This window comes from Phoca vitulina, unplaced genomic scaffold (genome assembly GCF_004348235.1).
Source record: "Phoca vitulina isolate PV1807 unplaced genomic scaffold, GSC_HSeal_1.0 scaffold54, whole genome shotgun sequence".
Taxonomy (NCBI): domain Eukaryota; kingdom Metazoa; phylum Chordata; class Mammalia; order Carnivora; family Phocidae; genus Phoca; species Phoca vitulina.
The window spans coordinates 6,154,791-6,298,969 of record NW_022589757.1 but is presented as its reverse complement, the minus strand read 5'-3'; the positions used below and the strand labels follow the sequence as shown (position 1 = coordinate 6,298,969).

Here is a 144,179-nt window from a genome sequence, read left to right as displayed (position 1 = left end):
TTAAACATCCAGACTCATTGCTGAAGAGTTTACTGGAAGAAGGAGACAAAAACAAGAGATTTAAATCAAAGTCCTAGTTATTTCTCAAAATTTATCCCTGTGAATTTTTTAGTTTATCTTTAATTTCCCTGTTCATCACTCATTCATTGTTATTTTTTTTCCATTTAGTTATTTTTCAAACATCTAGTAAATACTTACCTGTGTCAGCTTTATTATTATCCCTGGGAATGTAAAAATGAATGTACATGGTCCCCTAATCTCAAGGAATTTACAATTCAACAAGGCAAAAGACAGATACATGAATAGCCTTAAGTCTTTAAAATAAGCCTTCCTAGAGGGTCAGATATACTATCTATAGGAAGCTATTTTTGAGCTTAATTTGAAGGAGCCATGGAAGGAAGAGAAAAAATGGGTAGACCCAGAGGAACAGATTTAGCAAAGACCTCCCATGGGGTAGGGAGTGGTTCTGCATGGTTAGAGCTCAAGGAACATTGTAGAAACTAAGGGGAAATTAGTTAGGTTAGTTGTAAATGGCCTTGAATCCCATGAATAAGTGGCTCCGATGATTCCCATGTTTTGGATACTTGTGAAGGATGGATTAGACCAGTGTGGAGGCCATTCTGTGGGGTGTGGCAGTGGTCTAGATGACATAAGGAGAAGCTTTGAAAAACAATCAGGGACAGTGGAATTTAGGTTGGGACAGATTAAAAATCATTACTAAGGAATCATTGATAACAGAACTTGTTAACCATTTGCATATATATAGAGGGCTGGTGAGGAGGGAGAGAAAGGATTTAGAGGATGAATGGTTACAGATAGTTATATTCTTAACCAAGGCACAGGTGGGGGAGGAAAGAAAAATGTCCACTGGGATCTGAAGCTCAGGGGAAAGATCAGAACTAGAGGTGTGGATCTGAAAGTCTCCATTGTAGCTGGAATTATAAAGTAGAGATTGCCTATATATACTACAGAGTCAAGATTAGACCTTGGGTATGGGGGAGAAGTTTAGCAGCAAAAGAGATCGAGGAAGCTTGTTCTGAAAAATAGTTGGAAAACTCAGAAATTCTCCGAGGACCAACAGATAAGCTAATTTAAAAATTAGGACTAGTTAACCACTTCAGAGTGATTACTGTGGTGGAGGGTAAAAACTAGAAAGTGCTGGTGGGTTTGCCAGTTAGGAAAGGATTGACAACTTTTATTCCACAGAGGGGCGGATGTGAATGATGATTTGTGTGTGTTGTGGGGAGGGGGTGTTTGCTTTGAAATGAGAGCATAGTGACATACATCCATACCCATCTTTTGTTATCTATAATCATTCCAACACTATAGGAAAAGTTTTTTTCTGAGGTAGCTCATCCATGAATTGTAATGTTCTACATTTATAGAATCTCAGACAGCCACCGAAGAGATTCAGACTGTAGGGATCAGTTTGATTGGTTGAATGTGTTTTCTTCTGAATAAACGATTCATCTCTTCACCCACCTATACCCTCTAGGAAACACTGATGTACATTCTTTCTGCTTATTGGCTTTATGTTTAACATATATTTGCAGTTTTTAGAACACAAACATAGAACATACGTATCTGTCATGGAATCCTAGATTTTAGACTATGAATATTTCTCAAAATTCAGCTACTGTCATTGATAGAAGAGGCCAGCACACACCACGTGTTACCGTGATGTGAGTGCAGTGTGATGTGTGAGGCCTCCATGCCATCCCCTCTGCACTGTGCACGTCCTTCAGCTCACACTGAGCACGTCCTTCAGCTCACACTGAGCCATGCTCCTGTTGCATCCAAGAAACTGAAAGGTATTCTTAAAGCTTGGTTTCCTTGAGTCAAGGGCACTTTTGTGTTCATTCTAATTGTTCTCCATAACCATTCGAGGTAACAAATGCAATGTTCTCTCTGAAAAGTCGGAGATTGTCAGTGATGAAATTCAGAAATTCACATGGGCCTGACAAAACTGAAATTCTTTTTACTTGAGGGTAATGATAAGTGACATTTTTGGTTGATTGTTCCCATTATATTGTCAGGGGTTTTGTGGTATTTTTTGTGTATGTATTTTAAATCATGGAGGTTATAAAGGAGAGAAAGACAGAGCCAGGAGTAACCTCCCTCAGATCACCTTTAATTCCAGAAGGCATCTAACACCTACTTCTAGCTTGACCTGGAGAGGGAGACCCACAACTTTAAAGCTGGCATGCCTAACCAGCCTTTGTCTACAGTCTCCCACTGTCCCCCTTCTCTGTGTGTATATACGTGTGTCTTTTTTTTTCCCTTTCTCTTAAAAAAGTTGTAAATTTGTTGGCGGACATGATGGTGTTGTATTTCAGTGTAGTACATTGTGAACGGGTAATAATGATAATTATGTCTACTGTTAGCTTATTATTCTGTGTATCAGGACCTCCAGCCTGTGACATGCCCGCGCCGGGCTGCACTTACTTCTCTCACAGGCCGGAGACTCCAGCGAGGAATCAGGCTACTCCCAGCAAGCCTCGTTGGAGCCAGCAGGAAATGAATCTGTCTGCCACAGATTCTTATTTAGACCAAATTATTAATGTTTAGTGGCAGAAAAGTGACTCCCTTTCTCCTTCCATTGAATGATGAGAGCATATCTGTTTTCTTGATAAGATTGTGGCCAGCCTGGCTTTTGCTCTAGAAGGTAGATAAAAATTATTCTGCCTGCAGGCCTCAGGGATGTCTGGTTTCTTTTCTCTGTTTCTGTGCCAGAGTGTATCTCCCTTATTCATCTCACAAACTGTCTTTAAACTTAATCATGCTGAACTTTTTGTATATGTTTGCCTGACAATAAATGGGTCTGGGGATGGGGGGGACAGTGCAGAGAAAAATACATCTTTATTAGGAGAGAAATAAGAAACCACTCTCTTTGTTTAGAATAACCCTTAGGTTAAATGTGCCCAGTTATATTAAGGACAAAATTTGAGAAAGTTTTCAATTTTTTTTGAAAAATACCAAAATAAAAATAATAATTGGAATGCAAATTAGTTTTAGCAAATTCTGTGATAAAAAGTATTCTTTCATTCTACCACCTACCTCTGTCTTGTCTCTAATATAGACCTTAAAAACATTTTCATTCTCCTGGGCTCAAGTTTTCTATGCTTCACAACTTCTAAATTCATAACTCCTTAAAACCAAATGAAGTTTTTACAACTTGGGATATTTGCATATAAGGAATAAAAAATCCTATAGATGTATTAAGATCCATTTATTTTCTTTTTCAGGTTACATGTACAGCTTTATTTTTTAGAAAATAAATTTAATATAAAAAATTTTTTTTAAAGTAAATTTAAATATAAGCTTTAATGCTTAAAGATGTTTTGTTTTTCTCTGGTCACTTTGCCCCGGACCGAGAAAACAGTTTCAACTGAGCGATCATCTCAGAGTCCTATTCTTCACAAAATACTTGCCTTCTTATCCTGTCGATGGTTCTCTGAAGCATCACAAAATCTGTCATTACCAATTAAGGGCGTCACACTTCTTTACCTTGATAAGCTTGAATTTCAGGTTTTACATTCATTCCAGCATCACTTTCCATCTTTGTGGAGTTGGGTGGTGCAATATGACGAGCTGTATAGTGTCTTAGAACCTTCTACTCGTAGACATTTAGAGCGGTAAAGCTCTGCCTATCTGTAAGTCAGACTTTGGGCCTCCCCAGCCTTCCAGACAAAGCTGGGACCCCAGAGGTATGTGGGAGGCATGGGGCTCATGAGGGAGAAGCCCTGTGGCACCTGCCTCCAGGTCCAGGAACTCTATTCGTTCAGCCAGAATTGAACTCAGTCTTACAGCTCTAATTTGAAGCCTATTTAAATTAGCTTGGTTATCTGGGTTTCCCCTCTAGAGAAGATAGAAATTATTGGAAGAAGATAGAGTCTCTACTCAAGGCAGGCATGCTGGCGCCAGCAAGATGTAATCACAACCTGCCGTCTTGGCAAGAAACAGAAACCTGAACAAGTGGACTCAAAGGAAAGCAAAGTGTGAGTGTTAGATCCATACATGGGCGAGCCACCACATAGGTATCTGTCTTAGGAGGCCTTGAGGATAGCCCTGTATCAGCACATTGCAAAGGTGACAAACATGGGCCATCAGGTAAAAGTCAAATCGTTCCATTTAAGAGAAAAGTTTGATATTTTTCAGAAAGACTTCATTCAAAATTGGTTATATAGAGTTGGTCCTTGACGGGATCAAGTTTCTGTTTCCTGGGAATCACACACTGATTCACATCACTCTTCCCGACCATTGCCCGAACCAAACTTTGCTTATGACAAAAATTGTTTTGTTCAAATTGGTCACCTACTCTGTTTGCCAAACCTGATTCCATATATGTCTCCTGGTTATTTCCTACAATTAAATTCTCCCTTAAAAAATAAAGAATGCCTCATATTCTGATTACTTTTGGTCCTCCATTTAAGGAATAAGTACATACTTTTGATATTTATTTGGCATAGTTTTGTTTCTGAACTTCTATAGGCAATAAAAGCTATTATAGCAAAATATTAACATAAACATCAAATTTTATAGCCATTATATACCACTCGGTATCCTTCTCTTCTGTCTAAAAAGTAATGCTATATTTCCTGTTTTCCAGTCTCTGCTTTTCTGTGTTGTTGTTTTTCCAAGATCACTGAAGGTGATGAGTGAAGAGGTTTCATTATCGTATGATTTGGTTTTGCTCAAATTTTCTTTCTGTAATCTAGATTTCTAATTGGAAGGTGCAGCTATTAAATAAGCCTATCAAAGATGTCATCTGAAATTTTTTACTTGCCTTTTTAGTTCTCTGGTAGGGTGAAATCTTGATTAACAGATGCCCTGGCAGTCCCCTTTGTTGCGAAGAGAGCCAGATTCAAAAGAACATGTCTTCGTGACTCAAGCATTAGAGCTTTGTCTACGCACCATCCACAGCCCTCACCCTACTCGGAGTTTAAACTCAAGTGCAGGCAATATTTGGAAGCCAATGACTGTCTTCTTCCACCTAGCCTTGGCTTCCTCTCTCCCCTTTCTCTATAAAGGAAATATCATCCCTCTTTTGACTCCCCACCTCCTTTCCAAACAGGACATAGTGGTCATTTTTATTTATTGTCTGAAATGTTATCACCACCATGCTTTTTCACTTAAAGCCTGTTTTGTTGCGAGATATACATCTTTTTCCTACTCAGCCTAAGAAATTTTCGGCATGATTGAATGAGGGGTGAGGCAGGAGGGAAAGAGCACGGACCATGTACAAGGAGTTACTCAATAGGCCAAACTTGGCCGAGCAGCTGACGGGCCCGCCACACTCGCCCAGATGGAGAGTGAGCAGGAACCACTCATATGGACTGCTGCCTCAGCCCTCTCCTTCCCGGCTTCTCCCTCCTCATGCTCCTTATTTCTGCCAACTCTGGCAGTGTATCTCACCTCCGGGGACACATTCTTTTTTCCTGCCTAAAGTGTGGAAAAAATTTCTTGTTGTCAGAGTTTTGTTGAAATAAAATTGGCATTTGGAAGATGCCACATTTGCTGGGAAGCTTAGGAGGGGCACTACTCACAAAGCGCTGAAGTGAGCAAGTTCTCGGGGTGTGGGCTGGGACCCGGTGTGCCCTGGGAAGAGAGGGGGTGAGGAAGCACGGTGGTCGGGGGCTCAGTGTGGCTGCCCAGTCCAGGCTTCAGGGGAGTCCCTCCGTGCCAGGGCGAGTAGTGCGGCCCAGAGGCCGTCTTCCTCCCGTTCTCTGGTGCTGCTTAGAAGCACACCCCTTTCCCTACCCCACCCCCCACTGGGGACTGCCCCAGAGTAAAATAGGTCCGGAAAACTGCATTTTAACATATGCTCCATGCTTGTGCTTCTAAATCCGAAGAACAACTACTTGAGGTCCTGGTGCTTAGTTTCTCAGCTCCCCACCTCATTTATTTGTGCCTGGTCTTGAGGTGCCCAGGATGCCGTGACTGACTCACCCCAGCCATGCGCATCAGAAACCGGAGCATAGACAGCCAGCCCCAACCCCGGCCTCTGGGGTTGTGGAGATCCTATGGCAGCACAGCGGAGCGGGGTGTCTGTTCTCGAAGCTCACTGTGGTATCCTTGTCTCACTTGGCCTTCGCACATGTTCTTCTGTATGTATTCTTCTTTCATCCTCCACCCCATTTCCCCTTCCAAGAAAAGTATGAGCAGTTAAGATTTCTCTTTGAAGCAAAGCTCCGCTGTCAACCTGCTCCAGAAAGATTTCCACAACCCCTACCCTCCTGGGACATGGCTGGACCTCTACAAACCTAGGTGGTGGTGCTTTAGGCACATTTGTACTTGCTTATGTGTGTAGCTCTCCTATTAGACATTGAACTTAATTGTCCTTACAAAATTGAGCTGAGCCCAGTGCCTGACCTGGAGTTACTGCCCCATAAATGATTGTCAAATGAAGGGGTGAGCTAGATCTTGTGAGGTTTCCTTGACGCACGTTCTCTTTAGTTTTTGTTATCTCTGCTACAAGGAATAGCTGAATTTGTTTTTGTGTAAAATTAAATATGTTTGAATTAGATTTGTCTTCCTGTGATCCTTAGAAAAATGTGTTTTAAAAATAAAATAAATATGATAGTGAGAAAATTAAGATGCTTTGGTGATCTAAATACTTGTGAAGTACACTTTTTTTTTTTTTTTAATGTTACAAAATACTTTTAAAGAGTTCCAAGTAAAGTTAAGAGGGGATCTACTGGATTTTGGCTAAGTGCTAAACAAAAAAAAAAAAAAAAAAAGTTTTTTAATTCCCTGTCCAAATATTTCAACTTAAATTTACTGGTAGCTCTTTCAGAGGCAAGATGGGAACTCTGCAATCCTTTGTTTGTTATAAAGGAAATGCTTTTGTCTTCAAATGTTTGGAGGAAGGATTAAGGGCAATTTATGACTTGGGTAGAAAGTAATAAAAGTAGTAACAATGGAGTGTCTTCTGAATTGTCATCATTTTCTGGAATTAATAACAATATCAACTTAGCAGGCATTTTACGTCCAAAAGGAATTACTTTCATGTGTCACGCTTTAACGTAAACTCTAATACCAGTCCTGTAGCTGCTGTGTGGGATCATTTCCTTCATTCCACTGTTTAAAACCAGTGTTCATTCAGTTGTACGGCAGAGGAATCCTGCCATCAGATCTTTTACCACAGTGCTCAAGAAACATATTTATAATTCATTTCTTTCAGGAAATAAACTTCAAGATCTGCATAAAAAGTCTTTTATTAAGATAAGTCACAGCTTTTTTAGTTTCTCCAGGAATACGCCATTTTTAATTCCCAAGGGAAATCATAATAATAAATAAATTAACCTAGTAGGTTATTTTCCTTTTTTATGGGACCCCTTTTTATTAGTATAATCCTACTTTACAGATTTCTTACCAGTTGTTTAATTAAAACAATCGCATATACTTTTTACAGCATTTTACAATTTATAAAGAACTTTGTTTTTTAATTTTTTTTTATTTTAAAGATTTTATTTATTTATTTGACAGAGAAAGAGAGAGCACAAGCAGGGGGAGTGGCAGGCAGAGGGAGAGGGAGAAGCAGGCTCCCCACTGAGCAGGAAACCCGATGCGGGGCTCGATCCCAGGACCCTGGGATCACGACCTGAGCCGAAGGCAGTTGCTCAACCAACTGAGCCACCCAGGCTCCCCATAAAGAACTTTTTAAATAAAATTTTTTTGATCTTTGCAACAATTCTGTCTAGCAATAATAATAATGCTATTATATATTATTAAGCCCTTTTACTGTTTGAGGGAATACAATAGTCAGTGGTATCAGGACATTACCCAGTATCAACTAGCAGATCCAGAACTCAATGAAGATCTTACCTCCAAATAACATCCTCTCTTAACTGTACCTCTGGTAAATTCAATGCTGTTTTCCTTGGGGTGTGTTTTTAAAAAGAACTCCCAGAAGTGTCAAAACATTATTATTGCACACATTCTAGTTTCTGTTTTCCAATAAATGGTTGGTTCTGTTGCTTAATGAAGCTCAGTTTTTTGAAACCTGCCCAAGTATTCACTTTTTTGGTGAGTGTGACGTGGAAAGTAAATCTGAGATGATTTTAAAATAAGCATATGAGTTTTTATATGATACTGTTTATTTAATTATTTTAATGCTTCAGATTTGTGTAATGGAACCACTCTCAGTACCCTCACCTGAAAATGAGGGATATTTCCTTAATTTCTTCTACATAAGACTCCCTTAACATAGGATGAAATGTAGATATAACATTTTTAATGTGTTTGTAGATCATTCCATTCGACATCCTTTGATTCCAAGATGAGAACCCCTGGATGAATTAGCCTCTAGCTCTAACATTCAGTGTTTTTGAATCAAATGTCAGATAATGTTCCTGTGTATGTGGTATTATTTTCTCCAATAACTCAAATCCTCAATGAGTTGATATTTGCTCACCTATCATAAGGTGGATTGCAGTGATCCGTATAGGTCTTTGCTGAAATACATGTGTCTTCTCTCCACCCAGAGTAAAAGAAGCCGAAGAGGTGTGCAGGCAGAAAAAGGGAAAATCACTTTATAAAATAAAACCAAGACATGACTCTGGAATTGTAAGTATTTAACTCTTCTCTTTTTAACTTGTGATTTGCTTTGGCTTTTAAACACTGTTTTCACAATATATACAAACTCACATAATAACATTTTAATAATTTTCCTCTTCAGTGTGAGAGAGATTCTCTCTCTCCTTTTCTTTATGCCTTTAATCAGGCCCAAAAGGCTAAGAGAATCTCAGGATCTAGCATCCAAAGCTTAAGAATTAAGACAAATCTGCTAAGGGAATGCATATACCTAGATATGTGTGTGTTGGCAGGAGTTGGGGGGCAGTTTCCCACTTTCTCCATTACACAAGCATCACCAGCACAAGGCTGCATTTGAACCCCGAGTGGCTGTTATCGTTGGATTAGCACCACTGGGATCTAAAACATGATGGGAAATGCCAAGTGTAGTATTGTCCTTTGCTCAGACTGGGGGGCTCAGACCTGGCGTGTACCCGTATGTGGCTGTTTAACAGTTGTCAGCCAGTAGGCTGAGTTTAACAAGCTAATCTAAGCTTCCTCCTTGCCCACTTCTTTCTTTAAAATGCCATATTGTGCATCCTGGAAGGCAGGGCTTGGTAAAAATGACGAGTTTTCCCTTGTGACGCTGTCAGTATTGTTTTAAATGTTTTGAGGGTGTATCACTTGGTACCACAGGGATAAGTAAATGATGCTGTTTTAAATGAAAAGTTGGGTTAGGCTTAAAATAGGAACATTTTGAATTGGATTAATCTAATGTGGTCTAAGTGGAAAAGATCAAAATAACCCAGGTTGGGATATGATTAAACTGATTAAACCCTATTTAGAAAAAGGAAGTATATCTTCATTTAAAAGATATTTTCCCTTTAGTTTCTCTATATCAAAATTAGTCTTCTCTAATGACAGGTATTATATTATGGTTTAGTTTATTTTCTTTTTGATTAAAGTACAACCTTAAAGGTGCATTGAATGAAGAGGAATAATTATTAATTAACCTCAATCATGCCATTATAAGCATAGAAGAGAATTAAATCATATTAACCATGAAACGAAGCAGCCAATTCAATCTTCATATTTATGTATGTGTGCATAGAATTGAGAATGAGAAAGGTGAGTTGGCACTTTTTCATGTTGGTTAGATGCTAAAATTTTAAAGCTTTTTTTTTTTTTCTCAAAAATATTTGGTGATTTGGCTGGTGAAAATTCTTTTTTTTTTTTAAAGATTTTATTTATTTGAGAGAGGGAGAGATAGCGAGAGAGAGAGCATGAGCAGAGGGGAGAGGGAGAAGCAGGCCCCACTGAGCAGGAGCTCAAAGCGGAGCTCGATCCCAGGACCCTGGAATCATGACCTGAGCTGAAGGCAGCTACTTAACCCACTCACTGAGCCACCCAGGCACCCCTTGGCTGTTGAAAATTCTTAAAGATAAAACAGTTTACTTATATCTTTTTCCTTTATGGGCTGGTGGATCTTTAACCTTTTCCCAGAGAATTTGATCCAAATGAAAAGATCTTGTTTGAGCTATTCTAAACTCCGTACATTTTTTAAAGTTCTTCTTTCTAACTATAACTCTTATCTGGTGCATTTATTTTCAGAAAGCAAAAATAAGCATGAAAACCTGAACAATGAAAAGCAGAATGAACATGAGTCACTGTTCACTGGCCACAAAATTCAGCTGACCTGAGGCTGGGAAGAAAACTACATCATTTTGTTCATTTTTCCTCTTGACCTCTTGCACAATCTTTGTGTTTTCTAGACAGTTCACTGATTGTTGAATTTTACTGTACATTCATAAAAATGCAAAAGCAGTAGACCAGTGGAGAATTTGACACCTTTTCTTTTTGTAAAGTTTATGGTATTATATCGATAGACCAAAACAGCATGTATAAGAGGCAATATTTGCATTAATGCTGAACATGCTAAATGTTAACCTAAAATTTACTTTCGTGAGAATATTCCTTATCCCAGCAAAACACTTTCCTTTCTACTGACAACCAGTACTCCATGTCACTGCATTTAGATTTATGGTTAAAATGTTATTTCTAGTGAATTGTTTGTATCAGTTACATGTCTGCATATAAATTTTCTATTTTAAAATTTAAGTACCATTTATATATCATGATCAAGGCTTTCCCAATTCTTGGGTTGCTCTCCCTAACTATATATTTGTGAAAGAAGATTATCATTTTTTACGCAAGTCAGATAATGAATAGAAGAAATATAGCAAAAGGTAAACCCTTTCCTATAAATCATCTAATATAGGCAGGAATCAGAGTTTTAAGTTTAATGAGGGCTTTTATCAGCCTGTGTTCTCTGAGACCCTACATAAAGCTAATCTTCAGCTAAAATAAACTAAAGGTGTGCCTCTCTATAACTTTACCATTGGCCTTCATAAAGAAAACATGACTCAATATTTTGAAGGAATTTAAATAAATGATGCTCATAAAATTGCCAAACGTGACTAATTGTTGGCCATAAAAGGGGGGTGGGTAGTAAGTTTTTGGATGGATTGGCATCTGTTAATTAAACGTACCGGCCTGAGTATTTTTACATGATTGGTTTTGTCTTTATGTGTTATAGCAGGTGATTAAAAGCTGTCGGATGAATATGTAATGATTGGTTATCTGAAGGAGCTTAGGAAAGGATTTTCTTTTATTTCACTTTGAGGGGTAAAAAAAGTAAATCTCCCACTCTTTGTGAGAGTATGTTAAAGTCATCTCATGATGCATTGTGATGGTTTTGTCTAACACTAATAGGTAGGGTTTTTAAAAATTCTTTTGATGATATTTGTTGGGGGTTATGGTTGTTGATATTTCTTGCTATTGGAAACCAATCATGGAAAGCAACTTAAAAAAGAAAATGTTCTGAATCATAACTATGTTTGCATTTATGTAAAGTGTGGTCTCTTACCTTTTAGTTTGTAATTTAAGTGCAAAGAAACAGTAGTGGATTTTGGCTGTTGTTTTGTAGTCTTCCTGTCTCCTTCAGTCCCTCCAGTGTGTATATTACCATTCTTCACTGAAATAATAGGGCATTTAACAAAGATCGCTATGTGCAATACTGTATTTAGTGTTTCTATTTCAATTTTTCTAGGATGTTAATTTATATGAAAATAAAATGAATAATAAAAGAGTTCTGTACCTATTGTGTGTATATTGCCTAAGGAAACTTGCAAAATGCAGTCATCATATTTAACACAGGGGGAAAATAAGTTAGACTCTGTGTTTGAAGATTTTTAAAAAGTTCTTATTTCAAGTTTAACAATTGTTAGTAGTTGAGTATTTGAAAAAAAATTGAAATGCTTCTTATGCAATCTTAAGGAAGAGGTAATTCCCACTTATGAACAGAAATATATCAATATTTGAGAAATCCTTTTTCCAAAAGTTAAAAGTTAGATGCAAAAATTCATTGGATACAGATTAAGTGGTGAAGGGCTATTGGAAGATGATAAGGCCAAAGGGAAAATAATGGTGCAGATGGGATGTATATAGAAGAGGAAATAAGGAATGAAAACTAAGCACTCCACTACTGGAGAAGCATGACAAGAGTTTTCTTACTCCATAAGTAAGCTTTGCGTTTGGGTCTGATCATTTTTCAATATAAACTCTTTTATCCCCTGTACATTGACTTATCATCTACTTTGTGTCAAGGCATGGTGCTAATAACTGCATGTCTCAAAGATCTTCATCAAGTTGGGGGGCGGGGAGAATATAAAGCAACAATTATGGATCATTGTAATGTCCAATTCAGAGAGCACAAAAAGCTGGGGAGCCTGGCTGGCTCAGTTGGTAGAGCATGTGACCCTTGATCTCAGGGTCGTGAGTTCAAGCCCCACGTTGGTAGTGGAGTGTACCTGAAAAAAATTACAAACAGAGAGCACAGAAAGCTAAATCTAGAGGGATGAGTGGGTATTAGGCAAGTGAAGGGAGAGAAGAGAAATCTGCAGATGGAAAGACAGTGATCAAAGACACATCCAAAACATCATTTCTTTTAGGAGTTTTACCTAGTTCAGATTAGATAGAGGGAAGGAGCAGAGCATAAAGTTCAAGAGAGAATGGTGAAAGATGTTGCTAGAGACATAGACAAGAATTTTATAGTAGAAACAATGTAATTTTATGACAGTTTGGGGTCAAGAGGATCTTAGAATCATCTAGGCCCTTCCTACTCACAGGCAGTACATCAGCAGCACAGAGAGCACCTGAGAGCTTGTTCGACAGGCAGTCTTACAAGTTTTCCAAATGGTTGGTGAGGAGCGGATGATGATGCACTTCTGAGAGAGGTAACAAACTGAGGGAAAAAAGGCATGGAAAACAGATGCAAAATAGTCTGCCACACCTGTGGAAGAATTAGTTCTACATCAAGCAGAAGAGATAGGGTGTGAGGCAGGGTAAGTGATAAGGGGCTAGGGGTGAGATCAGGGGCTAGATCACGGAAGTCTTTAATAAGAGGAAACAGTATGTAGTACACTGTGGAGCCAGTAAGTTATTTTAAGGTAGTAATGTGAACTGGTTTGGGTTTAATAAAGCCCATTCTGGTACCAGTGTTGAGAAGTATAAGCCTGGAGGCCAGAACACCTTTAAAGAAACTATTGCAACAATGAATCATGGAACACTACCTCAAAAACTCATGAGGTACTGTATGGTGACTAACATAACATAATAAAAAAAATAAAAAGAAACTATTGCAATTCAAAGAAGAAATAGGACTTGATCATAGTAGTAGAGATGGAAACTTGGCGCTGAAGAAAAGGGTATTTTTAAGGAGGTAAAATATATATGAGAACTTCTAAAATCTTTACATGTGAAAAACAAGAAAGCATGTTGAATTTAAGATGACAATCTGGTTTCTTGTCTGGGTTATCTGGCAAAGTATGTCTCTGTGCATCAACAAAGGTGATAAGAGGAAATGCTTCAGTCAAGTTTCTTCAAAAATGTGAGTGTCTTAGAGAAACCTGATAAGCCTATCAAGAAAAGCAGCTCCCAAGTCTTTATCTCCCCAAATCTGCTTCATTTTCTTCAGAATACCTGATATTATATAGTTAGTTATTAGTATATAGTCTGTCACCCATTCAAGTTTAAATCCAGAAAGACAGACTTTTTTCCTTCAGGACTAAATCTGTAACATTAAAAGCAGTATTGTGGGGGTGCCTGGGTGGCTCAGTCATAAGTGTCTGCCTTTGGCTCAGGTCGTGATCCCAGGGTCCTGGGATCGAGCCCCACATCAGGCTCCTTGCTCCGTGGGAAGCCTGCTTCTCTCTCTCCCACTCCCCCTGCTTGTGTTCCCTCTCTCGCTGTGTCTCTCTCTGTCAAAAAAACAAATAAAATCTTTAAAAAAAAAAAAAGCAGTATTGTGGCACTCAATAAAGATGTACTGATTTAATGAATAAATAAATTAGAGGAAGAGAAGGGAAAAGTTCAGGGCTGAAAGGGAATGAAGAATCCATAATGTGTGCTGGACATGCAGTTGGTATTTCTAGTAGCTGGAAAATACTGATGAGGAACTCATGAGAGAGGTTTAATTCTGATTTTGATGTAAGAGCCACCTATATTCGGGGTGATAGTTGAAATCAGTTAGATTGTTGAAACTGCCTGGGAAATCGGGAACAGATTTTTTTTAAAAAATCACTGAGATGGGGTTGAAACCAGTGTTGAAAAGACAAACAGAAATAGAGAGGTCACAAAGGGAACCTCAGGAAGATTAACCAGGGAATTAAAAGCAGAGAACCATGAAGAAGTAGTATTGCAGAGGTCAGAGTAAATAGCACTTCAAAAAAAAACACTCTCTCCACTGTCACCATCCTTTTGCCCTTCAAACATACTACTATTATAAATAACAAATGTAATAAAATATATATAATGGATTGACTTATTCAATATTCTGTCTAAAACTTTTAGAGAAACAGTGTAGAAAAGAGATTTAAAAAAACAACAAGACACATGAGTTCTGGAGTTCTATTCCTGATATGACTGAGTAAGCTTCTAAGAGACCAATCCTCCCCAGATAATAACTATAAACTCTGAACAAAATATAAAAACCACTTGGAGGCCCTGGTTAGTGAACAAAGGAGGCAGGTTCTGGGGCCTCAGGGAGGATGGAACCAAAAGACAACCGACAGAATGGGAGAAGATATTTGCAAATGACGTATCAGATAAAGAGCTAGTATCCAAAATCTATATAGAACTTCTTAAACTCAACACCCAAAGAACAAATGATCCAATCAAGAAATGGGCAGAAGACATGAACAGACATTTTTCCAAAGAAGACATCCAAATGGCCAACAGACACATGAAAAAGTGCTCAACCTCGCTCGGCATCAGGGAAATCCAAATCAAAACCTTAATGAGATATCACCTCACACCAGTCAGAATGGCTAAAATTAACAAGTCAGGAAACGACAGATGTTGGCGGGGATGTGGAAAAAGGGGAACCCTCCTACACTGTTGGTGGGAATGCAAGCTGGTGCAGCCACTCTGGAAAACAGTATGGAGGTTCCTCAAAAAGTTGAAAATAGAGCTACCATAGGATCCAGTAATTGCACTACTGGGTATTTACCCCAAAGATACAAATGTAGGAATCCGAAGGGTTATGTGCACCCCGATGTTTATAGCAGCAATGTCCACAACAGCCAAACTGTGGAAAGAGCCAAGATGTCCATCGACCGATGAATGGATAAAGAAGATGTGGTATATATCTACAATGGAATATTATGCAGCCATCAAAAGGAATGAGATCTTGCCATTTGCAACAACGTGGATGGAACTGGAGGGTGTTATGCTGAGTGAAATAAGTCAATCAGAGAAAGACATGTATCATATGACCTCACGGATATGAGGAATTCTTAATCTCAGGAAACAAACTGAGGGTTGCTGGAGTGGTGGGGGGTGGCAGGGATGGGGTGGCTGGGTGATAGACATGGTGGAGTGTATGTGATATGGTAAGCGCTGTGAATTGTGCAAGACTGTTGAATCACAGATCTGTACCTCTGAAACAAATAATACTTTATGTATTAAAAAAAAAAGAAGATAGCAGGAGGGGAAGAATGAAGGGGGAGAATTGGAGGGGGAGATGAACCATGAGAGACGATGGACTCTGAAAAACAAACTGAGGGTTCTAGAGGGGAGGGGGGATGAGAGGATGGGTTAGCCTGGTGATGGGTATTAAAGAGGGCACGTTCTGCATGGAGCACTGGGTGTTACACGCAAACAATGAATCATGGAACACTACATCAAAAACTAATGATGTAATGTATGGTGATTAACATAACATAATAATAATAATAATAATAAAGACAATGGCCTGAGGACAGGCTTTAGTAATGGCACAGCACTTAGCAGCCAGAGTCCCAAACCAGCAGTCTTTTTGGCCAGATGACATCATCTTTAAAGTCCTGGGGGTGGGAGGGTGGGGGAGGAGAGCCCCGGTCAACCAGAATTCTATACCCCATGAAAATATGCTTGCTTTTATAAGAAAACTACTCGTGTTTATTACAAGGAGACCTGTACTATAAGAATGCTAAAGTTCAAGTTGAAGAAAAATGATACCAAAAGAGAATGTGCATCTTCAAGAAGGAACAGCAAACATTGGAAATGGTAAATACCTAGGAAAATATAAAAGACAAGTTCTTTTTGCTTTTAATTTATTTTAAACACTGACAATTTAAAGCAAAAAATATATAACATTTCATTGAAGAGTTCATAATGTATGTAAATGTAATGCATAAGGCAATTTCCAAAGATGGCACAGAATGAGGGAATAAATTGCAAGATTTCTACATTTTACATGATGCAGTAAAATATTAATTCCAAATAAATTGAAAACAAGGGTATATACTCTCAAAATGTATAGTATAACCCTTAGTGCAGCCACTAAAACATAAGGGAAAGAAGTATAGCTAAAGAGCCAATAGATACATTAAAATGGAATTCAAAATATATTTGAATACTTGGGGACAAAAAAGGACTAGGAACAACAGAATTAGGACAAAGGACAAAGAACAAGATGACAGCCTTAAACACCACCTTATGGACAGTTATTTTGTATGTAAATTTATGTGTAAACACTGTAGAAGGCAGAGATTATCACAATGTACTTCTTTTTTGAAAGGCAGCATTATGCTGCCTACAAAAACACGAATTAGAAAGATACAAATAGATATAGTCATAAATATGTATGCACTGATAACAGCCTTAGAATAAATGAAGTAAAAATTGACAGAATTAAGGAAGAAACAAACTGTTCCATAATCATAGCTGGAGGTTTTAATACTCCTTTCCCACCAACTAGTAGAACTAGACAACCGATCAGTAAGGGAAGGGAAGAAGGGTCTATAAACAGGGAAGGAGGGAGTGCAAGTGAGTGAGCAAGGAATCTCTATAGGGTAATGGGAGCTAATCAAGCCCCATTTATGGAGGGAAACCAAACGAGGCTTCCCACCAGAGATGTGGGACTAGAGTGGGACTTACCCACCAGTGAGAGTCAATCAAAAATAATTACAGTGGATGCCACACAATATGGCAAACAAAACAGCAGGTATGTCACAACAGGAGAAAGCAGAGAAAGCCCCAAAGAGCAAACTGGCCCAGTTACCTTGTTGGCCCATGTCTACACTTGCAATATCTCCGATGTCACTGCTACATGGGAGCCAAGTGCCCCCCCCAAATTTTGTTCTGAACTGGGAATGGATGGAAATGACAGAAAATGACTCGATATAGAAAGCTAAGGGGAGAAAGAGCATGAATATCCCCTCAAGACAAGTCTGCAAAACACACTTCCCAAAGCACTTAAATTGTCAATAATGAAGAACAAATCAATTCAATAAATGAAGACAAATTCACTTTCAAAAATGCAAATAGGGCAAAATTTACGTGAGTTAATAATAACTATGTTTAGCACCTGCAAAGAATTTGTATTATATAATCATTGAAATAAAAGTACATATGTAAGCAAACAATTCTAGATGGACTCAAGAGATCATTAGTGATTTGGAAGATAGTACCAAGGAATTCACTGAAATCGTATCACAGGGAGATAAAACATTTTTAAATGTGTAAGAGAAGTTAGATACAAGATAGACTGAGAAACCAATCAGAGAGGCATCCCATAAGGAGAAATTAAAGGAAATGGTAGAGAAGCCAGATAATGGCTTGAGGGATGGCTGAGAATTTGAATTAAAGAGAGACATGAATTCTCTGCTTGAAAATGTGTAACAAATTCCAGGCAGGATAAATATTGATAAATTTGCGTCTAGAAAAGTCAAAGTCAAAGTCTCCAGCCACATAAAGACAAAATTTCAAGACCCCCCAAAAATATACATCACCTACAATGGAATGATAATTATACTGAAAGCAAGTTTGTCTTCAGCAACAATAAATATTAACAAAGGGTAAATAGTACCTTCAAATTATGTAATGAAAACAATGAATCAAGACCATTATACCCAGTTTAAGTATCATTCACATGGAAGAGGACATAGATATTTTCAGACATATGAAAACTAAGGGTTTACTACCAAAAACCTCACTGAAAGAGCTGCTAAAGGGCACACTTCAGCAAAGACAAAAGATAAAGACAGTGAAAAGTTGGGATATAAGAAATCACAGAGCAGAGAAATTGGTGAAATAAATCAACTCTAGATTGTAAACAGTAACTATAACGAGTATGTTTATAAAGGGGACTAGAATTTTATTAATAAAATGAATAGGAGAAATTGAGGAAATAATTCAAGCATGCTAAGGATCTTGCCTTAGTCTCTTCATTCATATCATTCAGAAAATGTTTATAAAGTGGCTGATATGTGCCAGAAACTATTGTTGGCTTTGGGAGTAATGGAGCAACAGTAAAAGGTCCTATCTGGGGTGGGGGTGGGGTGGGGGGCAAACAAAAAAAATCATGAAAAATAATGTCAGGTGCTATGATAATTTAGTAGGGTGATCAATAATTTTTCTTCAAACCAGAATACCCTTGAGGGTGCAAGGACGTACTCTTATGTCAAGAAAACCTCCATAAACTAACACCATCCCATACAAACTGGCCACCCTGTGAATGTGCTATGTAAGCTTTAAGTGCTATGATGAAAAAAAGGCAGAAGATAGCAACATTGAATATGTTTACACTCTGCTACAAAAATATGAGATTAAATATAAGTGAAAGTTTTAGGCTATTCTTTAAAATAATGGAAATAATTAAAAACACAGAGGGAATTAAACTATCCATTCAACTAAAGGCCAGAAAAGCAAGAAAAAGCAAAGCAAAACAAAGTATGGTAAGAAGAGAGTGATTTGGATGCCAGGTAGGAGGACTAGGGAAGAAAAGCAATTGTCAGGCTCTGGAATCCTGTGCAACCCTTCCTTGTGTTACATCCGTCAGTCATGATTGAGAGGCTGTATTTTTTAATTTTTGTTTTCCATGAAATGCATCTTATGCATTATGTAGTCAAAAACAATAGGAAGAGGTTTAAGTTTTAAAATGGTGTGATAAAGGGAATATTTACCCCCGTCTTTTCTCAGAAATCATCCCAAAGCAATAAGGAGCAAAAGCACAAACTTCGTCTTTGATTAAAATTACAGGTATTGAAAACCCAAACCACAAATTACATGGAAGATCTTCCAAATGTGTGGGTATGGAAAGAGGCAGAGAAGGGATGCTCACGGAGGCAGATCTCAGAGAAAGCCAGGAAGGTCTTCTTCAAGATGAGGTCACACCCTTAGGTGCCGCCTCAGAATCCTGTCTTTGCCATAATGGATGTTGGTACATTGGCTTTAGAAGCTTCCCGGTATATGGTTTACTTTTTCATAAAGCAGGGAGGAGGCCTAAATGAGCAATGAGACAGACAAGTAAGATTTGCAGGAAGATGTCTACCAATACAATAAGGGGGAGAAAATTACTCTGAATTGGAGTAATAAGTGCAAGAATAAGTCATGCTCTCCACATTACTTCATAATGAAATATTTGCTAGCTTGAAACAAAGCCCAATCCACTCCCCAACACACATCTCTCACCAATAGCTGGTGAGCTTAACCTGCTAAAGATTATTCGAAAATACTACAGACCAACACATTTAGGAAGAGTACTGCAAAAATACCAAGCAAAATACTAGCAAACACAAAGAAGAACCACAAAGAAGTGGGGTTTATTTCTGGGATACCAGAATGATCATATGTATATGCCTTTGCATGTTATTATGTATTTTAAAATATTTATATGTGGTGAAAAATCATGTGAGTTCCTCCAACTGCTAAAAAATCATTTTTGCATTCAACATAATTTTTGATGAAAAAGTCTGGATGATGTAAATACGTCCTTAAAAGATCAAATATCTCAAGGCAAAGTCAACTTTGACCATAATGGGAGCGTTAGGAATGTTCCCATTAAGAGCTCATAACAAGACCAGATGTCTACTTTCACCATTTCTATTTATCACTCTTCTGATGAGAGAAAAAAAAATTAAAAGGATAAAATTGAAAAGGTGGAGTTAAAATAATTTTTATTTGCTCTTTATCAGATTATACACTCAGAAAACAAAATAATCAGCCAAAAATTTATTGGAAATCATCACAGAATGTGGTAAATTGACTAGGCAAAAAATTAACATACAGAAATCAAGAACTTTCATGTATACAAACAATGTCCAGTTGGAAGATATAATTGGGAAAATTCCCCACTTAAAATAGCAGCCAAAAAAGGTGAATAGCATGGAATAAATTTAATAAATAATGTGTGAGATCTATATGAAAATAACTGAGAGACACACAAAAAATAGAAAGGCATATGACTGGTAATGTCAGTACTCCCTAAAGGAATCTTTAAATTTAATGAAATCCAAATAAAAATATCAACAGAATATTTTGGGGTGTGGGATGGCAAGAACTAAAGAAGCTGACTTTAAAATTTATATATAAAAATAAATAAACAAGAAAAGTCATGAAGGTTTTGGGGGGGTGGGAAGAGCAGTAGAAGGAGGAACTGGCCCAACTATATGTATTAAACATGTTAGAAAGTGACAATAAGTATTTGTAACAGCAAAATAGTGGAAATTTCTAAATAAAGAGGTAATATGCAGGCTTTTAAAAAGAAAGAATGTGGGGCACTTTCTGTACTGTTATAAAAGATGTACAACATTTTGTTCAGAGAAAAAAAATCATGAAAAAGCTAATATCTTTGTCATTTTTGTGTGGAAAAAAACTAAGAAACAACACTGTACAGTGCACTCCCCTTTATGTCAAAATGGGGGCAATGTGATTACTGAATCCAGAAACTAGCATACATAGATGATCTCGGGAGGCATTCACGAGGAACTGCTAATATGAGCTGCTTCTGGAGAAAGGAAACTGGTGGGCCATGGGATAGGTGAGAAAAAGATCTCTCCACTGTTATTTCCTTTGGTTCTTTTGGATTTTGTATAATTTTGAAAAATAAGTCAATATAGAAATATTTTATAATTTGGGGGATGTGTCTCATTTCAATTATCAGATGACACACCTATATGGTCAATTCTGTGAAATCAAGCAGACAATATGCTTTAGGTAATTTCTAATGTTTGCACATCACTATAGCAACTCTCTCAGATATCGTCCACAGGGAAGATCAGGAAAATTCTCACACTAGACCACTATGGAGATTTGTAAGGGTGGGAAGCCAACCTTGTTTGTCTGTTGCAGGAATGAAAAAAGAAAAAAAAAAAAAGTCAGGGTGGTCTGTAGGCCACTGGACACATTTTCTCCTATGGTGGTCTGATTGTTACAGTAACACTGGGCTTTTTATTTCACAATGGCCCATTTTGGTAATTCTTATGCAAAACCCCATTCACTTCAATTGTGGAGTTACTTCATGCAGCCCTCATTGACTTTATGTAAATGGCTATAATCCTATCATATACGGTAAATTTTCCAGAAATTAACATCACTTTCTAATCCATGCAATGGATCCCAGCCTAATCAACAATGAGATTTTTCTGTTGGTTTTGGGCTTTTGGGGTCAGAAATTGGCAATATGCTTAAGCCATGTTGTAGTAAGCCATATCACAATAGAATTCAATTAATCTAAATTGGGCTCCATAATACTGGTTATTTCATATCCATATATTTCACTTGGTAAATGCTATCTGTAACTTGTCAGTATATCCTTAAATTAGGGAGCTCATTTTTTCAAGCAAAGGGTGAGAATCAAGAATTTTAATATTTAGTTTACAGAATTCCAGGATAAATCCAGAAATAGACCCCATCAATAGAGTGCCTTCTAGCACATGTAAAAACAGATGTGTGGTGCTTATGGGAACACAAGTTGTATATTGGTTGGCTCCTCAAATAAAACAAAAATTAGAAAAAATATACACCACCACAAAACAAAAACAGAAAGCAAAAAACTATAAGATGTAAATATTTGGATAACTCTTAAACCTTTTTGCTGAACTTTCAAACATAAAATTTAAAGTTTCCAGCCTTGATTAGACACCCAATTCATAATTTGGGATCCAGTACCTACTCACCAGACATTAGCAATTGCATCCTTCTCATGGCCTTGGTCTTGTTAGATGAAGAATGTCCCGGCAGCAGAATTTTATGGATGGAGGTAGTGGTTAGGAACTCTTTATGTGTACCAGGTTTTTAAACACACTTCTTTCCTTCAGGATTGGAGTTGGGGTTGGGACTCAAGCCAACAATGCTTCATCAGAAAGGAGTGGCACTGCTCAAATAGCGGAGAGACGCACAGGACAAGGGAAGGGTAGAAGCATTGTGTAGGACAAGAGTGGCTCAGTGAAATGATAGTAAGGCTCCACTTTTTGTATTAGGTAGTGAGCAGACATCGCCCGAGGAAATGTCACTCATGTCCTTTATTCCTATTCTTTCTAAGTACAGTTGACCCTTGAGCAACATAAGGGTTAGGGGTGTCAACCTTGCACAGTCAAAAGTCCACTTATAAATTAACTTCTGACTCCCCCAAAACTTAACTTTTGTTAGCTTGCTGTACTGGAAGCCTTACTGATAACATAAACAGTTAACACTTATTTTTTATTTGATTTAATATAATTTAATTTAATTTTAGTATAGTTAACATACAGTGTTATATTAGTTTCAGGTATACAATATTGTGATTCAACAATTCCATGCATCACCCAGTGCTCATTACGACGGGTGCATTCCTTAATCCTGATAACCTATTTCACCCATCCCCCCACCACCTCCCCTCTGGTAACCAGCAGTGTGTTCTCTAGAGTTAAGAGTCTGTTTCTTGGTTTTTCTCTCTCTCCTTTCTTTTTTTTTTTTTCCTTTGCTCATTTGTTTTGTTTCTTAAATTCCACATATGAGTGAAAATGGTATGGTATTTGTCTTTCTCTGATTGACTAATTTTGCTTAACATTATACTCTAGCTCCATCCTTATCATTGCAAATGGCAAGATTTCATTCTTTTTTATGGCGGAATAATATTCAATTGTGTGTGTGTGTATACATATATATATACAGTCTTCTTTATTCATTCATCTGTCAATGGACACTAGGGTTGCTTTCTTATTTTGGCTATAATAGATAATGCTGCTATAAACATTGGGGTGCATGCATTCCTTTGAATTAATATTTTTATATTCTTTGGGTAAATACCTAGTAGTTTGATTGCTGGATTCTATTTTTAACTTTTTGAGAAACCTCCATACTGTTTTCCAGAATGACTGCACAGTTTGCATCCCCACCAACAGTGTAAGAGGGTTCCCTTTTGCTCCACATCCTCTCCAATATTTTTTGTTTCTTGTGTTTTTCATTTTAGCCATTCTGACAGGTGTGAGGTGATAGTCTCGTTGTAGTTTTGATTTGTATTTCCCTGATGATCAGTGATGTTGAGCATTTTTTCATGTGTTTATTGGCCATCTGGATGTCTTCTTTGGAGAAATGTCTGTTCATGTCTTGTGCCCATTTTAATTGGATTGTTCGTTTCTTGGGTGTTGAGTTGTGTAAGTTCTTTTTTTTTTTTTTTTTTAATATTTTTTTTTTTAAGATTTTATTTATTTGAGAGAGAGAGAATGAGAGAGAGAGAGAGCATGAGGGGGGGGAGGGTCAGAGGGAGAAGCAGACTCCTCGCTGAGCGAGGAGCCCGATGCGGGACTCGATCCCGGGACTCCAGGATCATGACCTGAGCCGAAGGCAGCCGCCTAACCAACTGAGCCACCCAGGCGCCCGAGTTGTGTAAGTTCTTTATCTATTTTGGATACTAACCCTTTATCAGATATGTCATTTGCAAATATCTTCTCCCATTCAGTAGGTTGATTTTTGGTTTTGTTGTTACTCCGCTGTGCAGAATCTTTTTATTTTGATGTAGTCCCAATAGTTTATTTTTGTTTTTATTTCCCTTGCCTCAGGAAACATATTAGAAAAAGGTTGCTATGGCCAATGTCAGAGAAATTACTGCCTGGGCTCTCTTCGAGGATTTTTATGGTTTCAGGATTCACATTTAGGTCTTTAATCCATTTTGAATTTATTTTGTGTATGGTATAAGGAAGTGGTCCAGTTACATTCTTTTGCATGTAGCTATCCAGTTTTCCCAAGACCATTTGTTGAAGAGACTTTCTTTTTCCCATTGGATATTCTTTCCTCTTTTCTCAGAGATTAATTGGCCATATAATTGTGGACTTATTTCTGGGTTCTCTATTCTGTTCCATTGATCTATGTGTCTATTTTTGTGCCCATACCATACTCTTTTGATTACTACAGCCTTGTAATATAACTTGAAGCCTGGAATTGTGATACCTCCAGCTTTGCTTTTCTTTTTCAAAATTGCTTTGGCTATTCTGGGTTTCTTGTGATTCTATATAAATTTTAGGATGGTTTGTTCTAGTTTTGTGAAAAATGCTATTGGTATTTTGATAGGGATTGCATTAAATCTGTAGATTTCTTTGTATCCAAACATTTTAACAATACTTGTTCTTCCAATCCATGAACATGGAATGTCTTTCCATTTCTTTGCCTTGTCTTCAGTTTCTTTCACCTGTGTTGCATATTTTTCAGAGTACAGGTCTTTCACATCTTTGTTTAGGTTTATTTCTAGGTATCTTATTATTTGGGGTGCAGTTGTAAATGGGATTGATTTCTCAATGTCTCTTTCTGCTGTTTCACTGTTAGTGTATAGAAGTGCAACAGATTTCTGCATATTGATTTTGTATCCTGTGACTATACTGAATTCATTTATCAGTTCTAGCAATTTTTTGGTGGAGTTTTTAGGATTTTTTATATATAGTATCATGCCACCTGTACATAGTGAAAGTTTTGCTTCTTCCTTACCAATTTGGATGCCTTTTTATTTCTTCTTGTTGTTCGATTGCTGTACCTAGGACTTTCATACTATGTTGAATAAAAGTGGTGATAGTGGACATCCTTGTCTTATTTCTGACCTTAGGGGGAAAGCTCTCAGTTTTTCCCCATTGAGTTTGATGCTTGTTGTGGATTTTCAATATGTTGCCTTTATTATGTTGAGGCATGTTCTGTAGAAACCTACTTTGTTGAGGGCTTTTATCATGAATGGGTTGTTGTACTTTGTCAAAGGCTTTTTCTGTGTCTATTGAAATGATCATATGGGTTTAGCCTTTCTCTTATTGATGTGATGTATCATGCTGATTGATTTGTGAATATTGAACTACCTTTGCATCCTGGGAATAAATCCCACTTGATTTTGGTGAATGATTTCTTTAATGTATTGTTGGATTTGGTTTGTTAGTATTTTGTTGAGGATTTTTGCATCTATGTTCATCAGAGATATTGGCCTGTAATTCTCTTTTCTATAGTGTCTTTGGTTTTGTTATCAGGGTGATACTGGCCTCATAGAATGAATTTCGATGTTTTCTTTGTTCTTCTATTTTTTGGAATAGTTTAAGTAGAAAAGGTATTAAGTTTTCTTTAAATGTTTGATAGAATTTTCATGGGAAGCTATCTGGTCCTGGACTTGTGTTTGTTGGGGATTCGATTTCCTTGCTGGTAATTGGTCCGTTCAAATTTTCTATTTCTTTTTGCTTCAGTTTTGGTAGGCTATATGTTTCTAGGAATTTATCTGTTTCTTCTCAGTTGTCTAATTTGTTGGCATGTAGTTTTTTCATAACATTCTCTTATAACTGTTTGTATTTCTGTGGTGTTTGTTGTTATTTCTCCTCTTTCATTTCTGATTTTGTTTATTTGAGTCCTTTCTCTCTTTCTTTTTTCTCTTTTGATGATGATTCTGGCTAGAGGTTTATCAACTTTGTTGATCTTTTCAAAGAACCAGCTCCTAGTTTCATTGATCTGTTCTATTGGTTTCTCGTTTGTTTTGTTTTGTTTTAGTTTGTACATCATTTATTTCTGCTCTAAGTTTTATTATTTCCTTCCTTCTGATTTGGAGTTTTATCTGTTTTTCTTTTTCTAGCTCCTTTAGGTGTAAGGTTAGACTGTTTGAGATTTTTCTTGTTTTTTGAGGTAGGCCTGTATTGCTATAAACTTCCCTCTTAAAACTACTTTTGCTGCATCTCACAGGTTTTTGGACCATTGTGTTTTCATTTGCATTTGTTTCCATGTGCTTTTTTATTTTTTCTTTGATTTCTTGGTTGACCCATTCATTGTTCAGTAACATGTTATTTAATCTCCATGTATTTGTGGTCTTTCCAAATTTTGTCTTGTGGTTGATTTCTAGTTTCATAGCATGGTGGTTAGAAAAGATGCATGGTATGACTTCGATATTTTTTTTAGATTTTATTTATTTATTTGAGAGAGAGAGAGCCCACAAAGAGAGAGTGAGAGAGAGAAGCAGACTGCCCGCTGAGTGGAGAGCCTGACGTGGGGTTCCATCCTAGGACCCTGAGATCATGACCTGATCCCAAGGCAGACGCTTAACCAACTGAGACACCCAGATGCCCCTAACTTTGATATTTTTGAGTTTGTTGGGGCTTGTTTTGTGGCTTAATATGTGATCTATTCTGGAGAATGTTCTATGCGCACTTGAAAAGAATATATATATATATATTCTGCTGTTTTAGGATGGAATGTTCTGAATATATCTGTTAAATCCATCCGCCCAGTGTGTCATTCAAAGCCACTGTTTCCTTGTTGATTTTCTGTTTGGATGATGTGTCCATCAATGTAAGTGGGGTGTTAAAGTCCCCTACTGTTATTGTATTACTATTGATTAGTTCCTTTATGTTTTTTATTAACTGTTTTATGTTGTTGGGGTGCTTCCATGTTGGGTGCATATATATTTACAATTGTTATATCTTCTTGTTGGTTTGTTCCCTTTATGATTATATAGTGTCCTCATTTGTCTCTTTTTACAGACTTTGTTTTAAAGTCTATTTAAATATAAGTATTGCTACTGATATAAGTATTGCTACTCTGGCTTTCTTTTGACATCCATTTGCATGATATATTTCTCCATCCCCTCACTTTCAATCTGCAGTTGTCTTTAGGTCTAAAAAGAATTTCTTGTAGGTAGCATATAGATGGGTCTTATTTTTTTTCATCCACTCTGTCACAGCTTATAGCCTTATAGAGTTTCCTTTGTATATAAGTGTCTTCTTTTCTCTTGCAATCTTTAAAATTCTTTCCTTGTTACTTTTTTTTTTTTTTTTTTTTTGCAATTTTAATTACTATGTGTCTTGGGGTGGACCTCCTTGGATTGAATTTGTTGGGGGCACTCTGTGCCTCCTGAATCTGGATTCTGTTCCCCTCCCCATATTTGGGAATTTTTCAGCTATTATTTCTTCAAATACCTTTTCTGTCCCCCTTTCTCTCTGTTCTCATTCTCAGATCCCTATAATGCAAATGCTGTTATGCTTGATGGAGTCACTGAGCTCTCTAAGTCTATTCTCATTATGTAGTATTGGTTTCTCACCTGTTCAGGTTGACCATTACTCTATCCTCCAGGTCACTGATACATTCCCATAGCCTACCATTTATTCCATCTATCATATTTTTAATTTCATTTATTGAGTTCTTCATCTCTGATATGTTATTTTTTTATCTCTTTGTCAAGGATCTCACTGATGTCCTCCACCCTTTTCTGAAGTCCAGTGTGTATCTTTATAATCATTACTTTAAATTCTCTATCAGGCATATTACTTATTTCTGTTTTGCTTGGATCTCATATTGTGATTTTGTCTTGTTTTTTCATTTGGGACATGTTTCTCTGTCTCCTCATTTTGTCTACCTCTCTGTGTCTGTTTCTGTGTGTTAGGAAAGTCAGCTATGTCTTCTGCTTTTAAAAGTAGTGGCTTTATGAAGAAGAGGTTCTGTAATGTCCTGCAGTGTAGTGTTCCCTATTCACCAGAACCTGGCACTTCAGGGGAGTCTCCTATGTGTGTTGCTTGCATCCTACTATTGTGTTTGGGTAGCTTTTCCTTTCAGTCCAGATGTCTGCACTGACTCTGCCTATTGTGGGCTGTGCTTGCTCTCTGTGATGTTAGTGAGACCCAGGCATCTACAGGGGCGTGATCGCAGAAGGGCTGGGGGGTGAGGCAGCAGTATTAGAAAAAATTTGTAATGTTTTTATTTAAATTCCAGTTAGTTAACATACAGTGTAATATTAGTTTCAGGTGCACAATATAGTGATTCAACACTTCATTACCACACCTGGTGCTCATCACTAGTACACTCCTTAATCCCCATCACCTATTTTACCCGTCACCCCACCAGTGCCACGCCCCCCACCCGTGACCATCAGGTATTAGAAACTTTGCACTAAGCTGCTAGTCTAGGCCATATCCTCCACAGCCTAGGGCATGAGTGGTGGTGGCACACGCTGTGTCTGTGTGCGGGGTAGCTGGGCAGGGCATGTGTGTGGCATTACCAAATTTGCACTGAGCTGTTAGTCCTAGGCTGGATCCCTTAAAGCACAGTGCATGGTGTGTTGAGGCAGTGGCTGGGCAGGGTGCATGCGCAGCATTGACAAAATTTGTGCTGAGCCCAGGGCTGAGGCCAGCAGGCTTGGAGTGGGCAAGTCCTCAGGAGAATTTGTGGGCAGGGTACACTGCTAGCCCATTAGGTAGCAAGTGCTGGGCAGCACCACCTCCTGCAGACGGCTCTGTGTTTCTGCTGGGGGGCAGGGCAGGAAAATGGAAACTGCCAGCTCCTCTTTTTCCTGGAGAAGTCCCCCAGCACACTCCAAAATCAGTATAAACATATCTCCCTCCCGTTGTGCAAGCTGTCACTTCTATGTTGCCTCTCCATGGGCTGTGTGGTCTCTTTAAGGGCAGGGACCAGGCTATCACTAGCCCTCCAGGCTCACCCAGTGCTGCTGAGTCAGCTGACTTTCAAAGCTCCAGGCTCCAAGTCCCGCTGGTTATACAAACTCTGGAATCCAGCCCCTCTGGATTTCAAGGCCAGAAGTTATAGGGATTTGTTTTCCCTGTGTGGTCTCCCTGGTGCTTTCCCCTCTCTGCACCCACAGTGCCCTCCTCCTGTGGGCAGCTCCAGACCACCCTCTCTGCCCTTCCTAACCTCTCAGATGCAGCTTTGTCTCTACATTTGTTTGTGGAGTGTGTTCTGCCAGTCTTTGGATAGCTCTCCAGTTTATTTACTTGGAAGTGGGTGTTACCTAGTTGTAAACGTGGAATGAGGTGAGCTTGGGGTCCTCCTACTCTGCCATCCCCCCAAGGGAGTCAACACATATTTTTAATGTTAAATGTATTATATACTGTTTTCTTACAATAAAGTAAGCTAGAGAAAAGAAAATGTTATTAAGTAAATCATGAGAAAGAGAAAATGTATTTTGCAGTACTGTCCTGTATTTATTAAAAAGAAGTCCATGTATAAGTGGGCTTGCACAGTTCAAACCTGTGTTGTTTTCAAGGGTCATCTGTATTTCCAAAGGTAAATTTGTCTTTTATTCCGTTATTCACTCTCTCTCTTTTGGAAGTCTCAACTCTGGTTTTTTTGCTTTTAGCTTGTCACTTGATTCGAGTCTTATTTCTTCAAATGGGACAGTTTTATCTAGATTATTTCACTATCACAGCAGACCTAACATCTCCAAAAACCCATGTCATCACCTCACTTGTATTGGGTTCCCCATCTTCTACACTAACATACTCCTCTTTAGTCACCAAATTCTGCAAATATTTCATATATTTGTCTCTTTCTTTCAGATTCAATTCTGAATCTGGCCCTGTCTGGCCCTAATCTTCCATCTAAGTTCTTGTAAGAGCTGAGCTGGGCTGTCTGGATATGGATTCTGCTCCCTCCAGTCATCTTGCATATTGTGACTAGAATGATCCTCAATCAAATTTGTCAACAATTTCCTATTTCGTGTAAAATCAAGTGGAACCTCCTTTGCTTCTCTTTCAAGGTCATCCACATTCTTTACTCTCTGTTTCCCCCTCCTCCCCAAATCAACTCTCCTCCCACCCCCACCCCCGCTCCTGCCAACACACATGCTAAGGTGAATATTATGGGATCCACTCAGATACCCTCTTCAGGGCTGATGCACCCATCCCATCCCACCTCACCTCCTGACCCCAATGAATTAGTCAGCTGCTGATGGCTCAAAACTCCATCCCTTACTAAGAATTGTCCTTAGTGCAAGAGAATGCATGCTCCCTCCAGGGGATGCCCTGAAGCCTGTAACTGGCTGATGTGGGATCCAAACCCCTGTCCTCCTTGCTGCAATTTGGGACCACTCTAATCACCATCCCAGCACCAGAACTCTGCTTAGGATCAGATGGAGCCTCAATTGCAACCAGATTAATTTTTCTGCTACACAATCCTATTTCCTCATTCCCTTATAGGTCTGTGTTCTGAAATTACTCCCCGATAAACCTTCTGCACAAAACAGTTTGTCTCAGAGTTTGGGAGACCAATCTAAGATAGGCAGTTCCAGGAGTGGTCCAGAAAGTGTACTCTAAAACAGGATTTGGAGATGGATCACTTGCCAGTCAATTGCCAAAGATGGCCCCTGGCATGCTGTAGCATGCACTGTTAATATTTCTCCCAGGAATAAAGTGAGGTGGGATGTTTGTGAGGGGACTCCTGTCTGGTGCAGTACTTTCGGTGCTTAAGAATTATAAGGTACACCACAAAAAAAAAAAAAAAAAGAATTACAAGGTACAGTGTGACTATACAGACTTTGGAATTGGGTAACAACTTCCAAGTGGCATAGATTTATTGAAGAGATTAAAAAAAAGACTTAGGGTGATTGATGACCAATTCATTCAGAATATGAAAGCAATGTGGTCTCTGGCAGAGTTTAATTAAGCCCTAGTCTCCTGCAGTCAGGCAGACTCAATTGTAGAAGTAGTGCTATTTCAGAAAAGTTTGGATTCTTAGCTCCAGCAAGACTTCTGTGCCAAGGTTAAGGTCCTAATAAGGAAGGATTGAAATTCTAAAATTGGGATGAGAATACCTTGATAAATATTGTCAAGAATCTCAAACTCGTCAATTCCTCTGAACTTGATGGGCCTGTCGTTAGACACCCACCCGTACCCGGGATGTGCTGGGTTAGCTAACGGGTAAGGGCAAAGTCACTGCAGGAGCCAGCTTAAGTAAGTACGGGCTTGTGTTCTGAAGGTGCTGGATCAAGGAGGGGGGCAGAGGGTTAAGCTACGTATCACCATGGGAGCACTCTCCCATGATTCAAGATTTACCACTGTGGCAAATACCACGTGATAGGGTACCAGCATGATTCTTAGAGTATCACAAAAACTGATCCATATTCAATGAAATAAAAATGCAAGAGCTTCTGGGCGCCTGGGTGGCTCAGTTGGTTAAGCGACTGCCTTCGGCTCAGGTCATGATCCTGGAGTCCCGGGATCGAGTCCCGCATCGGGCTCCCTGCTCAGCGGGGAGTCTGCTTCTCCCTCTGACCCTCCTCCCTCTCATGCTCTCTGTCTCTCATTCTCTCTCAAATAAATAAATAAATAAATCTTAAAAAAAAAAAATGCAAGAGCTTCTATGATGGATGGTGGAGGAAAGGATCCTCAGGCTCAGAGAAGTGGGCATGCTAAGGTATATCTGCCATGTAAAGCTAAAAAACCCACCAGCCAATGACAGTCCCAGGAAAGCCTGTGTTCAGTAAAGCAATGTTGCCTGTGCTTGTTTTAGGAGCAGCATGGTACTGAGAAGTTCACTTGTCTGTAGCCCAGGGCTAACAGTAGGAAGAGATGCTGTTAAAAAACTAGGCTCCCTGATCAACCTGAGAGTAGCGAGCTCTCAAGATAATAGAAGCCAGGTGCCAGTGCTCAACTTTCAGGAGTATCGTGGGCACAACTGTTGCAAGGAGTTATGGGATTGGAGTGGCATCCAGAGAGTCCCAACTGGGAGTTAATAGAACATGGTGTTGTTCCTGGATATGAGATAGATGGGCTGTCAACACAGGTATTGCTTAATTTATATAGTCAAAAGAAATCAATGATGGATTATCAGAGACAGAGGGCAGTATCTCAGTAAAAAATCACAATTCCTTGCTCAGTTTCCAGATCAGATTGGAACCCATTGACTGAAGGAGGGGCTGATTCTTTAGAAGTCAGGACCCTTTAATACCAGGGCAGATATATTTATTTGTTATTCCTCTGGTACTTAACCAGGGGAGTTAAGACTAGTTACTCAGGTAAATGTGCTATGCGGAAAAAAGAGGAATACTCAGAACTTTTGAAGATTATTGAACACTGGTTCTGAATTTACACAAATATCCGGAGACCCAATAAACCAACACCACTGCACATTAAAATGAGGGGTATATAAAGGCTATCAGAGTCCTAGCCAGTCTGGTTCTCAGAGGGCCCACTACTCTATTGACCAATCTGGTGGTCCTTCTCCTAATCTCCAAATGCATAATTGAAAGGGACACCCTTGGTAGTTTGAAGAACCCTCACAGTGATTCCTTGATTTCTTGAATAAGAACTATTGTAGTGGGGAGGGGCAAGTAGAAGTTTCTGAAACTTCCTACCCCAGAAAAAAGAGTAAATGAAAAACAATGCTGAATTCCAAAGGAGATGGAGTAAACTAATGTTTTCAAAGAGTTGAATATTATGATAACTCCTACCATACCCCAGGCAAGTTCTTGCAAAAATCAAATAGAACATGGCAGATGATAAGACAGTAGCCCCAGTTGCAGCTACTGTGCTCAATGTATTTTTTGTTTGTTTGTTTTTGGTTTTGTTTTGCTAGAACAGGTTAAAATAGCCTCCAGCACTTGATCTTGCAAATATGTTTCTAGCCACACCTATCAGGAACACGAAGTGGATGCCATTGGCATTCCCTTGGGATAAACGATGGTTTTATGGTCTTGCCCTCAAGTCTTTGCAAGTTTCTTACACCCTTTATCAAGATGCAATCTGAAATAACCTGGATTTTATGGACATTCTGTAAAATGTCATATTGATTCACCATATGATTGGCATCATGTAATAGGACCAGATGAGAGATACGGGGAAAGTATATTGGAGGCCTTGGTTTATACATAATATATACACCAAACTCTAAGGTTTATACACTATAAACCTTAGAGAATAGGCAGTAAATCTTACAAAGATTCATAAGACTTCTGATTCCAGACAAGTTGGAGTAGACACATTCTGCCTACGCCTCCCACTAAAGACTCTGGAATATATATATATATCTCAAACATAATAAGGCTCTAAAAGTTGGGGGAAAAGAGGTAGATCAGGTAGGAACCTTGGGATCCAAGGAGTGACATTAAAGCGATTTCCCGGGCTTCCCCTACCCCCAACTCCCCTTATGTATCCCAGACTGAGTGGTAGAGAAATCAGCAGCCCAGAAATGCCAAAAGATCCAATCATCACCCCCACCACAAAAACTACTTGGTTTCCCATTTTTCCCTTTTGGTAAATGGCCTGCTGTGTTTGAGAAGTAATGGCAGTGGAATTGGGTGAAGAGGGTAGCAAGGGTGGGTGGAGGTTAAGAAGGATTCAAAGGATAACCTGATGATCAACAAATTTTAACTGTATTTTATGATTTGGTCATATTGGTTATCTTGTATGTAGAGCTAATCATCAGTGGTGATAAGTCAATCATCACATGAGCTTTCTAGGAATACATACGTTCTAAGTTGTTCACTCAATAGCACAAATTCATTTTCATTGACTTTATAACTTAAAAATCTATTGGCCAACTTCAGAAACAAGTGAACTGAAATATCTTAGCCTCATTTAAGTGGAATATTCTGTCCCATTTCATAAACTAAGATAAATTATTATTAAGTTAAATTTAATTCCTTTGAAGTCCATACAGTAAATCAATCATATGCAATTTTATTATAGTGTTTATTGTTTTATTGGTAATTGAATTACTTGAATGGGATATAAGTCAATTAGTTGAAAAATAGAGACACTGTGAAACTAAGAAGTATTTAAATTAAGAAATGTTGAGACACATGAAAAGTGAATGTGAAAATGGACAAAACTCAAGACAAGTTCTGGCTTGTTGAAGAGATAAGTGTGGTGCCCTGGGCATTACAGTAGGATGAGCTATTTGCAGCAGTTTCTCAACACTTCCTCATTCAGAATTTCTTATTCAAAGAGCACAATGAGAAGAGCTTAAGAATTCTGTCTTCAGCTGCTGAGCAATCTGTAAGAGGCTTGGAAACTCCCCAAGACCAGGATTGACAGCCATCCCCATCACCTCTGCTCCTTGAATGCCTGATTCTGATTCTCTTTGAAGGTGCCCGGTCCCAAAGGAGGTTGCAGGACGTAGGCTAAGGGCTGAACTCACCATGATGGGACAAAAGCACTCTGAACACACAGTGCTTCCTTCATTGCCCACTGAAACAAATTCTGAATTCCATTTTTATGGCACATCACACCAGGATCACATATAATCCTAGAGTATCTTTATTTGTTCTATAATTTAATAGTACACCTATAAAATAATTACATTATACTTATAGCTTTTCTTCATTTATAAACAGACAAAAAAAAAACAATTAAATACAATTTGAGCCATTATAAGGTAAACTTTGTACATATAAGAACCCCCAGAAGGAGCTTCACACTGCAGCATATCATATTGCTTCTATTGCTACACCCACAATTGGGTTCAAAGAGAGTGTGCTCATGTTTGTATTCTGTGAGTTCATAGCTTAATCCTTCCTCTATCTGTGTGGGTTATGTGTTAATAAAATGACAGGGTTGGCTTTGCAGTCAGCCAGAGACTCCCATCCGCTCCCACCCTACTCTACTCCATTGGCCTCTGTTAGGGTCATGTGGACCTCCTTCCTTCACAGCTTTTCTGCTGTGTGTTCTGCACTGAGTCTGACTTGAGGTTTTCTATTCAATGCAAAAATAATTTCTGAACTTGGACACACTCTCCACTCTTTCTTTCCATCCCAAGGTTCCAGCCTTCAAGGATTTCTGTTGAGTTCTGCCTCCTGATTCAGGGCTGTATATACCCATTTCTAAAACCAATACCCCTTTTTACAACAGCACATTCTGCTCAGGGCTCATGGAGTTACAGAAGAGACAGAAATGAAACCTGCAGTGTAGAAGCAGGAAATGGAGTCAGGGACACACCACGCCTTGATCTCCAGGTGAATGCACCTAGACCCGCCCCCATCACTGTCTAAGGTCAGGAAGCCTCAGTCCCCCAAGCAGTTTGTAGAGGGTCCCACAAACCTGGAAATGGGCCTTTCTGAGTGCCCTTGGCAGCAGTACTTGAGACTTGGTGCTCAGAAATTACCAATGAAAGGTTTTCAAAGTATGCTGATTCCCACCAACATCTCATTCACATTTATCAGATTCCATAAACATTACTCACAGGGAAGCCTCTGTGGGGCAATTTAGCAAAGGGACTGAAACTAAGTATAATTTTGCAAGAAAATAAATTATGTCAGCTTTGTTCTGCCAAGAGACCGCAACATGAAAACCTTATTGATTCCTTATAAAAATAAAAGGTAAGCTGATGTTTGATCATCCTTTAAAAAAAAAAGTCCGTTCTTTGAAAAGGAAGCTTCTGTAGGATAGCTTAACTAGATTTCTATTCTATATATTTTATCTTTTACTTTCTCCTACACCACAAAGTGACCTGACTCCTTATATATTTAAATATTTCTCTCTTTTACCAGGAATTTTTTTGTTTGTTTGTTTAGTGTCATGGTAGTAAAATAGTAGACCTTCTCACACCACATATGCATATTAAACATCACAGGGCTTTTGAGTTCCCTGTTGATGACTTCCCAGTGAGTCCCCTCCCTACACCCATCCATCCCAACGCACGTCCTACCTTGTGCTGCAATGCTTCAGTACCTTCAGTGAAATATTATTCATTGTAAAATCACAATGTAAAATCACCTGCCTTCTCCCTGCCCAATCTAAGAATAGGTGCATGACAGTGAACTGCTGACCAGGCATTATTACTGAGTGAACCCCCCTGTGAGCCTTACTCAGAATGGTGCTGCAAAGCCAGAGTCCAAACTCGTGAAACAATACATGGATAGGTCTATAGTGCTTTTGAACAGCTCTTTACAATACAGGTCAATTACAAAACCAGCGTTAATATGGAGACCTTTGTGTGTAATAATATTCTAATTGCAGCGATAATAGCATGCACACCAGAGTTCATCTGAGTCCACGGATGTGGGCGGGGGAGGGAGGTGGGGGACGTGGGCAAGAAGAGGTGGTGGTGGCTGGGGGTGGGGGAGAGTGTGGCCTGCTGTGAGCAAGGTCCCCAGGGAAGCCCATTTCATGATCCCAGTGGCTCAAGTCGTCTTCTCGGCTATCGGGTTTGTTAGGAGAACCTCCCTGTGTACGGACATCGTCCGGATCCGCATCACAGCAGCGCGAGGGCAACCCTCCCTTCACCGGGGAACCTCGCAGCCGGAGGGCCCCGGGCCCAGCAGGAGAGGGGTGAGGGCCGCATCCTTCACTTCCTGGGAAAAGGGGAGCTGGAGTGTACGGTGAGGCCCGGGAAAGACTCGCTTTTCCACACGGTGGAAACATCAATGCCACATAGGCAGCGCAGCCCCAGAAAGGCCCCCTCTCCGACCGCTGGCTGGTGGGTAGTGGGTTTCCAGCCGCGGCCCGCAGGCCTGAAACGCAGCCTGTTTGGGACGCACAGGAGGGGCCCGCGGTCGGCGGGGAACACAACAGCGAAGCTCCCCCTGCGGCGCGCGCGTGTGACAAGGGCGCCGTCGGCCCCGGGAAACGTGCTTGCGGCGGAGGGGGCCACCGGGCAGCGCGTGCGTGGGCTCAGAGGACGGGGACGGCGGCGGCGGCGGCGGCGGCGGCGGCGCGCAGAGCGAGCTGCGTCCCGCCGCGGGGGCTTCACTGCTTGTCCGAGTCGCTCAGGTTCACGGACATGCACCGACACTGCTTCACCTTCTGGATCTTCTTGAGTCGGAAGGGAGGGTCCATCCCAGGGCATTCGAGCTCCACGAGGACGGAGGTGACGCGCTGGGGCTTGCAGAAGGCGCACGACTGGAAGGACTCCTCCTCCTTGCGGACGTGGCGCGGGATGTAGAAGGAGTTGCACTGGCCGTAGCAGAAGCGGTTGAGGATGGTGCGGCTGCGGCAGCCCTCCTCGCTCACCGTCTGCCGCAGCGGCTGCGTCTTGCACCAGTCACTCTTGAGGTACTTGCGCTCGGTGACCACCAGGGCCTCCTGGCTGGAGGCCAACACCTCCTTGATCTGGTGCTGCCATCGCTCCGAGTGGTTGCTGCTGCCGTCCTTGTAGGGCGAGGGGATGGCGCCCGCAGGCCGGTTCTTGCGGGCCTCCGCCACCTTCACCAGCACGGCCACCAGGCACAAGGACAGGGAGAGCTTCCAGAACATCCTGCAACGAGAGAAGAGCGAGAGCATTTGGCTGGGGCGGGTGCTGGTTTTCCTGGTTTCATTAGGAGGAGCTGCAGTCCGGTGGGGCAGCTGGGAAGTGAGAGGGCTTAGAGGCCACCTGCGGACAGCAAGGATGCTCTCCGAAAGGCTTCCCCGAAGGCAAGGCGAGGGCCGCAAGGGTAAGTAGAAAAGAAGACAGAACACGTACACATGTTGAACAGCTACGGAAGAATTACAAAGCAAAGGTCGCCAAAAATAGCCCACGCCGGTTTGCCGCAGTGCCAGTCATAGTTAACAAGTGTACTGCATTTTCATGTAGGACGTGAGCAGTACTGTCCTATGCACATGACGCGTGTACCTCATTTGATCCTCAAAACAGTTTTAAGTTGGAGGTTATTATACCTACATTACAGTGAAGGAAACTGAGGCCCACAGACGTTAGTAATTGGCCCAAGGTTGCACAATAACTGAGAAATGTCCAGGAGCCAGCCATCTCCCTCCGGAGCCACCGAAAATAACCACAAGAGGTGGATCTGATCAGGAATATTAGCAAAAAGTAAAGGAAAGGTGGGCATGGTTCACACGTTTCTTCCAAATGAGTACTAAACTTAGGAATGGACACAGATCAGGGAAAGTAATATTTACAACCTCTGGTAATTGTTAGGAATAAAAAATTACATTTAACATCTGCACAAAAATATTCAAGTTAATTCAAGTGAGTCATGAATTAGATTCTTGTAGTGGAAACCACGTTCCAGTCGTGGAAGGAATTGCCAAGGAATTGCCAAGGTTGTATTAAAACTGCCTTAGACAATGCAATGGTAACCCACATGAATAGAATATTTCTTCTGTGTTATAGGGCCTCGTGACCCAAGTGTGCAGGGAGCTAGAGCTAGAGAGAAACTTACTTTGAATCATGTCCTGTAGGAAGCAAACCAAGTCTGACTGAAAGATGGACTTCTTTGAAGTTTAATTCATAGTTTCCATTGTTATATTTCCATTAATACCCTCGAGGGACAGCAATACCCCTCAGTAGAGATGATCCTTATCTCCTGATGACTGTAGCTCCTTCATTATCCTTGTCATCCTCACCATCATATTCATGTTTATTCATTGCCTCCCTGGGTATTTTACCACCTCTAGAACTGCATGAGACTCTCATTCCTTTAACATGTACACACCAAAATGGCAGGTAGAAATTATATATATATATAACATTATATGGTTCTTTAATGCACACTTCAAATTTAATATTAAATATATTAACTCCCTGAACTATTATCAATGTCTTATCAATATATTTCTGCTAATAATAATAGTTTACATTGATTGGTGTTCAAAACCCATCCCTCTTATGGTTTCCTTTCATGTGTAAACATATCAAAATTCTATGAAATAGGTAATATTATTTCTCCCATTTTATGGATTAGGAAACTGAGGCATGGAGAGCCTTTACAACTTATCAAGATCATATGGCCAGTATGTGAAATATTTGAATCCTGGCTCCATGCATCCTGGCTGCAGGTGAGTATAGCTATCTTGTTGCTAAAAATATTTGTGTTAAGGGGCGCCTGGGTGGCTCAGTTAGTTAAGCACCTGCCCTCCGCTCAGGTCATGATCCCAGGGTCCTGGGATTGAGCCCTACGTTGGGCTCCCTGCTCACTGGGGAGTCTGCTTCTCCCTCATCCTCTGTGCCTGCTTGTGATCTCACTCACTCACTCACTCACTCTCAAACAAATAAATAAAAATTTGTGTTAAAATATCTAGGCTAAAATATTTCTATATGTCATTATTAGTCTAAGTGTAAACCACAAGAGGCTTTTGGAAACCACATAGCAGAGAATTCCTTCATTTATCAAGTTTTGTTGAGTATTTATTCTGGAACAAACTGTAATAAGCCTTGTGAATTCCAGTACCTCCCTCAGAGACAAAGAGAAAGTTCTTCCAGTGTCAGATGAGCCCTGACAAGATCTGCTCTCCCTGTTCTCATCTCATGGACCTCCTCATCTACACTCTCCTACTTGCTCTGCTCCAGCAACACTGACCACCTTCCTTTTCCAGAATGTATGTGGCGTTTTTCTGCTCTAGGGCCTTACGTTTGCCTTTCCCCCAGATATCGACATGGCCTTCTACCACAGTCTTCAGGTCTCCGCTCAATTATCACCACCTTAGTGAGGCCTTCATGGGTAACTTCATCACAAGCCTGCCATTCACTGTCTCCTTCATCCCTGCTTTGTTTTTGTCCCTGGCACTTAGCATCTTAGAAGATAGTACCGAAGGATCTTATTAAATTTTGCATTGTCTGACTTCCCCAACTGGAATGTAAGGTCCAAGAAAGAAGGACCACCTGTTTATCCTGCACTCAGAACAGTGTCTGGTACATAGTAGGTGCTCAGTAAATATGTGTTGAAGGAAATACGAATGCCCTGCATTTTGGCATGCAGATGACAGTGCTGTAGTTATGGGAGGCACAATGAATGGCATAGGTTTGCACAGCCAAGAACATCTGAATCACTGGGATGCTTTTAGATGTAGATTCCTCAGCTCCACCCCTGAATCTGGATCTGAATCTGTAGAGTTGAGGTGGAGTTTGAGATCTGTATTTTAAAGAACTGCTTCCAGTGATTTCCATGGGCTAGTGCCCCAGGGGATAAGGGGGGACACAAGGAAAAAGCATCAGTTCGTCCTGGACAAGGAACAGGGGAGGCCCAGGAAGTAACAGCTAATGAGTGTCTTAAACTGCAAATAGGATCCTTGCGGGCAGGGACACTGCCAAGAGTGCAGACTTAGGCAAATGTAATGACAAGAGACAAGGGAAGTAAAAATGTTGAGAACAGAGAGGGGGGAAAAAAGGAAAGATTTTCTTTTTTTAGAAAAGCATTTTTGTGCAGTACAAGTACTGAAATTTTGAGGCCGAATTTTTAAAGAACTTTCCTTATGCCTCCTTAGTTCCACACATGAATTGTCACTTGAAAATGGCCACGCTTCCAGCAGATTCATGGCAAGCACTGAGTATTGGACTCATTCAACTTACACAGCTTATTATATTTGCAGAATGATTTGTGATCTCAATAGTCTCTTAAAAAGAAAGTATGTTGGTTCCATTTTAATAATTTCCAAAATTATTAACATTCTGAATAAACACAACCAAAAGTTTTAAGTCCCAGCCATGGAAAGATTTACAGAGTCAGCCTGGTCCTCAACCCCTAGTTCCAGGAACAGCTCCACATGCATCTTTGATAGGCTCAAAGTTGCATGCTTTCACTCAATAGGTCCTAGCTGTTGTCAGGGAGAACAGAACTAAAACATATTCTGATCAACTTGGGGTAAAAACTCTTAGATTCGCAGTATTAGATGTGATGATTAACAACATGCATTCTTTGAACTCTTTGAAATATTTTTCACAACATCTGGCAATCACCCTTCGAAGTTATGCGTCACACAAGAACCTAAGAAGGAAAGCAAACCTCTCATTTTACAAGACCAGGAAAAGAGGCTGATGATACAGCTAGGGGACTGGGGCCAACCCAGGCTCTTCTCTTTCCTTCCCTCCATCTCGTTTCTTTATTCCTTCACATGTAGCAACAGGAACATTGCCAAGGATCTGGAATCTCGATGTCAGGACAGGTAAGTAGGCAAGAGGTATTTTGCTTCAGTGACTGTTAGGCTTTTCACTTCAATCAAGGACACTAAAGCAACTGAGTCAGTTTTTGCTCAGGGCACATTCTCCACTAGCCCTTTAGTTTGTGGGGTCCTCAGGGGAGAGAACATGTATGCCTCTTTCTTCAGTTCACTAACTATCACACACACACACACATACTTGCACACACATGTCAGTGGCCCCAGCAGGACCTGAAGTTAGCACTCAGAGTCCTGCTTGGCCTTGAATCACTTTGCTACTCAGAGAAATGGTTCGCATACAATTAACCTCTCAGGAATGTTGCCATAATCGCTGGTCCCACCGCACCAACATCCTTCATTTTACCCTCACATCTTGTGTTTGGCTTGTCTCAGAAGAAACTCGTAAATAAATCCTTTCGGTTTTATTAACCATCCTTGTGGCCTGACAATGTTCTCAGTTTGCAAGGGGTGCCAGGACCGTCAATGCTGATATGCTAAGCAGTCTGGGTCCGTCAACGTGGGTTGTGTACAGAGAGAGACGGCAAAAGCACTTTCTTCTTAAGTAATGCCCTGGGGCCTGGCCTTTCTTGGTATCAGAACAACGGCTGCACAGGCCAGGATAGTATCTAGGCAGCTAAGAAATAACTGGCCCCTTCTATCAGCCTTTTCTAGAAGTCTCAAGGGGTTCTGCAATAGGAGCTTGAGCAGTAATGCTTCCTGATTTCTAGGAAAGCCTGCTGCAGTGCTGAATCCTCCCTGCCAAAAGGTGTAAGTGACCAAAGGCCAAGGGTTCAGCTAAGCTGATTAACTCACTCCCAGAGTGACCTTGTTGAGTTTTAGAGGTCAGGTCAAAGCAGTACAGGGCTGTGCATGCGTGGTGAATGAGATGAGGCTCAAACATTTTCTGTGACCTAAGTAAGAATTCTAGACATCCTTGGCAGGTTGAAGGGAAGCACCCAGGGCTGAATATGGGCAGGCACATCTGGGATAAACTTGCTCCCACGGCTCAAGTGAAAACGGAATCCAAATCAAACAGCAAACTCCAAACAAAACCCCCAACGGTGTTAGAATTCAACGATTATTTTTATGAGTTTCACTACTAGAACCTCAACAGCCAAAGGTACTTCATCCGTGACATAGATTCTTAGTTTGGGAGGCTGTGGCTGAGGTCTCCAACTGAGGTGGGTATTCCTTGGCTCTGGGATCATCCTCTTAGCCTAAAATCACTTGTCTGCTGAAGCCACTTACTTTCAGCAACTGTAATCTGCAGCACACCATAGCCCATGGGCAGATCCCAACCTGCACGCTGTTTCTGTAAGTAAGGTTATATTGAACACAGCCATGCCTGTTTAGCTACATTTTCTTTATGGCTGCTTTTGTGTTACAAAGACCGAGTGAGTAGGGGGGACAGAGACACAGCCCACGAAGTCAAAAATATTTACTATCTGGCCTTTCCCAGAAAAAGTTTGCCAAATCCTATTCCTAACTTTTCCTCTCCCATTCAGTCATTGCTTTCCCTTTCCCTTTGTGCTCTTTTGCTAGAAAGGTAGCTTTGAATTTTAAAATTTCCAACTATGAGACATTTCAAACATAGAGCAAAATAGAACATATAATAAACCCTGTCTGCCCACCACCAAGATTAAAACGATACTAATAGTTCCTATCTTTATTTTGCAATCTATTTCAATTTTGAAAGAAGTAAAATAATATAGGTAAAGCCACAGATTTGTTCTCTTATCCTTCTACTGTCACTGAGATGACCAGCATCCTGAAGTTGATTCTATCATTCCTGCTGGTGCTTTTCCATGTTTACTGGTGTGTTTTGCATATGAGGGCATGTTTGTGTGCACGCATTTGACCGTCACATGTATATAGTACTACACCCTTGTTGAGCAACTTTTATTTTATTTTACTTATTTTATTTTTTGAGCAACTTTTAAATTCAACAATAGGTGTTTGAGATTTTATACATGTGGATGTTTTTAGAAGGAGTCTATTCATCTCCACTGCTGAATCTTAAAGCACAGTTTATACATTCACCCTACTGGGGGACAGTGAAGTTGCTTCTACTTTGTCACTGTTACCAACAGTACTGAACAGTTTTGTGTGTGTTTATTGATACCTATCTGTTATAGGTTTACTAGAGGAGACACTGAGAAGTGGAAATGCTACATCACAGGATATGTACAACTTGAGCTTGGCAAAGTTTTGCCGAGTTACTTTCCAAGGGCTTGTACCAGTATTCTCCCCACCCAGAGTAATATGTGAGTCCCTGCAGATGCACATACTTGCTAGCCCTTGGTGTTACCAGATTTGTTAGGTTTTGCCTATCTGACAAATTTGAAATGGCATCATATTATTATTATTTTAATTTGCATCCTTCTGATTACAAGGGAGTTGATCACCAAGCTCAAATACTGTAGTTGTACCTTGAAAGGGAGTGATTGCAACTTATTATAAGTAAAGGAGAGAAATTAAAACATTAGGAAAGGAAAAATAAGAAGTACTAACTATCAATCTTCTGAACTGTCATGAGAAGAATAGGAAGTGGCTTGCAATTTCAAAGTAGAATGATCAGGACATCCCACATGACTCAGAAGTTTGAAATCCAAATGGATTCATTTACTTTTCCAAGTGACATTGCCTGAGTGGAACACTGACTATCGTTTTGTTCCAGGAGAAGTTTAATTTCATCTGGAAAAATTATATTGTGTTTTTAAAAAAAGGTTTTCAACCAAAGAAGAAATGATACTGTCATTATTTACTTCGACTTCTGGATAGCAAGTGTATCATTTAGGAATTTGTAATCAGAGTTCTTGATCTTTGAAACAATTGTTGGGGTAAACTCAGTCTGGGAAATGTAACTCTGAGGCAAGATGGCAGCAAAGCATTAAGTTAAATGAGAAAATGGATGGGAAAGCTCTTTGAGCGCTGTAAGCTTCTACACACATGGTTGCTTTTCTCAAGAGCAGAGCCACTTGGGAATGAGAGTGAGAACATGGTTTCTGGGCCTGGAGCTGCCCATCTCGTGACCCTGTGTGACTCACTCCTAAGCTTCCCTGGGTTCCCCTCTGTAAAATGGTGTTAATGGCACTTGCCATCCCCATTCCATGTTGCTGTCATGAGGAGTGTGGCACTGAGATCCAGTCATCATCCAAGTACTCTCTGAGTGAAAAGAATCATGAGTTTTATTTGAAAGGAAGGAAGAAATTACAAGCAATCCATTAAGGATTTTATAGGCAGTGACATTGTTCTCTGTCGCCATTAGGCAGAATCTTTATTATTATTATTATTATTTTCAGATGAAGATTTTAGGCTGTGGCTCAAGGGACTAGTCATACTTCAGTGATTCTGTGCTTCTCAACCTCTTTCCTCAAGTCTTCCTAGGACAGCCTTGTGTGTTCACAGCGGCCTTCTAAGACAAAAGGCTTCCACTTCTCTGACAGCAGGGTATAGATTTTCTGTCTGTGTACACATAAGAATCAGAGGGTCCTGTCTGAAATGCGTGAGCAAAATCAAAAGCATCCTGCCCATGCACCCCATCAACACTCTCTACTTCAAGCTACTCTGTTTCACTTGTGTGACAGTGGATATCAATGGGACAAGGCATGTAGGAAAGCCTGACAAAACTGTGTACCCCAGTTTCACTTCTTCTGGAATTCATGACAAAAGTATTTTTATTCTTTTTCTTTAGTCTTTTGATGTCTTTTATGGATTTTTCTTTCTCTGGCTTCCTCTTAGAGGATAGTGTTCCCCAAGGATTTTTCCATAACCCTGTTTTCTCCTGCCTCACATTCCTACTAAGAATTTCATCCATGCCAAGACTTTAGCCACCAGTTGCTATCTGCTCATGACTCCCAGAAGCTATACCCAACTGCCTACCAAACATTCCCTGGATGCCCTATAGGTACCCCAAATTTTATATGTTCCAAATCTCATCCTGTTTTTTCACTCAGCTCCTCTTCTGAAAGTTACTATCTCCATAAAGAGCACGACATTTATCCATTTCCCCCAGGCCAAAAAGCTGAGAGTCCGGGCAGGCCCCAGTTGATTTACTACCTGAGAGCTAATGTCCTCATTCTTCTTGCTAATAAAAGCACAATGTTGTGCAGGTTCTGGAGTCCAGGTCCTTCATGGGCACTTCTACATACCATGGAGTACAGAGTTGATAGGTCCAAGTCAGTGACTAATAAGATGTAAGAAATAGCCTCCTGGGAAAGATTTTTACTCCCTGATAGAAAGAGACATGCCAGAAGAAGTTATTGTTCTGGTCTGGGTTGTGTTTGTGCAAGGATCTGGTGACTGAGGTCACAGCAGCCACCAGGAGGGTACAGCATGGGATGAAAGTCAAACCTTTGCAATATAAAGCACAAAATGGAAAGCCACTGGATTCTTGATTACATTGGTAAACCACTGAATTAACCATCCCTACAACTGCTTATCTCTGGGCTTCAATGTTCTCAGTTAAAAAACTCTTCAGTATGTAAATCATTTTTATTTGGGTATGGAGAATATCCAAACTTAATCTTCTCACATATTAAATCCATTAACAAGACCTTATTGTCTTTCTTGCCTCACTTCTAAACCCCACTGTTACTACTTTGGTTTGGGTCTTCATCACCTGAACATTACACCAGTCTCCTCACTGGCCTCCCTGCCTCCAGACTCACACTCACATCCACCTTCCAGGCTCCTATCAGAGTGAACATCCTAACATGCAGATCTGTCTCTGTTATCCCTTTCGGTTTTCCCTTTTCAGATTTCCCATCATGAACAAGTTCAAAGTCTTTGGCACAGTGTACAAGCCTTCTGTGATCTTTGTCCCCTCTAGTCTCATCATGTTATCCCCTCACAATACCACGTTATGCTTGAAAGACACAAAAGTATGTGTCCTACCGCATGCAAGGTTGTTTTCTACCTGCAATCATTTGCACAGTTGTTTCTTTTGCCTGAAATACTGTTTCTTCAACCACTGGTGGGTATTTAAGTTTCACTCAAATTCCACTTCCTTTGTGACAGAATCTGTGCTTCCCGTGTTCTTCATTTCTGCCATTATCATACCTACCTCATCACAACCAACAGGCCACTGTGCGGCTATGGGCTGTGCATTCTCCCCACCGGAGTGTATGTTGTTGGAAGACGTGATATTTAATCTTTGTTTCCATACGGACTTGTGGTTGGTCTACAGAATAGTTCTAATAAATGCTTATTTATGCATGCATGAATGAAAGATTGAATGATTACATAGGTTTTAGCTACACTGGTATAGATGAGAATGTTTTTATTTTTAAAAACTATAAAGAAGAACTTGAAACTGGGTTAACTTTTCAGTAGCAATGATGCTTTTTATGTAAGCCTTTCATCATAATGATTGAATACATATCAAGCTATCAAAATCAGAAGTCAACATAACTATTCAAAGTGGAATAACTTTTTTTACAGTCTAATAGACTTGCCTATGATTCACTAGTAATATTTTTGCAGGTCCTTATCCTCCTTTTATTTCAAACTGTTGTCCACCTCTCTTTGCTCTTTCTGCCACTGGCCTGAAGTTCTTGGTCAATCTCTCATCTTCCAGCTGGCATAGGTACAGTCCTGGGGGTGACCAAAAGGCTTTCCAAGGGGTATTGTTCAAGGGTAGTTTTCGATGAAGCAATATTCAAATCCTCAGCCTCCATTTGTTCCTTCTCTTCAAAGAGACCTGCCCAAGAAGTTGTCCTTACACTAAAGGTGTCTGCAATAGGCCAGGCAAGTCCTCCCTTCCTGCCTCTATCGGTATCCCTTCCCCCACTTGACAAAAGGAAGGGACAGCTCTCATCCACACTACTTCTACTGTGCTATCTTGCCTGGGGTATAAGGAAGGTTCCAGGGTACCAAGTGAAAGAACAATTCTAAATATTGGAACTCTCACTAAAAAGTAAATTTTAATGAATTCTTTTTCATGTCAGATTGTTTCCAATAATTTGCTTTTAATCAACACTGAAAGAAGATCTAAATGGTCCGGTGATCTATCACCAAAAATAATTTTTTGATGAGTATTATGTGATTATTTACATGCAAGTAAGTCTGAAAAGTTTTAAGAAATTGAGACATTGCTATTAGAAAACACATTTCTATTACAACCTATTTTTGTGAACAGATTTACTTAGTGTATATTATATACAAAATATAATCATACACATATATACACATATACTACATGGTAGAAATTTTCTGCTGAGTCTTGTTTCCTCCTGGCAATAACTAGCATTTATTCGTGAAAATATAAACAACGGTAAATCTCCATGTGTGGGGCAGCTTTTCAAGAGAGGTAAATAATTAAAATTTACCTTTTTGTATTTAATAATTACTTACTAAATTTGCGACTTATTAATGCTATTTTGATCAAATACTATTCTGATCTCTAATGAGTATGATTACTCATCAGCAAGAAACATTAAATATTTAAAGCTTATAGCAACAGAATTAAAATTTGCATATAGACTTTTGGTCACAGGAGAGTGACGAGGTTAAAAAAAAGGCTTTCAGGGGCACCTGTGTGGCTCAATCGGTTAAGCGTCCAACTCTTTTTAATGTCTCCATAGGAATCTAAATACCATATCAGCTAAATACCATAGCTATATTTTATGCCCACTATTATACATTTTAAAAAAATACATGTAGAAACACTTCCTGAAAGGAAATGGTACATTATATTTTTCCTTGATTTCATATTTCTCTCTAGTTGTCCCCCATAGAATTTATCCTATTATGACAGGTTTTGGGTTTGAAAGGCTTTTTTCTTTTTAAATATTTTATTTATTGTTTATTTATTTATTTATTTATTTATTTATTTTAGGACAGAGAGAGAGAGCGTGAGAGCATGCATGCGTGAGTGTTAGTGTGTGTGGGGGGGTGGGGGTAATGAGGGAGGGGAAGAGGGGGAGGAGGAAGGAGAAGGGAAGAATCTCAAGCAGACTCCAGGCTGAGCTGGGAGCCCAAGGTGGGGCTCAGTCTCACAACCCTGAGATCAGGACCTGAGCTGAAACCAAGAGTCCGGCACTCAACTGACTGAGCCACCCAGGAGCCCCTTCTCCTCTTATCTTAACTTGACAGGTTTTGGGTTTGAAAGTCTTTTTTTCTTTTTAAAGATTTTATTTATTTATTTATTTATTCTAGAGAGAGCTCCTGCGAGTGCACATGTGGGCGGAGGGGCAGAGGGGGAGGGATAAGGAGAGGGAGAGAATCTCAAAAAATTTAAATCGACAAGATCTTCAAAACTTTAATTAAGAGTATAAGAAGGGATGGGGTGCCTGGGTGGCACGGCCCGTAAGTGCCTGACTCCATTCAATCACTTCAACATGGTAAAGCTCAAGTACCTAAAATGTTTCCTTCTCTTCTATTCCCATTGCCCTTTAGTTACATCCAGCATTGTTTCTTTCATGGATTACTCCCAACAGCTGACTAGTCTCCTACTGGGAAACCCGGTATCTGCCTCAGGCAACAGGAAACCGGGGACCAGGCTAGCTTTCCCATGATAGAGAACAGGAGAGCTGACTGGAGGAGACAGGGCAGTCTCCACACACAGGAAAGCTGTCTGGTACAAGATGGGCCTCACAGGGTCGATCTGAAGGGATGTCATTATGTGGGGGTAGTAAGATCAGTCAGGGGTAGAGCGAGAGGAGAAGTGGGCTATGGGTGGAACTCTGGGGGTATAAGCTCTTCCAGGAACTGAGGAAAAGGAAACCTACAAAGGAGGCCGAAGGAGGGCAAAGATAGTCAGGCTCTAAGAAGTCAGATGAGGGAAGACTGACACGTGTTCCCTGGATTGATGGTCCACCAGTCTTGGGCGGAGGAGTTTTAGAGACATAGTGGGGTGAGAGCAAGATTGCAGAGGGAAGAAAGTGAAGATAATATGTAATGGATTCTGATTTTCATACTTTAAAATGTTGGTAAGCCGTAATTATCTAGCCTTCCAAATATTTAACAATTTACTCTAAGTGAAGTCAAAAGGCCAACTGGAAAGGACAGAAAGTACTTTCTGAACCACAACATCAGTAACCCAAGCAATATCACCCTGAAAAGCTGAGCAAAATGAAGCAAGGGCCAACCTGATACCTGGGTTTGAAGTTCCTCATACTCTTTCTGAGATTTACCTTGATTTTCAAATAATTAATCTTCTCCCCCAAACACCTAAGCTACTAGTCCTCTTCAATGGAAAACTCCATCAGAATAGAGATCAAGTCTGTTTTAATCACTATCATATCCCTGGAACTTAGCCCAGGTCCCAGCATATAGAAAATGACCAATAAATATTTATTGAATAAATGAACAAATATCTAGTATTTTAGAGAAATTACAGATGTCATAATTGCTAGTATTCAAATAGCCAGAATACAACTGATATTTGAGAAAAAGGAAAAACCTGAGAGATTAAGAATCAGTCCTTGCCTTTTATTTGGGAAATGAAGTAACTATAAGTGTACCATTCATGCAGCAAATATTTACTGAATGCACATGTGCTCATGATATGTTTGGTGTCCATTCTGCTTTTTATAACTCTCTGTTTAGATCTTTCCTTGGATCAGCCTAATTATAAATAATGTAAATAAAAAGGACCCTTACTGAACTTTTGAAGTAATTCTAAGGAATGTTTCTTGTTAACATCAAATAGAGCCAGTTATACCTTAAGCGAAGCTTATCGAATATTTTCGAGCATATCGTTTTCCAAACACACGGATTGGCACATTTTTCTACAGAGCAAGTTCTATTAACAATATCTACTGTTTGCATTCAATACAAATTCAATATAGGACACTTTTTTTCTTTAATAAGTGGTCCTCAAACTTCCTTATGACACATATGGGAACTTGTTAAAAATGCAGATCCTAGGACCACATACTGCAGGAGTTCTGATTCCCAAGATTTGGGCTGGAACCTGAGAAATGGCATTTATAATAAGCATTCCATATTCTGAAAAACACAGTCTAAATTATTTGTCTAAAATAAAATTATCTGGGCTCTGGTCCACTGCCCAGGGCAAACTTCATTAATTATATCCTCATTAATAAGGACCAGAGACTAATCCAGTGATACGTAGCAATCAGTGCTAAAGTTAATTGAAATTTAGATCTAACATCTCTTCTTTCTGTGAGCAATTTCCCCATGTTTAGAGTAGAGGACTTCTTTCACGGTTTGTGACAGGAAGATGTGAGGGAGATGATTTGCAAATAATTGTGATGTATGTTTCCACTTAGGATGCCTTTCTTCTCAAGCCTGTGAGCTGCTGTGGCTTCTGCAGCTCCGTGGATCTCAAGGTTGGGAGAGATCCCTGCACGGGGCCCGGGGGAGAGGGGCTGCACCAGGGACCTGGGCAGTGCGACTCGGGTGTAGTGGAGGGTGGTAGTCACAGAACACGCAGAAGCCTGCAGCACAGGGACCAACTTGTCTGATTCTCATGACCTGTGTCCCCATCTCTCCTCTGACTTTTCCGTGGAGTTTGGGGCTCTTTCAGGCAACACACATGGAGTGGGAGCTTGAAGAGCTAAAGAGAATCCATAGCAGGAATCAATTATGGGGAAAGGGGCCACATAAAGAAATCTGTATGTTTAATATGAAGAAAATCATAGGGATTTGGTAGAGGCACCGGCGATGGTAGTTTTGGGTGATGAGGGAGAGAGATCCCTCGGAGCTGTAGTCAGTATTTGAGGGGCTGTCATGTGGAAGACACCAGGCCTCGCCCGGCTACTCCAGAGCAGGCAAGGAACAATAAGCAGGCAGGCCAGGGCCAAGTATTCTTACCGAATGTGTACATTTTTTAAAAGATAACCATAGCTCTTTAAAAAATGACTGGTATCGGGGTCCCTGGGTGGCTCAGTCAGTTAAGTGTCTGCCTTAAGCTCAGGTCATGATCCCAGGGTCCTGGGATGGAGTCCCACATTGGGCTCCTTGCTCAGCAGGGAGTCTGCTTCTCCCTCTCCCTCGGCCCCTCCCTCTGCTTGTGCTCGCTCTGTCTCTCTCTCTCTCTCAAATGAATAAATAAAATCTTTAAAAAAAAAAAAATTACTAAAAAAAAAAGTGACTGGTGTCAAGAATACATAAATCCATAGAGACTGAGCACAGATTGGTGGTTTCCAGAGGCTGGAGTGGAGTGGGAAATGGGCACGAGATTTCCTTTCGGGGTAATGAAAATGTTTTGAAACTAGATTGAATTTGTGTTTGCACAACTTTGTGAATGTACTAAAATGTCATTGAATTGTGCACTTTAAAATGGTTAATTTTATGGTATGTGAATTTTGTCTTAATTAAAAAAGCAGAGAAATTAATATAAAACTATTTTTTGAACAAAATTCTGTTTATGGTTAAAATCTAAATTAGTAAAAATCAACCATTGTTCTCAAAAACAAAACCAAAAAAGTACACGGATCGATTCATAGCACATTAAATGCTTTACCTCTGAGAACATATGTAATGAAAGTTCTGTGATTGTCCTTCAAGGACATTGTTGGGTGAACAGTGGCAATATGTATGATCCAAGTTAACTTGCTTTTCTGTTTAAAAGCTTAATCTTTTTGTCTTTAAAATAATTTCATTTGGTTGCAAAAATTCTGTTTGCTATTTGTAGAAAATTTGGAGAATTCAGAAAACATTAAAGAGATGTATAAATAAGTTTCAATGACTATATAATCTTCTAACACATATGAGTGTTCAATGTACTTAATTATTCTTCCATTTAGCTGGTGTCCCGATTTTCAACTTTACAAGTAATACAATAATAAACACCTGTGTATGTGAATTTTGGAGTATCACATTAACATAGCTCTCTAGAAATACCATTACTTTATCACAAAGAGACCTCTGGATTCTAAGATTTAATGGGTTTGAATATTTGTTTAGGAAATCAAGTGTCTTTGGTCCAGGGACAGATGGATGAGGTAGCTGCTGCAGGCCCTAATAAGAATGAGCATGGACTGTGAATTTTGTAAGACTGATGAATCCCAGACATGTACCCCAGATACAAATAATACATTATACATTAATTAAAAAAAAAAAAAGAATGAGCATGGAAACTGAGAGTTCAGAACTCCTGACAAGCCAAAGAACCCAGAAGAGATAGGGGCTGACTAGAAGCAGAGAATGATCTTTGATTGGTTGTCTATCTCCTCAGTTTACCATGTCAAGTGATTTTAAATATAATAGAAATTTTGAAGTTCCAATACAAGGGAATGGTGAGAGACAAACATTATTTGGGGTGGATTGTCTTTAGATAAATACAGGAGAAGAATTTGCTAGTGAAGAAAAAAGGAAACATGTGAGTAGAGCATCAGTATGAAACATCTATATGCGTGTTTAATAAATATCAGGTAAGAAAAGGAGTCTTGACATCAAATGAGATAATATCCTATATTAAAATAAGTATAAAGTATTTAAAAAATGATTTCTCTGGATAGCTCAGTAATAGGTTAGTAGAATAATTCTGGAAGTTATGGATAAAATTTCCTCCTATTTTTTTCCTATTAGGGCCCTTTTCCTCTTTTCACAATTAATTACAGATAAATTTTGATCTTAAAGTGTGGTTCCCTGATTAGTAACATCTATATCACCTGGGAATGTTTTAGAAATTGCCCCTCACTCCCACCCCCCAGATCTACTGAATCAGAAACTCTGAAGAGGAGGTGGGATGTTTTGGGGCTCCAACAATCTGCATTTTAACAAGGCTTCCTGATGATTCTTGTTTTTTGTACATGGGCTTTCTGTTACAAAACTTACAGGTAGAGGGCTTTAATGGTAAGAATTTTTAACAATTGATGTAATTACTTTGCTCCATGCTAATTACAGTACATTTCTTACTTCCCTGACATACTGATTTAAAAAGCAACATAAGCTCTGTATGTAAAAAGTAACTTAATCATTCCTTATAAAGTTTTCATCTAAAATACTTAGTGAAAATACTAAGATATTCATCTAAAATTCATAGTTCATTTGTTGTTTCATAGTCCCACTTTTCCTGGAAGTTACATTTTAGTGAGGGTGCACAGGTAATAAACCAGGAAGTGTTATAAAACTAAGATATTTTCCAATAGCAGGAGGTGCTGTGAAGAAAAAAAATCCAGGATGATGGGAGAAAAAATGATTTGGCTGGGGTGTCATTAGGTTGAGTGGTTAGTTAGGGAAGGCCTTTCTGAGGAGGACATACAACCTAAGACTTCAATACCAAGAAGGGGTGATGGTCTTCTTTCTGGGAAGAGGCAAGAGCCTAGCACAGGAATGACCGGTGGTGAGGACAAGTTGTCATGTTCTTGCAAGAGAAAGGCCAGGGTGGCTAGTGATTAGTGAGCTGGGGGACAGTCTCAAGGCATGGGGGGGAGGCAGGCGGGGACCAGATCATATATGGTCTTGTGGACTACAATGTTTGGACTTTATTATATGTCGAATGAGAAGGCAGCACAGGGTTTAGTGTAGCAAAGTGGTATGATCTAATTTCACGTCTTAAAAACCTTAGCACTCTTACCACTCTATGAAGAAAGGGGAATACATTGGTCAGAAAGCAAGTGGAAGACCATATAGGAGGCTATTGGGATAATCTAGCTAAAAAATAATGGTGGTGGAGAAAAAGAGAAGGAAATGGCTTTAAGACATGTTTCAAGGATAAAGACAACATAACATATATTTGGTTAGATTTGAGAGTGAAGCAAATTTTTTGAAATCAGAAAGACTAAGGGAAGAGCAGTTTTAGGACAGAAATCAAGGATTTGATTTTGGCCATGTGAAGTGAGATGTCTAATTAGCTATCCAAGTGGAAAGGATCAGTTAAGTTGTTAATATGAGTCTAAAGGTGACAGTGAGAGGTAAGAGGTGACAGTGGGGGAAAGATGGTGTTTAAAGCCAGGGACACAGATGAGCATATTTAGGCAGACACTAGAGAAGAGTGAGTGCCCAGAACAGCTCTGGGCCCTCCTGTCTTAAAACGTTATGCAGAAGGAGGAACCAGCAAAGAAGACTGAAATGGAGCAGCCAGAGGTGAATAAAGTAAATGAGGAGTAAATGTCACACAAGCCAAGAGAAGATGTTTCAAGAAGGAGTGGTTAAGTCTTTGGAATGCTACTGAGATCATGCAGGTGAAATTTCAGAAAAAAAAAAAAAAAACCCTGGCCCATGGATTTGGCAATATGGAGGCCACTGTCTACTGAACGAGAGCAATTTCAATGGAGATGCTTTCAAAGGAAGCCACATTCAGTAGGGATGAGGTGAGAATGAGAGATAAGGAAGTAGAAACGGAATTTTGCTGTGCATGAGCACATAGGCAGGAGATGGTGGCTGGAATGGGGAGGGGGAAGATTGTGAGGTTACAGAAAGGTTGTGGATTATTTCAGTGTATGTGATGTGAGTGGTGCCATTAAGCTTGTTCTTCACCGAAACAACAACAAATCCTATAAATCCTCAACATATATCATACTCTTACAAGTCCAATCGATTGATTTTTAACTTTTTCTCCACTCACAGTTTTATTTATTAAAGCTTTTTATTAAGGGGACTTAATAGTCCAATGTCTTTTTGCCTCACTTTCCCTCTCCATAATTTAAAATATTAATTTGTTACTCCCCACCCCTTTGATGGAAGTCAAAAGACATTAGAGTAAGATAATATCTCAGAAGTACTTTAAGCCTCTTGGAGGTACTCTATATCAGTAAGGCTTTTATTATTTTTCCTCATTTACTCATTTCCTTTCTCTCTCTGGGAGGGCACTTTTGAGATTATACGAGGTTGGGATTTATGAGTTAAACAACACAAATACTTAACAACACAAGTACTAGCACTTAAAGAAAAAGGGATATGGGTCATTGCATAATATTGTAAATTTTGGGACTAACAATTTTGTTTTGTGGGTTTTCTTCCTGAGGCTGTGTTCCAGAGAGGGCAGTAAAGGGTAAAACTCATTAGTGCATCATTATCTTTTGTCTGAAGGAAACAATGTGTGGTTTCTGGGCAGCCCACTTGGTGTTTGCATTGGTCCTGGATGTATTTCAAACCAACTATATTGTTTGAACAATTCCCCCTCTTAAACATGAAAAAGACCACCACTAAACCACAGAGTTGATGCTAAATTACTAGGTGATGACTCTTCTGGCTCCTAAAGGTTTCTAGATCTCAGTGACTGAAATCATGGATCTTTCTTCTAATGAAAAGATCTAAGCCTTTATGGTAGACCTCCCATGCAGTCTCCCCACTCCTGCCCCCAGTGTGCTCCATGGACTTCTGAGAAGTTTGGTTTAGAATCAAGGTCATTGAGTTCTCACCAACCCTGACTCTTAATAGCAATTCTTTGGAAACTGCGAAGTATTTCCAGGTCAAATCTGCAAATTCACAATTATCAGCAATTGTATAATCAGTCAATATGTTTGATAACGAAAACCCAATCTGTTTTCTCTTTGTCAAAATGAGGCATTAAATGGACAGTGGTGGTTTTACTTTTATTCTGTTGTTCCCCAAATTTACTTATCTTCCTTAGGGATTTCATTAGACTTTATTTTTATTTATATTTTTTTAAATGGTAATATCAGAAGAGCATTTATGAGGAAACTGAAAAAATACATTTGAGGTCATCTGGGAAGAAATACTTTTCATAGGGATTTCCATTAAATACAGTACCATACACTGTGTCTCCAAAAGATTTATTGTTGACTTATTTGTTTGATTTATTGATTGATCAATCGCTTTGTTTTGCTTATTGTTTGATTTGTTTCTTGTAATCTTATGTCTAGATTTAAGCAATAGCAATAAAAACAATTGACTATCTCCTGGTTTATATAACTTTCCAATTATGCAAAAGTTTCAAGGTTTTAATGTCAGAGAGCTAGAAAACTATAGGAACAGAAGAGTCATCATATAGTGACTGAGCCTCAAATCTGTGCTTGAATTGTGGGTTTTATTTTTGTTCTTAATAATGATTAGTGTCCAGGATGATCCAGTGATGCATATATGGGAAGGTGATGGTTAAGCGGTGATTGGAGTGGTCCTTGAACCAGATTGCCTGGTTGTAACCCCATGTCCAACACTTTCTACTGGCAAAAACTGGAGCAAGTTTTGAACTGTCCTTGTACTGTGGTTTCCTCATCTATAACCAGATAAGAAAACTGAAACTTCATCATTATTAAGAGCCAGGATTCAAATTTATGTCTGACAGAAAGTTCCTTGCTTTTCCATATATATCCCAATTATTCAAAAATTGAAACCCCCCTTACCTTTTTATAATTTAATAGCCTTTCTAATTATATCACTTAAATATCCAAAGGAAACCATAAAGTGATATTTAATAATGGAAACAATCTATCATGCCATTTTGAAATTCTTAGTAAATTTTGTACAAAGAGTCCCATATCTTTTATTTTCTCTAGGTGTTCACACTTAGAGGCACAGAATTCAGGGACCATCTGCTCCAGGCCTCTTCTGGCCATCCTGTATTTCTGAGGGGATTGATTATTCCAGCACATTTATCATCTGCTCGTGCCCATTCTTGTGCCCTTGGTTAACACTGGATAACAACTCTTCTTCAAGATAAGTTCTTTGATTTCTCTTTAATTATGAATTTGTTGAAAAAAATTTTTAAAATTGGAAATACCACATTATAGCTAAGGAAATCCATTGTGCCAGCAGAAAATAGGAGTTCTGTGACATAGACCCACTATGGAAACCCTTACCTTTCAAAAACCCAAATCCTATGTAGCATCACTCAAAGACATTTTAGAGATGCCAAGATAGTGAAGGTGGTACCTTATGAAGCAGCAGATTTTGTTGTTTCTATTCACTGTTACCAATGTTATTTCTGCTCACTTTCACAGTCTTTTTGCTTTTTTTCAAATATTTTTTAAATATTTTATTTATTTATTTGAGAGAAAGACACCGACCGCAGAGGAAGAGGGAGAAGCAGACTTCCCGCAGAGCAGGGAGCCCGATGTGGGACTCTATCCCAGGACCTGAGCCGAAGGCAGCTGCTTAACTGACTGAGCCAACCGGGTGCCCCAACTTTCACAGCCTTAAGAACAAAATATCATCGTTCCTGCAAATCATGCCTGTTAAACTCCTTTCATGTAAGCCAAAGAATTGGTCATCACGTATCTAAAGATGTCAGTTTTTCCCAATTCATTCAGGCTTTAAATGACCTGCTTGTGCTTTTCAAAGGAATATATATTCTTGGAAGACAAGGGAGTAGTGAGATTCTGGTGCAGAAGTGAAAATTGCAGTTCTGAAATGTTATCTATCCAATTCTGCCGTCAGTTAGAAGGGCAGGGCTAATTAACTCATGGTAAAAAAAAAATCAATAATTCCCTTGCTAAATGTACTTGCTTTTTCTCTAAAGGATGGGCAACAATTCTGAACAGAAAATATGCCCTTGTTAGTCTATATTATGTGGAGAGGAATGTGTCCTCGCCTTTTTTCTACTTTTTAACTGTTAATTCTTCATGTCTGAAGGTCAAAGTGGACTATTGAAGGCTAAAAGTTTCTGGATTTGCTGCTAGATGAATTCATAAGAAAAGCTAACTCCATTTGAAAATTAGGTTTTGATCAAAGAAGTACATCTCATTCAGAAACACCCACCTCACAAAAAGAAACATCTTTCTGTGTAGCAACATGTTTCACTCTGATCCTGCCCCCAAATTTGTGTTTTTGGTCAAAAGAGGCTTTGGATTAAAAAGCTGCATGGATGGCTTGGCATTACTGGGCACTAATTGGAAAACAAAACCTCTTAAAGCACATATTGTCTTTACGTAAGGACAGCACGTTTTTATTTCTTGATTAATTTATTTCTTGAAAGAATGTCAGTTAATTCTAAAGACCAGTCAGTGTTGAGAGTTTTCAGAGTGCATTAAATTGCTGTTGTTGTTGATGGTGTTTGGCTTTTTCAAGTTTCCTGAGTTTTGGAGAGGAAGAAAGCTGACTGTCAGCTTCAAGGGGTAATACTCTTGGTGGAAACCAAATTTTAGAAATTGATTCATTTTAAATGTATTAAGCTAAAAGCTTGTAACTACAGGAAAGATTCTTGCAATGTATTCTTTTAAAAAGCAGGTATTTTTGGAAATTGATCACCCCTTAAGTTTTCCAAATGTACCTTTCACATATTAGTTTACATGAAAAAGAGAGGTTAATGATGTGTATGAGGTCATTTGCTCATACACTCAATGCTCTTAGAATGGGGATATAATTGTAATTGGTATTTTTTTCTCTCCCTGCCCATAATAGCTTTTTGCTAGTGTCGCTGTTTGGACTGATTCTTCTATCATGGCTCTCTTCTAGCTTCTTCATTTTTTTCTTTTCCTTTCTTTTCTTTCTTAGTTATCATCGTAATTTTCTCGCTATCTTATTCTTCCTGGTAACAGGACCTAGCTTTTATGACCACCATTTCCAAAAATAAAATTGCTTTATTCTCATTGGTAAACCAATCAATCATACTAAATTTCTATATTTTTAGACTCTAGGTCAAGAAAAGCTGAATATTAGCATATATGGTATTCATATAAGACTTATTTTTTTAAATATCTGAAGCCATATTTGTACCGATAGAGATGAAGTGTTCTTTCTTCCTTTACCATTTTATTTCTCTTGATCTCCTAAAATTAATCTTTAGTGTTTGTCTAGTATGTTTTGGGAACAGAAAGACACACTTCTTGTTCTCAATAATATAATCAATATATGGAAATAAGTTTAAAGCAAAATGAAAAAGATTTAAAAATGCTATATGGAAAGGTCAACAGGTAGTCAGAAGTTGCTCTCTCACTTATAAAAGCCAGCTCAAACTCACGTACTTCAGAAAACATTTTTTGTGTATATCCCAAGCTCATGGTTCTTCCTCTCTCCTTTTTTTTGGCGGGGGGGGGGGGGGTAGGGGGGCAATTTATCACTATTTTTGCATTTTCCTGATGCTCAATTTTTCTAATTTGTTCTTAATGCCTTTGAGTGTAGGCATCATGTCTTAAATTGGAATGGGTCCTAGTGGTCTTCTTGTTCATTCTTCAAACACAGGAGCCCAAGTTGTGGAATACACACTATGCTCTTGACTCTGTTTTCACAAAACGGTGACTGCTGGATGAGACTCTGGGACAGAGTGGAATGTAGACTCTGCTTGCAGATAGGCTGCTTCAAGGGACAGCTATGAAGCAGATGTTTCATAGAGTGTTTTTTTCCATCTAGATTATAAATTCATTGGCAGCAGGAATTTTTTTTCACATATATTTATATTTTTAAAGTTTTTTTATATAATATTTTGTATTAGTGGACAAAAAAAGAAAAATCTTTTTTTTTTTTTTGGCCAATTTGAACCAACAATCTGGTTCAGCATCCTGTCTTTCATATTTTTTGGAAAGCAGAAAAAGTAGATTAAAGTACCAAAATAAACTCCCAATATAATTAGAGTTTGGGTAAACTTTGTTTTTTTGATCCCATTAAATTCTATTATTGGGTCCCTTACTCCCTTCTGGTTTCTCTGCTCTGAGTTACAAAGGCTTCATATTTTCCTGATTCTGTCTTGTGAGTGATGTAACAGCTTATAAATGTCATTAGTATGCTCTTGCTTATGGTTTCTTATTTTTATATATTTTAAATATGAAACAGGAAAAGACAGTAAGTATCCCAAAGGAAGCACAAACAGCAGGATATTAATGACATCTGTTAGGATAATAGTTATTCACAGTGGAGAGCTTTCTTCAGTTCTCTCATATTGTGCTTAAGATGGCCTACTCTTTCTACCCTTAAGGAGATATGTATATATATATATACATAGAACATCTTTGTCAAGGAAAGCCACGAATATACTCTGGGCAGGGTCCTACCTTGATCACAATGAATTTGGCTTCTGACACATTCAAGGCCTCTGTTGAATGCTTTACCTTGATAAAGCAGCTTCAGGACAGTGATAATTAAGTGGGAGGGTAGAGATTTAATGGTAAATACAATCTTACCACCTTTCTGTCAACATCTAGTGGCGACATGGAGCAGGAATGACTAATAATGAAAATTTACAGTAGATTTATGAAATGATTCCAGAGAAATTTTTAGAGGTCCTTTGACCTCGAAAGGCATGTTGTCAGGAGTTCTAATCAAAAGTCACCTCTGCCCTATCAGTTCCCTTGTATAGGAGTGTTTGTCCTGCCCCTGAGAAAACATTGACTTACACATTTGTACCTTCTAGTAATTTAGGTCACAGTTTTCTCTGGGGTTTGCTAAGACCAGAGCCTGTTTGGTCGCATACAATACACTGTAACTTCATTCTCCTATTTTACTCTATTGTTGGAAGTGCCTTTCCAGGAGAGAACACTCCATCTATGTCGAAACAATCAACATATATGTCCTTGAATTTTTCAAAAGGACAAGAGGCCACAGGGAAAAACATAAAATGAGTAAAATCAAAGATTTTTCTTCAGAACCCCTACAGATTTTTTTAAAGATTCAACAATGAATTTTTTTTTAAAGCAGTACTATTTATTTATTTTTGAATAAATAGTACATGTACATGCAGGTCCATGATTCAACAATTACAAAATGGAATACAATGGAAAGTTTCTATCCATCCCTGTCCCTTAGCCTAATAGTCATGTCATATAATCAGTTTCTGATCATTATTCTAGAGCAGGGTTTCTCTTTCTTGGCACTATTGACATTTTATACTGGATAATTCTATGCTAGGGGAGGCTATCCTATATATTGTAAGATATTTAGTAGCATCCCTGGCTCTTACCCATTGGATACCAGTAGCAGCCCTTCTCTGCCTCTCAGACATGACACCGAAAATGTCCCCCAAATAGTCCCAAATGTTCTTTGGGGAGACATTTAACAATATATCTAGAAAAAAGTCTCCATAACAGTAACTCTCCATAAAGAGAATTCTCACTATTTGGGGAAGCCACATCAAAATTCATTAAATATATTATGAGACCTTATTTAATTAGTAACTTATCGATAATCCTTTAGATTTTTTTTCTGTATTTGTAGTTATATGCATGGTGGCAATGAAAAAAATCTCACACATGGGTTTTTTCAATATATGTACTTTCACCTTTAATATAAATTCTTAGAAGTAAATTGCTGGGGGGCGCCTGGGTGGCTCAGTTGGTTGGGCGACTGCCTTCGGCTCAGGTCATGATCCTGGAGTCCCGGGATCGAGTCCCACATCGGGCTCCCTGCTCGTCAGGGAGTCTGCTTCTCCCTCTGACCCTCCTCCCTCTCATGCTCTCTGTCTCTCATTCTCTCTCTCTCAAATAAATAAATAAAATCTTTAAAAAAAAAAAAAAAAAAAAGAAGTAAATTGCTGGGTCAAAAGTTATGTGTGTTTGTAATTTTGATTGGTATTTCTAAACAGCCCCTTTTAGAGGCCATATCAATTTATATTCTTGGTAACAAGATATTTTTGCCAATATAGTATGTTATTAACATTTAGATTGTTGCCAATCACATAGTTAAAAACGGTGTTTCACTGTTCTTTTAGTTGTCATTACCACATTGAGAGAGGTAAAGCCATTTTTCATTTATGTAAGATCTATTATTTATATATCCCCTTTTAAGAAATATCTGTTCATATCCTTTGCTCATTTTGATTGATTTTTAGAAGTTCTTCATATATGATGCCCTTCATCTATGATGTGTGTTGCATTTATTTTTTTTATCCAGTTCATGGTTCTTTGACTGGCTTATGGGACAGAATATTGGTTTTGAAAAGAGACTCAGATACACATGGATATTTAGAAAGTGATTATGCTGGTATTTTGAATAAATGAGGAATTATAGATTACACAGTAAATAGTGTTGGGACAACTGAAAAGTCATCTGTGAAATATATAGTTGAGTCAATAGCTCACATTACACTAGTATAAATTCCCATGGATCAAAGATTTAACTAAAAGGGTAAAGTATCAGAAGAAGCCATAGAAGTATTTTTTAATAATCTGGGTATAGAGAAGGTGTTCCCAAATATCACAAAATAAAAAGAAAAAAAAAAACATGCTAGGTGAAATATGTTTACTTTTTGATGACCTTTCTTCTGTACCCTTTTTTCCTACCATAATTTTCTGAACTAGTTCCAAGACCAAAACAGACATATCAGCAGGGCCTCAGCCCCTTTAGCACAAGCCGAAAGTGACCTCCTGATAATGATGTTGAAGCCACACCGGGAGCAGCTCAGAGTTGCGGAAAGCCCGTGGGCTTTCGGACCAGGCACACCTGGTTTTCACCTTGTATTTCAGCTACTGAGACTCCATATAGCCTTGGGCAGTTCACACAGCTGCTCTGAGTCTTAGTTTTCTTCACTTTCTCATAACCTCAGCTGAAGTAAATGTGATAAAGGCATGTGAAGCACTGAGAGGTTGTAGGTACTAAATGACTGGTGCCCACTCCCCTCCTCTCCCTTCTCCCTGTAACATCAGATTCTACACAAGCTTCCTCCATTTCCCACATCATCTCCAACTGCACACTTATTGGGCAGGTAATGTCATGATTTCTCAGCTCAAGATTGCTTAGTTGTACCCTGTTGCTGAGTCTCCATTTTGGGACAACGTTACATGTAGGACTATGTTTCCTTGTCTTCTCTCTGAAATCCCTCCTCTGAAGAGATGAGCAGCAAGCCCCAAGTGTGTTACTTAAGGCTCCCCTGGCTCTCAGCCTGGGGCTAAGAGGGACTTTTTGAGAGTGAAGGGCCAGGATAAGGACCCTGCCTCTGAAACCTGCAGTCCTCCTGTATTCATTTTCTATTGTTCTCATAGCAAATCACCACACATTGAGTGGCTTAAATCAACACAGATTTATGACCCTACACTTCGGTAGAAGTCTGACATGGGCCTCAGTGGACTGAAATAAAGGTGTTTACAGGGCTGTGTTCCTTTCTGGAGACTCTTGGAGGATTCTGGCTCTTTCTAGGTTCCAGAGGCTGCCCACATTCATTGGCTCATGGTTCCCTTTCTCCATCTTGAAAGACAGCAAGGTTGCATCTCTTCGACCATTGTTTTGTACTCACATCTCCTCCCTCTGACCACAACCGGAAAAGGTTCTCCTCTAAGGACCCTTGTGTTTATATTAAGTCCACCTAGATTATCCAGCGTAATCTCCCCATTTTAAGATCATTAACTTAATTACCACTGCAAAGCCCCTTTGTCCGTGTGAGGTAACATATTCACAGGCTCCGGAGATTCATCCTTAGGAGGACATTATCTGGTTTACTACATTTTTATAACATGATTCCAGGATCTGGGTAGTGGGCAAATCATCCCTGAGACATTAGGGGTCATATTTTATAATTGTCGTCATGATAAATACATTGGCTGGGTGGTTTGGGGTGATAATTTTATCAGAATTAAGGCCCTTTTTATAACCAGTACGTGAGTTTAACATGCTGGTTTCTGTAGAAATCAAAGCAACTCAATCTCCTCTTTGCCTTTATCACTAATCCAGCAAGCATTTAAACCCGTGTTCTCCCTGGCTTGCTTGGCCATCCAGGCAAGCAGTCCAAAAGGGCCCTGGGTATAGCTGCTCTAGCTATCATCAGTGCCATGGCCTGGATCAGGTTACTTTGGCCTTCTTCTCTAACTTGGCTCTCTCCCAAGAAGTACTTTGATTTAAATATTCTATTACTGATCTACCAGGCACTCTCTGACCCCCGTCCATCTTTGAGGCAATTCCAAATCTCCATGCTTATGTGAACGTGTCTTTAAGAGAATCTACTGGACAGATGCACACTGTTCTTCCACTGCTTCAAAAAAAAATCCAGGCTCTAATGAAAGTCTCTCAATATTGACACACAGCAGAAAAAGTGAATGTTGCCAGGTTAAAAACTGCATGTCTAAACTGCTTTTCTGGGCATATGAAGAGATGGCATAAGTGCACTGGCCGGAGAGAAACTTGAGCCCCGAGGATGGGGTCAGTTATCTTGTTACCTTTTAACCCTGTTAGCTGATGTTCCACTAGCTAAGCAGTACTTATGAAGAGTGATCTTCAAAGCTCAGACTAGTGAGATGGTGAGATGGTTTGAGAATTCAAGGAAGCGAAACAAGACAGGGAGCTGGTGAACAGGAAACAGGAATTAAGTCTACTTCGGGGAGAGGGTACCTCTTCGATGTCACTCATTTGTATCCATGGCCTGTTGATTAATTTTGTTCTAAATTTGTTGTCATTTTCTTCTACTTGTTCAGGAGCCCAGATATGAAATGACATTAATTTTTATTAAAAAAAGTGAAATTTAATCTTGATAGGTTGAATAAGATGCACAGTTGTTTATCTTCATGTATCATTCACTATTTGTTACTTGAAACCATTTATAGTTCTCACCGAGAGTCTTTAAAATAATCCTACCTAAAGGTAATCACAGCAATTTTATATCATGAAAGAAGATTAGAATTAATTTTAGTGTCTTTGCTTTTGGGCCAACTTCTTAGGGTATACTCAGATTTTGCAGAAAATACTTCTTTAGGACAACCCACTAGAACTAGAGAGAAAACAAAAATATTTTAAAATGCCATTTCTGCTGTTGACAGCAGAAAGTGTTTTGAATATGTATGTTAGTGGGTTTGCACAAGCCATTCAGAAGGGATGAGTAAAGAGAGGAAGGAGTCTCTAAACTGTCATTTATTTAGTGCTTACTGTAAATGGGAATAAATGTTCATAATCTCTCATCCTTACCACAGACAACCATGTGTGATACTGTTTTCCCAACCTCACAGATACACAAACTAAGGCTTTAATTACTTGTCCAAGATCACACAGCCACTAAGATGTGGAGACAAACGTCAGATCCCAAAGTGTCTGAATTCTAAGTCTTTGCTTATCCCATCATGCAATATGTAAAATTACTGAAATCACCCATGGACTTGTTCTGCTTTCTTAGCAGAGGAATATGAAATTATAGAAAGAAAAATGGGTTAATGCGGAAATGCCCCAAAATAATTTTCAGACAGATACCCAAAATTTAGGTATACAAAAATGTACTTATTATAGCTAATCCTTGATGCTATGTGCTAGGTACTGAACACACATCTCGTTTAGTCCTTACAGGGACCTTTAGAAGTACAGTAAGGTCACTCCTTACCCCTCTGTTATATTTGAGGAAACAGAGGTGCCTAGAAGTTTGAACTGTATTTAAATATTCATTTGAATATCAAATTTTGCTCAGAGGGATACAATTGCCTTTTATTTTTAAAAATTTTTTAATTAACATATAATGTATTATTTTTTTCCGGGGGTACAGGTCTGTGATTCATTAGTCTTGCAGAATTGCCTTTTAAATAATGAGATTTCCTATGGGATTTTGAAATTTCTGAGATTAGACCTACTATGTGAATCTAGAGAAGTAGATGCTCAATAATATTTGTTACATTAGTAATTCTAAGTCCCAAATGATCATGCTTCTCACTGGCCGCTCACGCTTTATTCACCTGTCTCCAGTCCCTAAAATTTCAGAAACATCACTGGCCACAAGGAGAAAGATGTACCCGGATTGAAAAGGGAATATTTTAGGAATGGTAAGAATAGTTTTCTTTGAATAAACCTAAGAGCCACAAAACAACTACATCAAGATAATTAAATAAATTAATTAATCAGTACCAAGCCCATTCTCAGTATGTTCCGTGAATTTCCTTAGATAAGTCTGACTTGAAAACACGTCTCACTGGCCCCACTCTGTGCATGTCCAAGTGTTCTGGCTCCTCAGTTCCAACATTACCCAGGGCCTTGCCAGGGAAATGATAAACAGCCTGCCTGCTGGGATTTTATGACTTTCTAGCCTTAGAACAGCCCTTTATATCCAAGTAGAGCTTTAGATTTAGTGTCAAATGTTGCCAAAGGCACATCAAGGAGAATCATTTAACTTCAATTGTTTTCCATCTCTGACTCCTGCATCCTAGTGGTTGGGCTCCGGGGGCTTTCTTAAAGGGAGCCTTTGATGAATCCCTGTATCAGCAGCCAGAGTTGCCCTAAGGTGAAACAGGATCAAACTGTTTGAATTCAGTTTCCTTTAGTATCTGATCACTTATGATGATGTGAAACTTTTAGCCTTAATTCAGTAGGTATGTGAGGGTGTTGGGGAAAATGTTTTGTTTTGTTTTTTTTCTACAGGACTTTCTGGTGAGGTGAGGGGAGTCAAATGGATGGGTTCTTACCAAGTTGTGTCCCAGACAGGGATGGCATGGTAATCTATATTGTGCCTTTTTGATTGACTCATGTGAACCATTGGATAGACTGCTCTATTTAAAAATTGTCCATGACTATGGTTTTTCTTACAAAGTTTAAGCTAGTGATTGCATATTTACATCAAAGAATTTAGGAAATTACAAACAAGGCATGGAGAGTCAGAACCAGAATGAACATAGAAAAATGGCAGCTCATTTAGCAAAATAGCAGATCCTCCCATAATGCTGATCTCATGGCCCAGGGCTAAAGAACTGTCTCATCTTGAAATGACTTCCCAGCAGACTAACCCATGTGGGCTTCAACCCTACAGCAAGCTAGTGTAAATATCTACCTGACACCTCTATTATACAAAATGATTAGTAATGAATGTATCAGATGAATAGAAAAAAAAAATAAAACAAAAAACCAGAAACAACTTAAATCTGCTCACAACTCTGTTTTATTCACTAAATTCCAGGATTATCAAAAAGTCCTACAAATATATTTAATGACTTAGAAAAGTGGTAGTGGAGTACACTAGTTGTATAAATTTCCCTAAGCGTCTAGAGGGTAGATGCTTTGGGATATACCTCCCAAGTGATGTCAGTGAACTATTAATCTCTCTTATGTTGGGCTTTCCGAGGTTCATTTGCACAACCTATAAGACATAATACTGTTGCTGCTTAGATAAAAACAATGTATTTAATAAGCAAAGAGCCAGCCCTGACATTTACTACCCAAGGACTTTCACAAGGTAATCTTAGGACACAGGTTATCCCTAAATGCTAGTTAATGTTTCAGTTCCAAGATTCTGGTTTTAGATACTAACGGACCACTTGACAACCTTGTTGGGCCCCAAATTTCTCAAGAAAAGGGAGTAGCTCAATGTTTCCTAAAACACAAATCTCAGAATGATAGTTCCATGGAATAAGAGAGTTCTGTGACCAAATAAATTATGATGACTAGGGTTAACATGTCTATAGGGCCTCCTTTTCTGAAAGACTTAAATGTGACTAATGTGATATGTGAGTCTCTAAAAGAGAGTTATAGGGTGTGGGATTTCCTGACTTGTCAGACCATGGAAACTGGAGAAGTATCTCACTGGACTAGTGTTACAAGCTAGGGATATACTTTGGGACGTTCCAGACAGATGATTTCTAAGAGTTTTTCCTGCTCTAAATTCTCTGATAATCTTTGGTTCACACGAAAAGCCAAGCTATTCTCCAGATATTTCCTATACACCTAGCTCTCAACATTCCTTTCTAAAATATATGACTCCTTTACGATTGTAAGGATCAAAAGGATCACATGTGGCTTCCGTGAAAAGAAAGGTATTTTGAAATTGTAGTGCATAAAAAATATACAATTCAAGGGGAACTTTACACACAGTTTTAAATAATGTTATCACTGACCATTCTGACATGGAACAATCCCAAATGAAATCACGCTTTTATAAAATGGAAAGATCAGTGTATACCAGGCAATGCAATGATAAGCTCTATGGAGAGCAGCTACTACCAAAAAGCCCAGAGTCTTTCTGCAGTGGACATGTATAAGAAACTCCAAGTTGAATGCTGTTCTTTCTGTCATATTTTTCCTTGAATATAAATTACAAAAATTGGGCCTCACACTTTGAATCATTCATTTTGTCTAGCAACCAAATGCTTGTGAACAATAGTACAAAGTGAACCAATAAACTGAATGGAAAAACAATGCTTTCTAGAGCTAACTTTTGCTGTTTTAAAGAAATTTCAGAGCAAAAATAGACTATCCTACAAACTTTGAAATGCAGACAGATATCTAGAAGCCTGTGCTTAATATTAAGGGCTTTATTTTATTCTATTAAGTTTTCAATCAGATTTGTTGACAAATAATTGGGATGACTGATTTTATTATCAAGAAGTTCGTGGGATTACGAAACTTCCTTAACCAAGGACGACTCATTTAGAAGCTCCCATTTAGATTTCTGCAAGAGGAAGAAATATTCCCAGCTATTTAGCATTTTTTTTCTCTTTCTGGCACAAAATGATATTTTTCTTGCATGTTCTCTCAATCTCCATTTATAGAGATTCTCTTTCTTTACCCTACCCTTCTGGAGTGCCTCAAACAAATTGACAATATGAATAAAAATTTGATTTTTCTGGGAGATAACTTCATAGGGGAAGGCAACATAGTTAAAGCTAGACAGAAGTGGTGAGATTAAACCTATCAGATCTGCATGCCGGCCCTGGGGAATGTGTCCATCTCAACTGACGGTTTACAGTCACTGGACTTTTAATCAGATTTGTATGTAATAGTATTTCATAATTTTCCACAGAGGTCTTTATCCTTTCTTCAGAAAAGAAAAACCTCCCAAAGGAAATAAAGCAACAGAATAGTATAGTTGGTATGTGGTTATGTGGCAAGGTCAGTCAGTTCTCCACCCATTTGGCATCTTCCTCTTCCCTGACATGGACTCAAGAGTCTCAAGGTGCTCTCATTGTTCTTCAAATCTCCCATCCAAGTACTAACCAGGCCCGACCCTGCTTAGCTTCCGAGATCAGACGAGATCGGGCGCGTTCAGGGTGGTATGGCCGTAGACTTGTTCTTCAAATCTAATAGTCACATGAATTTCATCAATCCAAGCAACTGGGAATAATAGGCATTGATATATGCTTTGGTTCTAGTCCTGGATCTTCACTAACTAGGCTCTAATAAGCTATATGATCTATTAGATCTTAATCTTCTTAGTCCCTATTTCCTGTTACAGAAAGTGAGGGTTTTGAACTAGATGATCTTTATCATCCCTTCCATTCCAAACATTTAAATCTTGAACTTCATGGCAGTTTTCCAAAATTAACCAACAGTTATACAGTTCATTTTCATTCTTATAACAAATTTTAATTAAAAGACTAATAAATTAAACAGTGCAATTTAAAGCAACCTGCCAGATACGAGGTAGTAAAAATGATAAGTGACATTTACTAAGGGCCAGTCTATGTCAGGTAGTATAATAACCATATTATAGAAGTTATATGAATTGATCCTTGCCAGAACCTCATCATTACCATTTTACAGATAAGGAATAATTCTTTGAGAGGTTAGTGCCTATCTAAATAGGAATAGCTAGTGGTTAGCCAAGGTGGGATTCAAACCCAGTTTCTTTATCCTCCAAAGTCATGCTCATTCAGAACCAATGTAGTTTGCTGCCCCTAGCATTCTGCTTTGAAGTGTACACTGTGTCCCTCATACTTTTCAAGTTGTTTAACTTTTCTGAACTTTATTTGTATTGGTCCATTCATTCATTCAACCAGCAGCATAGTACCATAGGTACTATGATTGATATTATACGGAGGTGACTATGACATTAAACCTATCTAGGAAGAACTCACAGTTTTATTAAGGAGTTGGGCAAGAAAGGTGGCACTTACAATATAATGTCATAGGTACTATGAGATATATGAGATACGTGTGCATGGCACATGGAGAAAGAGGACCTGGGAGTAGAGATCGGGGAAATAAAAATCAGTTCCTCAGAGAATAAGTGGAAGGCACTTCAAGAACCAGTAGAAATGTGCTAGCTGAAAGGCATTCCAGCAAAGAGAGCAGATGAGTTCAGAAGTTTGTGAGGGCATCACATTTCCTGAGAACTGAGAGTAGGTCTCCATTAATGAGGTACAGTGTGCATGATAAATACTGGGAGATGAGTCTGAAAAACTACGACTGAGAAGACCTTGGTATCTCATGCTAAAGGTATGGAACTCTATCCTGAAGACATTAGGGAGTCCCTCTAGAATTTTAAACATGATATATTTATGTAATAGGGAAATCCCTTTGGAAGCAGTGAAGAGGCACAAGTGGGATGGAGTGTGTTGGTGGCCCTGTTTAGGGGCATGAAGAAGAGATTGGAATCTCCTGCAGGATGTGCAGCCCCCTCCCAAAATCCAACAAAGGAATCAACTATTGAAATATAGAGAAGCAGCTGAATTTGAGTGATGTTTGGAGGTGGGTGAGCAGGGATTTTGGTGGTGGAACAGATATTGGGGTTAGAAGAGATACTATTGGCTGTGTCTCCAAAGTTTCTGGTTGGGCTAACAAAATGGATGGTAGCTGGCTCTGTTCTTGGGAAACTAGTCAATAGAAGGAGGAAAGACTTGAAGAGAAAAAAGTTCAGTCTACAGAATGACAATCTTGAGTTGCCTGTGAAGTTTCATTCAGGTAGATAAATGTTCCTATCATAAGTCAGAAGAGACATGGTGCTACCCTTGGATAATACATATTTGAGAGAAGGACAGATTTGTAAACAAATAACAGTGTCAAATGTGTATTGGACATAGGTATTATTTAAACATAATTATAATAGCAATAATATTAATAAAACTATAAAAGTATAATTTAAATTACTATATGCAGGAATTGAGTAATGTATACTTTATATTAATGCATACATTACCCTGATAACAATCTGGATATAAACATCTGGATATGAATCCTTTTTATAGAGGTGATAAATAATAATGAGATTGTATAATTTACCCAGCATTGTGCTGTTAGTGAAAATAAGTATAAGAGCTGATATTCAAATTCAGGTTTGTCTAGGTCTTCAAAACCAGTGTTCTGTTTGTTTATTTGTTTCTTAGCCACAGCACTTCTTTGAGTTCATAAAGAGGGAAGATTATAAAAAGGAGAGAGCATAAAAAGAACAAAGGCCAAGAATGACAATTGTAAAGAACAGATGTGGAAAATACAGTGTGCAGGTTTTCCTTTTCTCCACACCCTCTCCAACACTAGTTATTTCTTGTCTTTTGATAATAGCCATTCTAACAGGTGTGAGGTGATATCTTATTGTGGTTTTGATTTGCGTTTCCATAATTGGTGGTGTTGAGCATCTTTTCATGTGCCTGTTGGCCATCTGTATGTCTTTGGAAAACTGTCTATCCAGATCTTTTGCCCATTTTTAATTGGGTTTTTTTGTTGTTGTTGAGTGGTACGAATTGTTCATAAGTTTTGGATATTAATCCCTTGTCAGGTATATGATTCACAAAACACTTTTCCCATTCAATAGGTCTCCTTTTTGTTTTAGTGATGGTTTCTTTCACTGTGCAGAAGCTTTTTAGTTTGATGTAATCCTCGTTTATTTTTGCTTTTGTTACCCTTACCTTTGGAGTCAGATCCATAAAAGTATTGTCAAGACCAATGTCAAGGAGCTTACTACCTACATTTTCTTCTAGAATTTTATAGTTTCAGGTTTTACATTCAAGTCTTTAATCCCATTAGAGTTAATTTTTGTGTATAGGGTCAGATAGTGGTCTAGTTTCATTCCTTTGCATGTGGCTGTCCACTTTCACTATCACCTTTTATTGAGAGACTGTCCTTTGTTTGTTCTTGGTTCCTTGTCATAAATTAATTGTCCATATTTGTGTGCTTTTAACTCTGGGCTATCATTTTTATTCCATTGATATGTATCTATTTATTTTTATGCCAATGCCATACTGTTTTGATTACTATAGCTTTGTAGTATAGTTTGAAATCAGGGTGCATGATACTTCCAGCTCTGTTATTCTTTCTCAAGATTGCTTTGGCGATTCAGGATATTTTGTGGCTCCATACAAATTTTAGAATTATTTGCTTTAGTTCTGTGAAAAATGTCATTGGAATTTCAATAGGGATTTCATTAAATCTGTACATTTCTTTGGGTAGTATGGACATTTTAATAATATTAATTCTTCCAATCCCTGAGCATGGAATCTTTCCATTTATTTGTGTCTTCTTCAATTCCCTTCATCAATGTCATAGTTTTCAGTGTACAGATCTTTCCTTCCTTGATTAAATTTATTCCTACGTATTTTATTCTTTTGATACAATTTTAAATGAGACTGTTTCCTTAATTTGTCTTTCTGATAACTCATTAGTGTATAGAAATGCCACAGATTTCTGTATGTTCATTTTGCATGCGGCTACTTTGCTGAATTCATTAATTAGTTCTAACAGTTTTTTGGTGGAGTCTTTGGGTTTCCTATATATGGTATCAAGTCATCTGCAAATAGTGACAGTTTCTTTTCTTTGTTTCTGATGGAGATGCACTTTATTTCTTTTTCTTGCCTAAATGCTGCAGCTAGGACTTCCAATATTATGTTGAATAAAAGTGGTGAAAGTGGACATGTTTATCTTGTTCCTGATCTTAGAGAGAAACTTTTCACCTTTTTACCATTGAGTATGATGTTACCTGTGTGTTTGTTACATATGGCTTTTATTATGTTTAGGAACTTTCCCTCTATAACCACTTTGTTCAGAGCTTTTATCATAAATGGATGTTGAATTTTTTCAAATGTTTTTTCTGCATCTATTGAGATGATCACTAATGTGATTTTTATCTTTGATTTTGTTAATGTGTATCATGTTGAATGATTCATGGATGTTGAACCATCCTTGCATCCCTAGAATAAATCACACTTCATCATGGTATATGATCCTGTTATTTTTATTTTATTTTTTTTTAAGAGACATCCTTTTAATGTATTGTGGAATTCAGTTTGCTAATATTTTACTGAGGATTTTTGCATCAATGTTCATCAGTGATATTGGCTGAAATTTTCTTTTCTTTGTCCTGTTTTGGTATCAGGGTAATGCTGGTCTCATAAAATGAGTTTGGAAGTATCCCATCATCTTCAATTTTTGGGACGAGTTTGAGGATAGGTATTAAATCTTTGTATGTTTTGTGGAATTCACCAGTGAAGCCGTCTGCCCCTGACTTTTTGTTTGTTGAGAGGTTTCAGATTACTGATTTAATATCCTTACTAGCAGTTGGTCTATTTAGATTTTCTATTTATTCATGATTCAATCTAGGAATATTTTATGTTTCTAGGAATTTATCTATTTCTTCTAGTTTGTCCAATTTGTTGGGTGTATAATTGTTCATAGCAGCAGTCTCTTATGATCTTTGTATTTCTGTGGTGTCAGTTGTAATTTCTATTTCCAAGATTTTTTTTTCATTAGAGCCCTCTTTTTTCTTGGTTAGTCTAGCTAAAGGTTTTTCTTTTTCTTTTATTATTATGATTATTTTATTATGTAATGTTAGTCACTATACAGTACATCATTAGTTTTTGATGTAATGTTCCATGATTCATTGTTTGTGTATAACATCCAGTGCTCCACGCTATACATGCCCTCCTTAATACCCATTACCGGGCTCATTTTGTTTATTTTTACAAAAAATTAGCCCTTAGTTTCATTGATCTTTTCTATTTTTTTAATCTCTATTTCATTTATTTCCACTCTTATTTTCATTATTTCCTTCCTTAAGTAACTATTGATATGTATGTACTTACTGCCATTTTGTTAATTCCTTTATGGCTGTTTTCATAGTTCCTCTCTGTTCCTTTCTTCTCTTTCTCTCTTTCCTTGTGGTTTGCTGGCTTTCTTTAGTGATAGGTTTAGATTCCTTTCTCATTTTCTTTTGTGTATTTAGTGTAAGTTTTTGCTTTGTGATTACCATGAGGTCTGCATATAACTTCCTACATATATGACTAAGTTGATAGTAACTTAAATTTGAACATATTCCAAAATTTACATTTTTTTCACCCCCCTCAGAATTTTTTCCTTTTAAAATTTTTTATATTTTTTAATTCAAGTGTAATTAATGTACAATGTTTCATAAGTTTCAAGAGTACAATATAATGATTCAACAATTCTGTACACTTGTCAGTACTCATTACTCTGAGTAAATGTACTCTTACCCCCCTTTATCTATTTCACCCATCCCCCTACCTACCTCTGCTCTGGCAACTATGTTTGTTCTCTGTATTAAAAACCCAAACCTCAGTCTGGGTTTTTGTGTTGTTGTTTGTCTCTTTTTTTCTTTGTTTCTTAAATTTCACCAGGAACCCTCCTGCACTGTTGGTGGGAATGCAAATTTGTGCAACCACTGTGGAAAAAAATATGGAGTTTTCTCAAAAAATTAAAAATAGAATTACCATTTGATCCAATAATTCTACTAGTGGGTATTTACTCAAAGAAAATAAAAACACTAATTAAAAAAGATATAAGCCCCCTTATGTTTATTGCAGCATTATTTATAATAGCCAAGATGTGGAAGCAAGTGTCCAGATAAATGAATGCATGTTTTGCATTTTCGATGTCACACTTTACATTTTCTTCTTTTATTCATCTTTCAATTAATTATTGTAGTTTTAGTTAATTTTACTATTCTTACTATTTTACTATGAAGATTAAAATAGTTGCTTTAAAAGTGATTGATCCGGGTGCCTGGGTGGCTCAGTTGGTTAAGCGACTGCCTTCGGCTCAGGTCATGATCCTGGAGTCCAGGGATCGAGTCCTGCATCAGGCTCCCTGCTCAGCGGGGAGCCTGCTTCTCCCTCTGACCCTCCCCCCTCTCATGCTCTCTCTCTCTCATTCTCTCTCTCAAATAAATAAATAAAATCTTTAAAAAAAAAAAAGTGATTGATCCACTTTTCCCTTCCTGCTATCTTCTTCTTTTTTTCTTTTAACATATAATGTATTATTTTTTCAGAGGTACAGGTCTGTGATTCAGCAGTCTTACACAATTCACAGCGCTCACCGTAGCACATACCCTCCCCAATGTTTATCAGAGGGGGAGACGAACCATGAGAGACTATGGACTCTGAGAAACAAACTGAGGGTTCTAGAGGGGAGAGGGGTGGGGGGATGAGTTAGCCTGGTGATGGGTATTAAAGAGGGCACATACTGAATAGAGCACTGGGTGTTATACGCAAACAATGAATCATGGAACACTACATCAAAAACTAATGATGTAATATAGGGTGATTAACATAAAATAATAAAAAAAGAATCAATAGGGAGAATCAATACATGTGCATCTAAAAAAAAAGTGATTGATCCACTACCTTTATTATATATTTACCTTTTCCAGTGAGATTTTTACTTTTGTATGTTTTCTGTTATTAATTAGTGTCATTTCTTTTCAGTTTAGAGAGGTCCCTTTAATATTTCTTATAAGGAGATTTAGTGTTCATGAACTGCTTTAGCTTTTGCTTATCTAAAAAACTCTTAATCTTGCCTTCAATTATGAATGATAATCTTAGTCGGTAGAAAATTCTTTGTTGGAAGTTTTTTTCCTTCAGCATTTTACATATATTGTGTCACTCTTTTTTGGCTTGCAAAGAAGGATTTCTGCTGAGAAATCTGCTGATAGCCTGGTGGGGTTTTTCTTGTATGTATTATGTTGTTTTTATCTTACTGCTTTTAAGATTCTCTCTTTATCTTTACCTTTTACCTTCTTAATTACAATGTGTCTTGGTGTGGCTCTCTTTGGGTTCATTTTATTTTGGACCCTCTGTGCTTCCTGGATCTCCATATCTGTTTCCTCCCCAAGATTAGGGAATTTTTCAGTCATTATTTCTTCAAATAAGTTTTCTAGTTTTTCTCTTTCTGTTCTCTTTCTGGGACCCAAATGCAAATGCTATTTCACTTGATGTTGTCCCAGAGACTCCTTTAACTTATCTTCATTCTTTAATTTTTTTTTTCCTTTTGTTGCTGTGAGTTCTGTTGGGTGAGTTCTATTACTTTGTTTTCCAGGTCACTAATCTGATCTTCAGCTTTATCCAGTCTGCTGTTGAACCCTTTACTGTATTTTTCAGTTCCGTTGATGATTCTTCAGCTCTGTAACTTCTGTTTGGATCTTTCTTATATTTTCTGTCTCATTGTATTCATCTATCTATCCATCCAACTCTCTCCTGAGTTTGATGAGTATCTTTATGACCATTGCTTTGAACTTTATCATAGATTGCTTATTCCAATTTCATTAATGTCTTTTATTCTGATGTTTTGCTTTGCTCTTTTGTTTGGAATGTATTCCTCATCTCCTCACTTTGCCTGACTCTCTGTATTAAGCAAATCAACTACCTCTCCCAGTTTTGAAGGAGTGGTCTTTTGTAGGAGATGTCATGTGGAGCTCAAAACACAATTCCCTCTGACTAATAGAGCTAGTTCTCAAGGGTCATCCCTGTGTGGGCTGCACACATGCATTTGCTATCTTGGGGTCACATCCATGGTGCAAGGGTGGGTGAGGCTGCTGCCTAGCCTGGCTGCCAGTACATGCTAGTCTTTCAAGAAAAATGATCCAGAAGGGAAGGCAAAAGTGGCTACACTGAGACACAGGTTATGCTTCCATCACAGTAAGTTTATTGCAGTGGTGACAATGAGACCTGTAACATTTTTTGCTAGGCTCATGAGTAAAGAGTGGATGTAACAAGACTTTTCAATATTAGAAACATTTAAGGAATAATGTATTTTAGATTATTTGCCAAAATAGCAAACAATATACTTCCTATAATTTGACTTCTGGGGCGCTAAAGTAAATTGCTTGAAGAAATTGGATCTTAAAGATTAAAGATGGAGAATTTTTGAAGTATATCCATGTTCAAGTAGAGATCAAAGAAGCCCAACCACCAAAAGAACCGTGGGCTGACTTACAATGACAACTGGGGATTGAGTAAAAGTTCTTTTTAAAAGGGCTATCTTGAAGATTATGACTTAGACTTTTAAAGAACTAAGGTGATAGAAGGAATCACATGTGAAATTCCTCAAATGAAAATTTATTGATTTTAAAACAAAAACAAAAAGAAGAGAAAGCAAAAGACCAAATTTCAATTAGAGTGGTTAAAAGAAAGGCAGCTCCAGAGAGGTAATTTATTATTTATCCATTTATTTATTTGGCTAGATTATAAGTACATGTATTTTTAAAGCTGAAAGGTAAAAAGTAGCAGGGAGCATGAGGTTTAAATCATAATAGTCATAGATCATCTAGTTAGAGACTATAAAGAATCCTGGAGCAAGGTCTGTAATGAAATGAGAAGAAAGGGGCATTCAGCCAAGTGCACAGTAGATGTGCTGACCTTCAATTGATCAATGGGTAATTTGCCTTTGACACCAGAGAAAATATTAGATGGAAGAGTAAATTGGTACATTGGTATGAAGAAGGGTGAGAAGTTGATGCTTGTGCTTGAGCAATTTAATTTTCTCAATCCAGGAGGGGGTTATGGTAATTTTTCCTAGTATGAAATTGAAAATATGGGTTTCAAGTAGAAGAGAAAATTCCAGCTGGGGTTGTAGATCCGGAAGCCATCTGTAGTTATGTGCATGAGGATAAGATCTCCCAGGAGTAATGTTAGGTTTAAAAGAGATAAATGTTGAACCTTGGAGAAAAATATTTGGGATGAGCAGAGGGTACCATTCCTTCAAGGGGGCGATGGAGCAGTTTGGAAGGAGGAGGGCTCAGAATCCAAGAAAGGCAAGAGTACCAAACAGCTGAGTGCTGAGCAAAGTGTACTGCCACAGCATGTTAGAGAAAATACGATGGAAATGACCAGTTAATTCCTAACAAAGTAGATACCTTAGTTAAAGCAGTTTTGGTTATGCTGTGGGAGAGAAAATAAATATAGATTTTTTTTTTCTAGAAACTAGAACAGACCTTAGAAATTATACCCTTCCTCCCTCCTTCCTTTCTCCTTTCCTTCTTTGCTCTTTTTTAGAGTTAAATTTTAAATGAGAGCTATTTGAATATATTTTAAATTGAGAACAAAAAATGGAGTGGGAAAATAGAGGAAAGAAAGAGAATACTGGACAAGATTAGATGCATTCTCTAAGATGGGAAGTAAGGAGAAAAGAATGGTGAGTTGTGGAGGGAGGTAAGTTCTAAAGATGAGGAGATTCATGTCTGGTGGCCTCTCCATTCTCTGAAGCTGTCTACTAAGTGAACATGGCTGTGGACATGAGATGAAAGCTTAAGAAGCATGGTAAATGCAGGAAACAGCACTGCAGGACAGGAAGAAGGGAGCTAATGTCCAAGGAAACAACAGAAAGAGTTCAGTAACCTCTACAAAAAGTGAGGGTGTATTAATCTATTATAAAAATGGAAAAGCATCAACAATATAAGTTCTGCAAAATACCCATGATTCATGCAGTAACTTCCATAATGTTCTATAGAACTTTGTGTCAGACATTAAGTCCTGAAATGATTGACAGACTGTACCTTCTCCAATAAAAAGACTGAAATCTGTTTTATTAAAACTAAAGAAACATTAAACCTCAATAGATTTCATTTATTTGAAACAATAGAACTTAAAACTAATAAAAGTCAATAAATAGAGGAAAAAGTTGAAGTAGGATTGTCTAGAAAGTAAAATTTCTTGGCTGCACTGACCTTAAATTTAGTTACTCTTATTACCTATAAACTAACGTAAAATGTTCGGGGGTTCAGGCTTCATGTGTCCCCAAATGGCAAGGTCTGTGCATCAATTGACTGTCCTGACTCTCTTGATAAAAAGAGATTTTTTATCCTCTTGAGAAAGCTTTTTCTTAGCTCTTTCTTGATTTATTATTCCCCTAACAATGTCAATCCATTAAATTAGAACTAACATAAAGTAACTTCCTTAGCTTCAGTAGCCTGGGAAAAAGTTTATAAGAGTATGGAATCATTGAATTATTCTTCCATCTACATCTGTATTAAGGACACATAAAGACTTTTTAGAACAGAGTTTGGTAGCTAGCATATACTCAATTAATATTACCCATTTATAAAATATTAAATTCAGTAAAATACTATGTGTATGTGTGTCTCTCCCAAAATGAATCTGAAACTTGGCACACTGGCGAAAAATGCTTTGAAACATCTCTCAAATGAACAATTTTTAGATATTACATTTTAGAAATGAAATAACAGTATCAGATAATTGGCAGCAAAGTCATTTTCCCAAGTACTGATGCCAAGCACATGGCAGACATCCATTATGGGTTGATGTAGATCAAAAGGGGCTGAGACACCATCTCATGCTTATAGAATTTCAGAATTAGAGACATTTGGAAGGGAAAAGTTAGCATCATTTGCCATGTCAAAGCCAAGCCATGTGCACTGAGCTGCTTTTCCTCACTAGCCAGGCCCCAGTCATTCCATCCTTATTTACCACCCCCTCTGGACTTCTTATAATAGCCGATGCATGCAGAATTAGTCAAAACTAAATGCCTCACTCCAGTTACAACAAAGGCTGACTTAGGGTCTTCCTGTTGGTGACAAGTCTCTGTATTTGCCTGGCAAGCCAGAATTTTTCCCCCTCTCCAGATGAGCGTGCATGAGTGAACCATCTAAAAGTACTTAGAAAAAAAAATCTGTCTCCTAATTCTAGAGAAGGGAGGATCCAAACATCTCTCTCCTTTCCTGGACCCCCACCCAAAGCCCTAATTTTCTTCTATTAGATCTTACCACATTCTCCGGTCACTTAGAACACCAGTCTCTTTAACAAAATAAATTTATGAATTGATACATGGCTTTAAAACATACTTGAGCACTTCCAGGACTTTGAAAGACCTCGTGAAATAATGTATTCAGACTCCCTGTAACACATAATCCATACACACATGGTGAAGAAATGACTTGGAGCTAACAGTAGGCTTTAGAGGGTAGAAGGAGGAAAAGGGCAATTGACTCGTCATGTTAAACTCCGTGTAACACGGATTGAAGAGGAGATCTTAAACTGCAATGTTATTGTAAATTTTCCAGTAATCTAGATTTCTGAATTGCAAATACTGGAAACCAGTTCTGCCTTCCTGCTTCACACTGACAGCGACACTTTGCTTGCCCACATCAGAGGTCTTGTGGCTTTTGATTCATTCTGTTGTTGATGCCTCCTCTTTTGTTTTCTCAAAATGTAAATATTTGTTCTGTCTGCATCCTAATTGCTGGTCTTGGTGTCTTATTGTGTATGAGGCCTGTGGTAACTCAGATGCCTCAGGATCCCTTGCTATGTGCTGGGATTTCATGTCTTATGACATTAGCTTGGCATAGCTGTCAGCTACCCTGTTCCATGCCCCTGACTAAACTGCAGTTATGTCTCTAATTGAAAGCCAAAATTATTTTATTCCTCTCTACAGAGAGGAAACCCAGAACTATTATTCTGTACACACACCAAACCACAGGAGCCTGGGTGAGGGTCTGTAATGACAGGGCCTCCTACACAGCACATTTGCAAGCTTTCTACTAATTACCTTAATTTTCTTTGTCTAGACTGACTTATTGCATTGAAGAGCTCCTTTTCTAAAGGGGTGGGGGTGGGGGTAAAAGGGACATCGTTAGTCCTCCAATTCCTGCCAAGTAAAGAGGAGAGAAAAACATGAGTAGAACCAAGAAAACAAATAAAACAGAATGAGATTAGCCCTTGAGTGGGCTGTTTCCTAGAGCACATGCTGGTTTAAAATTGATCTGGGAGGTTGTGATCTAGTAAGACTAGAATCTCTACCCTTAACAGCAGAAAACACATTAAGCAATATATAAACCCAAAGAAGAAAGGTGTTTCATAAGAGAAGACCATCACTAAGCAGGGAAATAACACTCATCAGTGTATTCCCTACATCACCAGCAGTAATGAAAACTCTTCTGTTTTGTTCTTCTGCTTTCATGACATTTTCCTAGTTTGTCTTTTCAGATTGAAAAAAAAAATGGGCTTGTTTGGAATAACCTGGCTTCTGTGGCTCCTGCTTGTGCTGAACACTAAGAGAAAGGTAATATCTCAGCTATAAGCCATTTTGAAAACTTTCTCCTTGGATAAAGCAGTTGGATCAGCTCACATAATAGCAGGCTGCATTTTCACTCTTCTTAAAAGCTAGCATCTCTAGCTTTTCAACAAATGTTGATATTTACAGACTGTATGGCTTTAAGGCTAGGGAGAGGAGCACCAAAGGTGCACATAGATTGTCACGGTGGATTGAACGACCAAAGGGCAAGGCTGGCTCCTCCTGGGCTGCAGCTGTCCCTTTGGTTGCCAGCAGGCCAAGGCCATGGGAACACTGGTCCTGGCTGGGAGCCCTAGAAGCTCCTTTCCTGTGGGACATTCTCTTTAGCCAAATTCTCAAGCCCCTGCTGGTTAACTCACTTCCCACCTCTCTTCTGTTGGGAACATTACATTTATTTCCATTTGCCATATTCAAAGACTTATTGGTTTCCTAGGATATGATGATGGGTTTCATTTTACTGCTATCTTGTGTTTCAATTGTTCCCCTTGATTGATCTACTTCTGAGTTTGGTTAAATTAATTCTCAGTGGGCCAAAAATTCAGGACTCTTTTTTTTTTTTTTTTTTTGCCTCTTCATAAATTGTGCATTATAAAGATATTTTCCTGGATTAAATATTGGGTTTCTGTTTCTAAATCCGAGGGAACCATTGAGGCAAAGATTGTGAAGGTCCCAAAGTATGTCTTGTGTCACTGGCCCCAGGATGGGTGTAAATAATCTGGACTGGGCAGGTACACACTTGGAAGTGAGCAGTGCTGTTGCTATCTTCATCACTCATTTATCCATGTCATTACTCTGAGCCCCATTTCTGGGAGACATAATTATATATTGATTAGATCAGTGATTTTCAGCCAGACATGACTTTGTTCCCCAAGGGATATCTGTCAATGTCTGGAGTCATATTTGGTTGTCACTACTGGGGAGTGGAGTGTTACTGGAATCTAGAGGGTAGAGGCCAGGGATAATGCTAAACATCCTGCAGTGCTCAGGACAGTCTTCCGCAAGAAAGAATTATCTTGTCCTTGATGTCAATCTCATCAAGACTGAGAAATCATGAATTAGATTGACAATTTGCTGCTCTATCACATCTCTACAGATGTGATGGAATTCAGAGCTATCTCTATTCACTCTATGGAAACTGATTCAGCATTTTACTTTCTTAGGAGCTGATACATTTTTCTTATAATGCTGGATAACTCTTTGGATTTTGCCACTCAGTTTTAAAGAACTGGAATCCTATGAAGCTGTGGCATAAGAAGATTAAAGCCGGGCAAATCTGACATAAAACTTTGCTTATGCTTCTGATTTGGGACAAATATGTCATAATTTTTTGTGCTTAGTAGATTTGTATCTAGATTTTTTTTTTCTAGTAAATTGAAGTTCTTGCAAAATTATTCACCATCTCTGAGGGAAAAAAAGCTCCTTCCACTTACACAAATTCTATGAAATCCCACCCAAAATACACCTTCTTTTTGAAGCCTTCCACTTTCCTTCTTACATATTCTCAAGATCTCATTAAAATATTAATTCCTCTGTGAAGCATCCCTAAATGCCCTAGGCTGAATTTTTTAGATCACTATATTTTGATTATTTGTCTGCAATTTTATCTCCCCCATCAGATTGTGAATTACCTAAGGTTGGGGCCAAGCTTGCTTCATGTTAGGATGACTCTACAGCCCAGCAGAGTAAGCAGAGAAAGTGCTCTGTAAAATGTGTCAGATAATGAGTCCAGAAATTATCACAAATATTTCATGTCTGTTTTAGAAACAAAGTACACCTTTAAAAAATATTTGATATAAATACAAAATATGTCATCAAAGGTAACTTGCTATAAAACTAAACCTACCTTGACATTGATCTTTCATAGGAATAACTAAGTAATTACATTTCAAAAGGGGTTGATACATAAGCCTAGCACTATTTCTGAAATTTGATATGTTAAGAGAAATACCATATATAATATGAGACTATTATAATTTAAAAAGCATATTATATGCTTTCTTATGGAAACAAGAGTAGAACTAAGGTGGCTCATATATTCAAAATATTCCAACGGTGACTCAAAGAACTCATTATATCAATTATGGCTATGTGTTTTCTATTATTATAAGAAAAATGATTCCACTCCTATTTTTTAAAGCGCTTTCAAGTTCATCTATACCCCTTCAAAGATCCCTTTTACTTCATTTTATGATTTTTGTAGTTTGAAATATGTGTTTTTGGTATCCTGAATGCTATACTCTATTCCCTTTTCCTACCTCAACTGCCAGTGTTGTTTTATCTGTGGTTTGTGTACATGTTGTAAGGAACTAAACTATCAGATCTTTCTGGATCTTCTCAGTCCTCCAGCCCATGAAAAGTTATACAATTCTCAAAGTTCAAAACTTAACATTACCCACACCAATTCATTTCATAAAGATTAGACTAAATATTATATGTTACTAAAATATAAAACATCCAGAACATGAATGTTTTGCATAAAACTAAACAAAAAACCTTTGGTAGTTATTTAATTGACCAAGTAACTTATTAATTAGTTATCATTTAAGCCAAAATAAATAATGTTTAAAACAAAACTAATTAATTAACAACTCCCAACTTCTACCCAATTTCTTCACAGGTGTCTCCAATTCCTCTAGGAAGACTTTTTCACTTTCATCATTTGGCCACTCTATGTATGTCTCATAAGACCACTCACTGCCAGATCTAAAAGATAGGGACATATGCACATGTCTTTATAAGATTGTAGCTCCTTAAGGGGAAGGTTATCACATTTATCTTGCCTTCCCACAGTACCTACCACAGAGTTTTGCACATAACTCACTAAATTCAGTGGAGGTATGCACTACAGAGAAGCTTACAAATAATACTCCTTGCACAACATTTGTGCTTCAAAGGTATGCTTCCTTTTCAGAGATTTGTAAAATATACTGCAATGTGTTGACCCTGTCCATGGTATCTTTTGGGAATAAGAGAAAATAAAGGGATGCCTGGGTGGCTCAGGTGGTTAAGAGACCGCCTTTGGCTCAGGTCATGATCCCAGGGTCCTAGGATCGAGCCCTGCATCAGGCTTCCTGTTCGGCGGGATGCCTGCTTCTCCCTCTCCCACTCCCCCTGCTTGTGTTCCCTCTCTCACTGTCTCTCTCTCTGTCAATTAAATAAATAAATAAAATCTTAAAAAAAAAAGAGAGAGAAAATAAAATTTTTATTTCATTGAAAAAGTGGTTGTCAACTTATAAGTATTAATCCCTTGCTTTGTTTACTTGATGTTTTTAAGTACCATTTTAGATGTCAGGAACACAAAAAAGTAACTTGTCCTTTGTGGCCTTATAATATAATTAGGAAGGTAGACTGCATTCATACATGTGAAAAAAATACATAGTGATATAGGATATCATGTAGAAATTGCTGATGGAAGGAAGAAAATAGTGCCACCAGAGTTCAGATGAGAAAGAAGACACTGAAGACTGAGGTGCCTGTTGATGGCCTAATGGGGAAGGTGGAAATTGGCCTGACCTTAAAAAGAAGAGAGGGATTTAAAGGGGAGGAGATGATGAAGGGTATTCTTGGCAAGAAGTGTGAAGAAATGCCTTGGAAGCTGGAATGTATATGGCATGGTTACAACAGAGAGATGGGAGAGGAGTATTTTGATATGAAAGAAAGTTAGGCACATTGCTGGAGACAAGGGAAACAAAAGCAAAAATGAACTATTGGGACTTCATCAAGATAAAATGTTTCTGCGCAGTGAAGGAAACAATCAACAAAACTAAAAGGCAGCCTACGGAATGGGAAAAGATATTTGCAAATGACATATCTGATAAAGGACTAGTATTCAAAATCTATAACGTACTTATCAAACTCAACACCCAAAAAATAAGTAATCCAGTTAAGAAGTGGGCAGAAGACATGAATAAACATTTTTCCAAAGAAGAATTCCAGAGGGCTAGCAGACACATAAAAAGATGCTCCACATCACTCATCATCAGGGAAATCCAAATCAAAACCTCAATGAGATACCACCTCACACTGATCAGAATGGCTAAAATTAACAACAGAGGAAATGACAGATGTTGGCGAGGATGTGGAGAAAGGGGAACCGTCTTAAACTGTTGGTGGGAATGCTAACTGGTGCAGCCGCTCTGGAAAACAGTATGGAGGTTCCTCAAAAAGTTAAATATAGAACTACCCCCACAATCCAGCAATTGCACTAGTAGGTATTTACCCCAAAGGATACAACAATACAGATTCAAAGGGGTGTAGGCACCTCGATGTTTACAGCAGCATTATCAACAATAACCAAACTATGGAAAGAACCCAAATGTCCATCAACTGGAGAATGGATAAAGAAGATGTTGTATGTGTATACACACACACACACACACACACACACACACACACACACACACACAATGGAATATTACTCAGCCATCAAAAAGAATGAAATCTTGCCATTTGCAATGACATGGATGGAGCTAGAATGTATTATGCTAAATGAAATAAGTCAATCAGACAAAGACAAATACCATATGATTTCACTCACATGTGGAATTTAGGAAACAAAACAGATGGTAAGGGGCAAAAAGAGAAGCAAACTATAAGACTCTTAACAATGGAGAACAAACTAAGGCTTGATGGAGGGAGGTGGATGGGGGATGGCTAAACAGATGACAGGTGTTAAGGCAAGTACTTGTTATGATGAGCACCAAAACCAATATTATACTATATGTTAACTAACTAGAATTTAAATAAAAATTCAGAAGGAAAAAAAAAGGTTGGGAAGGAGCCTCTGAGCAGACAGAGTGGAGCATTCAGATTAAGAATGTCAGATGTGAAACAAAGGAAGTTAGACTGGTCTTGATAACTAAAAAGCTTTTTTTTTTTTTTAAGATTTTATTTATTTGACAGAGAGAGACACAGCGAGAGAGGGAACATAAGCAGGGTGAGTGGGAGAGGGAGAAGCAGGCTTCCCGCCGAGCAGAGAGCCCGATGTGGAGCTCGATCCCAGGACCCTGGGACCATGACCTGAGCTGAAGGCAGATGCTTAATGACTGAGCCACCCAGGCGCCCCAACTAAAAGGCTCTTTAACAGAGTAGTGAATGCATGAAGAGATGTTTTCGGAGGATTAATATGGCACTTAAAGGAAAATTCTGGGAACAGAAGTCTTTGGGAGAAAATTATAATTATCTACTTATTATATTAAAAAAGCACCAAGAAGTCAAGCTCCAGCACAGTGAATGCTGACCGACAAGTTATTGAATAAATGAGTAAACAGATGTGAGAATCACAAATATGTTATCTGATAGAGAAAGAGAAGGGAATGCTAAATCATTGTAAAGGAAGATAATAGGATTTGGCAATAAATACTTGCTTTTTTTTAAACAGGGAAAAAGATTATATGGATTTTTGTTTGTTTATGTAAAAAACATAGAAATAGGATTTAGGCTCTTCAATCTTATAAAATATCTAAGATTTTCTTCTGAAACTTCCAAATCTTCCCCAATTGCTCAGATTTAATTTCTCAGTCATAATCCTTAGGACTTTGCATCTAGTTCTCTTAAAGCTCTTATAGTCTGGTCTATATTGTATTATTTTTTTGAATGAGATTCAAAAGCTTTTGGGGGCACCTGGGTGGCTCAGTCAATTAAGCATCTGCCTTTGGCTCAGGTCATGATCTCAAGGCCCTGGGATCGAGTCCCACATCAGGCTCCCTGCTCAGTGGGTAGTCTACTTCTCCCTCTCCCTCCGCCCCTCCCCCTGCTCATGCTCTCTCTCTGTGTCTCAAATAAATAAATAAAATCTTTAAAAAAAATCTTCAAAAGCTTTGGCCTTAGGTTGATAGGAAAATAATGTTTCCAATAACATATATATAAAGAATAAACTGGTTTTGCCAAAAAAATATATAGATCTAGTTTAAGATATTGAGAGTTTGAAGTAATTGTAGACTTTCAGTAAGAAGTATCTAATTGATAGACAAAGATAAAGAGTGAATTTAAGACTGAAGATTTGGCAGAGGTGTCCTATTAAGTCATGACAATGGATGAGATTCCTGAGAGAAAAGCAAAAAGGTTATACAAAATGAATGTCCATGTTCAAGGAGGGAATAAAGAGAAGTAGAGAAACCACTGACTTTCATTCAAAAGAAAACGTTATTTATTTTTTTTAAAGATTTTATTTATTTATTTGACAGAGAGAGACATAGTGAGAAAGGGAACACAAGCAGGGGGAGTGGGAGAGGGAGAAGCAGGCTTCCTGTGGAGCAGGGAGCCTGATGCAGGGCTCGATCCCAGGACCCTGGGATCATGACCTGAGCCGAAGGCAGACACTTAATGACTGAGCCACCCAGGTGCCCCTAAAAGAAAACTTTAAAGGTAAAATAAGAACTAGGTCCACGTGGAATCACAGAAACTAAGTGAGGAAAGTTATTTTAGAAGAAGATAAAAGTAATCTAGGAAAATAATGACTGAAAGAAAGACCTTTGGATTTGGTATTTAAAAAGTCACTGGTAACCATTGAGAAAAAGATCCAGGGGCACCTGGGTGGCTCAGTCGGTTAAACATCTGACTCTTGGTTTTGGCTCCTGTCTTGATCTCATGTGTTGTGGGATGGAGCCCTGTGTCGGTCTCCTCACTCAGCAGGGAGTCTGCTTGAAAGATTCGCTCCCTCTGCGCCTCCTCTCTCTCTCTCTTTCAAAATAAATAAGTAAATCTTAAAAAAAAAAAGAAAAAAGATCCAGTCAAGGTAGCAACCAAAATCAGATCAGACTTAAGAAGATAAGAGAGCGTGAAGATAACACATTAATTACTGAGTCAAACTAAAAAGAGGGTTAAAAAAGAAGGGTGTGTGTGTGTGTGTGCAGCAGCCCATTAGGACATTTGAGCAGATTTACAAGGTAAGAAATCAGTAGGGAGTAAAAGATTAAAGATGCAACAGGAAATAATGTGCATTAGAGCATCAGAAAGTTCAGGAGGATACCGGGATTTATAGGACAGAGATGACTACAACAGGGACTAGCCTTGTGAAAGAGGAGGTACAGCTTTTTCTCTGAGATAAGATGGAAGAACAAGAGGTCCAGCAAGCTATGAATATGTGCTTTGAGACTGTGTAAAAGATGTGGCTCTGAGTCATACAGAGGTAGCAAGGAATAAAAAGGAAGGTAGAGTTCCATTTATGGAAAGAAGTGAGGACATCAGAGGGGTAGAATTCTGAGAACAGCCTGTGGGAGCAAGAGACTACATGATTATGGGGCAAACTTAAACCATGAGAACCCTGTGAGCTTACAAATTAATAAACACATGGCACAATTTCCAGCTTTCTCTAGCAATGCTCAGAAGATTGAGTGAATGTGGGTGTGACTCAGGATGGGGGGCAACATAACCAAAGGCCACAATGAATTGTGGTGTGGGAGGTTGGGGAGTAAGAGGAAATGGAATAAGGCCAAGCATAGCATTAACTCAAAAGCTAGAAAGGATCGCTTTCTGTTAAAAATGAAAGATGGAAATAGAACTCTATTAAATAGTGTCAAGACCAGTTTCTAATCTTTAATTTTCTTGCTTTATAATGTCATTTCCTTTTCCATATTTACACTGTAGACTGATCTGTTGGGTTACTCTGAAAAGATTTTAATTATACTTTTGTTATATGCTAATTAAAATGGTTTTTGTTGCATATTGCAATATTTTGAATATTTTGAATGATTGAAAGCAAATATTGTGCTGATATATGCAATAAATGTTTTTCAAACATTCCCAGACTATATTCTTTAAATTAGGTCTTTCATATATTTGGACATATTGCAATTACTATGGCAAGACCATGAAGATCAATTAGAATGGAAACGTAGAATTTAAAAGGAATACTGACTTTGAAAAAAAATTCTTCCATGGCCAAAAGAACCTATTAAAAGTGTTCTATAATGGGCTAAATATTACAGAATGTTCCTTAATTTGATTTATTCTGTTGTATTCTGAAATTGGGCTGGTTTCTCATCATCCCCATGCTTTCAATGGAGCTGATCCAAGCACAGAGTCTTCTTTAACATTGGAAGAGACTTTGCATTTGGATCTCATCCACAAGGATTCGAAGTTAGATGAAACATTGGTTCTTGGGAATGAAATGACCATGGATCTTAATTCCCTGACATCTGAAAAAAATCTGGTTGATTTCTATTGAGACCTGAGTTCAGTGAAGAATACATATTTTGAGTTCCTGGGGTCTGATTGTCATTAAATGTTTTTTTAAATGATCAATTGAATGAGGTGCAAAGTATAAGCACAAATAAGAATGAAAAAAACACATAGAAATAAGATCTGCTTCTTTTCTTTCTTTTTTCCTCCTTGAATGCAGAGTTCAGATTAGTTGAGGCTATTGAAGGCAATTATTTGTTGAATTAATAGAAACAGGAGGAAGAATCATAGCTTCTTAGAGCCAGAAGGGATCCTACAGATTATGCCACCATTTCTTACGAATTTTGTAGCTCAGGAAAACTGTGACTACAAAAATAACATGATGTGTTTAGGTTTACACACCTATTTAGTGAATAATCCAGGACTATATGCCAGAACTTTTGGTTTAGTTAGCACTTTCCATTGCACCATGCGGTCTTTTATGTTTCTCTTAACCCAACTAATTCATTAACTGGATGACTTTCCATAGAGAACATAGATTTTTCTTGTAGCGATAGCATTAGGATTCTAGGGTATTAATACTATGTGATATCTAATTTAGTTCTCTGCCTTCAGCAATCAGCTGCATTTAAAGTACTCAACTAAAGGAATTTCTAATAGTTATCTTTGGAAGTGATTTCAGTTTTTAGTAGCCTTCATTTAAAAAAAAAAAGACTTTAGCTTTGTAGAATATTACGTTTACAAAAAAAATTGAGAGGAAGGTAGAGAGATTCCCCATATACTACCTGTCCCCACATATGCATAGCCTCTCTCATTATCAACATCACTCATCAGAATGGCACATTATTTTTTAACCAAGGATGAACCTACATCAACATATCATAATCACCCAAAGTCCATAGTTTACCATAAGGTTCACTCTTGGTGTTGTAAATTATATGGGTTTGGACAAATGTATAATGATGTGTCTCTATCATTATAATATCATACAGAGTATTTTCAGTGCCCTAAAAATCCTCTGTGCTTTGCCTATTTATGCCACCACCCCCACCCCTCATTGGCAACCACTGATCTTTTTTATTATCTTCATGGTTTTGTGTTTTTCAGAATGTCATATAGATGGAACCATATAGTATGTAGCCTTTTTAGTTTGGCTTCTTTCACTTCATAATGTGCATTAAGGTTCCTCCATGCCTTTTAATGGCCTGATAGCTCATTTCTTGTCAGTGCTGAATAATACATAATACATAATAATACATCTGCTGACTAGATGTACCACAGTTTATTTATCCACTCAACTACTGAAGGACATCTTGATTGCTTCCAAGTTTTGGCAATTATGAATCAAGCTAGTATAAACATCCTTGTGCAGGTTTTGTGCGGATATAACTTTTTAATTCCTTTGGATAAATACCAAGGAGTGTGATTGCTGGATCATAAGGTATGTTAAGTTTTGTAAGAAACTGCGAAGCTGTGCCATTTTGCATTCCCACCAGCAGTAAAGGAGAGTTCCTATTGCTCTACATCCTTGCTAGCACTTGGTATCATCAATGTTCCGGATTTTGGCCATTCTGATGTTGGGTGGTATCTCATTATTGTTTTCATTTGCATTTCCTCGATGACATATGGTGTGGAGCATCTTTTCATGTGCTTATTTGTCATTTGTATATCTTCTCCACAATAGCCTTTATTTTTAAAAAATGTATTTCCCAAATCGGAGGGGGAGATGAACCATGAGAGACTATGGACTCTGAAAAACAAACTGAGGGTTCAGAGGGGAGGGGGGTGGGGGGATGGGTTAGCCTGGTGATGGGTATTAACGAGCGCACGTTCTGCATGGAGCACTGGGTGTTATATGAAAACAATGAATCATGGAACACTACATCAAAAACTACTGATGTAATGTATGGTGATTAACATAACATAATAATAAAAAAAATGTATTTCCCAATGTGGAAAGGCAGTTTTTGGTGGAGCATAAAGAGCCCCAGGACAAGCATCAGTAGTTTGGTCTTGTCATGGATCTGCTGTGTACAAGCTGTGTGATGCAAGATCCAGTCTTCCTGAACACCATAGTCATTGGCTGTAAATACAGAATGATAAAGATCTTCCATCCTACTTTGATGTAGGGATGAATCTTATAAGATGTTATATTTGAAAGTTCTTGAAAGATGCATATGTAAACTGATATAACATTAACTAAAACATCCTTTCCTAATCATTAAGCTCTTCTCTTATGTAGTGTTCCATGGATATTAAGAATAGTTGGTGACTGCATTCTATATAATGAAGATTCTTAAGCTCATTTTAAACATTTTTCCTCTATCATTTGCATTTCTTGCCTAAGTACCTGGAAAATACCTTATAAGAAAGAAATTCAGTGGTATTTCTGCAAGAGACTCTGTATGAGGCATTGTATATGGCAACCTGATTTCAGCATTCTGAGATGCCAAAGAATATTAGAAGTCTATGGGAAATCACAGACGCTTTGAAGTGTCTGTATCCTGACCACTGAGCCAAAGAGACCCCCAAATCAAAATCTTGTCATTTGTGACAATGTGGATGGACCTTGAGGGAATTATGCTAAATGATACAAAGGGGTGGAGGGGTATAAGGGTGGAGGAATTTGGTAAGGTGGCAAAAGGCACAAATTTCTAGTTATAAGATAATTAAGTTCTGGGGAGGAAATGTGCAATATGATGACTATAATTAATAATGTATATTTGAAATTTTCTAAGAGAGTAGATCTTAAAAGTTCTCATCACAAGGGGGCGCCTGGGTGGCTCAGTTGGTTACACGTCTGCCTTAGGCTCAGGTCATGATCCCAGGGTTCCCAGGGTCCCAGGGAGCCTGCTTCTCCCTCTCCCTCTCCCCACCTCCTTCATTCTCTCTCAAAAAAATAAATAACATCTTTTTTTAAAAAGCTCATCACAGGGGAAAAAATTGTAACTAGATGAGGTGATGAATGTTAACTAAACTTATGGCAATTATTTTACAATACACACATATAAAATCATTATGTTGTACACCTTAACCTTATACAATGTAAAAGTAAAGGTACTTTCCATCTTGACCATGATATGGTTTGAGAGGAGAATCTAGCCAGAGTGTGGAAGGCTAAACTATTTTTTAATTCTCTTGCAGTTGGGATGTATGCAGCTTTCAGGACCACAGGGCAAATGACACATCCAGTTTTTATTGTCGTTTCCCTATTCTCTAGGAGTTAAATTACATGATTTTCTTTTGATGTCTTCGCTAGGGCTCTTGACATACCTGCTAACCTGTCAGATGTGTACAAATCTCCTAAATTCAACATGAAATATGGACATTGACATAATCTGATAGTACTCCACATTTAATTAGGCACAAGTTCCCAATTAGCAATCATAAACGAGCTCACACACTTTAAACCATTAACACTTTGTGTTTAATGTGGTATGAGATCTCAGGCTTGCCACCATTTATTTACACAATGAATTCTTTTGAGACCAATTGAAATGAAATGTATATGGAGAAGTATAAAAAAATGCTGTACACGTGTCTATAAATAATCTGAAGCAGAATTCATATTCCTCAATGGATAACATCTGAATTCTTAATCTTTACAGAGTTTGGTTTTCTTAATTCCCCTCCTAAATTTCCATGGAAAATACTCCACAGATTTATAGAGAATGTGAATCTGCTTTAGAATACACTGACCTAGAAGAAAAAAGTGAACAAGAAAAACAATTTTAGGTATGGGTGGATGAACTCTCTTATCCCAGAGTGAATAATCAGCCCTGGTTGAAGGGCTTGCCAGTGTCCCGTGAGTCTAGAAAGTCCCCAGTCTCTGGAGTTGCTTGAATCATCAACTCCAGACTTGGATGCTAAATGCATTAATGTCTTGTCTTCTTTTTTGCATCATTTCTTTCTTCTTGATCCTGGAAGGAAGCAGTGACCTATGATCTATCACTTTCCAGGTTTTTTGGACCAGTCTCTAGAGTCAGCACCTCTTCCTCAAATACCACTTATGGCCCCAGAAGCAGATGTTCTTTGCAACTAGCTAGGAATAGCTTCTAGAACAGAGGACTATCACTGCCTTGCATAAATGGCATTGCTAACCTCATGCCACCTGCCTACAAATTCAGGAAAGCCACATAATACAATAAAATGGAGTTGTGAGTTGGAAGTTTAAAAATTCATTTATTCCAATTCAAATTAAAGGGAGAAAAAGAAATGTGTTCACTTGAGTTTTACTTTGCAAATGAGGAAGGTAGAGAATTTTTAACAAATTTCCTCTAACCTGAGTCTTCAAAGACACTTGACACATGAGTTACAGAGTTAGAAGTAAATGCATAAATATGGGAACAATCTAAAGAAAAATTATACATTAGGGAAGCTGTCTTTTAGGTGTTTTACTGTTTTTCTCTTTGAAGTCACTATCTGAAATCCTCCTTTCCAAAAAGTAGAACTTGTTGTACATCTAGAGTTGTGCTCTGCAGAAATCCTTCCGGGATCTTAAACTTCTGATAAACAAACAAAAAACAAATCAACTCATGAATCCCTATCTGATTCTGCTATCATCTTCTCTTCCTTTTCCAAATAAAAATGAACATGCGCAGGTCCCTTTGGGTTAGATCATTCCCTTCTGCTAAGAGTGTTCTGTCTTGGTAACACATTGATTTTTAAAAATAATTCCTTGGCAATTCAAAACAAAACAAAACAAACATGAGAATTTAGTGACTCTGGAAGAGAAATGGGGACAATACAAAAGATTGAATGAATTAGTAAAATAATGAATGAACATATTCAAAACATATTTATTGATCATCTTCTATATCCTAGGCACCGGAACTACTGAAAAGAGCAAAGCATATATGGCTCGTGGATTCATGGCACACAGTCTGTAGAGGACCAATAATGCCAGGATAGGCAAAGTACTTCTCTGCCCTGACCAGCCCATGGAAATTCAAGATAACTGCCTCCTTCTCCAGTCACATAAACAATTCTCGTGCACTGTGTATCTCATCTGGAGCAGATCATCTCGTGTCTCTTGTTATAATGATTTATAAACATGTTTTAGCCCTTCTCCACTTGATTTTTCTTTCACTTGATTTTAGGTTTTTTTTATAGCAGAAACTGGATCTTATTTGTCTTTGTATCTCTTACAGTAACTACATTCAATGCAATCCCCATCAAAATACTATCAAAGTATATTACAAATAACTCCATAGGATATTCTTAAAAATTGAATGGGTTTTCTTCTGGGTCAGAAGAGTGATCAAGAACAAGTAGAAGGCAGATTTTTTTTTATCTTCTTTACTTTTTCTTTTTTTAAAATGAGAATACTTAAGTTCTACTTTATCAGCAAATGTCAATTATACAATACAGTGCTAGCAACTATAATCACCATGTTATATATTCAATCTTCAGACCTTATTTATCTTATCACAAAAACCTTGTACCCTTTTACCAACCTCTTTCCATTTCCCCCACTCTCCAGCCCCTGGCAACCACCATTCTACTCTTTCTATGGGTTCAACTTTTTTTTTTTTAATGTTATGCATTATTTGTCTTTGCCTGGCTTATTTCACTTAGCATAATGCCCTCCAGGTTCATCCAGTTGCAAATAGCAGCATTTCCTTCTTTTTAAAGGTTGAATAATATTCCACTGTGTATACATACACCATATTTTCTTTATCCATTCATCTGCTGACCAACACTTAGGCTGGGATGATCATGTGATTTTTATCCTTCATTTTGTTAATGTGGTATATCACATATATTGATTTGTGTATAGTGAACCATCCTTGCATCCCAGGAGTAAAACCCACTTGCTCATGGTGTATGATCCTTTTAATGTATGGTTACATTTGGTTTGCTAAAGTTTTGTTGAGGATTTTTGCATCTATGTTCATCAGGGATATTAGCCTATAAATTTCTAGAAAAAGTATATTTTTAATTTGGAAGCTTTCAGCAGCTAAACTTAAAGTTCATATTTTACAAATCCCTAGTTAATTTCAAAAGAAAAGTTAGGGCTGTAGATAATCACTGAATAAACTGAACGTTTTCATGCTCTATAATTTTCAGAAATTACATAATTCCTGAGTTGTACTTACTTAAATCTGACAGTCTTTTTGGTATAATCCTAAGAATTTTTAGACTTCAGCCATGATTGCTAGACAGAAAAACCGGTAAATACACAAATGTTGCATTAGTTTAGAGTACCGAAATTTATTCCAGAATGGTACCTCCAGGGACACAGTCTACAGTGTGATAGATTTTTTTTTTCATAGAGCCTACATTATTTGGTTGCAGTAGTGATAGCTTCTAACCACAGCTCAACTATCCAAGTAAGCACTAATTTCCACGAGTAAATGTTGACAAAGACAGACACATTTGCATAGGCAGAGCACCAGTGATTATTAAATTGCTATAAAAATTGCCATTTTACATTGTCACAGAAAACAGAACTGGTATCTAAGTTTCACAGTTTGCATACTGGAATTCATGTATTATTCACAGTTTTATCTCACTCCCATAATTACAGCATATTTTCCATTTTGGAATTTGCGTTGGCATATCTTATCCCCCCTTTCTCTCACTTCTCACCATTAGTTATGCTAATGTTAAGCATCAACCATAATTTAAGAATTATGACCACATAATCGGGAGGCCATATTTTGTCATTTTGAATAATGCAGAATTTGGGGCAGATGGAACTGTATTCAAGTCCTGGCTTCACTGCTTTGGTTCTACATCTATAATAATGGGTTGTTATAAGGGCTGAGTACAGTTAATATGTACAAAGCATACCACACAGGGCCTGCCACAAAGTGCAAGCATTAGAAATAGCTATAATTACTGGAAATGTGAAAATGAATACATGTTGGTTTCTAAAGTGTTGTAAATAATTTAAATATTTTTAAAAAATAAAAATGATTAGGACCAAGATAAATCAGAAATGGATGATGTAAGATGAAACTATAACAATGTTTGATATGCCCTCTTAGTGTCTCTGAGGATGGAAAAGAAAGCTGTATGTACACTAGAATTGAGTACATACACTAGGGAATGTTGTCACCCATATTTTGGATGTAGATGATGTGTTTAGGAGAAACTTATCAGCAGATCAAGAGATAAGTGTAAAATGGACCTTCAATAATTTGAGTTTAAGATACTTGTACTGGGAAGATATTCAAAGTATGTTCTTCATTAAGTATTCACCCCAGCTATCCTTGGAGAATAGTATGATTTGAAACAGATGCAAAAACTGCAGTTAATTCATAATTCCCACAGAGTGGATAGATTTTAATTGCCAGGATATTTTAGTCACCTTTGATTTAATAGCCCTTGGTTTTTCTTTTCTCTGTCAAATTTATTTTTGTAAGGTGGGACAAAAATTAGCTTTGTGACACCTCCTTAAAGTTTATGAGTTTCTAGTAGAGCATATCCTAAAAATATTTTTTCAGTAAATACTTGTTGCAAATGATGAGGGGTTGACTTTACTTTTTTTAAAGATTTTATTTACTTGAGAGAGAGAGAGAGAGCAGGAGCGAGGGGAGAGGCAGAGGGAGAAGCAGACTCACCGCTGAGCAGGGAGCCCACTGAGCAGGACCCGATCCCAGGACTCCAGGATCATGACCTGAGCCAAAGGCAGACACTTAACCGACTGAGCCACCCAGGAGCCCGAGGGATTGACTGTAGTCATCATTTATTAACAAGCTCCATTTTTCTCTGTCATTGGATTCTAATATCTATAAGAGGCTTTATATAATATATTCATTTAAGTCATGTTTGATGTTTGAAAATTGAATAAATCTTCAGTTAAGTTTATAAATTAGATCAAATTTTAATAAAATCTTTAAAATTTTTCTTTGCAAATGCTGGAATATGAAATCTCTGACAATTTCTGGAAATTTTGCCAAACAATAAGCAATAAAAATCAAAGTGGGCCTTTATTTAAAGATAGCAAGTTGAACATATGCAAAAACTGCCCCTGTCTCCCAAAATAGCTGCTTAAATGACAGTTGGGATATTAAGAAAGGGAGGAAGGTATTAGGTTAAAAAAAAGAGATATATATCAAAATGGATATAAACCCAAATAGGAGAACAGACAACAGCAACAAACACTTGCTAAAAGGAGGTTGACTGAGTGAATGTTGGGATAGGCAGTCTCCAGACATCTTCCCAACTCAGCAACCAGAACTCTGGCAGCCAGGTTTATACCTCCCAGCCAGGACAGGAAGAGCCTTCCCTGGGACATCTGTTAACCCAAGGTGGGATTAAAAAAAAAAAAAAAAAAAAAAGGCTTAATGATACTGCCTTTGGGGTCGCCCCAAATAAAGAACTAAAGTAGATCGCTTGCAGTACATTTTACTATTAGCAAGTCTATTCAGCAGTACTGCAGTGCCAATCAGTTTTTTTAGTTCTTTAACTTTAAATTTGTATCAAAAACTGCCAAGATATCTGTCAGGCATCTGAGGAAAGACTCTAGCATCAAAGAAAGCCCCAAATAAGCCAACCAATGAGCAGAAACAACCAGAGGAAAGAAAGAACTATTTAGGGAGAAGAAATCTCAAAATCCTCAAGTAAGACAGCTCTTTCACCTTTGGAAAAAAAGAAGACACCACCAAGAAAGGACTCCAGAGAATAAAAGAGAACTCTTGGAAGCTAAGGAATTCTAAAGCGAAACAATTAATTAATAATAATAAATATACTGTAGCAAAAAATGAAAAAAAAAACGATAAAAATGGGGAGATAGAGTTGAGGAAATCTTTACAAATGACAAACAAAACAACAAAAGATGGAAAACAGGAGAGAGATGATAAAAAAAATTAAAGGACCAGTCCAAGAAGACTTATCTGAATAAAAGGAATTTCAGAAGGAGTAGAAAGGAGGAAATTATCAAGAAAATAATTGAAGAAAATGTTCAGACGCAGAGGAATCCACCAGTATCTAGCATAATGAATGAAGCCTACATCCCCAAAGTACATTAAGAATTTTCAAAAATGGGACAAGGTGAAAATCCCAGGTTCTTCCAAAAGTAAAACAAACAAACAAAAAACAAGAATAGTTTTTATACAAATAACCAAGGATGAAAATTGCACTGGACTTCTCAATAGCTATACTAAAAGCAGAGGATAATGGAACAAGTGTTTTAAAATTCTGAGGCAAAATGATTTTTCAAGCTGCAGTTCTCTTCCAAATTGATAAATCTATTTTATTTATTCATTATTAATTTATTAATACATGTATTTTCAGACATGCACATTCTAAGAAATTTAATCTTCCATGTACCTTTTTTGATGAAGTTACCAGTGTGTGCTGCACCTAACTAAGGAGAAAAATAAGAAAGAGAAAGACATGGGATCAGAAACAGAGGCAGTATTTGGTGAGCTGTGCTGGTGAGAGATCCCAAAGAGCCTCTGGACTAGACCAGGTCAGAGGGCACTCTCAGACACTACCTCAGGAAGATGAATATCAGAGAACATCTAATGTGATTAAAATATCCACAGGAGATTATGCAACTATGGAATGTTTGTGGCTGGAGAAGCCATAAATAGAAAGAATATGAAAATAAAAAAGCAATTATTAACCTAGGGAAAATAAAAAAATATGCAGGGAAGGGGAATTAGTAATAGTGTGCTACATAGTTCCACTGTGAATTGTGTGTGCACAGTTATAATGGTATAAGAATTTAAAATTTTATCTAATTAAAACTTTAGTATTAGGAGGATGGGGCTTGAGGAGTGTGTATGTGTGTGTGCGTGTGTGTTTGGGAGGTGGGTTTGGTGGCATAAGGTGACAGAGAGCTCAATCCTCATCTTCCACAGCGGGGAGTCAGAACCTACTGCTAACAGCTAAAGACTTAAGATCTCAACATATAAGCATGTTATATAGAGAAAGAGAAGTAAACACCAAGAGGATTAGCTGGAAACATTGGAAATAACTGCCTTTTGGAAGCTGAAAATTTGGGGATAGGCTAAGCAGCTGAGGGATTTCTGATTTCTTTATTAAGCTTTGTAGAAAAATTTGCCTCCAAACTATGAAAATGTGACTTTGATGAAATAAAAAATAAACTCAAAAAGAAAAAAGCCCGAAAAGCATTTATAGCATTCAAATTAAATAAATAAGACACTAACTATGGAAAGGAAATACATAACATATAAAACAGACTGAGGAAGTTCAGCAAGTTCTGAATTATAATTGCAACTGATAATTAGTGAACCACAATGATTTCTTTTTTCTACACTGATTTCTATTAATTGATAGGATAAGGGGCAATTGAAAAGTAGAAAAAGTCTTCCCTGGACACTCCACAATTGGCTAGACCAGCAATTCTTGAACTTGGTCTCTGAACCTTTTTTACTCTTAAAAAATTATTGAGAATCATGAAGAGCTTTTGTTTCTGTGGGTTATCTCTATCATATTAGAAATTAAAACTTTGAAATTTTAATTATTAATTAATTCACTTACAAATAGTGATAATAAATGCACTATATGTTTTATGAAAAGTAACTATTTTTCAAATAGAAGAATGGCGTTCTTTTACATCTTTTGCAAATCTCTTTAATATCTGGCTTAACAGAAAACAGATGGATTTTCATATCTTCTTTGGCATTCAAGCTGTTGCGTTGTTTTAGTTGAAGTATATGAAGAAAATCTGGCCTTACAAAGATATGAAATTATGTAGCCTTTCTAGATAATTATTGTGAATGTTCTTTGGTAGTACACCAAAACCTGACATGAAATTATTTCTTAAGGGTTAGTTGAAATGTGGAATTTAAAATGATATGAATGAATTTCTTGAACTCTGTTACATTAGAACTCATTGGTCTACCGTTCACTTCAAATGGATCTTTTACTCAAACATGATTTTATCAACATCATACACTGGCTTACTGAAATGCAAAGATCCTGAAACTGTTGACACACCTACTGTACAATATGAAAGAAATCAGCCATTATGTCACCACCAATCTCATCAAAAGTCTTTGACAAGTTGTCAAGCTACTGGTGGCAGATAAAATTTCCCAAAATTCTAATATTTGCCTGAAAGCTCAGATTTTTTCATTGGCAATAAATACTGTAACTTGCTTTCTTTGAAGTGACAGACTCATTTTGTTAAATTTTCCCAGCTATCCATGTTGGAGTAATCCTGGTTTTCCTGATATTGGTGTTTGATGGTACTCAATGGTGTTCAACTCACACAGTCACACAAGTGCTTTACCTTGAAACAGTCCTGGGCTTTCAGCATGCAACAGGCATGTTTTTGTGTGTGTGTGCTTCTCATTTGCCTCATACAGTATTAAAAAGACATCTATTCAAGGGTTGAGATTTAATAAAATCAGGAAGTTTTACCACTGTATTGAGAGTGTCCTTGGGTGAAACTGGCAATTTCTCTCCCGCGGTGACTGCATGGTCAAGTACAACTACAGTACAGTTTGGAGACACTGCCGTGACTGGTGCTGAGAGAGTAGACGTTGTAGCCCCCACTGCTTCTTACCATCAGTACCAGTGTCAACACAGTTAAAAAGACCAGTAATGTCTCAGTATTACTGTGACCTTCTGGACCGCCAGAAACTGCCTCAGGGACTCCTTCTGGGCTAAATCAGAAGCTCCTGGAAAGTGGTGATTAATTCTTACTTACTCTTCTTTGTTTCTATAATAGGTGGTCAAAAAGTATATTGACTTGAATGAAGATAGTTAAATGAGACATTTATGTGGAAAAACAGTGGGTAAGTTAATGGGACAACATGCCAAGAGGTGGACCCTCAAATAACAAATTAAAACTTCTGAATGATATTACTATATTTACTATTCTCCTTAAAACTTGGCCTCCACTCCTCCTCCACCCCCCTACTGCTTCTCAACTGGCACTATATTGGCCTATAGAACAAACCAGTCTACCGCCAAGCCTTGCATTCAAGACTTCCCCATCCAGTGAAAACCGATGTCTTTTTCTATAGTTTCTTCTCGCTGATCCCTAATTAATCACTTGGCCTCTTTCAACTAGGTGATGGTCCAGTACCCCTCTAGGTAATATCCTTTCACTATTTTCCAGCTTCTCTATGTTTTCCCTTGTCTTTCCTGTCTGGCTAAAATCAAAACATTTTTATGATGTATATCCTGGTGACCTGACCCTAGTGACGTACGCCATCCCTGGCCAATGATTTAGGTTAGGTTTAGGTCACATGACTTAGTGTTATAAGTAGACAGTCAACTGCTTGCTAATTGATTCATGTGTATGAATCGTCTCTCCCTAGGTATCAAGCTCCTGGAGCATGGAAATCATCTCTTTCAAGATGAGACCAAGAAGGAAGGAGACAAGTTCCATGAGTGGCTTGTGAACCAATAATTACTATATAATCTGTCATCATTTATTTTTCTTGCAGGCTCCATAGTGTTTAACATGGTACAGGCTTACTGTAGGTCTTTAGTAAACACTTGTAGATTAATTGAATGCAGAAAGTAAGGGCTGCTATTTAGAAGAAAGATTACCCACAAGGGAGTTAAAAGACTTGAAGGATTGTATGTGGTAAGTTTGAATAGAGCAAAGCCAAGTAAAGTTTGTAGATTCTAGCTTTCCAGTTGATTTTCATTACATTTTATTTGTCTACCATAATGGGCCCAGGCAAGAGTGGACATGGGAAATGCAGTTAAAAAGAATAAGGCCTTTTGGTTCCATAAATAAATAATTTCACATTAAAAGCTCTCTCAATAATAATAATAAAATAAAATTTTCTCAGAATCAATCATTTTTATGTCCTGATACAAGGTTTTTACTGAAAAAATTCCTTGAGACACTTGCTGAAAACTGAGACTTTTGTCATCAATTACACAAAATAATGCTGCACTTAAAAAAAAAGAAAAGGAAAACTGCTGTAGGAACTGTGAAATGGAAATATTTATTGTATATTTATGATATGTCAGATACTTGGATATCACTTATTTAGTCCTCCCACCAAGTCTTCAAAATAGGTATTATTATCCTTATTTAGAGAAAAGGTCACTAATGCCTAGAAAGAATAAGAAACTTGACCAAAGTCACAGAATGTCAGTGTTGGGAACCGTTGTCTGAACCCCAAAGTCATGTTTTCTTCTCTACCCAATAAAAGGATCTCTTGTTTTAATAAGACGTCAAATAGCCTAACGAAAAATTGACCAAATTTATTGCAAGCCACTCTGTGAATATTAAATGCAACCCTAGGCTTCTTCTTGCTAATTGAAAGATTCTCTACAGAAAGAAAAAAAAAAAAAAGACTTTTTTGGATGAGGTGTGCGTTTGGGGTGCTGGTGGTTGTTTAGAGAGAGGTGATGCAATCCCCTGCTTGTTGCTGACTCAGAAGTGCAGAGCAATGGTAAACATAAACAGATGGTCCCAAGGCCCCATTCCTTTTGTGAACTCTATGACCCCAGCTCACCAAATCTACAGTTGTGGCATTAGATGCCCTTATAGTATAGTCATTTTACCTTGTCGGTCTAATGAAATGACTGAAACTGAAAAATGTCTGAGCTGCTGTAACCTTTAGAAGCAGCCCTGCTTCTGAGACACAGCCGTTTTGTGCTCCGAGGGATTACGATTCCTACGCTAACAGGTGGTGTCAGAAAGCAGAACCTAATCCTCCAGGGGCTGCCTTGGTGTTCAGTTTCGCCTTTCACTGTAGGTGTAATCCATGCCATTAGTTTAATATTTCTCTGTGGGAAAGACACCAAGAGACAGGATCCTGGAGAATGTCCCGGGATTTCCAATATCTCTAGAGGAAATTATTTATATCTGATATAGGGCTTTCCCTGTAGAATTTCCTATACAGACATTTGTAGAACTACAGAGTCTGTGGTGTGTATTTGCGTGCATGTGCAGAAACATATTTGTTTTGAATTTAACATCTCTTTACACACCCACTGCATATGCCAAAAAGTATGAAGTCTTGTGACTGGAGAACACAATGCTCCTTGGGCTAAATTCAGGGAGGATGGACTTCTGTCTGCTTGTTGCTGCACATTCAAGGGAAAGAAGCAAGTTAGCAAAAATCGCTGTATGAATACATTCTGTAATATAATGGCAGAACAAATTGATTTAGACAAGAACAAAATAGCTGAGGATGGAAAAAATGTTCTGGGCCCAGCTATTAATCCAAGTATGGGATAGGATTGCTACCTTTTGTCTGAGTTTCCCAGGATGTTAGTCAAGGGGACGCATGTGAAACTTAGGCAGTCTCCATAGCAACTGCTAGTATGACCAGGTCAACCTGGAATCCCACATCATTTTGCAAATGTCTGTGTTGGCAGGACCACATATCTGGATGGCCTTGCCTGGTCCACCTTCCCATCCCTTACACACTTGCTTCCTTTAACCTTCCTGGTTAAATAAAAGATAAAGGCAAACTTGTTCTCAATGGCCTTTGAACTTTCAGGGTTTAGGGATATATTAAAGGCAAGATTTCTAAAATTACTTTGGAGAGAGGTAGAGGTGTGACAATTTTAAACCCTATTACTGGTCTGTACTTCCTCCATATCCCACACCCTTCTTTCTGAGTTGGATCTGGGATAAAGCTAATGAAAGAGTAACCTCAGGATCCCTTGGAGGCTAGCAATATTTTCACATGATCATATGGTTTTGTAACATTAGCAAAGGTAAGGTATATTAGCGGCAGTTGTTGAAAATTGAATATCTTTCCATTTCAACCTGCCCTCCTGCATACTTTCTCTTGTGTCAGGTAACACGGGCATGGCCATGGGCATATCGTGCACTTTTCATCTCTGGGAGAAGCAGAGCTGGACACACATTCATTTTGGGTTTGGTAGGATGTATTTATGTGGTTCACAGTCACTCCTGTATGTGGGTGAATGAACTTCTAGTAATGGATGACTTTTAGAAATAATGCATTGACTTCCTTTTTGTCAGAGTTATATATTTATAATTTTGGATTTTGTTCCTTGAAGAAGTTCCCCAAATTAAGTTTTAAGCCCCATCAAACTTGGGTCTTACCCTGACTTTACTTTATATGTCTCTTGGTGTTTGCCTTATGTTAATATTTTGTTCTACATGGATAGAGGATTCTCTGTTGTTAAATGTATGACTGTGGGACCCTAATTAACACTTTTTAAAATTTAGTTCAGGACAAAGTTCTATTCAGAAGTTATGCATAGCCTCTATATCTTCTAATGCCAGACTGTATTTACGTGTGAAATGACAGTGTCAAATTATAATATAGATCACCAGAATTGAATGCACCTTCTATTACCTAAATTGACTACACTATTTTTTCATTGTATTTTATAAATTTACGTGAGAAAGCTTGAGATGTGAATAACATTTTACACATGGTTCTGTGGGCTATATTTTTACCAGTTGTAATGAGTGTCATCAATTAAAGCAATGTTTTAGGGAGTGCATTCCTATTATTTACATGTTGGGTTCAGTCACTTCAAATAAGTATACTAAGAAGTTATTCCTATTTATTGTTTCCTCCATAAACTCGATGTCACTAAATTATTTTACATTTTAGGGAATAGTCATCCTTAACTCTGAATGCTCAAGTAAGATTTTTTTATTTGCAGTAGTTTGCATCAAAGCCACAGATGGACACTAAATCATTTAATCTTTGAGCTTTAGTGTTTTTCTTTGAAACCAGGGAACAACTTTTTCCTTTGATATTTCAGCATCAAACTTTAAATTATTAAAGATTCTGAGAAATATAAATACACATCTTTCAAAAGAAAATGCAGATTAGTTTTATAACAGGTTACAAATTAAATTGAGGACCTCTGTTTCTGGCCAAGTTAGAAAAGAGGGGACTGAATTTATGCTCCTGCCTGAAACAACCAAACCCCAAAACCAAAACCAAACCAAAACAAAACAGATAAAATACTTGAAACTGTGGTTTTCAACACAATGAACCCAAGAAAACAAAAGACACTGATCCTTGAGAGATGGAAAACAAGCAAGGTGGACCTTATGATTGCCCCAGCTTACTGCTTTGAGAGAGCTTCTGGGTGGCGCTGCAGGGAGAGGGGACACAGGTAGAGCCTAGTGGATTTCCCGGGTTGAAGAAATAAAGCTGAAAATCTGGGGAGATCAAGGCAGCTAGAGTTCTTATAACAGAATCTATGAGAGTAGAGAGCGGCACAGGGAGAGAACTTCAGGTATCTTCAGTGGGTCCTCTTCTAGTGTTCAGCCGAGTACTGATCAGAGAATTCATGAAAAGAAATTACCCAGGGCCAGGAAAAGAATTATCCAAATGTATTAGAGATCCCAAAGGATCAACCTGCTTCCATGTAACTTAATTGTTGCCCAGAACAAAACCCAAGAATATTTAAAGCACTATAGAATTATCCAGTGCCCAACCGGTAAAATTCACAATGTCTGGCATCCAATCCAAGATTACCAGGAACGCAAAGAATTAGAAAAATATAAATCACAATGAAGAGAAAAAGCAATCAATTGAAACCAACTAAGAATTGACACAAATGATAAGATTAGCAGAGAAGTACAATAAGAAGTTATTATAGCTATATTCCATTATGTTCAGAAAGTTGAGACATGAAAAATATAAATAAAGACCCAAATCAACTTCTAGAAATGGAGACTACAATATCTGAGATTAAAAATACACTAGAAAAAAATACACTGGATAAGGATTAATGAAAGATTATATATGGCAAAATAAAAGATTAATGAATTTGAGGACATAGCAATAGAAACTATAGTTGACATTTGAATGACACAGAGATTACAGGTGCTGACCCCTTCAACTGTACTTTTATATGCTAGGATCAAACATTTCGAAATTGAAATTAAAAAGTGATATCACAATAACAAAGATATGAAATATTTAGGAGTAAAACTAAAAGTGCACAAATATGTACACTGAAAACTACAGAACATTGCTGACATAAATTAAAGAAGACTTAAATAAATGGAGAGACATCTTGTTTATGAGTTGAAATACTCAATATTGTTAAGATGGCAACTATTCTTAAGTGGATCTACTGATTTAATTCAATTTCAATAAAAACCCAAGCAGGTTATTTATTTATTTATTTTTTGTAGATACTATCAAGCCGAGTCTAAAGTTCATATGAAAATGAAAAGAACCTAGGAGAGCCAAAACAATTTTGAAAAAGAACAAGGTTTACGTGAACACTTTCTGATTTAAAAACTTCTTATGAATTTACTGTAATTGAGATAGTGCGTCCTTCGCATCAAGATAGACAAATTAATCAAAGAAAAAGAATAGATTGTCCAGAAATAGATCCATGCATGACTTCTGACAAACATGTACAAGCAATTCAGTAGAGAAAGGACAGACTATTCAGCAAATGGTGCTGGGACAACTCAATATTCACATATGAAAAAATGAACTTTGATGTGTACTTTGCATTGTATGAAAGAAGTTACTTGTGGTAGATATAAATGTAAAACTTAAAATATAAACCCCTTTAAGAAAACATAGAAGAAAATCCTTGTAACCTTAGGCCAGGCAAAGATTTCTTAGATATGACACCCAAAGTACAATGTATTAAAAAGAAAATGATAAACTGGATTTTATCATCAAAATTTAAAATGTCTGTTCTTTAAAATAAACTGTGAAAGAGGTTATTTAAAGAATGAAAAGATAAGCCACAGGCTTGGAAACCATATTTGTAGAACAGATATCAGATAAGGGACTTGTATCCAGACTGATTATATCCTGAAGTCTCAAAATTCATTAATAAGAAAATAACCCAATACGTGAGCAAGAGAGTTGAATCACCACTTCATTAGAGCACATGTAAAGATGCTTAACATCAGCGATCATTAAGGAAATGCAAATTAAGATCACAATGATACTACTGCATACCTATTAAAATGCTAAAAAGGGTGACCATGTAAGGTGTTAGCAACTGTAACTATTTCACTGTTAGTGCAAATGTAAAATGGTACAGCCACTTTAGAAAACAGTTTGGCAGTTAAAATAAAAGTTAAACCCGTACCTACCATTTGATATAGTCACTCCATTTCGAGGCTTTAACCAAGTGAAAAGAAAGTATTCCTATATCTAGACTTCCACAGAAATGTCTGTAGTAGCTGTATTTGTAACAACTCAAATGCCCATCAACAAGTAAATGGATGAACAAATTGTGGAAGAGCCATACGATGGGATACCACATAAAAAAAGAAGGACTGAACTATTGATACACACAACAACATGGGTCAATATCAAAATAATCACCTGAGGTAAAGAAGCCAGACATACTGACTCCATTCATACAAAACTCTAGAAAATGCCCTGGGTGGTAGAGGGATTCTGAAGGGACTGGAGGAAACTTCTGAGGGTGTTGGATATGCTCACGGTCTTGATATAGGTCAAAATCGTACACTTTAACTAAGCATAGTTTATTGTATGACAATCATATCTTCCTAAGGCTTTTTTTTTTTAAGATTTTATTTATTTGAGAAAGAGAGACAGCAGGGGTGGGGTAGGGGCAGAGGGAGAGGGAGAAGCAGACACCTACTGAGCAGGGAGCCTAATGCAGGGCTCGATCCCAGGACCTCAATCCCAGGACCCTGGGATCATGACCTGAGCCGAAGGCAGACGCTCAACCGACTGAGCCACCCAGGCGCCCTCTTACTAAAGCTTTTTAAAAAATGCAATTAAAAATGTATGTCAATACTGTATTGGCTGTCCTTTTCCTCCCACTGGCTTCCTGGTGGTCACGTGGACTTCCCGTCCCTTATGTTCTTACAATTTGGTTGGAAATCTCTTGCATTCTTTGATGCTTCAAGTTGTAGATGTACAGATGGAGGTACTTATTGGATTTTCATAGGCATTGAAATGTTTTCACTGGAAAGCTTGGTGTTGTCAGGTCTCTGATACTATCTTTTTGAAACTAAATTAATTAGGATATGAAGGTTTTGTGAATACATTTCAGAAAGTTGAGAACTCCAGTAAAGGACAAATATGCCTCAGAAGGCCTGAGACCCTTACTGTCCACAAACAGCAACACTCCACCGTTGGAGTTGGAATTGTGCTCTGTCCTGGGGTCTTCTGAGTGTCTTCTGGGAGAAGTTAATACTGTACTGACAGTTCTGTTTTGTAGTTTCCCTTAAACACCAATGAAATCATTCCAAAAATGACAGTGCCAGGTAACCTAAGCAATCATGTTTTTGTAGGTCATGTCCCACATTTTTTTCCTACATTCTTTTTGAGTGACTACATTAGTAAAATGTACATAGATGTAATCATCTGCATGCAATACAATATTAAATCCCTTGCTCTCTTTTGCTATTAATCATCACTGTTCTGAGCTTAGTGCTCCATACCCTATGGGCATGCAATTAATGAAGGCTGACTCACGACTTAGGCAGGAAACAGTGCATGCAGAAAAGAGCTGGCCTATCCAGGTTAAATATCTGCATATTAGCAATTTCAAGCATATAATATTTCAACATTTGGAACACTAAAATTTTACTGATTTTGATACAGAACCAGTATGTCTATAAGAAACATTCATGTGTACATATTTTTCTACTTCGTATGAAAGAAAATTCCTGATTCTAACTGATGATATTCTAACTATATTCAACTTAACAAATGGCATTCCTTATGAGTGAGCAGAATTAACTAGTGGAAGGAACACTGGAAAAGGAATTCCATAAATCTGGATTCTATTCTAAAAGATGTGTGGCCTTGCAGAAGTTTCATCACCTGTAGAATGAGAGCTGTTTGAATCATCTGATTTCTAAGACCCCACCCACTGTTAAATATCTGATTAGGACAGATCTTTAGAGAAGAATTCAGGTCAGTTTCTTATCCGGCATGTATGGTAGTCCCTGCCCTGCAATGAACTTTTCAGGGCTGCCACATGGGCCCTCAAGTTCCACTACCAATTACTTCTCAGTTTTCAAACTGAGGAATTTGAATTATTGATTTTGTTTGAGCACTGAGGAGATAATGAAGCCCAACGCAAGGGCTGGGTTCATCATCAATTCCCTAGTCCCCGAGACATTCTGACTGCCAGGACCAGCCACCTACGTCAGCATCACCACTCAGAATTGGCTGATTCCAGAAGGGAGTCTAATTACACCCACAAGGCCCCATGAGAATTTTGGCACCTTTTGATCCAAGATGTAATTGATGCCGAACTAATGATAAATAAGCTTATTCTTCCCCTTCTCTTGTCTTCTCTACTTTTAATTATAGCTGGAATATTCCAATGGATTTATTAGGAATTTTTAAAATTTTACATTAAAAAAAAAGAGATGTATTTGTGTTCTGGGGTATTCAGACAAATCTTTTACATTGCACATACTTTGTAGAAGAATTTCAAGCAGTAGCTAATGAGGAAATTGCGTTTGTCTCACTGGTGTGTTCCTCCCATCACTTTAGCTGTCTATAAAGTGAATAGTATGAATCTTTAGCACTAGAACAATGATGGAAGTAGTTGGCACTACCTGACAGAGAAGACTTAGATTGACTTGTCTAAGCCTTATTTTTCTGCATTCTATGTAAGTAGACACACCACCGGTAACTCAAATTACCTTAAAGAGTAAAGTCTTCTCTAGCAGCTGACAATTGATGTCCCTTTGTCAACAAAGGAGAGACATTGCCAACATCTAGTTTATTTTATCCCCTGCTGGACTTTACCTTTGACTAATGATTATGGAGAGTTAAAAGTCGATTTTCTTATAGTTGTGAGGTAGTCTCCCATAATTCTTGCTTTTTTTGGTGGATGGGCTGTATGGGAAATCATCAATTCAAAAATGTTCACTGAATAACCTACATATTTCAGGCAAGCAGTCACATAAGTTGACTCGTTGGATAATCACTGAACTAAGCGTTTGTTTTACCCAAGTGTCTAGATTGGCAGCACACAGTGGGATATATGGAGGGAAATGCTCTGAAAAAGGACTTTTGTTGTGATAACATGGCTGACACTAATTCTCAACTTGTCTTACTGGCAACATAAAATGATGTTTCTCTTATTTGAATCAGAGTCTTTAATCTTATATTAAAATTAGTCACTGACCTTTGGAAGCAAATCTATCAAAATAGTGCTAATGTGTGGGCAGAGTAGGCCCTTCCCTGAAATAAAAATTGAAGTAGGACCAAAAACCTCAGTAATTAAGATAAGTAACACGTTAAGAAAATGCTTGAAAAAACAAAACCAAACACCAAATCATTAAAAAAAATCCATGATGAATAAAAACATCAAAATTTTAATAAGGATAGGATCAATATTATTTGGATTTTTCCCCTTTGGTTTGAGCTTAGTAAATAATAACTCCACACAGTATCATTGCTGACAACATCTATATTTAAAATTTTGATATTTTGTTCATCATGGATTTTTTGCACTGATTTTTATTCTTTAAAATATTGCATTAAACTATTATTTATCTTGATTAACTTAGGTTTTCGGCACCCTCTTAAATGTTGTACCAGAGGTGTTCTCATGTTGCCCTTGTCCCTGCCCTGGCTTTCTACTTTGATGCCCAAGATGAGAGGTTGAAATTCCAAAGTCACATAGTCAATAAGTGGTAAAGTCTGGATTCAACATCAGGCCTCATCAGGCCTTCTGTTGAGAACTGTGCTTTTATACTTCCCAAAGCTGCTGTGCAGTCTAACAACTCTGGAGGAACCAACTTTGTTTCTTTCCAGACTGGAATGGTAATTCAGAGCTAACAATGTCAGAGATGAGATTAAAGTTTGATAAGGATCCAGGAATGAATTAAGGGCTACTTATCTCAAATGGGAGGAATGTTTAAAATTTTTGTTATTGTTGGACAGGATTCAGTCCTAAAAAGTCAAAAAAGGGAACTGGTAATGCAAAAAGGTATCATCTAAGGAGTAAGTTCTCAGAGAAGAACCTAGCTCTGTATAGCCTAATGATGGAACAATAACCTCTCTAACATAGTACTAGTGCTTTTCCTACATTTCCTCACCTGTGTATTTATGTGATGCAGTCAAGAGCTCTGGGACACAGAGGTAAGCCCTTGGAGGAGGAAGGGGTGCTTTTCCTCTGAGATAAGATAGAAGGTGTCAATGGATAAAAATAAGGGGAAAATGTTTACTTGCAGAAGCGAAGAGGAATATCAGGTATTTGCAGGTAGAACTAGTAAATTTAAAGCTGCTCCTGACTGCCGGCTTAGAAGTCGGTGAAGTAGGACGCTGAAACTACTGGTGGCAGGTGGGGGCGGGAAGAATGTAGAAGAGGACAAAGACAAGTGGACAATATTGGAAGACTCTTTGTGGTAAGTGTGGTAAGTGTTATTCTAATTTTTTCACAAAAAATAAGACCACAAGATTATACTTCAGTGGGAACAAAACTGAGATTACATGGTGGAAAAGAATATGAACCTGAGATTTACTTAATTGAAACTTAGTTTTCAATAACTTTTATTGGATATTTCCTAAAGGGTGACTCTTCTCTTACATTAAGTATGCTGTTACATTTATATTATTAATATGTTGTTCATTCCAAATACCATCATAGCAAGATTGTTCATTTTTTTAAAAAGCTTACACAGAAGGAGAGTGAAAACAACATCAGAATTTGGGTGATACATGCTATGCTGGGAAAAAAAGAGGAAAGAACAAAATCACCTCTGTAAAATCATAGAGCATTTATCAATGGCAAACCCCAAGAAAGAAAGGCTGTCCGCCCAAAGTAAGGAGAAAAATTAATCAAATTGCTATGTGTCCTATGGAAGTTATTTTTAAAAACATTTCTTCCAACTTCTTCTCAAGGCAAACAGCCACAAACCTTGTAGAAATGAATTCTCTGGAGAAAACAGGCAGGAAAGAAAGAAAGAAAACCTATGAGCTCAGTGATGTACACCAGCTAATTCACCAAGGTAGCATGAAAGCTTAACTAGAAATTTGAATTCATAGATAACTCACTTTGATTTACTGGGGCCCGCAACAGAATTGGCTATGTTCTCTCTGCACCTTGGTTTAGCTTCTCCATCCCCTTCCTCCCAAATGTAGTCTTTTACAAATCTTGTAAATGGATCTGCCTTCCCTTTTTTGACTGAGCTTCCTGCTTTCATCTAGGGAATGTAATGTGGCCTTTGTGACAGCTGGTCACGTTACTAGCATCACCCCTCCATATTTCCTGTTCAGATTTCAGGGAAACCACAAACTCTGGAGAATCATAGCTTTGGTTTGGTTTGGTTTGGTTACAAAACTTCTTTTTCTTTTTTTTTAAGAAACTGTGAAACCACACAACGAGTCCATAGTCCCAAAGGCTGCCAAGTATCCCTGGTTGACCTAGTTAGTACTGTAGTGGAAATGGGGGAGGGGTGAAAGTTAAAGAACACAACTCTAATTAAAATATTCAGAAGACTTTCAAACATTTTAAACTGAATTCTTTGGAGTGAAAACAACTAAATACTTGGATGTGATAGAGAATATGTCAGAAATTATAACAATTTTTTCTTTAAATTTCAGATATCCCAATTGGAACTAAATTAAACTCAATGAATTGAATTTTATTAAGCTCTGCTAGTTCTTTTTACATTTGTTTGTAGTATTTTATTTTTAAAACAACCATGTAATCAATATTTCAGGAAACAATACATAAGAATTATTTGGTAAGATTTTTTATTGTTTCTTTTTTTTTTAAAGATTTTATTTATTTTTTGACAGAGAGAGAGACAGCGAGAGAGGGAACACAAGCAGGGGGAGTGGGAGAGGGAGAAGCAGGTTTCCCGCTGAGCAAGGAGCCCGATGTGGGGCTCGATCCCAGGACCCTGGGATCATGAACTGAGCCGAAGGCAGACGCTTAACGACTGAGCCACCCAGGTGCCCCATTTTATTCTGTTTCTGATGTATATTTCTTAGTAACATGCTACACGGTTTTCCTTGCTAAGTTTCAGTACTTACCTAGTAAGCAAATCAATAGATTCATAGTTGAAAGATTTACACATAATTCCCAAATGAATTATTTTGTCTCTATTTAAAGTAGGCACCAAAATTAGTCTTTGGTTTATAATGGATCTTTCTTATTTTCCTTTCAGAGTCATGCAAAGCCAGGATCTCTTCTTTAACTGAACTTTAAAAACATTCCTGGCACTGTCAATATCAAAACAAATAGAAGTTCCATTCCTCAAAACTAACATGGAATTGAGTCGGCTATAAAAGTGATGTTGTCGCAACTTATTTCAACAAAGAGAAGTTCAAAAATTAAAAACATGTTTCTTCTGTCATGTGTCATACAAGAAAAAAATGGAAATAAGGGAAATCTCAGTGTGTTCCTAATTTAGATTCCTCTTCTTTACTATAAACATAACTTTCTCCAACAACGACACACAAATATGTTGTGCTATTCTTGAGTATTGAAGGAATTTCTTTTTTCAATTTTGATTCCCACCATTTGGACACTGCATTAAAAAGTAAAGTTTATATATATGAGTGATGATGAGGGTTGGGTCTACTATTTACATGGATGTTTCTCGAATAGGGTTTTGGTCCTAACTTGAAAACCAGAGCATCATGAAACATATTTCTTTGAGAAATTACAGTTTGGGATGTTAGCCTTAATGCCAAGTTTGTAGATATTTTGATCAATTCACAAACTATTAAATTACCTAGTTAACAATATTAGCAATTCCTAAATAATAAACTTATGGCTACCTATGTGTATATTCTGTATAAAATATTTTGTAATTTTAGCTATTAGATTTATGGAAATTCACAATGAAAATGAGTCAGGCACAGACTAAATCTATGTGAGCAAATCTACGTTTTTCGAATAACGGAGCCAAGTAAACAACTTATTTTCTAAAGACAAAATATCCAAGAATTCAAGGTCATCATTTCTTGAGAGCAAGTCATGAACCTTTGTATATATGCGGCATTAAATTCAAAGAGCAGGAAGCTGAAGGTGTGTGGTCTGAAGACTGTAGGGTGTTGGCTTATTTTTTTCTTTATGGCTTCTTCACTCCATGACCTTTCACAAGGCAATTCTTTATCTCTTAGTTTGCTCATCTAACAATGGGTATAAAAGCACTTGCTACTCCACTGTTTAGCTTTATAGAGGCTTCCCGAACAATACTTCTGATGAGTAGGTCTTATTTTGCAGTCAATTATTTTGTTTTTATGTGTTTCTAATCTGCCTCCACCCAGGTTCTGAGACCTCAATTTCACTGATGATAAAATAAAGAAACTGGAACTCTTAACAGATGCTACACCATAAATTCTTATGGGCTTCAGCCAAATGTATTGCAAGCTTTATGGCTGCTTATGAGGGTTAATAAGATCTATGAAAGGATCTTGGGAGGAGACAGCAGGTTAAAATGGTCACACAAGTAATCCACATGCTGGACTCACAAGAGGCACTAGAATTACCTGTGAGTTTACTTAAAATGCAGATTATAAGACTTTCTGGTACATACTAATAAATCAGAAGTCCTAGGGCAGAGATTGGGAATCTGCATTCTTAAACAATCTCAAGATTGGTGGGGGGAGGCGAATCTTATTTAAAAATTTTATATCTCAGACTTTCTTTATACAATGGGGCATGGAGAGCAAGCTTGAGCCATATGTCAGAGCTGAAATCAGGATGGCTGCAGTCATTCACTGTTACTATTCTCAGCTTCTTCCTTCCCCTAGTTAGACAGCTAGTTTATAGTTCTCATTGAGATACCCAACTAAAATCCTTTGTAAGGGATGGTAGGCAATTCATTATTGGGGTGATGCTATCCAGAATATAACAAATAACATATATTGAGCCCCATAAAAAGGATTGGGATTGAAAGGGAAAAATTTTCACACTCAGGTAGGAATTCATCTGGTATTTGGCATTTTTGAGACTAGAAGATTCTTCTCCCTCCTGTTCAGACACTCATTGTCAGGGCATTTCTTGAAAACCTTTGGGAGGGAGATGAATTTTCTAGACCATAGCTGCCAGATTCCTCATGGCAATTACATCCATACCCCATTCTCTCTGCACTACTATCTGTGGAGAAACTTAGAGATCTGTAGAGAAGTCTAGAAGGTTGTGGGAAAGCAATGGAAGACTTTAAATCAACTTTGCAGTAGGATCTCAACTACCCCAGAGTTGATTAATTTATTTTTAAATTTGTCAATTCATTCAACAAATATTTGAGAACAGATATGCATTGAAGGAGCACACACTCAGAGTGAGAATACTCACAGTGATAATAAGCAAAGCACTTTCTAAGTCTCACTCTCAGATTCTTCAGGTATTTTAAGAGAATCATGATTATGTCTACTTTACAGGGTAGATGTAAGGATGAAATGATATTTGGGGTGAAGCATTTTGTAAATTCTAATGCCTGAGCAAGCATTCTTATTTCCATATGCAAGACTCTGCTATAGAGGTTATAAGAATGCAAGGATGTTGAAGACATGCTTTTTTCCCCTCCGAATAATTGCAGTGTCATAGGGTGTTGACATCTACATGAGCAGCTGTAGTGTGAATGTCATGTGAGTGGATGAAATGCTAAAGAAATTGCGAAGGATTTTGCCTGGGATCATCAGGAAAGTTTTGTTGCAGTGCATGATAGCATATCATTTGAGCTTCAAAGTGTGGTTAAGATCTCAAATGACAAAGTAGACGGGCATTTCTGGGAAAGGGAAGGACATGAAGAATAATAATGTAGACCTTAAAGAATGGAAGATGTGCTTGGGAAATGATACACTTTGCCCCCAAGTCCATCTCTATCTTGGGACCATTACATGTGGCAGTACGGTAAGCAGCTATAAAAGTAGAGTAGCTAGAGTCAACCAGACATACTTGTTGCCTTTCTTGAGACTCAAAGAAATCTAAAGCCCGTGTACCTCTAAAAGTGGAGATTGCTCTCCAAGATGCTGCTATCAGGGCAACTTTAGAACAATATAAAAAAGTTCATGTCAATGCTAAAATATTTCATAGTAATATGTATACAGGGATGGAGCATGAATAGATACAGTAGGCTTTTGTTAAATTTCTCTTCTTAGCCTATTAAAATAAAAATTGTTTGAATTTTCACAAGCTTTCTCTTCATACCAATGATCAACTAATATTTTCACTTGTTGGCATGCTTAATCAAGATATAAGTTCTTGTCTAAATAATTAATAACTCCTTTGACAAAAGGTTTATGGAGACATTTATCTTAACTTGTTAATTACTACTACATACATTATCTTCTATGCAAAATATTGTTGTAAAATATTCAAGATATTGTTTATATTATATAAACATTTGCATTTAAAAACCTGAAATAACCTGCTAGTTAAGAGCATGAACTCTGGAGTCAAACAGCCTGAGTTTGTAAACCAGCTCTGATATTCAGTAGTCTTCTGATCTCAAGCCAGTTATCAACCTCTCTGTGTCAGTCACCATATGCAAAGTACAGCTAATAGTACCCATCTTATACAGCTGCTGTAAAGACTAGCAAGGCCTGATATGTAGAAAATTCTGAATAGATTGTGGCTAATATTATGAAGTCCAAATATTTTAAATCAAATTGACTCTTATCTAAAGGTTTAAAGAGGGTTTTATAGCCTCATAACAATGTTAATAAAAATATATTAAACCAAATAACTTTTTAAATTAAGTTATAAAAACTAATAATTTTACTTAATTTATATTTTTATTACTTACAAAATAAAAGTAATATATTTTATAATAAATAGCATAATAAAACATATATAATATATACAATTTATATAATTATATTATACAATATAGATAGTATGAATAGATATAGTGATATTATAATAAATATATAATAAATATAACATAAAAATAAACAATATAAATATATGCCAATATTACATTAGTTATATAATTACATTAATAGTATTATAAAATAATACGTAATATATAATTATAACTTATTAAAATAAATTATTTTTCTCAATTGTATTCTTTAGAATTCAGGAAGCATTTTTTGGCATGAAATATTCTTTAGATAAAGAATTAAACTTGGAATTCAGCTTTCCTATGCCTGTCAATTTACATATATAAATAGCTGTTTACTGAATAAAGGTTTTGACTTTGAATTTTCAACACAAAGATTTCTGCCTTTAAGTCTTAAAGAGATAGTAATTACAAAATATATGAACATATAATTCATTTTGATGGTTCTCCAAAGTAAAGCATTTATATTAATAATTTATGTAAACTCTTCAATAGATATCTATTTGGAACCTGCAAGGAGATTCTGTAACATAGAAGTCCTCAAACTTCAGAATCACCAGAAGCCTCATTAAAGCACAGACTGCTGGGCTTCATCCCCAGATCTCTGATTCAGAAGGTCTGGGTACCGGGTGAGAATTTGTCTTTCTAACAGGTTTTCTGGTTATGCTGATGATGCTCGTCAAAGAGCCACACTTCGAAAACCACTGCTATAATTCATTACGAGAATTTAAAATGTTGATTCTTCTTGCCTAATATGAATAAAATTTATTAAGAAATCTGTTATATATTTCTCTCTTCTTCAAATCATGGATCAAATATTTGTGTGTGTTTTTTCTTTTGTCTTTCTTTTTTTTCCTTTTAGATTTTTTTCTCTGAATATAGTTGACACACAATGTTACATTAGTTTTAGGTGTACAACATAGTGATTCAACTTCTCTGTATATTATGTTCTTGAATTCCAAAAGGCAAATAAAATCCAGGAAAGTCTATTTCTCAGAAAACTATTCCTGGATCCCATGACTGACTTTTTTTTTCCCACTTTAGATATGTTCTATTAAGACCTCTTGTATTTTATTTCTCCTCCTCACCATACTTTATTTTAATGATGATGACAATCTTCCTTTATGTGATTTTAGGATTTTGTTTTGCCTGGGTAAGTCCTAAAAAAATATTTCCTTGTATCTACCTGCACATTGTCTTGTAATCTATAATTACATTGAATCACCATTTAAAAGAGCAATTTCTGGAATGTGACACTTTGGAAATAATCCTTAATTGCAGAAAATGTTGCTTATCCAGCATAGTATGCATTAATCTCATGGAGGAAAAAGGGCAAAAGAGAATGAAAATATGTGCAGTCTGAGTAAACATCAGAAGTATCCAAACACACACACAAAAAACCGCAGACATTATTTAGGAAAAATAAAAAGATGTGGCAAATAGATAATGAGAAATTGCCAATTTTCCTGTTTCAGCAAACATTGCTACCAGGAGCTTTCCCTGCTTATGTTGACACCAAATATACCTGAGGTCAGTGCCTTTTTTTTTGAGGCAAGTGCTCCATTCAAATAGCAGGGCTTGAATTGCCTTCCATAATTTTGCTCTGATGGCCAAATATGCTCTACATCAATTCAAATTTCTAAATCACCTTCTTCCATCCCCCTCTTCCTGCTTTCTTCCTTCATCTTGTTCATGTCCATTTGATTCTGCATCACATCTAGTTTTGAAGCTGAATCCTCTAGAGACATGACTATTCCCTTCCCCTCCTGTGACTGAACAAGAGTGAGCAATGAGTCCTGCAAGGTTTCTCATTACTGCCCTGTCTCTCCATGCCCTCCCATTTTTGTAGTCTCATCTCCATTTGGAAAAAAGAGCATGGTTTAGTACAGAGAGCATGGCATTAAAATGAATCTGTAGGCTCCAGTCCATCTATTACCTGCAAGACCTTTATCTGCAAATTTAGGTTCCTTATCAATTTGGGGGTCATTATATTTGATGATTTCATAAGACAGTAGTGAGAATCAAATTAGACTATCTAGGTAAAGGCTCTTTAAGCATAACCTACATGTCAGGGCCAGGACTAGGGTGAAGCAAATGAGTTGCCCAGGTGCAAAGTTGAAGGAGGCGCTCACTCTCAGGGTTGTGCCAATGCAGGGTGTGAAGGCTGCCTTCAATTTTCCCCCCTTAACTGTTGTCACAGGCAACTCAGCTGTGCCCAAAGGGTTAAAATCAGAGTGAATGACTGACATTAAGTAGATTCAATACTATTCTTTCTCCCAGGGGAGATGCACTTTAACAGAGACAGGAGTTTAGGGATTAAAGGAAAAGAAATAAAGTTCCTAGCTGGTGAAAGACCCCTCAAAATTTTGCAATAGATTTATGGCGACCTACTCTACCCAGGAATGAGGCTGGTCCTGGGTTTCAAGGACACTGAATTAAGAGTACTAGCAGGGAGGAAGCTTGTTCATTTAAAAAGAATTTGCATCGACTGAGCTCCTTCTCAGAACAATCTTTCCACTTGGGTCCTCAAAAGAATTTAGAAGAATTTTACTATATTTAATTCAGAACCCACATTAAAAACAAACAAGCAAAACCCACACATAATTAGAGCAGGAAGCCCTCTTTCTGCCTTATACTAGAAACTGTTATGCTTCACAAGCAGATTGAAGGAAAATTTCTCCCTGCCTCAACATAACATTAAGACAAAGATTACTACATAGTGACAAAGCTAAATCATTGCAGGAGGATAGAGTTCCTTGCTCACTAATGATTATCATCTGCCAAGAACTAGCATGCTATTAATACTTGCAAAGTTCTCTGGACTAGAAATCCATTACTAGCAAAAGTACAAGTCCATTTTTATTCTAGGTAATTAATCTAATTTGACTTTCTCCTGATTGCTGCTTAGCAGAAATGGATGCTGACTCCCTTCTCTGTAAAGAACAAGCAGATCTTTAGAACAAGTAGATCTTAAAGCATAGTTCTCTCTCTCTATCATACACTCTCTATGTTCTGAGTTCTCCAAGTGCAGAAACTTGTCCAGGACTATGATTATTAGCAGAAAAGATACCCAGTACCTGATGGCTGTAATGTAAGAAAGGAGGTGGGCCTGGGGAAAAGGGCTGAGGAGAAACCTATGAACCAGATTCCCAACCCCAAATGAAAACAAAAAGTAAACCCCACACATTCATGGTGATTTTCCAGAGAATATAGAACTGGGGCCCATCAGCCTTCAACCTTCATATGTTGCTTCCTTCAAAGAGAGCTGAAAAAGCATTTATCTCACAATAAATAAGATGGCTCTTAAAGAAGGAAGTTCAAAAGGGTTGATTTCAGTGCTTTATTCAACCTCTAAAGATGCCTCAGGCAAAGAAACTACATGTATGAAAATGCTTTCCAGGTTCCAGTCAGCCCACTCTTCTACTGAAAGTGAATTTAAACTGGAAAAATCAGAGACTGCAGAAAAGTGAGGGAAGGGTTTAATACACATCCGTTACCAAAGCAATCAGTGGAGAATTCTGGAAATATATGTGACATATATTATAGATATTTCTGGATTACATTGATTTTACTCTCTAGTCTGATTATTTGATCCTACTTCTGGGTCTGATTATATTTTTCTATTCTGAAGTTAAGTTGTTCTAAGCTATACGTGTCAATTAAAGAAAAATGAGAAGGTAGAGGTAAGTGGAAAATAAAATCACTGAGAAACTTCCCACCCAAAGATAGCCTCTGCTAAAATGAACACTTTTTATATAAATATTTCCTTCCAGACTTTTGTGCATACTTATATATACACACGCTTATGTTCAAAAATTTTTTAACTTGTGTTTTCACTTTCATGAGCATCTTTCCATGTAAATAAGCTTTAATATATTATTCTTATTCACTGCATTATGTTGCACTGTGTATCAACCAATGATTGACAGGTGTAGGGGTATTAATATCTCAGCTCTTTCACTTCAAGGCAATGATTCTGAGGTTGTGTTTTGTACTGTTTGTTTTTTGTTTTTTGTTTTTTTTTTTGGTGTTGTCCCACTGGATTTAGAACTATTTGCTCACTGTGGTTGCTGGTTTAAAATGCATGCTTTATTGACTGCCTTGCCTTCCCTGGTCACTTCTATCACTCTCCTGTGTTCCTTACACTTTCCAATACACTGCTTGCACTTGAATCCTTGGCTCAGTGTCTGCTTCTGGGATTGCCCAAACTGAGACACCTGTTACAGTCTCTTCACCAGCAGAGATTCTGAAAGCATGGCCTCTGTGTTGTTGCAGAGGTAATATGGGAATTCTTCAAGTAGCAAACAGGAACACTCTTCTTACTTCACATCAATATAACATTTGGTGCATTCACAGAAAAGCAGAGCACTTAACACCATATTTATTTTTCATATGGAAAAACTGTAGGTTCTGAGGTTAAGCAAATATTGTACAAGGTCATGCAGCTAGTTGGAAGAAGAGCCAGTACCAGATCTGTTTGTTTGTTTTCTGGAAAATTGTATCTTTACTAAGTAGCAGTTATGTGTCAAAAGTGAGGTTGACTTGGGACAAATACGAATTACTTTTAGGAAGCCTAACCCTTGAAATACGGTCTATTCAGAGTATTTTAAAAGCATAGTTATTTGCTTAATAAGTCTGTTTCATTCCTGGCTCTAATCTCTATTTTTCATCCTCTTTCTGTCACTTCTACAGTACCGGTTTCACTTCCTTTGTCACCTGAGGGTGAACTGTCTCTACCGGGCACTCTAGGGGGTCATAAACTCACAAGTGCCATTTAGCTGAACCTTAGTAGGTTGGACTCACGGGGGAGACTGATGTACATAAATAGTTATAGTTCAAGGCAGTGTGTGGTAAGCACTCTAAGAGAGGTGGAAAGTCCTCTGGGAGGACAGAGGAAGGAAAGATAAATTCTGGCAAAGGGGAGCAGAGAAGGCTTGATGGAACAGGTGGCCTTTAAGCTGGATCTGGAAGGATGGGTAGGATTTCAACAGGCGGATGTCAGGGTAGGGAGGGGTGAGGAGAAAGGAGCAGCATGAGCAAAGAAAAATGCAATACGGGTTCAGAGAATGTCGAGTGGAGTGGGGTAACGGGCTCACAGAGCACATCGTTAGAGATGGAAGAGATGTGTTTAACATTATATGGCGAAGACCTCTCCCTTCAATGCCTGGGAGTTACCATTTTATTTGGTGAGCAACAGATCTGTGAGCAGGGAAGTGTCATAATTAAATCTATATTTCAAGAATATTTGTCTGACGACACAGTTTTTTATTAGACGTGATTAATTGTGTTGTACTCAGTCTTCTTTTACTATAGAATAAAATTCACATAGAATAATATCAGAGTCCTTTACATGATTCTGACACTGTATAGTATCTGGCCTTTGCCTGCTTTTCCACCTCAAATTGTTCCACTGACATTTGCACACTAAGCTCTGAGCACATTTGCTTCTAGAAGTTCCTAGAAAACACCTGCTTCTGTTTGTCCCTGGCCCAGGGATTCTGCATTGCTTCATTTTCCAGCTTTCACATAACTGGCTTCTTCCCCCTCCCCACCTTTATTGAGACATAACTGACATACATCATTGTATAAATGTAAGGCATCCAGGATAATGGTTTGACTTATGTATATTGTGAAGTGGCTACCCCAATAACTTTAGTGAGCATCCATCATCTCATGTAGATACAATAAAAAGAGAAAGAAAAGAAAGAAAGAAGATTTCTCAAAGAAAATCTCCTTGTCCACCCAATCTAAAACAACATTCATGCGATTTTCTACATAGAAGCTAACAAAATTATTTATGATTTATTTGTTTAATTTTTCACTCTCTGCCACTGTAAGTGGCTCATGAAGGCATGGATCATCCAGTCATGGTCTTTGGGGTACCCCTAGAGCTCGGCAGAGTGACTAACACATGCAAGAAGCTAAAAAAAATATTTGTTGAATGAATAAATTGAATGAAGTAGGATTAATATTGTTAGAAAACTGGAAAGACATTACATTGCTTAGAGATATACCTAAATAAGGTATTCAGCCTCAGATTATGGAGGTTTGTATTGAGGACTCCGGAACATTCTGGTTCAAGTGTGTAGAATATCTTACAACTTTGGCCCTCCTTACTCATGTTAGTCAATGCGTCATTTCTAGGTGGAATTTCCTTTCAATACATTTGTTCCTTCTTCCCCACATTTCCCACCTCCAACATTTTCTGGCCATTATTTCAGCTAAGTGCTAGGCTTGGTAATTTTCCTAATGATCTGGAAATGGATTGTTCTTTTGCAGATGGCCATGGATTGAGTTGCCCAAGACCCGGTCATAAGTCATGACTTGCTGAAAAGAAAGGGAGTTTTTTGAAGTGGAAGGGGCCTTTGGAGGTCATCCAGCAGCTTTTGAAACAGCTCCAGCAGCCAAACTAGTAGGTCCAGTACCTTCCCTGGCAATCTGGTTTCCTGATTTACTACGAGGTATGGAGCTGTTTATGATGCTTTTGATAGAAAATAAATGACTCTTAATTCTACCGCAAGATGAAGTTCATATTTGAAATGTTTGAATAGGTTTTTCAGACCATGGTTCTACAATTGGCTATAAAATTTTACAGTCTTGTTTCAAGGATATAAAAATCTGTGATTGGAGCCTCTACTCCAGGCTACAACTGGAAGAATTATAAAGGCTGAAGTTACAGCTGAGAGACACTCCTTCCTGGCTTTGGAATAAAAGATGCATAGAACTAAAGAATCAATGTATAAAGGTAGATAGGACTGATTTGAGACTACTTCTAAAATTAAGTTTCACCTGGACGGTGAGTAAAAGAATACTAATTAACAAATTCTATGATTTCTAGAGTGAAATGCAATCAGAACTGTAAGACACAGTTTGTTCTTAAACTGAGTTCATGTGGAAAGAGATTATTAGTTTTAAAATTATTTTGACTGTGCTAATGGACACAATGAGATACCACCATAATAGTGGCCTTTTGGATATTTGGAAAGAAGCTCTACCTTTGTTCATCATGTGGAACTTCTTTCTCTTCAAACATATGATTTCTTGCCATAGTTCCACGAACATAATACAATTCATCCTCACCACTTCAATGTTAGAATAAGCCAAAGAACATATCTATATGAATTGTCCAGGGTTATGCAGAAGGTCAGCATCCATGGTTCTAAATGGAAGTTAAAAGTTCGCATTTCCTAGAGCTGTGCTATTAAAGTGGCTTCTCATATAGCTAAACATCATTTATCTGACATCTTTGAACACAGTCAAGAGCTGGAAACCAAGTCAAAATGATCTCTGGATAACAAAAACATATGGCACAAAATTCATGCACAAAATCTTCCATAATTTTTAGAAGACCGTCCTCTACCTCTACCATCTTCCCCACCAGCTTGTGTACTTTTATTTCATACTTAACTTTAAGAAGCTCTGTTATTTGGTTCACTGTTGCTAATAAGGCAAATTCACCATGGTTAAGTGTAAGGAATAAGAAACCACAGCATTGGAGTGTCTGGGTGACTCAGTTGGTTAAGTGTCTGACTCTTGGTTTCAGCTTGGGTCATGATCTCAGCGTCCTAGGATCGAGCCCTGTGTGGGGCTCTGTGCCCAGTGGGGAGTCTGCTTCCCCTCTCTCTCTCCCTCTGCCCCTCTCCCCACTTGTGCACTCTCTCTCTAAAATAAATAAATAAATCTTAAAAAAAAAAAGAAGCCACAGCACTTTAGTGAGGAAAAAGCATAGTGTTCTTATGTGATTCAGCACACAGCATACAGATGAGAAATCTCAGCCTCATAAAGATGACATGACTTAATTATAAAGCATTTGGAACAGTACATGGCACAGAGCAAGCACTCTATAGCTGCTTATTAAATTAATATAAATAAATGTGTATCTTAATAAAAAAATGAGGGCCTAGAGGACAATTGATGTTCTCTAGGATGAGTTTCATCACCTTTAGTACATCATGTTTAATAGTGCAGGAAAATAAACACCATTTTTAAAAAATATTTCCATCAGAAAAAAATATTTAAACTAAAAAAAAAATAGTTAAAATGGTACATTTTAATTATTTTCAAAACTCACATAGGTGGAACTCCAACATTGGACGTCATCTGACAAATAGGGTTTCTTGAAGTCTTTCTATTCTTGATTTATTCCTTGATTTAATGCTTAACAAGGAGTCTATCAAAATTCTGAAATGTGACAGAAACTACTTTCTAGCAACAGCATTAGAGTTGGAGTCAATTTGTCACGTGAAAGAAAGAGCTCAGGGCAGAATGGGGACCAAGGTTCTGGCCCTAACAGGGATCTTGATCCTAAAGCACAACTCTGCCTACCATCATAGGCTTATGTGCCTTCAAACTGTTGTCACGTTTAGGCCCTCTCCTGCTTTCCACTGCAGAGACAAGTACTTTGAAGGCACAGGTCCTCTCCCTGCCCTTTATACCCTGGTGCTATAGGGGAGAAATCTGCTCCCCCTGGCCCTTCGCCTGGAATATCTCCATCCCACTCCTTGGATTCCTGATGGAATTCTAGGTTTTCATCAAGACCCATCTCAAATGCTACCTCCTCTGTGACCCTTCTCCTCCTTGAGTGCTCCACATGTACCACAGGACATGGTGGGAGGTTTCTTTGCGCCCCACCATCACTCGGCTCCTACCTCCACTGTGACATGTGTCTTAGTGTCCTCCACAGGGAAGCAGCAAAGCATGGTGGCCATGAGCTCAGGCCTGGAACCTGCACACATAGAGGCCTGAGCCCTGTTTCCACTAGTTGTATGTTGACAGACCTTGGACATGTCCTCCTTGCTGAGTCTCAGTATCCCGATTTGAAAACCCAGCATAGATACACTACTTAGTTCATAGGATTGAGTGAGGATTACATGAGATAACGAACAAAAAATCAACCACATGTCATATGGACAGTTCTCAGTGAGTGTCGGTTAGCCCTGTTACTATTACGAACTTAAGTCATGTATGTGTCTTTTTTCACTAGATTGTGAGCATCGTCAGTGACTCCTCAATAGTGACAAGCCCTGCCCTGGTACACACGAGGTTCTTAGTGCTTGTCAATGAATATATGTGATTGCTTTCAGTGTCATATGTGATTTTCCAGGACTGTGAAGGGCTTACACTACCCTAGCGGCCAGACCACTCTTCTTCCTTGCCCTTGTTTGCCCTGCAGTGGCCTGCCTTCTGCCTCTTGTCCCAGCATAATTATTAATAGCACCCCCTGAGAAGTGTCTGGTTTAGACAATAAATTTTATGGTCACCCTAGTTTTGAGAGGTGCCTCATCAGTTTTATTCCCAGAAATTAAGTTCCTTGCTGTGCAAAACACATGCTACTTTTTTTATTTTACATTTTTAAAAATTTTATTATGTTATGTTAATCACCATACATTACATCATTAGTTTTTGATGTAGTGTTCCATGATTCATTGTTTGCGTATAACACCCAGTGCTCCATTCAGTACGTACCCTCTGTAATACCCATCACCAGGCTAACCCATCCCTCCACCCCCCTCCCCTCTAGAACCCTCAGTTTGTTTCTCAGAGTCCATAGTCTCTCATGGTTCATCTCCCCCTCCGATTCCCCCCCTTCATTTTTCCCTTCCTACTATCTTCTTCTTCTTTTTTTTTTTTTAACATATAATGTATTATTTGTTTCAGAGGTACATGTCTGTGACATGCTACTTTTTTAAAAAAAGATTTTATTTATTTATTTGCGAGAGAGAGAGTGAGAGAGTACAGGAGCAGGGGCAGAGGGAGAGGAAGAGGGAGAAGCAGGTTTCCCGCTGAGCAGGGATCCCAATGTGGAGCTCGATCCCAGGACCCTGGGATCATGACCTGAGCCAAAGGCAGACACTTAATGACTGAGCCATCCAGGAGCCCCCACATGCGACTTTTGACATTATGGGGAGCAGTCAATCAGTTGCTGTATGGGGTTGAATTCCTTCATACAGAGAAAATGTTCAATAAAGAGCTGATAAAAGAATAAAGGGATGAAAATCGGGTCATTATTTTCCTTTTTTGGGGGAAATAAAACAGGGTAGAATATTGGATATGAGTCTAGGAAGATAGGAATATTGGCCCAAGAAATTCTTTCTGCCATTTAGGATTAGAGGTGGGATAACCCTATGTGGGTAGAACTTTAGAGAATTTAATAATAAAAACAAGATATAAAGGCAAGACCCAAGAAAAACCCATGTTAAGGGTATATATGCTCTTTGGCCTCATATCTACTTGTGAATAATATTTTCAGGGAATGCGACAGTGAAATAAAAAAAACCTAGTTCAGAGTTTTCTGTTTATTTGTTTGTTTAATACTAGGCAGTGTGGTTCACTGACCTAGCCCTTAGAAAAATGGTGAAGTAGTTGCTTTCTTCATTAATCCTCAGGCTCCTTTCCTTAATTTATTTTGTTCTCTCGGTGTTGTGCCCTCAGACCCTCCCTGTGTACTCTCTCTCCGTTGTCCCCCTCCCCCTGTGCACCTGTATGCTGGCCTTGGCAACCCAGAAGTCTTTGGTCAATCTTCAAATACCCCAGCAGTGTTTTTCTTTCCAAGTCATTTTCCAAATTATGGAATGGAAGGTGTTATTTCCTATTAAGGGAATTTCAGGCACCAGAAAACCCACTGGGAAGAAAGGCAATCTGAGGATGAGGATAGCGTCCTGGAACATGTCTGGAGGCAGCATATTGAGTAGATGGAAAGCAAGGGCTTTGGAGTCAGGCCGAGTTGGGTCTGAATTCTGGCTCCTTGCTATTGGCAGTGTGGCTTTGGGTCTTCATGTGTATGAAAGGAATAATAGTAAGACTTGACTCTAAGGTTGCTTTGAAAATTAATATGATTATCTTTGTAAAACACCTAATAATATGTGTAGGTCATAATCTTGCATGAGGGTTATGAGTTAGAGCTTTGGAGGTAGATAGACAGAGGGCCTAACTTTTGCTCAAGGGGGAATAACTTGACTCTCAGACTTCTGGAGAACAGAGATAGCAGTGCTTTTCTCAGCTCTGTTATTAAGGCTTAAATGCATGTGAAAAGACTGACTCCCGTCTTTGGAATACAGTAAGTTCTAAATGAGGTGTGGCCTCCTCTAATCACAGTTACAATTAGATTATTCTACTATGGATGGGCTCAATGAATGACAAAGATTATTTTTCTTGTCATTATTAGTGAATCATTGGCATTTCCGAATTCCTTTGGGAGATGGATATCTTCCTTGTTTAAACATGAGGTAGAATCCTAAATCTAATCAATCATTTTATATAATATTTCTTACGTAAGGGAAACTTAGTCAATGTTTGAAATCCATTATATTTTTCCAGGGGGAAGCTAAGGAAATGCAAAACTACAGAGAAATCACTTGACCTTTTTTGTCCCCCATTACTACTGACCACAGTCATTTGTGTGCAGCCACCCGATATAACAAGGCGACTGAATTTATGTTTAATGCCATTTGGGCTTGTGGAGAGCTGTTTAGAGCACTCCAGGTAAGCCTCTGTTATGAAACAGGATTCTAGTTCAGCTGCTTCTAGTCACGTAGATGTACCCAAACTTATGTTCTGACAGAAAAACAAACATTTGGTTATCTCCTTGTGCGTACTTGGGGGAGAGGGGAAAAAAAAAGAAAAAAGAAAAGGATCTGACCTTTTGCTATTCACTTTCTCCATCCTGTGTCTGGCCAGTGCACAAGTAAATAAAGGCTGGAAACTATAAGCCCACTGTGCCATTCTTCGTCATGAACTAAAATTCAGCCAACGCCAGATATGAAACCAGAAACAAGGAGCATTACTACTCTACTGAGGCACATTGCCTTCTTCAGATCATGTTTTTTCCAAAGAGCTACACCTGAATGTGACTTGCTGGGATTCCAATAATCCTTTTTTATGATCGTGGTTACGATCCTTTCGGAAAAAGCCAGGAATGAGACCACTGTCTCTGGTGTGCAGCAAAACCCAGAGGCCAGAATGTTCAGAGTGCAGTGCCGAAGGAGTCTCCTGAGCCGCAAGCAGGCGAACCAGCAGGACATTTTAGAGGCCATGAACCGTTTGCATTTCACTAGTAGTCCAAGGGACCAGGAGAAAGTTGCATAGCAGGTCTATTGTCCTGTCACAAGGACAAAAACAAAAACAAAAACAAAAAACAACAAAACCAAAAAACCAAAAAATGAAAGTGCAGAACAGATGATGTGTGGGAGCTGTAAACTCCTTAGCATAATAGGCAGATGGTCTTCCTCCAGTGTGACGTGGGCTTTAGAGTCTCTACAGAGCAAAACTAGTGATCCACATTGCCGTTTTTGCCCTGTTCCCACTTCACTTGGCTCAGAGGTAGCCCCTCCTATTGAATGTTGCTGTTATCTGTCTAGTGCTTGTCTCCCCTGCTGGACTGGGAGCTGCTGGAGGGCAGGACCCTATCTTCGTCCTTTTTTATATTCCTAGTGCCTGTCACACTGTAAACACTCAGGAATGTCTGTTGATTATGTATCGATCAGAACCCTGACAAAACAGGGCTAACGTTCTAAACTGATGGTCAATCTGCTAACATTATCTGTGACTTATTTTATATTTAAACAACTACAGTTCCTTACTTTCAAATTCCACATGCTCTAAGTTATTTGTTTTTTCATGCACCCCAAAGACATTTTCAATGTACCTACCCCATAGGCCAGCTACTACACAGATGGAGAAAATCTCTTCCCCTCCTTTAATGAGATTATTGAGTCTGTGTCAATATTGAGTCTGCCTATATATTCAGAAGCTGCCCTAATAGATATTTTTGGGTTTATTTGATAGCCTTGGCTGTCACTTGAAACTGAAAATCAATTCAACACCACGGCAGTTAATGTTGACTAAACGGCTCCAAACCTCCATTGGCCAATGTTTTAATCATATGGAGACAATCTGAATTTTACCACCATCAAGAAACAACAGGAATATCTAATGCAGGAATTAGGAATGCATATCAATTTTCACAGTGCAGTTTGGTAATTATGAGAGTACACTTTCTTGTTGTCATTAAAGGGGCTTTCTGGTAGCCAAACTATTGTTCTGGTGTGTGGTGAGTCTAAAGACTCCACTGGTCCCTCTGCCTTTGATCTTTTGAGTTTCTGAAGTTGTGGGATTTTGCATGCTACACTGATAATCTGGGAAAATGTACAATCACTATAAAAGGAAATTTTCCTATTAGTCCAAGAATAATTGTTTATAGCAAAACTACCTGACAGAAACATGTGGGTGCATATCACCCTTATGAAGACCAAAGATATTTTTACAACTGAGGATTATTTTCTTCCTTTTGTACAAATCCATATGGTGCTTATTCAGACATCAGTCATCAGCACTGCTGTCTCATTCAACCCCAAGAATAGAGTTCACAAGTTTTGCTCCAAATTTGGATAAAAAGAAGTTTTATGAACAGTTAGTTGTTTCATCCTCCACTGCCCAATTACTTGAGGTCAATGGCATATAAACTCGACTGGAGTAAGGTAGCAATCAGGAATCAAGTAGCCATGGAGTACGGCTTTCCTGCCTTGAATATACCCTGCTTGATCGATGTCCTGCTTCCTGCTGCTTTCTCTCCTGGAGTAAAACATCTTCCTAACTGTATAAGGGATAGTACTTCTCCCACAGAGAGAAATCTATCTCTTGCTGCCCCTCAGAGTCATCTGGGGGCATCACGGGTAGGGACCGCTGCACCTCAGTCATTCATTCAATGGAGAGTAAAGGAGGGAGGTGCCCACTATTTACTGGGCGGCCTGTCCCAGGTGGATGTCTGGTTCTGTGCATGTCTGGTTTTGTGCATGTCTGGTTCCAGGAATAAGAGGAACAAGGAGGGAGAAGAAGCACTGTGCCAACATGACCTGGCTGAGGAAGAGCAGAATGTTTTCCTCCAGAGAGTGACCTTCCTCTGACAAATAGGAGGAGGAAAATTCTGGTTGGACCGTGACACCAACTCTTTTCTTTTCGCAAATCCTGTCCAGAGGCTGCATTTGTTGGTAAAAGTAATTCTAAGTATGACCAACTAAACCTGTCTAACTAGGGCATTTGAACTAGAGAAGACACCAGTTGTTGGGCATGTGGAAAAACGTGACTACATATATCACACACACACACAAAAAAAGATCCATCCTTGGTCCAAACAGAGGGAAGAGAAAGTCATTCCTATTACTTTAATAAGCCGAAATGCACTATGACACTTGTCGACCCAGGAAGGAGAATCCAAGGCTACTTTACTCCTCCGCCTACTTCATTCCATTTTCTGTTTGTTCATCACTTGATTTGAAGGCATTGTTGGACTTCTAAAAATGATTGGGACTATTTCAATGGGCCTCAGCCTTGGGGATTTCAAGCTCTAGGATTATCTAGTATTGCAGAGAGCAGGAGAAAAGTTCATCCAAATTAAACAACAACAGACTACACTGCATTTATACAAAATCTTTCTACTGTCCCCAAAGCAAAATGATTTCTCCCCCACTTTGGCACACATCCCGTAGGCTGCACCTTGGACCTTTGTGAAATCTCCTACAGCACTTCATGTACTGTTGATTTAGGCTTAGCTTAATGGTGGAGGTCCACTGGGGTGTATGGTGTAGTAGAAAGAGGAACAGACAGGGAGACAGGGAACCTGGGTTCTATTTCTAGTTCTACAAAATAACTAGTTAGCAGTCTTACAAGGCACACAATTTTCTGGGCTATCAGTTCCTTATATATAAAATTAGAAGATTAAGTAAATCATTTCTTTGTATCTCTAAAACTCAGTGAGTTAGAAGACATTAATACATAACACAGGTCATAGGATGGAGAAAACAGAAAGGAAATAATGCAAAGTAACACATGGTGTGATTTGCCCAGGCTTTACTGGAGCATCAAAAATTCTTTACTGGAAGTAACTTCTCACTCCTCCAATGCCCTTGTCACCTTATTTGTCCACATCTTTACCAGTTTTATCCAGTTTTTACCTGGTGTCCTCATTATTGATCTATACATCTTGTCTTCCCCATTAGCTATAAGTTCTTTGAAAATATGATCCATCTTTTGATATTCTGCCATTTCTAGCTCTGGATCCATACATATTTGTCAAAAGAATCAATGGTTCTAGGGAGAGTGTTTAATTAACTCTTCTAAATAATTATTACATTTAAAAGATAAGCTTAAGACTCAAATGCTTTATTTATCTCAGTTCATAAAATTGGGTTTGAACTCCCAATTCTAAAGTATTCATAGTAATGCGCTGTTCTTTTATAAAACATTCACAGATACTCATTCTGAAGACCTTTGTTTTTTTGCCCCAATCCACCAATATCAAAAGCCTGCTAAATAAATAAACAAATAATAACAAGAACTGCATTTTTCATTTTTGTGCCTGGGATGAAAGCATTATTTTATATAATTCTTAAAACAATACTATGCAATTTTAGATGAGGATTACTGCTTCTAAGTAATAGTGTCCCTCAGGTAGGAATGCAGCCAGGTTTATCTGACTCCAAAGTTCATGCTTTAAACTAGTAGTGCACCCTTCCTCTGTGTTTGATTATCTACCCCACACAACACACCTAGACTCTTATCTCTGTGAGTCTCTAATACGAACCCTGCATCACTGAGAGGCAACAGAGCCAAAATTATGGAAGAAAAAGGCAGTGTTTTAGAGCTTTGTTGTAGTGAAAAGGCAGTGAATTTTATTTGGGGCTCTTAAGCTCTTAGATTAATGATTACTTAGCTACTTAATGGCTGTATGAAGTTAAGAAATTTACTGAAGCTCAATATACTTCAGTTCTTTGTTGGTAAAATGTGGACAATAGCACCTACCGCAAGAAGTTTTTATAAAAATCAATGACATCTTGTATGTTCAAATACCTAAAATGCATAATATGTGCTCGATAAGTCCTTTCTTGTCCCCTCCCAACTCTGCCTTCCAGCATAAGCACTACCTTCCCAGAGTCCATAACAATGGAAGAGTGAGCTATACATTTGCAGGGACACCTTGGCATCCTCCATGAAGGAGAACTTCTCTCCTCCTCAGCTTAATTAAGTCCCAAATAAAATTTTTTTACCTCCCTAAAAGTTACCAGAGCCCACATGGCCCCAGCCATCCTGAAAGGTATTTGCTATCAACACTTCCATTGAGTTGAATAGAAGTTGCTCATTTTGCCATGAACAGGATTCTTCTCTGAGGTTTTTATTTGGGTACTCAGTGGCCCATAACTATGTTCTCCATGAGCCCATCCCACAATGATACTTATGTTTAGTAAAATCAGAAGTATTCTTTCTCATATTTTCTTCCTTATTTTTAAAAAATGGGGCCACTGGTTCTGCAACAACAGTGACCTCTACAGGGGCATTCATCAATTTGTTTGCCAAACATGAAGTATCTTGGACTAGAGACATCAAGATGCAAATGCATGGCCCCTTAGATATCTTACAGTACAGCAGGGGAGAGAAGAAATGAAAAGACAATTACAATGCAGCCTAGAGCTATCTATGCCTAGGAACCCCATGCAGTGGGTCTCTGACTCTTTAGGACACTAGCCAGACCTGATCAGTAACTGTGGCCCTCAGCCATCCAATTCACAAGTACTTACTGATGTTTGAGACTAGCCTAGAAACAAACACAGAGATAGGTGGTGTGATGTACACCTCTGAAGGACTCTTCTCTCCTTACAGAAGCCGGTTGGCTCAAACCCTCGCAAATCAAAATTGAGGAAAGCAATGGACTTTTCTTTGTCTCTTGGTCTTGACCATGTAGCCTCAGTGTTAGGTGGCAGCATCATGCCCAACTCCATGTCTGATGTATAACTTCCCTCGACTGAAATCCATCCAGTACCCCACCTCTGCACTGCCCCTTGCCAGCACAAGCTTCTTTGGCTCACAGGGTGGCCTATTTCATCTGGGGCAACTTCAGTTGATAGAAAGTTTGCCATCTCATAAGCCAAATTTACCAGCCTATAGAGTGAGGTGTTTTACATTTTTTCCCCAGGGACCTCCTTTGGGTCTACTGAAGCTCCTCTTTAGGATAATGTTTCTAAGTTCAGAAATGTATACTCTTTTTTTTTAAGAGAGAGAGAATAGGGAGGGGCAGAGAGAGAAGGAGAAAGAGAATCTTAAGCAGGCTCCACGCTCAGCTCAGAGTCCAACACGGGGCTGGCTCTCATGACCCTGAGATCATCACCTGAGCTGAAATCAAGAGTCAGATGCTTAACCAACTGAGCCACCCAGGCGCTTCCAGAAATGTATACTCTAAATAGGAAACTATGTATGTGTGTATACACACACACACATATATACATATATACCCATATATATGTGTGTATGTGTATAAATACACAAATATGTATATATACCAACATATTTTAAAAACAAAAGTGGGATATAGATTTATGTGGTCTTCTTTACATGTTAATAATAAGATCTAGAAATAGGTATAATAACTACCATAATTTTGAAGTAGTGATACGTGTAAGTGATATTTTGAAACATCTGTATCAACTGTGAGGTGATATGAAAATAGTTCTGATTTCTATTTGGTGATGAGGCGACAGTTCTGCTAATACTAGTGTGGTATGTTGCTCACATTCATAACTAAAGGGGATGGGATATTTCAGTTTCAGGGCAGTAGAAACATAGATGTAATTTTTTTACCACCCAAATTCATAGACCCTCCTGAATTGTCATAGACTACCCAACGGTAAAGAATTCTTTCACAGAGATTTTTAAAAATCTGCTCTTTGCAACCACATAGGGCAAATCAGTCCTCTTGAACTCTCCTGCTTCTCCCAAATTAAGCCTTCCAATTCAAAACCCGACACTGTTTCCAGAATCTTTGGTAACCTTATCACTTTCTCTGCATGAGCTAGACTTTGTTAATTTCCAAATTAAAGCACAGAGCCCAGAAAGCTAGCAAGCATTCCAGTATGTTATGACCAGCCCACATAACCCCAGAGGAATGAAGGATAAACTTGCAGGAACACCTTGGCACCCTTTAATGATGAAGTTGTCTCCCACTTGGGGAGAAAAATGTGTCAAAATGGTTGAGAAAGTATTTTAAAGTCAAAGCAGTAAGTTGTTTAAAAAGAGGATTGACTTTTAATGACAGTTTGATTTTCTTACTGAAATGACCATTTTAAACAAAAATGTATAACACAAGGGATCAGTAACACAAAGCAAAAAGAAAAAAAAATGTTTTTTCCCCAAGATGAATGACTGAGTTTGTCATTTGTTTAGCCTATGCTAGATGTGTGTATTTAAAGCTTTTTGAAGACTGCGCCTTTCAGCAGATAAGCAGGAGTCTCTGATCCTAGCTGTAAATTAGATGTAGCTGGAGCTCAATGGAGGTACAACTAATTAAGCATCGATTCTGTGCTGGGAAACCAAAAGTTGAATAAGATATGGCTTCTGTCCTCAAGGGAAATTTAAAATTTAGTAAAAGATGTAAACATATGACAAAAATAATTACACAAGGAAGACTAACGCCACACTGTATTGGAGAGGGAGAAATATCCAAAATGATATAAAGAAAAGAGTTGAGCTATTATAATCAGCAGACTTAAATTGTCCAATGGTTTTGTTAATAAGGCAAAATAATACCATAGATTTGCAAAACATCCTGTATTATCATACTCAGCAAACACCATTATAATTACTAGGGTATTCTCTGTCTTTCCCACTTATTTGAGCTCTTCACGATTATCCCCTATAACCTTGCACAGCACCTTGCACATAGTATCTTCCCCACACATACTGTAAATAAGTGAATGAAGGTGCAACATGCTATGCAAAAGGTGGAGGAGGGGGGTGTGAAACCCAGTTCTGCAATTTGCTTGTCTGTGTTAATTTTTGAAAGCTCTTAATCTCTCTAAGCCTTAGTTATCTCACCTGTAAAGTGGGGATAATAAGAATACCAGGCTTTAGAGAAAAAAAAAAGGAATACTAGGCTTTTGATAAAGATTAGATGATACCTATAAAATACTTAACAAATAGTCATCCTTCAAGGAATGTCAGCTATCGTCACAGAAGGAAGCTTGTAGAACTGATGTTTAGGGCTGGCATGAAATACGATGATCCACTTCCGCTTTCTCTTTTTAAAGAGTGAACTCAAGAGATTGCAGGTTCTCCCTAAGGCCACACTTTCAGTGTGAATAACAGGAACAGGCGCAGACCCGGTCTCCTGAGTTTCCTAGCTTAATAAGTTTTAATAATAACCAGATAACCCTCTTCTAGGTCAAAGGAGTCTTAATACCATTTGGCCCTCTGAAACACAGTGATGCTATTGTCTGCTATTGTCTGTTTTCTCCGAAGTTTACATTCTCTGAATTCACAGAAGTGAGATATCTTAAGTACTTTTTCCATATTATTTGTCAAGATGAAGTCTAGGATATATATATTTGAAGCCACACATTTCTGTATTGCTCCAAAGATTTAATGAGGAACAATGAGGGGTGCTCTCTGCAGGCTAGAGGGAGTGGCCCCAAGACACGAACACATCCTCAGCAAGGGGTTAAAATGGACACATCTATTTTTTCTCTCCAGTAGTAGGCCTGAGGATGAATGTTTTTCATCTGTTTATACTCTGTCAAATGACACTCCTATGACTATAGACGTAAATCAAGCAACAATCAAGATTATTTCCATATACATAATTTTAATCACTTAGTGACGAGTTGGTGTATAGAAAGATGTTTGCTTGTTGTTGTTTTTACATGTGTGAGTAACTGGCTTATCCAGGAATTAAGTGCAACCATGTATGTGGAAACATAATATAAAGGATCATGCTAGCGACAATAACCATACTATTTTATTACTGTTGCTGTTACTGCTATACAAAGAAGAAGCTCAATAGCTATCTGTTGAATGAATGCTTGCATAAATGGTTATATTCTTGGTTATAACCAATTGCCTCAATCAATAAAACTTGCATAAGATAAATCCTCAGAGTTGTGGTAAAGATTAAATTACATACTATGCAGGAATGTGTCTAGTATAACCTGGCATGTGTTACGCATTCAACAAATGTTAGATGAATCTTAATTTGTAAAATGATCAATAAGGGAAAATTAAAGATAGCTTGAAAATTTGATGAGATTTAGATTCCTAGAAAAAGCAGTTGGCAATGAAATCTCATAGAGCTGCTGGGTTTTTATTAACTGTAAGTACGATATCACACATCTATCAACTTTCCTGCAACACTCCTACTACAATTAGAGAATTTAATGCATTATCCAGGGTGTGTGTTGTAGTTGCATAAAAGCAGAGTGAGGTGGCGAGTTTCCCATAGGTGATAAGATTAGCTTCCTCCAGCTTTTAGAGTCACAGCTGTAGAAACAGAATAATTTTTAATGCAGATGGTATTTGTACTAGACAAAGTCAACTCAGCTTAGCATTTCACATGAGCTAGTCAAGTGTTCCCCTGCTCCGTGTGTTCTCTTTTTCCCCTCTCTCGCTGTTTAAATAAATTATAGGAGTGGAGAATTTTAGTTTGGAATGACTACTAATCCATAACATGAAAGTCATGTTTGTGAATATTTGTGCTCGTGGCGTCATATCCTTCAAAAACTCTCTTTTGGGAGAATTTTTTCCTTAAGTCATGTAGTTCCTTTGTCTCTAGTTCCCTTGCATTCACAATTCAGAAGGGTTTTCTTAGTGTGACTAAGAACTAACTATCGGCTATGTCTTCTCCTGAGGGTTACTGTATCTGCCAGCATTCTGTAATCTTACTTACCCTGCTTTGCCTCTCAAACAGGGAAGTGCCTTCAAAGAGATTTCCCCTTCAGTCATGGGATTCCTTTATTGCAAAGTAATCTAGAAAAAAAAGATGGAACCCAGAGTTTCTCTGACTGCAAGGAGCTCGGAAGGACTATATTAAAAACTGAGAAACAGCAGTGGAGCTTCTCAGCTCCTAGGATTTACCTCTCCCTCCCTTGTTGCAGGCACCCCACGATTACAGCATTGTGCCTGGTTCTACAGTGACCCTGGACGAATGTGCCCCCTTCACCCAAGCATCCACAGAAGCCCTGGGGCAACTGCGTCATTCCAGACAGTACATGGGAGTGCTGCAGAGGCTAATCTGGCTGAGAATGGGGGAGACACACAGTGACCTCCCTTTCTTCCCAGACACCGAGAAATCTTTACTTCGTCCTTGAAAAAAACCTTTTGCTTTGATTCAAGGACACCACACCTCCTAGCAGAGTACAGTGGCACCAGAGAGAAGCGCTTCCAAGGCTGAGCCCTGCTGGGCAGACCCTGAGGGTCCCAGGAGTCACACTCTCCAGAAGCCTCAGCACTACCCTTTCATGGCTTCTCGATCACCTCGTGTGCCCATCCCCAGCCCAGTGTCCCTTCTGCCTCCTCTTCTCTCAGGAGAAACCTCAGCTTTTCGCCAAGACTGCTTTTTTCTGGGCCTCCCCGACTTTGTGTTAAAGCCCCCCCCCCCCCCCCCCCCCCACCAAGCTGCATTCTACAGCCTTCATATTTAGCAGCAAGCTGTGTGGCATTTGAACCAAAGATGGCAAGGTGACAAGGGTGTTCCTGAAGCTAAAGTCACCAATCTAGCTAAATTAGGATGAAGCATGCAGGAATTATCACTGCCAGCTACAGGTTGCCCACTTTAAGAGTGATTATTTCTCTCTTCTATGCACATTTACAGTTTGTCTCTAGAATATGGCTGATCCGTGAAAGTAAGAACAGTGTAGGCTTATTAGCCATGAGTTTCTAAAAGGCTGGACTAGGTGTAGTAGGGATTAGGTTTGACCAATCTCTGACATTCTAAGAGGTAGATGCATAATTCTTATTTTTTAGCACATGTCTTCGACTCTGGAAACCAGTAAAAAAAAAAAAAAGCTATTCTAGCTCTTCTGTTTTGAAACCAAATTCACTAGGATTCTAGAGACACTATTGACTGTCAGTGTACAAAATGTATTCTTGTGGCCCTGAACCTACCTTTGAGACATGCTTAAAACAATGGCTAGGTGTATGGAGAAAAGCAGTTCATAAACATTTCCCCTGGAGGACAAACTCAAGAAACCCTATTCTCTCTCTCTTCTTTTTTTTTCTCTGTATTTTACTTCCCTTTCTCCTACCCATCTCCTGGCAGAGTAAAGATAAAGAGCACTTGGATAGCTTCAAAGAATGAAGCTAATTCAAAGAAAGAGAAGTTGAGTTCTCTCTTAAATAGGTTGCTTTCCTTATTTTGCTGGGCGGCACCAACTCTGGAGGCAAAAGTAGAAACAAATCTTTCTGAATGGTATATCCCTTAGCAAGTAAGGCTCTAGACTCAGCTTTTCAAAGGGAAGAAGGCACATACAGTTAGGGAGACAGGTTTAGCTATTTTGGAGATTGGAGTCTCCCCTTGGTCAAGAGGAGACGTCACTTTTTACAGTTTGCGTGCTGCCCTCTCCTGGCCTGTGTGTAGGGGAGTGTTAACAGCGCATCAAATGTCTTTATTTTCATCCCATACCTGTGTGCAAGGTACATGTGTACACATGAGAGTTTGTTTAAAATATTCACGAAATCTCACTAAAAGTTTATACTGGAAGCGTATTTGAGGAAATAAACTCATTATTCCTTTGACTCTTGGATTCATATTTAAGGATGCCCATCTTTATAACATCTCCCCTCACACCCGTGGTACTTTGGCCCTCTTCCTATTCATTCTCTTACTGCCATGTGGCTCTGGGACTCCGCTCTGCAAATCAGTGATCCACATGAGCTGGGTCCTATGGATGAGCTGGCCAATCAAAGACATACTCCCAACTAGAAGTGGTGGCCGTAGGCAATATCTGGTTATTTAGATTAGTGGTTTGAGGACCATACTTTAGCCTGACTGGGATCAAAATTAATTCTATACATTATTAGGTCAGTGTGTCCAATTTATATAAAAGAGAACTCTGTGGTAGGAAGAGAAACAGCTAGGCAAACACAGGCGTAGATGGCACCAGAGGCCAAGTTTATAATTGTATACTTTCCCCTTCAAAACAATTTGTCTTATTTGCTGGCTCTTTGTGTGACTGGTTTTAAGCCCAATACTTGGCACATTTGGTTGCAATAATTCATCACTTTCTCCTAAATAGTTAAAGGGCCCTGATACTGAGAAAATGCTTGCAACCCGGCCTGACTGCTCTAGCAATGCTGAGGTGCAAACGAGGCTGGTCTAACCTGCGCCTCTGCAGCCTCCCGGTGCTTGTCCTTGACCTAGGCCGGCCAGTCCTCTCCATATCAATAAGAACCGGCGCCCAGACTGGGAGCTTAATTCCATTCCTTTGCTTTAGAAGAAGAGAACTAAGGAAGAGGTGTTTACTTTAAAGAGATTTAAAGGCATGTGCCTTGTTTAAACTTTACCAAACTTATAACTTGCGGGTATCTAAAGCTCTAGCTGGCCATACTAAAATGCACAGGGAATGAACTTTTGATTACTTCTCTCAGTGAAGAATGATAGCACAAAACAACGAGTAATCAAAGCATTGTTGACATTTATCTTTGAAAAGCCATCAGCGTCTCTTAGTCCAGACAAAATGTGTATATATATATATGTTCAGCCTCACATTTACTTTGTCACTACCGACATGCCCAAAATCGCTTTAGAGTTTGAATGGCAAGAGGGAAATAGGTCTCAATTTATTTCAGATATTATATTTATAGATTGAAAAATGTTTATGGTGATGCAAAACTACACTTTTAGCTGCAAATAGAATTTAGTTGGGTCAATTAATTAGTATTTATTTAAATAGGTAAATTCTTTTTTTTTTTTTTATAAGATTTTATTTATTTATCTGAGAGAGAGAATGGGAGACAGAGAGCATGAGAGGGGAAGGGTCAGAGGGAGAAGCAGACCCCATGCTGAGCAGGGAGCCCGACGTGGGACTCGATCCCGGGACTCCAGAATCATGACCTGAGCCGAAGGCAGTTGCTCAACCAACTGAGCCACCCAGGCGCCCCTAAATAGGTAAATTCTTGACAATCAGTTTCCTTTATGATATAAGAAAGAAAAATATTCATCTCTAAAATCAAAATGCTCTCTCCTAAATATTCACTTGCCATGTCTATTCTTTGACATGATTTCAAAAATACCCGTGAAATCATTCAAACTTGGCATTGGGCAAAAATATGAACAGTTTTCAAGACTCCGTGGTAGAGCTCACCATGCACTTTCCTTAATGACAAAAGATTAATTTGATTAAAAAAAAAACCCCACAGGTCAATGTAAATTCTCCATTGTGATATGTAAAACAAATACCTTTCTTATATCTTCCTTATCTACCTTGGGCAGGCACATGTCTTGGATAAGGCGTGCCCTAAAAACCAGGCATGACAGAATGGGGAATTGATTGTGAATTAGCAACGGAGGGTTTGAATATGTTCTACCAAGAACCCACTGAGAAGAGTGCTAATAAGATAACATCCTCCATTGGTCCTGCACCTGCTGTAGTGCCGTTCTCTTGTGGAACTAGAGTCCCAATCTGTATATGTTCTTCACTGCAGGAAAAGCTCTTTATCCAGGGATTCAGAGCAGCTATACCCCGGTTATTTGAGGATCGCCCAAAGCAAGACTAATCTTTTAACTCAGCCTTCATTCAATCCCCACTGGCTTTTCCAAGGCAAAGACTGAACTCATTAAGCAATGTTAATTTAATCACAAGTAATCAACAGGAAGAAAAAAGTTACATAACCATCTTCAAAATTTGAAAGCAAACATGGTAAAATCCCAGGAAATAGATTTTTTTTTTTTTTTTTACAAAATTCATTTCTCAAAATAAAATGAATAAAGACAGGAAAAGAAGTGGCCAGATGTCTACCGATTTTAGTATCAAATAAAATCAAACCAAAAATGGGCATTTCCTCACAAGTGTCACATTTATGACACAGTTCCAATTCATGACTTTTTAATGTAGTAACACATGAAGTCTTGGAACTCATCCTGCCTGTGGGTGCAGAATACAAATGCATTTTCAACTCATGAGACAATGTAAAAATAAATCAGGTACAGAAGAGGAGTCACTGACCATCACATTGAGAAATCTCGCTCTCCCTTCTCTCCTTTTCTTCAACCACAGCGAAGCGATCCAGTGCTGTTTCACTCATGAGCTTAGTCCACGTTGGCCATACGCTTTAAAGATCAAAACCATGCTCAAGTCCGCTCTGGTTCCTATTCCTTAGAGGAGGATCTTAACCTGATAGGTAGGTGGGAATGCTCAAAGCCTGCTTTCTAACAATCAGACGGTGTTTGACTTGCTATTAGGTCACAACTATAACGGAGGTCACCAAGATCTATAAGTGGGCAGCGTGACAACAGGCAGATAACTGATGTTATTTTAAAGAAAGAGACGACGGTCAAGTTTGAAGGTCTTTGCTTTACACCCACGGAGAATTCAATAGGTGAATAAAGCCTGTGGCCTCCAAACACACGTTAACAGCTTTAATAATCGAGGGTGAATCAAGATAGACAGTGCTTTCTACTCTGACCCACAGTGGAACCAACGATGTCAATTACTTTTCAGTGCCTTGTGAAGGTAGAAATCAGAAACCGTGTCTGTGCCACATTAGTCGTGACAAGCTGCGTACCTGCAATGACGTGATGGAAGCCTCCTCCTCGGGTCCCTCTCCTCTGAGCTATAGAGTCCACGGCGGGCTGTGCGCCGGCTCTCCCTCGGCCGCCTTCGGGGGCCCGCGGCCGGACCACCGCGGCCGCGCATGCGGAGGCGCGCGGGCTGGGGGCGGCGGGGAGCCGGCTCCGCGGTGCGCCCTGGGCCGCGGCTCGCAGATGTGCACCGGCCCCAGACTCGGCTCTGACTCCGCGCGGCGCTGCACCGGGATATTATCGCAGTCTGGGATTTCTATTGGCTCCGCACACCAAACAAATCACACCAGCCACCCCCCTTCTCGGTTTCACTCAGCGCTTGTTTCTCATCTAACCCACAAACATTGCAGCCACACACACTTCACTCGCTTGCAATGTTTCTCTTTTTCTCCTTCCAGTCTGGATTTACAACCCTGTGGTCAGCTGTAACATTTTTTTTTTAGCAGACTTCCAATCCAAACCTTCTTGTTTATGTAGAGAAATTCTCCATCCCTGAACCCGCAAAAACCACTCATTCCCCTCAGATCTTCTTCCTCCTTTTGTTGATGGGTTTGCAATGTGAAGAATGTACAAAGCCTGTGTGTGATGCGTCCCCGTGTGTGAGTGTGTGTGTGCGTGTGTATGCGCACACACACACGCACGCACACATACCAGGCTCCTTTTGTTTTGAATAATTGAGGCCAATGAAATTAAAGGCAAGCTGAGCCTAATAACCTAAGTGAGAGCTCAACTAATAAAATCTTGAATGAATTCAGTGGAAAACACTCATTGCTTGAGTTTGTTTTCTGTTCCAAATAGCGCTTTGGTCATTATCCCTATTTTTGTTTATTGAATGCAGAGGTTTCTAATGCAAATCAGACTTTACAGCATCCAGTGAACATGGAACAATGACGCCAGACCAATTCTCGTGCTGCGTGGGCTCCGTGTGTTATATCGGAAGGCTCCAGTGACGCCTGCATGCTCTTGCATGTTTCCTTTTTTTTTTTTTTTTTTAATTTTTTGGTCTTGTCTCCATTGATGGTCTCAAGAGACGCTTAGTGTGATTCACTGGCCAAAGAAAGCTGGAGAGACTCTGCTGATAAAATTTTCTGAGTTAATAATTTCAATCTTTGTATGTCAATAGTGATAAACCCTCAGCAGAGAATGAGACCCCTAATTTTTTTCTAAGATGTGACAAACCTGACTGGGAAAATTAAGAATAAAATAAAATTTCACTATGTTTCCTAAAACAGACCCTCCCTTAGCTTCCATCCCCCCTAAAATCATTTTCACTTATGCCTAATAACATTTTAATGGCAGTTATTCTTGACAAGAAATCTTGCTTCTGAAATCACTGAGCTGTATTTTGATTTTTGACTTGAAATTTTCCCCCCAATGTTATGCCTTTTGTATACTATTTGGTTTTTGATGTTCTGGTTTCAGACCAGCTCATAACACATTTTGTTGCAAAGTCACAGGAAACAAAAATTAGTTTTTGAAATTTATTATCACCAAACTACCTGCTTGCTTTTCTTACTTGGACATGCTCCAAGAAGCCTTATTTTTCAGAATGGGCCAACCCAAAACCAGCTGAAATTGGCAAAAGAAATACAAAACAAAACCACATTTGGCCACATTGGTTTCTGCCAACAACAATCCAACTTCAAATGGCATCTCCTTATTACTTTTTCAACTCTAATCCATCCCCTTTCTTTAGGTAAGCAGTTAGAACAAATAACACTGACATCAATCTTTGAATGTGTGAAGTGTATTTCCTCTAAAGTTCTCAACAGTCATAGAAAGAAAGGAGTCATAGGTAAGACTTTCCAGATTTTCCAGGTGGAGAAACAGAGTCAGAGAATGATAAAGTGACTTGCCTCGGTTATGAAGGTAGACAGCAAGCAGAGCCGGGAGATTGGATGACTGCTTTCCTTCTTATCTTTTTGAGATTACCATTTTATACAAAGTATTCAGCTCAAAGGAAAGTGAAGTGTTAATACAGCAGATTTGGATTCCTGTGTGCCTTTGCTTAGACGAGCTAACAATTCATGAAATCATCTGACCAACTTGGTAAATAGTTACTTTACACATTATTCTGGGACAGATCATGATATGTTCTGATACGTTGCCAATAATTTGTACTTTCTTAGAGTTGCCTTTCTAAAAAGAAAGAAGTGACTGATAAAAACAAGCAGGTTGTTATATTTTCTGCTTGTTATTTGGGGGGCCCACTATTGCTCTTTCTATTCCTGAAAAGACAGTACAAATAAAATCATGGATAACTTAAAGTCACAGATAAATCTTAAACTTTATTTTAGGTGCTAATTCAATGCCTTCTTTCTTTCATTAATGGAAAGATATACCTCTTATACCCAATCAG

The 144,179-nt window shown here is 38.3% G+C and overlaps 2 protein-coding genes, 1 long non-coding RNA gene and 1 other non-coding gene across 7 annotated transcripts in view; 3 read left to right on the top strand and 1 right to left on the bottom strand.

Annotated features, from left to right (window-relative positions):
• FMN2 (formin 2) overlaps nucleotides 1-12,956 on the top strand; it is a 382,777-nt gene extending 369,821 nt beyond the window's left edge. The window contains exons 15-16 of the mRNA XM_032389271.1: nucleotides 8,487-8,568; nucleotides 10,126-12,956. Coding sequence (XP_032245162.1) covers nucleotides 8,487-8,568; nucleotides 10,126-10,152 — 109 coding nt within the window. The 3' untranslated portion in view covers nucleotides 10,153-12,956. The remainder of the gene's footprint in view (nucleotides 1-8,486; nucleotides 8,569-10,125) is intronic.
• Nucleotides 12,957-34,294: 21,338 nt separating this feature from the next.
• On the bottom strand, nucleotides 34,295-141,965 carry GREM2 (gremlin 2, DAN family BMP antagonist). Of its 3 annotated transcripts, XM_032389485.1 has the most exons (3): nucleotides 141,805-141,859; nucleotides 136,970-137,049; nucleotides 34,295-37,245 (listed from the first exon to the last, which is right to left on the bottom strand). In XM_032389485.1, the coding sequence occupies exons 2-3, from the start codon at nucleotides 137,023-137,025 to the stop codon at nucleotides 36,738-36,740; spliced, it is 564 nt and encodes a 187-aa protein (XP_032245376.1). In that variant the 5' UTR covers nucleotides 137,026-137,049; nucleotides 141,805-141,859; the 3' UTR covers nucleotides 34,295-36,737. The 3 variants fall into 3 exon arrangements, with proteins under 3 accessions (XP_032245376.1, XP_032245375.1, XP_032245377.1); XM_032389484.1 differs by lacking the exon at nucleotides 136,970-137,049 and having other exon boundaries at nucleotides 141,805-141,965; XM_032389486.1 differs by lacking the exons at nucleotides 136,970-137,049; nucleotides 141,805-141,859 and adding an exon at nucleotides 141,246-141,795.
• LOC116622796 lies at nucleotides 37,153-56,759 on the top strand. Of its 2 annotated transcripts, none has more exons than XR_004297619.1 (3): nucleotides 37,153-37,423; nucleotides 38,675-38,768; nucleotides 56,240-56,759. It is a non-coding gene; the product is annotated as an uncharacterized LOC116622796 (long non-coding RNA). The 2 variants fall into 2 exon arrangements; XR_004297618.1 differs by lacking the exon at nucleotides 56,240-56,759 and adding an exon at nucleotides 39,158-47,640.
• LOC116622805 lies at nucleotides 76,064-76,179 on the top strand. Its single transcript, XR_004297622.1, has one exon. It is a non-coding gene; the product is annotated as a small nucleolar RNA SNORA1 (small nucleolar RNA).
• Nucleotides 141,966-144,179: the final 2,214 nt, after the last annotated feature.

Coding starts and splice junctions, on each gene's coding strand:
- GREM2 (XM_032389484.1), bottom strand. CDS start 141,935: ATGCGCGGCCGCGGTGGTCCGGCCGCGGGCCCCCGAAGGCGGCCGAGG. Junction 37,246..141,804: donor CTTCCATCACGTCATTGCAG/GTACGCAGCTTG, acceptor CTCTCGTTGCAG/GATGTTCTGGAAGCTCTCCC.